The sequence below is a fragment of the Scardinius erythrophthalmus genome (genome assembly GCF_964197995.2).
Source record: "Scardinius erythrophthalmus genome assembly, chromosome: 2".
NCBI classification, from domain to species: Eukaryota; Metazoa; Chordata; class Actinopteri; order Cypriniformes; family Leuciscidae; genus Scardinius; species Scardinius erythrophthalmus.
The window spans coordinates 24,968,933-25,113,111 of NC_138222.1; the positions used below are offsets into that span (position 1 = coordinate 24,968,933).

The 144,179-nt window shown below is 38.3% G+C and overlaps 7 protein-coding genes across 13 annotated transcripts in view; 4 read left to right on the forward strand and 3 right to left on the reverse strand.

The window, feature by feature from the left end:
* Positions 1 to 4,608: 4,608 nt before the first annotated feature.
* htra3b (HtrA serine peptidase 3b) lies at positions 4,609 to 17,305 on the reverse strand. The gene is made up of 9 exons (XM_081350833.1): positions 16,752 to 17,305; positions 11,135 to 11,234; positions 9,647 to 9,869; positions 9,343 to 9,537; positions 8,350 to 8,382; positions 7,939 to 8,053; positions 7,740 to 7,797; positions 7,554 to 7,649; positions 4,609 to 4,912 (listed from the first exon to the last, which is right to left on the reverse strand). The coding sequence occupies exons 1-9, from the start codon at positions 17,164 to 17,166 to the stop codon at positions 4,744 to 4,746; spliced, it is 1,404 nt and encodes a 467-aa protein (XP_081206959.1). The 5' UTR covers positions 17,167 to 17,305; the 3' UTR covers positions 4,609 to 4,743.
* Positions 17,306 to 19,182: 1,877 nt separating this feature from the next.
* sh3tc1 (SH3 domain and tetratricopeptide repeats 1) lies at positions 19,183 to 42,672 on the reverse strand (the record flags this gene model as incomplete). The annotated part of the gene is made up of 18 exons (XM_081350888.1): positions 19,183 to 19,719; positions 21,284 to 21,480; positions 23,174 to 23,324; positions 23,510 to 23,632; positions 24,752 to 24,902; positions 25,373 to 25,553; positions 28,992 to 29,751; positions 30,477 to 31,384; positions 31,790 to 31,822; positions 36,135 to 36,265; positions 36,585 to 36,780; positions 37,630 to 37,706; positions 37,802 to 38,000; positions 38,949 to 39,089; positions 39,438 to 39,543; positions 39,628 to 39,758; positions 41,676 to 41,741; positions 42,528 to 42,672. 18 exons carry the CDS (start codon positions 42,670 to 42,672, stop codon positions 19,453 to 19,455), a joined length of 3,963 nt encoding a protein of 1,320 aa, XP_081207014.1. The 3' UTR covers positions 19,183 to 19,452.
* Positions 31,772 to 36,221, forward strand: LOC308681748 (gametocyte-specific factor 1). 2 transcript variants are annotated; one of them, XM_081350856.1, is made up of 7 exons: positions 31,772 to 32,014; positions 32,217 to 32,325; positions 32,448 to 32,545; positions 33,644 to 33,770; positions 33,895 to 33,978; positions 34,239 to 34,308; positions 35,631 to 36,221. In XM_081350856.1, the coding sequence occupies exons 2-7, from the start codon at positions 32,247 to 32,249 to the stop codon at positions 35,716 to 35,718; spliced, it is 546 nt and encodes a 181-aa protein (XP_081206982.1). In that variant the 5' UTR covers positions 31,772 to 32,014; positions 32,217 to 32,246; the 3' UTR covers positions 35,719 to 36,221. The 2 variants fall into 2 exon arrangements, with proteins under 2 accessions (XP_081206982.1, XP_081206983.1); XM_081350857.1 differs by lacking the exon at positions 33,644 to 33,770 and having other exon boundaries at positions 31,968 to 32,014; positions 33,795 to 33,978; positions 35,631 to 36,201.
* Positions 42,673 to 45,814: 3,142 nt separating the features above from the next.
* On the forward strand, positions 45,815 to 72,093 carry tdrd7b (tudor domain containing 7 b). The gene is made up of 17 exons (XM_081350759.1): positions 45,815 to 45,989; positions 49,041 to 49,247; positions 49,333 to 49,477; positions 51,829 to 52,018; positions 55,357 to 55,439; positions 55,912 to 56,135; positions 58,040 to 58,608; positions 58,921 to 59,110; positions 59,631 to 59,742; positions 59,824 to 60,026; positions 60,644 to 60,778; positions 61,123 to 61,206; positions 62,323 to 62,457; positions 62,915 to 63,025; positions 64,962 to 65,464; positions 66,040 to 66,200; positions 70,900 to 72,093. The coding sequence occupies exons 2-17, from the start codon at positions 49,041 to 49,043 to the stop codon at positions 71,118 to 71,120; spliced, it is 3,273 nt and encodes a 1,090-aa protein (XP_081206885.1). The 5' UTR covers positions 45,815 to 45,989; the 3' UTR covers positions 71,121 to 72,093.
* A 1,233-nt stretch (positions 72,094 to 73,326) lies between these two features.
* Positions 73,327 to 84,859, reverse strand: plaa (phospholipase A2-activating protein). The gene is made up of 14 exons (XM_081350769.1): positions 84,633 to 84,859; positions 83,338 to 83,531; positions 83,124 to 83,224; positions 78,952 to 79,072; positions 78,605 to 78,772; positions 78,385 to 78,520; positions 78,128 to 78,297; positions 77,246 to 77,397; positions 76,864 to 77,083; positions 76,683 to 76,748; positions 76,520 to 76,591; positions 76,327 to 76,434; positions 75,817 to 75,984; positions 73,327 to 74,618 (listed from the first exon to the last, which is right to left on the reverse strand). Exons 1-14 carry the CDS (start codon positions 84,779 to 84,781, stop codon positions 74,047 to 74,049), a joined length of 2,397 nt encoding a protein of 798 aa, XP_081206895.1. The 5' UTR covers positions 84,782 to 84,859; the 3' UTR covers positions 73,327 to 74,046.
* A 200-nt stretch (positions 84,860 to 85,059) lies between these two features.
* smim20 (small integral membrane protein 20) lies at positions 85,060 to 87,125 on the forward strand. The gene is made up of 3 exons (XM_081350877.1): positions 85,060 to 85,236; positions 86,039 to 86,095; positions 86,382 to 87,125. Exons 1-3 carry the CDS (start codon positions 85,128 to 85,130, stop codon positions 86,420 to 86,422), a joined length of 207 nt encoding a protein of 68 aa, XP_081207003.1. The 5' UTR covers positions 85,060 to 85,127; the 3' UTR covers positions 86,423 to 87,125.
* A 5,202-nt stretch (positions 87,126 to 92,327) lies between these two features.
* rbpjb (recombination signal binding protein for immunoglobulin kappa J region b) overlaps positions 92,328 to 144,179 on the forward strand; it is an 84,800-nt gene continuing 32,948 nt past the window's right edge. For 2 of the 6 annotated variants that reach the window (XR_014029055.1, XR_014029056.1), the window contains exon 1: positions 119,931 to 120,028. Coding sequence is in view for 2 of the 6 variants with exons in the window: in XM_081350778.1 (XP_081206904.1) it covers positions 120,009 to 120,028 (20 nt within the window). In the remaining 4 variants the exon portion in view is untranslated. Of the gene's footprint in view, positions 92,396 to 119,915; positions 120,029 to 123,278; positions 123,414 to 144,179 lie in introns of those variants that run through there. The other 4 variants (XM_081350781.1, XM_081350778.1, XM_081350777.1 and 1 more) reach the window with 4 other exon arrangements.

The following is a 144,179-nucleotide window of genomic DNA, read 5'->3' on the forward strand; positions in this document are numbered from 1 at the left end:
ACCTGTGTGGTTCCTCAGAGAACCGCCCCTTTCTCCTAGAGGATCTACAGACGGTTCCGCCGGTGTGGCAAAGTGAAGAACCCCAAAATGTTCCTCCAGGCACCTTTTACAGTGCACTGAAATAAGGCTGGGCAGTGTAAAGTGTACAGATAGAGATTTTGCTATTTCATGCATAACTGCTTCAAGTTTTCAGCATGTTAATGTCCGGTCACATTTACTGTCGCTCAGCTGAATTTTTCTGAAATTTTCTTTCTGATAAAAAAAAAAATAATAATTATATATTGGAATATTTTCTGAGCATTAAGAGAACATTCAAAAGTAACATTCCCATAATGCAAAATTATAAAATATAATGTTCCTTTAACCAAGAAAAAACATTTTTGAACATTCAGGGAACATTTAGAAATAATGATTGCTTAAAAAACGTTATTTATACACACACCAGAAACGTGCGCACAGAAAGACGATTCTCAGACAGCATTTCATCCCCAGTAGAATTATATTTCTGACTTATTGCACTTGAATTGTCAAATACTCTCAAAATTGTCAAAATGGCCGTCGTCCCGAGGATTACTGAGTCGCTTATGTGCTAAAAAAAAATTGTGAAATAAAAGGACTATTAATATTGTGAAATATGATTTTGGGACATTTATGCAGGTATTTAGCAGAAGTCAGGTGGGTAGCTTGGAAATATTTCCATTACTTTGGATTTGTAACATTACAGATAAGAATTTAACAGTAAAATGTAAGTTATGTCATGATATCATTAATTTAACATCAGAGATGTTTCTCTTCATTTCAGAAAAACCCAAGGAAGAGGAAAGGAATTGGTCTTTTCCTCAACAGGGTATGGAAGGCTGTGAAGGGTTCTTTCTGCTGCTGTTGCCACAGTTGTGCTGTGGATGTTGTGGAGCCTTTTGTCCCTCCAGCAGATCTGGAGCCAGAGCCTCTTGCCGTCTTGTTTTCCACTAAAAATATCTTAAGGCTTGTTTTCAGAAAATATTAATATTATTTTCTCGACACAACCAGGACTGATATTTTTGAAATAAAACAATCTCATATATATTTCTCATATTTTTCTGTTGGTTTTTCAGAGGCCTTTGAGTCTCTCTATAAAGCGAGAGAGATGATTGGATGCGGAGCTTGGCAGTGTGTACAGGGGAACACGCAAATTTGATGGCAAAAAGGTAAATCTTCCCGAACTGTACAAACATTTTGCTTTTGCATGCATCAAAACATATTCAAAACAATTTACAGATGGTTTAATACTTAGTGCAAGGTCAGGTGCTTGTATATAGTTACTGAAACTTTTTTTTTATTTTTGCAGGTTGCCATCAAGTGGATGCGCAAGTTTGACAATTTTCTTTATCTTGATATTGTAAGTCGGCCAAAACCTGAATATGTTGTTTAAGTGCAGGTTGCTGTAGTTAATACACCTAAATAGGAAGCACTAGGTGTAAATTTGATTGACAAATAAGCCTAGCCCTAGAGGCACAAAAGAAAAACGTTGAGCTCTTTTGAGGCTCTTTTGAACGTATCTGAAAAGATCAAAGAAAAGTATGTTTAAAAATGATATGTTTTCGTCAGATTTTTACCCATCAAACCTTCTGTCTACTGCATTTCTCTAGCCTGGACATCCTGAACCTCTCATTACAGAAGTGGCGCTGCTGCTAATGATGAGGCGTGAACCCATAAGCCCCTACGTCATACACCTATACAAGTAATTTGAACACCCTCGCAAATTCACTCTCATCATGGAGTTCCCCGAACCCTGCGAGAGCTTGCTGGACTTCATCACTCGTCGTAATCCTGAAGTGTGTGAAACAGTAGCACGGGTCTTCATGCGACAGGTACAGTACAACACTGCATCGAGCATGGCGTTTTTCATAATGACATTCAAGCGCAGAATTTCCTATTGAAGAGAAACTCGTTAGACCTCAAGCTGATAGACTTTGGCTGTGGTCAGCTATTCAGTAGTGAGGGCTACGAGAGCGACGTATACGTTGGTGAGCATTTTGGGAATGTGGAAACCTGAATGTAGTGAGGCTTTAAGAAAAAAAACTCAAAAATGTGCAAATGTCTTACTTACAGGAATACAGGATCACGGCCCACCTGAAGTCTTAACAGAACCCAGATTCCACGCCGTCCCAGCAAATGTCTGGGCTCTAGGAGTGATGTTTTATGAGATGGTGAACGCATCTCGTGCTTTTTGCAGAAGAACGGAAATCACAGAAGCCAAAGTTACATTTCAGAATTCCAACTTATCCAGAGGTGAGTGAATAATATTGAAAACACTTATAAACACACACACATAAAGTAAAGGCTCTGTACAGATACAGTTAAAGGTGAAGTTTGTAAGATTTTTTATATATAGCTCAACGTGGAGCGAGAGTTTGGGCCGTGGTTACTGTAGCAGGCGGAGTCATGGGAAAAGAAATCCAGCTTTAGTTACAGATTACAGACCTTCAAAGATTAAACAGGTCACGAACACGTCAAAGTGAACAGAGCGTTGTGATGCTATGCGCTACAAAGCATGATTGAATACCATACAGCAGGGGTCACCAAACTCGGTCCCTAGAAACTTTCAGGCAGGTGTGTTGGACTTGGTTGGAGCTAAACTAGCAAACCAGCGATGCACGAACACCCTGTAGTCTCCACTGATCCCTGGATACTAACTAGCACCCACGCAGAGTGGTTTGGACGGCTCGACTGGCTGTTGTGCACATTTGCTTTTAAAAAGATGAAATCACCCTCACTGTGTAAGAGTACACGACCCACTTTCCCACTATGTAGATATTGATAGGCCTCAGTACTTTTATAATTTTTCATTGCTGCTCCATCAACTCTTTCATACAGGCTGAGTAACGTTAGTTAAATATGTCCCCATAGGTTACCTCTAGCCACTTCTTCATATCGTCTACCCACGTTAACAATGACGATGGATGGGACAATATGAGACCATCTGATCTTCGTACGAAGTTTTCTCCGTGCTCCCAATTTAAAACATTTACGGTATTAACGTTATTTGTCATTTTGCTAAAGGTTTGGCTAGCTATACAAACAATCTTCTAACTACTGAACTAGCTACCGGATGTGCCGTGTCAGTTTAGCGGAAGTCGGATGACAAAATTTTATTTAACCTTTATTTAACCAGAAAAAGTCCCATTGACTTATAGTAACTCTTCTCCCAGGGAAAAACAAAATGGCCATGACAAAATGCAGAAGCGCGAAGTATTAAAAGTGGGTGGGGCGGAATAAGGTGAATAGTCAACAATAATATTCAGCTCACAAGTCTATAGTTGTGTCACTTAAGGAAAGCTGCGACTGTTGATTGCATGAAATGTCCAACATTCCACACTTTGGGCTTTTTTTCGGTTTGATTATTTTTCGGTTAAATTATCAGGGTATTTGAAGTGCACTTTTTCTTGTTGTGAACACACAACTACAAAATGTCATATAATAATGCAGAAGTACATGAATTGGGATGCACCTTACATCTTAATAGCATAAGATGTTGTTAAATGTGCAGATCTTAATGGTGTTCTTCAAAGAGACTGGCCTACGTTAATGAATGAGGTAAAGCTGTAAAATCATCACACACAGCTTGAAATATGCAGTCGTGTCATGTCTGGATTTTGTGATCCGCAGGTCCTGTCCTGACTGTGAGAACTGGAGAAAAAGCTTTGTGTACTGGAAAGTTCTGAAGGGTATTCTGGAATTTCCAACCCAAACATCAGGAATCAGTCGACCTGACAGACTTTCCCTTTTTTATAGCATCTATCTCAAATAATATGATTTAGGCTCGTCTTTAAATTACTTTCAACTGACTGCTCTTTCGAAATCCAGCACATAGCCCACTTTATCATCCACCAATCACCAATTGATTATTTTGTGGGAAAGTTTTATTTCATAGGTCCAACGTTCATAGATCCAGCTGAAGAGAACCAAAAATAAGAGCATGGTAATCAAGTCATATGACATGCTGTAGACATCTTAGACAAACATGGGACATGAATAGAGCATATACAGACTGTTAAACAGATTACATGAACAAATCTCACTGTGATCTCTAGCACACAACATTTGATTGGACAAGATGACCATATAAAAATGTCATTCTTCATGACAGTCATATAAGAAAAAAAAAAAAGAAAAAAAAACTTGCACAGCAATTGATTCTTGCCACTGGTGCTACGATGAAGTTTCAGCAATGGATTACATTTAAAGTATTATTAACATAATCCACATCTATAAGATTTAAAAAAATAACACTAATATTTATAAGAAAACATTAATGTCATTTATGTTTATTTATTCATTATTATCATTTATTTATTATTAATTATGTATGATTATGCGGTTATTTATGTACATTTATATTGTTTATTAAATATTCTAATATTACATTTTTGCCTTTTGGCTGTTTCCGGTACAAAACTTCAAAAATATCACCAGCATTGTCTTCTTCTACAAAATACAGTACTGCAAGCTTTCAAATTTGCCATGAACTAAATCATTCTCCACTTCAAGCCTGCTTCAAAGAGAGCGTGCTGTTATGAAATGCTTTTCATATAAAATCTCTTGGCAGGCTTGACTGAGATTGCGAAAGCTCAGGGTTAGATTCCTCTCAGCTAAGAGGTCCTTGGTGTTTCGTAGAAGGATGGTTAGACATTCCTCTGGCCATGACAGCGCATGACTGACATGATGAAAGTTTGATGCTTCACATTCTGAGAACTGATGACATCACTGCATGATGATGTCAGGCTCAATGTTGAAGAGCAGGTCATCGTTGCCTCTGCGCACCTCCAGCAATAGAGTCGTGTCTTGATTGAGCGCTTCCTTCAGTTCGCTGGTGGTCATCAGTGGCTCTCCATTTAACTTAACGATGATGTCACCATCTCTGATGCCCCCTCTGAAATACGTTTGGAGAAATTATACAATTGTCAGTTGTGTCCTACGGTAAATATCATACAGCAGTCGGTCATTATCACAAAATAAACGGTGGCAGTTGTGATCAGGGCAATATGAAAATATACGTAAATATGAAATATTGATTTTAGTTAAAATGATTTAAAGTCCCCCTGTGGTGAAAATAAAGCTTTTAATGATGTTTATATGTCTGTGTGGTGTTTTTAATATGCTTTAAGACAAACCATGTGCAAATTCATAAGTCAGTCTCAAAATTGCGGTCTGAAATCGCTGGTGTTTCTGACGTCACAAACTACCTTGTAACCAATCACATCAACCAGTCACATCAACGTGTGATCGTCAACGAGTGGATCTATGAGCTGGTGTGAGCGAGTGGAGGCGGGGCTAATTTGCATATTCATAGAACTGCGTATACTAAATGAGGCAAAGGTGTAGAGTTACAATCAAGCTATTTTAAGGCATGCAGAAAAAAATTCAAGGAAAAAAACATTTAAATATGTCATTTCGATGATAAAAGATGAGTTTTAAGGGATAAAATTATGTGTTTTCTGCTACGTTGCTTATGTGGATTGTTTGCCTTGATATTGACCCTTTGCTCGTTATATGGATTACGATTCTGGATTGTCCCAATAAAGTTTTTAAATCTTCAACCCAAGTCTTGGAGCGGTTTGTAATAATTATAATGTACAAAACAACTGGCTAAAGTTTCCTATATCAATTGGCATTCGCATAGAACTTTAAGATTGGTTGTAAAGCAGCTTATTCATATGTTAGAAAATCAAACGAATAATTAATGTATATTCACACGCAACACAAAAGACTGCCCAATACGTTTCAAAAAATGTATAGTGGGTTTTATAGGGCTAATCAATGTAAATAATTATGTAATAATTTTAAAATAATTAATTCAATGCACTTACATCCCCAAAAAATGTATTGTTAATTATTATGTACTTATTGGGCCCTATTTTAATGATCTAAGCGCATGGTCTAAAGCGCACAGTGCAAGTGCACTTAGGGTGTGTCCGAATCCACTTTTGCTAGTTTAATGACGGGAAAAATGGTTGACACGCCTGGTGCATGGTCTACAAGGGTTGTCCCTATTCTCTTAATGAGTAATGGGTGTGTTTTGGGCGTGACGTGCAATAAACCAATCAGAGTCTCTAACTCCCATTCCCTTTAAAAGCCAGTTGTGCTCACGCCATGGCGGATTCGCTATTTACACGGCGGAATCTGCAAGTGGTCTCCAGAGAGAAAACAGATCTGCTCATGCGCAAGTTTAAAGCACGCAAGCAGACCATCTACGGGACAAGCCGGATTCCACCATATCTTTATGCACACAATATTAATCTTTTACATTGTAATCCTTTTATTTTTAATATTTGGCTATTTTGTGTGTTGCTGCACGTCCCTGTGTGTGTAATAAGCAGAGTGTACGCAACTATAGGCGCATTACTAACGCGCTCTTTAAATAACAAAAAAAAATACTCCGCCATTGACTTTAGACCAAGTTTCAGTTGGCCAATGGCGCTGTATATTTCAAATGTCTCAAAATAGCAACACGCCAACAATGCGCCAGAACACACCTCGTTTTCAGACCAGCACGCCCATGGGCACACAAATAGGCACAACTGCATTTGCTATTACAACATGAAACAGGCAGGACGTGAAAATGAAAAGTGCGTCGGGCTGAAACTAGCAAAAAACACTTGCGTCGCGCCTGGTGCCGCATTGCACCCGGTGTAAGATAGGGCCCATTGTGTTCAAACCCTTATCGTAACTCTAACCCATAGTAGGTACATGTTGTCAATTAACATTACTCAGTACTTAAATGTATAATTACACTGTAGCACAGACACCTTCAAATAAAATGTAACCATCTTTTTCAAATATAAGCACAATATAAAAACATCTATCTAAATGTGATTGCATAGCAGTGAAAGACACTAAATATAAACTGGGTCTGAATACATAACATTGGGTCGGGCCACTGCGTACATTCTTGCCACAAAAGTTTAAATATTTTAAAGCACCAAAAAAATCCTTCATACACAAATGGTTGAAACTACACACAGCTGCCTTACAACTCTCCTTTAGTAATGAATGACTTCCAGTCTGTCATTTGTCACTTGTTGGCAGCTTTAAATCATTTTCACTACAGTCTTTAACTGAGCTGCAAGATGGCTTTTTTATGAAAGGAGAGTGGAAGTATGCAGTGTGATACGAAAAAAAGAAAGAAAAAAACATTAAAGTAGCCCCAGATGTTGTGTCTGAAATAGGCTACAGTTTCGCCATGGATGACGGCAGATATTAGGAAATATCTCAGAGGGTCGTGTAATAGATTGAATAACAGTGTCATGTTTGGAGGAATTTATTCAACATTCTTATGTCTTCTTCAAAGCTTATCATAATTTTAGAATATGTATAGAAATGCTAATGATAAGCGCTTCTGTGGATTTATTGCATAAACATGTATAATACAAATCTGACATTTCTTTTTGATTTTAGTCTTCAAAATGTTGTAGTCCACAGAGCACAGGCAGAGATCAAACTTCTTGGCTGGGAGTTCTGAAGCACAACCACAAATGAAAGACCACAGATCATCTGGTTTGGCTGATACTTACTTCTGAGCAGGGGAGTGAGGAACCACCTCATGGACGTAGATCCCACTGCTGACATCAGGGAAATCTGGATTCTGCTGCTTCAGCTCTTCCACGAGACTGGAGGAGACAGACAGAATGCCTCACACACACACATACACACACACGACTAAACAGCATAGCGGTGTTCATTTACATGCGTTCACTCACGCTTCTGTGATGGTGAGCATTCGGATTCCAATGAAACGCTTCTTCACTGATCTTGTCTCTGAAACAATATGTAAAAGTTTTAACACATTTAGTCCAGCAAGAATGGTTCTCAAAAATAAAACGTGCTTTAATATCAGATCAATCATTCATACTCTGACCTCCCCTTCCAATTCCCTTTTTCAAAAGCTGCCTCATGTACCTTTGTTTTGCTTTCCCAATGAATCATTTAAGAATTGAGTAATCCTGTCTGAGGGAATGGCAAATGAGATTCCTGCAGCTACCTTGAGGGTGTTGATTCCTATCACCTCTCCATCCTTAGAGAAGACAAATCAAGAAGAAAAATGAAATACTAGATCAGTGTGTTTGAGTATTAAAAGGAGACCTAAAAATGAAAATGCTACATGTCATATTTTACTCAAACTCCATGCCATGTCTTTGCTTCTGTGGGACACAAAAGGTGAATTATTGAGGTACAGGTGAAATATTAAAATTGTATTGAAAAGAGTGGATATTCTTTTTAAAACAATCATCTTTTGTGCTCCACAAGATGCCACAAGAAAGCAGGGGGGAGATTAAACATTGACAGAATGTCACAGTATGAAATAATTACCAAATTAACGAGTGGTCCACCTGAGTTCCCATACTGAAAACAGAAGAAAAAAAGTCAATTATTGGTCTTCAAACAATTATACACATACCGTATCTATATGGGATTAGGTTTGTGCCAAAATGGTTTGTGCACTGATCATAAATGTTCAAGTGTTGAACAAAAATATAAATCCAAAACATAAAATAAAGTAAAAATCTGACTTCCACTTTAAAATCACTCCAAAAGTTGATAAGAACCTACTTTCAGAAGTTCAAATGAAATAATAATCTATGTTAATTATTGGTGCTCAAACTATTTTAAATACCTTATCTATGGGGTTAGATATATGCCAAAAGTACTGAATATATAAATATTCAGGCTTTGGACAAAAACATAAATCCAAGATTTAAACTAATGAAAAAAACAGACAGTTGATGGACCCCATTGACTTCATTAGTATTTTTTTTCCTACTATGGAAGTCAATGGGGTCCATCAACTGTTGGTTACCGACATTCTTCAAAATATCTTCCTTTGTGTTCAGCAGAATAAATAAATTCATACAGGTTTGAAACAACTTGAGCACGAGTAAATAATGACAGAATTTTCATTCTGAAGTGAACTATTCCTTTAATGAGAACCAACTGCCAGAACTGCAAGTAAAAACTAAAGAAGAATAAAACAGTCAGCAATTATGAAAACTCTAATACAATCATAAAATGCTGATTATCAAAAAGGAAACAGTATAACCATTAAAAAGACGAATTAAAAATTAAATATATAGAATAATAGTTTTCTGTTTTAAAGTTTTTTTTTTCACAATTTATATTTTTGTTCAATACTTGAAGTTATGCTCAAAATATAATATAACACAGCTCTTATCATCATTTCCTATGGACCAATTACTAACTAGTAAGCATTACTTGATTTTAGAAATGAATTTCAGAAGTTGTCTAGACTTCTTAACACCCAGTAAGACTCTTAACATGAATTATTTTGGTTATTCTGTGTCTTACGTTGATGATGGCATCAGTCTGGATGTAGTCCATGTCTGAGTCATGGAGACCAAGTTCTTTCCCATCTCTCTGTGCGGTGCTGACAATTCCTATGGTCACTGTGTTCTGCAGGGCAAACGGGCTGCCGATAGCAACCACAAACTCACCCGGGCGCAGGTCTGCAGAGTGACCCAGCAATAAAACAGGCAACTTTTTCTGCCAAAGGGGTTGTAGGAAGTAGTGATTAAACACACTTTGACTTCTGTATGATAAAGATTGCTCTTTGAGTGCAATAAAAACAGTTTGCAGTTTTATCTTAACTTACCTGTGTGTTGATTTTGATAGTGGCAATGTCAGACTTCTTGTCGATGTCCTTGATAGTGGCCTCGTGCACATCTCCATCACGCATCTGTACTTTGAGTCGCTGATGACCCGAAACAGCTGTGGTGCTGGACACCACATGAGCATTAGTCACGATCAGCCCAGTCTCTGACATTACAAAACCAGAACCACTGGATAGAGGAACCGTCCGACCAAAGAGGGGGTGGCTAGGGGGCAAAAATGAACATATAAAGGCATCGGACAAAATTCACACTATTAAGTTTTAGTTTTAATTAAGTTTTTTTGGTCTTTGGTATTAAATTTGGTTTTGATTTGTTCCAAAAGAAGAAGTACACTACTCATTTCAGAAATAATTTATGAACATACGTTCTTAGAAACGTAAGTGCATGTTAACCGCAGTTAAATGAAAATGTATTATAAATTAAATTTATAATAAATGTAGTTTGCTGAACTTAAGAGTGCTTTTTTCAACGCACTTACTGTACATCTTTATATTACTTTTTGAAATATGGTTAAAGTGTACTGCAAAATGTACTGTACTGACAAGCATGTACTAAAATATACTTTAATGTCATTTTTATTGTAACTTGTGTCATGTATTAAAATATATTTGTAATTACACATTTGTAATGATGAAGTTGTAATTTATAACATTTAAAATATAATAACTTTAAATGTATTATTGAAATACACACTACATCATGTACATCACATTGGTAATCAAGTACTTTACATGCTGAAATTAGTGTAAAATTTTAAAATTGCACTTAATGCTTTAAGTGTGAAACATTGACATGGAAGTGAAGTATACTTAAGTGGCCTTTTATTTCATAAACTCTTTCTCCGCAAGCGTTTAAAAAAAAAAAGTTGCCAGCAACCGCCAGCATTTTTGACCAATTTCACGAAACATTTCATTCAATAACTTAAGGCAGTTTTGATTTATATGCTGTTTAATGTTGATGATCGTGTTATTTAACATAATGCTTTTATCTGCAGTATCTATAACAGTGATAAACATGGATCAATGTCATGGAAGCGTTGTGTCTTAAATGACAGAAATGTCTGTCAATGGCAGGGAAAGAGTTAATATTATATTATCTGAAAGTAAAAACTTGATACTTGAAACTTGAAGTACACTACAAGTGCACATCCGATGCAATGAAACACACTTCTTTTCCACAAGGGTTTATTGCATTTTAAAACATTAATCACCACAAAATGTTCTATAAATGAATATAATATAAAAATATGGGTCTGTATATAACATTTGTTTACTCAATTTCTCCACGCCACACTCTTTGTCATCATTCACAGAAGAATAGCCTTGGCAAAAGCAGTAGTGCATATGTTGAGCTTTAACTACAGACAGCAATGACTCTCACACAGCTGTGTTTGCCAAAAACCTTCCTCACTTCCCCACTCTACAGATGGCTGCCACACCATGAAAGTGTTTGCAAGTGTTCGGGCTTACTTTAGGAACAGCTCAATGTGCACCACAGCAGGGGCGATCTTCTCCACCACGTCAGCAATGAAGTTGAATTTGTACCTCGGGCTGTTGGGGTGTGTGGGACCTATACTAGCAGAAAGAATTACTCATGTTAATAATCCCACTATGGTCAAAAACCAGCACCATAAGTTTTATTTTATAATGCAGCTACTGTCTTTTTATAGTCCCAAATAGCCTGTTCCGGCTCAAGAGGGCATGATTAGCAGGCATGAGTGTTAAAATTCTTTCCTGCAGATTAATATGGTATGTTGATGATAGTAATACTGTGATGATAGTTGGAGAAAGTCTTTTCAAACACAGGAAATGTTCCTCTATAATTGGGTCTAAAATCATAGGTGGGTTTTATCCTCATGCATGCTTGAGTTGTGTTGGGTGTGCAGTGAAGTGTGTCCAGTGTGTAAAGATACAGTAATTAGGGCATGTTATTTTCTGCCAACATCAGGGTGGTTTTTCGCTTGACTGCTGTTTCCTCTAGGCCGTGTTGGCACCACCATCATTCCTTTGCGTGCACACCCTTGTTGTCCTACTAACCTAAAAGTCATTAATGACTCATTTAAAACCTTGTTTAGTACTTCAGTACTTTAAATACTACACCTAACGCTGACATTGTACTTAGCTTTGATCACTGTCTCTGTTAATTAATAGTTAATGTTTAATTAAAGTTTTGATTTAGGCTGTAATTAATTGAGTTGTTGAAAGCCCCAGAAATGTGTTTAATACATAAACAATAATGAAAAATGACCCAAAAATGCTCCAAGGCTGCATTTTTTTTTTTACTTTAATATTTTACTGTTTTATAATTTAAAAATGCCATTTTGGTGATCAAAAGTGAGTTTTAGGGGGGGGGGGGGGGCTACAGGGGGACTTTAATATTCTGTTGAAATATATGGAAGCTTGTTTCTGCCACTGAAAAAAAAAATGATCATACAATATTTTTTTTCCCCACTCGCATTGCAAATTTATAGCTCATAATTCTGAAAAGAAAAGTCAAAATTGAGGAAAAAAAATAATTATGAGACTTAATCTCACAATACTATGGAAGCTTGTTTCCGCCACAAAATAAAAATAAATAAAAGATAATTGCGACTTTTTATCTCACAATTGCGAGTTTACATCTCGCAATTCTGACTTTATTTCTCAGAATTGCGAGATATAAAGTCAGAATTGCGTGAAATAAAGTCGCAATTGCGTGTTTTAAAGTCAGAATTGCGAGATATAAAGTCAGAATTGTGAGATATAAAGTCAGAATTGTGAGATATAAAGTCAGAATTGCGTGAAATAAAGTCACAATTGCGTGTTGTAAAGTCAGAATTCTGACTTTTTTTCTCACAATTGCGACTTTATATCACGCAATTCTGACTTTATATCTCACAATTCTGACTTTATATCACGCAATTGGGAGATATAAAGTCAGAATTGTGAGATATAAACTATTCTAAGGTAAAAAAAAAAAAAAAAAAGTCTCTTTTTTTTCCCTTAGAATTGGACTTTATATCTCACAATTCTGAGAAAAGATGTCAGAATTGCGAGATATAAACTAGCAATTATGTGTTATAAAGTCAGAATTGCGTGATATAAAGTCAGAATTCTGAGATACAAAGTCAGAATTGCGTGATATAAAGTCGCAATTGCGAGAAAAAAAGTCAGAATTCTGACTTTATAAGACGCAATTGCGACTTTATATCTCGCAATTCTGACTTTATATCTCAGAACTCTGACTTTATATCTCAGAATTCTGACTTTATATCACGCAATTCTGACTTTATATCACATTCTGACTTTATATCTCACAATTCTGAGAAATAAAGTCAGAATTGCGAGATGTAAACTCGCAATTGTGAGATAAAAAGTCGCAATTATCTTTTAAAATGTTTTATTCAGTGGCGGAAACAAGCTTCCATACTATTCTGAGGTTATTTTTTTACTCACAAAGTCAGTGTTTTCTTTCTTCAGAACTGGACTTAAAAACTCGCAATTGTGCGTAATATCTGTCAGCAAGTATCACACAGACAGACGATGAGGAAAAATAAAGTTCAAACACGAGTCTTTAATATTAATCCACAGCATAAAACGGACCCAAAGGCAAAAAAAAAAAAAAAAAAAACGCTAAGGCACACGAGACCGGACCCTAAACACAGGAAAAGGCGGACAAATGAGGTAATTAATGTAACACAGCTGAACTAAACGAACTAATGACATAGTAGCCATGACAACACAAGAAAAGCGGGAAAAGAACAAAGGGACACAGGAAACGAATGAATACAAACTAAAAGTCCATGAAAACTAAACTAAGAACAAACACAACTGAATATTTGTAACAATATCTCACAATTCTGAGAAAAAAGTCAGAATTCCGAGCTCGCAATTGCTATAGAAAAAAAATCTGAATTGCGAGATGTGAGGAAAGAAGGTCAGAATTGTGATATAAAAAGTCAAAATTATCTTTTTATTTATTTATTCCTTAGCAGACACAAGCTTCCTCAGAAAAAGGTTGTACTACTTAATATTGAATTATTTTGTAGCATCATTTGTAAATCACTTCACTGTCATATTTAATTAATGTAATAAAATAATAATTTCTTTCAAAAAGAAAAAAATCTTACAGACCCACAAACATTTTAATGGTAGTGGGTTAATTATGTGTAAAGCTATTTTGTCCAAATAAGTATATATATAAAGCTTTATTACTGGCTTTCTGGATGAAAGTATTTAAGCTTTATCATTCTGAAGCTGTGAGAAACCAAAAGAAGCATTCAATAAAATTACACTCAACTGCTAATCATTAATCAAATGCAACACCCCATATAAATGCACATTCCAGTATGGCTGCATCACGGAGCCGTGACCTCTAAGACTTCACAACTGCCAAGTAAGTCAACTTCCACTGGCAACGTGTGCAAATTCATTTAGACGATTACATATAATATTGAAAAACGCCACTCAACCCAAAGTCAGCCAGGCATAAACCAAAGATGAATGTCTCAATGGTTTCCTCATTCATTTTTTCCAGTCTGAAATGGTGAAGAGACGAGACATCAGAAGAGCAGTTGATCACACAATCTGGGCAGCATCTGTTTCTGAGCAACTGGGTTTCTTAATACAATGATTGCGAGGGGGATAGTTTTATTCTGAGGATTTAGACCTAGTAGCCTAAATTGTATAGAATGATAGACTATAATTTATGTGACTTTTAATGCTGTAATGATTTGCTTCTCTTCAGATAGGCATTTCTGCGGGTTCTTTTTTGCCGCTTGCCCCAAATATATAAACTATAGTGGCTAGTGGCATTGCAGTGGCCAACAGTAACTAATGGGTGAATGATTGTTACCAGCTTGGCTCCTTTAAACCTGGTTTTGCTCAATTATTGTTGTGTTTATGGAGTCCACAATCCTAAAAAGCTATCTGTCTTCATCACAGTAGCCTTTTAATTCAATGTGTCTCCAGAGAGGTGGCACCATTTCCAATAGGTGCCTCCTCCCTCTTCCTGTAAGCATAGAGATAACGTTTTACTGCTGATCTGGAAGCAGTTTGATGTTTCCTTTTAATGATAAATTAAAGGGTGTTGGTATTGAGGTCTTATCCAAAATCAGAGCAAAAGGGCAAACCTCCACTGAGAAGCTCAGAGGAAATCATGCCTGGTCTACAGAGCACTATTTCCGAACTTCTCCGCAGCCGCCATTTGAACGTCAAGTTTGAGGTCACAGTCCCATTGGTCAAAACACCCATGATGGCTCATCTGGTTATCAGTGGAGTTATGCTATGTGATGGTCGCTAGAGGAGCTCAATGGAGTATCTTCTGAATGCAGGAATTACGAGACTTGAAAACACTGTGGACTCAGTCATCATGGTGTTGATGAAGGAGATATTAGCTGCTCTTCTGTGAAATCCTTAAAGTGTGTGTGTGTTAACCAAATTGTCCTCAGAATTGAGGTAAACTGCTAGCCTGGCTAACGTCCACGTTCATTTTCTCGTATTTGAGGCGTGGTTTATGAAATGCCCAGAGCCGTTTATTGGGCGCTACGAATGTCTATCAAATGCGCCTGTACGTAGCTCATAGCCAATCGTTTCAATTATACCAGATGACGTATGTAGAGCGACAGAAATTCGACGAGGAAGAAGACGATGGCTGAAGAAGACTAAACTACTTAGAACACTATCTAAGGCTGCATCGAAAGGTAACTTCGCGTTTGATGCCATGTTGGATCCATAGATATAAACAAACTGCTTCGGTGTGTCGCATAAACGTCGTCATCGTCTTGCTGCTCCCTCCCCGTTCTGTGATTGGTTCCCTTTTTGAGGGGAAAATCTGGTCCATGGTGTCCAGGCTGCCAAGCAGCGTGAATAAAATCGCGCTGCGCACAAGGCAGCATGGGGAAACCCAGGCTAGTAAACTGCACTGATACTATTGGATGAGAATATTAATTTAGCTAAATTGATCTGAATAATGAAACTATGTGCTATGAAGTCGTTTCAGAGTCGATTAACTTTGCAACATTAATCAACATTACACTAAATTGAGTTTAACAATGATTGTCTTTCTGTGGAGGTGCTTTATAGCGGAGTTGAATTTGTTTCATAATTGGATAAATTTGCAATATCGACACTGTTATTGAACTGAATATCAACACTGAAATAACTAGAGCTGAATAATGAGGTTATTGTCTTATAGAGCTGCTTTGAATTGAATTTGTTTCATAATTGATGGACTCTGCAACATCGACACCGTTTTTGAACTAAATTAGGCTGAATAATGACAATATTGTCTTCTGTAGAGCTGCTTGCAACATTAATAATAGAATATCACATGGCTGGAAAAGGCTCTTAACCAATCAGATTCGAGAACCAGAACCAACTGTTGTATGAACAGTTATTTTCCTGTTTATTTCTGTGAAGCTTCTTTAATATGACTTGACTTGACTTGACACAAACATTGATACACATTAATATACAGTAGGCCTATATATAATATATATGGGGATTTTTAGAAATACATTTCTTCGAGGTTTTATACAAACAAAGAATGTCTAAGTTAATGTGGGAAAAAACACCTTTTGTGGAATGACCCAGAAATGTATGGCATGCCCCCATTTAGATTGCCTTGTGTGTGTGTGTGTGTGTGTGTGTGTGTGTGTGTGTGTGTGTGTGTGTGTGTGTGTGTGTGTGTGTGTGTGTGTGTGTGTGTGTGTGTGTGTGTGTGTGTGTGTGTGTGTGTCTGTGTGTGTGTGTGTGTGTGTGTGTGTGTGTGTGTGTGTGTGTGTGTCTGTGTGTGTGTGTGTGTGGGGTATAGGCTTGTATTTGCTACATGATGTAAGTGTTTGGCATTCTAGAAGCTGATGAAGAGGTAACCTAATGTCATCCCATATTTCTCTCACCAAAAAAGTACTACAATACCGTTTTTACAATAACTGGGTTAACTTTTGCAACCACTATCATTCGTTTATTACGATTTTGTTGAAAAAACTTATTTCATTGTGGTAGGGTTAAATCCCATTTAATTAATGATTACATTTTCAGCACAAATAAAAGCATACATACATGTTTTGATATATGTTAAATATCTTGCTATACACAAATCACTTACCTTGATTGTTTTCACAGGGTCCTTTGTGCGCATTGGTGACCGCGGGCAGACCCTGCTGCAGCGCTTTCCTGCTCACGGCCTTCAGCTGGCAGATGTTACCGTACGTGTTCCCGTCACTGCCACACACTTTACTGCTGTACCTACACTGACAGACCCCTTTGGACAGTCTCTTTCCGGACGGGTGTTTGCACTCCAGACCATCCCCGCAGGGCAGATCGTCCTTGCGGCCGCACGGCTCGCCCTCTCCGTGCGCGCACACCAGACAGCAGTTACAGCGGTCCGGCACATACCCGCTCGGGCAGCTCGGGCTCGGACACCTACTCACATCACAGCGCTCCGGACACTTGAGTTTAGTATCCGCAACAGCATTTAAAATGTAAAGAAAAACTACCGAAACGAACGAGATGACCTGCATTTTAAATGAAAACGTATTAATTTTCAGACAGCCCTCTGGAGATCACCATTACGCATCAGATTTCCAAAGCAAAAAACGACTTTCCGATGAGATGTGTGCGTTCCTGTAGGCTCAGTTGAAAGACCAGTGTGAAGATGTTGTCCCAGAAAGAGGAATATTGCTTATCCAAGCCAATCTGATCAGTTGGTGGTATATCTGATATTCCACGTGCAAATGATTAAAGCAGTGTGTGAAGCCTCTTGATGTGTGGTGCTGTTACTTCTGCATCTGCCGACCATCTCAACATCCTCGACTGGAGTCTGCTTTTCTCTTCTCCCTAGAGGAGGCGGGGAATTTCGTTTACCCCAACGCGCTGAAAATTCACATGTGGGAAGTCCGACTCATTTCTTTTCAGAGAACCGATTCATCTATTCTTTTTGCAGCTCAAAAACAAAGTTAACAATAAACAGTAGCCTACTAAAATGAATTTACTCTCGACTGAAAAGTTAAACGTGTTTATGTGAAAAAAAGTGTCAGACGATCGTAAACATATTTCCAGCAACGTTTAATTTACGTTTCATTTCTGCCATCTCGGTTCTATCAGACAGTGAGTTGTCCGAATAATCCCTTGTCAAAAATAACTCCACTTAAATGTGAATGTAGCCTACACGCGTTAAAAATGTACAAGTAAATAAAAAATGTAGGCTACTTGCAGGTTTTTAACGTTAGGCTACTACTAAATTGCAACGAATTACAAATGTGCAATTACAAAATAGGAATACATGACATACACGTTTTAATAGAAATGGCATTAAAACATATTTTAGTTTACCATAAATACTTGTCAGAACATTCGGCAGTACACCTTAAACATACAGTAACATTGTTAAGTAATTATGAAATTACAAAGAAAAATTAACTTAAGTCCCACTTAAGTTGTTCAAAAAAGCACTCTAAGCACAATTAAAATAAATTTAAATTATAATACATTTTTATTTCATTCATTAATTAACTATTCATTTATTATTCATTCAGTGTCTGAAAACATTACATTACATTCAGTTCACACTTAGTACATTCTTTTAAAATATATTTGTCCTTAATAAGTAGCTCTTTTTAAAAGTAAAGAGTAAGTATTTTCCCACAAAGGACTGTAAAGATCATGAATTAAAAACATCATCATCATCTCAGTTTACTCGTGCCAAATCCAGTGTACTTAGTCCCCTGATTGTCATTCTTAATTGATCCGGAATGAGTAGCTATAAAAATATTTATTTTTAGGATAAAAAACAAAACAAAAGGGCTCACTTGTACTCAAGGTTTGCCATTCAAAGAAAGCTTGCAACTTCATATTGGTAAGCAATTAAATTCAGTGTTAAATCAAATTTTATTGATGATCAGTGCCAACATGGTCTCTTTTTGCAACCCAGTCACTCTAAATGCGTTTCTAGCACGCATTGTATTTATCGTGCAATTTATACGCGAAAATGAGTTTTTACGTGCATATGATAGGCATGGGTAGGTTTAGTAGTGGTGTGGGGTAGGCCTACGTGTGTTACACGTGTGTACTACGTTTGGTTAGGATTAGTGGTGTGGGGTGCGTATTACACGCAATAAAGTGCGTATCATATGCACGCGTAACTGCGTACGTATCATATGCACGTAAAAACTCATTTTCGCGTTTAAATTGCACGATAAGAGATCAGGCTGCTTTTTGGCACATACATTTGAATTCCGCCAAGGCACTAGGCCCTACAGTGCCAGTGCCCAGTGGGTTTGTTTTCACTGAACTGGGAGGGTTTGAACCAACTCATGTATTTCACCAGGCATGACCATGATTATTTAAAACTACACGCCTTTACGCCTGTTCTTTACAAGTACAAACAGAACTTTGTTGAGGTAAAAACGTGTTCACTGACATCACGTCCACCAAACATAATACCATTTTTAAAGAATTGAAAATCAGGCACAATAAAATCTTCAGATTATCATCATTATAAATTTTTGAGAACAAGAAAAAAAAAAAGGGTTTTCCATCATGGGATTTCGTGCCAAGTAGACCACGTAAAAGTCTTTTTAGTCCCAAAACATTTAAGAATTAATGCAAACCAAACAGTGCCCGAAGGTTACATTGCTTACACTCCAGTAAACACTTGCTGGACAAATCATGTTATATGAGTCAGACATTCCATAAATAAATCAACTAATACACATAACATCCGGCGAATAAAAGTAAACAGAGAAAATTCACACACAAGTCAAATCAAAACATGCAGTGGAAGTGTCATATCCCATCAGAGTCCAGTTCTATCTTGTTGCCCCAGTTATTGTGTTTTTGTACTGGGCTGTGGTCTTGAAACTGTAGTCTGGAGCCAGGTTGATACGGCGAATGTGGAGGTCATTAGCGAAAGCACGAGCTCGCTGGTAGAAGAACAGCGAGAGTTCGCGGTCCATGAGAAAGTTGTGGTAGATGGTGGCCAATCGAGTGCACAGCTCTAGCTGAGATCTCTTGTTGCCCAGATCCATAGCAGCAGCCAGGGCCAAGTGATAATAGCCAGCGGCGTCAAATGGGTCCTGGGATTCAGAGAGAGAGAAGGTTCTACAGTGAAGTACTGAAATATGACCCATGTGAATTGTATATATCTGAGGAATTAAAAAAAATAAAAGCTGCATTTTCAAAAACATTTAAATTCCATGCATCTCTGCATCTAGCAGCTGTGTCAAAATGAAAACTTGCTAAGTGCCAGAAGCGTTGGCGAGTATTTATAGAACGGTTCGGATTGAAGCGCAGCACTGTGTTCATTTACATGTGAGCAGCTCACGACCTGGTGTTTTCAGTGTCTCAGAGCAGCTCAGTCTGCAGTAAAATTTTTTTGGGGTGTTTATAATGCGCATTTGAAAACACAACTTAGGACAACCATCTAACCAAATTTGTAATGAGAATCATTTATAAATCTTTTGTCAACAAAAGCGAAACCTAAACGTCAAAAGGCTTTCCACCAAAATTGTGAAAACATTTGAAAGCAAAGAAATTAAAATATCCAGAAATATTAGTATTTAAGAAGTTTTTAATTTAGCTGTTGTTCTGTAAATATACTGTTCATTAATTACTTGTTTTTTTATTTTATTTTACAGTACATATATTAATGCAAGGGTAATATATTTCTTTATTGATTTATTTAATTTTATTCAAATAGAATAAAAAACATTATTTTGAATAATAATAATAATAATTAATATAATAATACTACTAATAATAATTATTATTACTATTATTATTTATTGTTGTTGTTGTTATTATTATTGTCATACTGAATGAGATTTTGTCCTTAGCTGATGAAATGCCTGGATATACAATGTGCTTTATGTATTTAAAAAAAATATATTTGCATTCTGAATATGAGTACACTTATATTCTCTACTTCCAGTGGCTGTGAATGAGGTGTGAATAAAAAAATCATTTATTCAGTATGTACTTAGACTGCCATCTTCTGGTTTATTTCAGATTTACTGCAAATCTGGAATTAAAGTAATGTGTGTTGTTTTTAAAAACTATCTCCTGTTCCAACCTGTAGAGACAATGAAGTAAGCTACTAAATAAGTAACTAAGTACACTGATTTCCCAGAAAAGTGTAAATACTGTTACTCTATTCTGGTTTCAAAATATTTCACTGCTTGTTTGAAGTTCAACAATTCAGTGTTTCCCGAAACTATAGTTCCAACGAACATTGCAAACAGCATACTTCTTTTAATTTGTGCAAAGAATAAGTGCAGTATGCTGAGGTCGTCATAGTATGACATAAGAGGAAACGTGATATAATTCAACATCTGTAAATAAAGCAAAACAACAGAAAATGTATTCCTCATTTATTGCATTCATTATTTACAGCAACAATCTGACAATAATTTGATCCTGTACTGATGAATCAGCAGTAGTCAGCATTCACCACCTGCGTGACATCACTAACAACACTTCTAACCAACGTGGCTCAAACGACGGCTGTGCGAAAAAGTTCCCACGCTTTCAGGAAACAGTCGTGACTAGTTAAGTAGCGAGTTACGTCGTTCTTCAGGAAATGCCGTGAGTTTTGGATCGGGACTAACTTTATCAAACCAATGGCAGATGTCCATAGCTTACCTTTACATCATAGAAGATGATGTCTCCAAGTGTTTGGTAAACCCTGACATAGTACAGGGCTTCCTCGTCATACTGCAGGGGTGAGGGACACAGGGACAGGGCTTTCAGAAAGTGGTGCTCTGCCATTTCAAACTGACCCACACAATGGTACAACGTGGCGAGGCGATGGAATGCCACGCGTTCATTTAAATGGTCAGCTGTAAGAAAATACACAGACGAACGAAAAAGGCTGTTATTTGTCTCTCCTAAAGGTTTTCGGCTGTTAACTGTTGTGAACATGAGTTTCTCAGACAGCAACATGAGTTGGCCCAGATCCGGGCCACATCTGGTACAGCCGCGTTTCCACTGTCAGGCCAGAGCCGGGCGTGCTAGTGCGTGCCAGGGCCAATCGCGTTTCCACTGTCACTTCCGGGGCTTGATCGGGGCTTACTCGGGGCCAATGGCCAGGGTTTTCTGGCCCGTCGAATACCTTGGTCCAAAGCGGGCCAGCTCAGGCTAGAGGAGTGGTTACGAACAGAGGCGGGGTTTACCTGAGTCGGGAGACGGCAGCGCCGGATGATTCTGTCAGCATTAAAGACTTTAAAAATAATTTACCTCAAAACTCACTTTCATGTTTGAATGCCTTCTGTTTGTGATCTGATGTGGATTCTGATCACCGTATATAAGACACGCTAACCATTACCATAGTTCACGAGTTCACACTTACATACAATTAAAGGGAGTAAAGTTTAATGCGTATTTGGCGTGCTGTCCGAGGGGAGGGCTCCGAGCTCGGAGTTCGGCCTGAACCCAGAGTACTCCCCCCGTATGTAAGTGGTTAGGACTAGAAGTGTGGAGAAGGGGTGGTGGAGGGATGCTGCTAAACTGTCAACGAATTGTGGTGAGTATATATATACACACCTCTTATCGTTGATTGCTGAGTGCTCTCCACTCGTGTTAATTATCTGAACATGCTCCTCCCGAACTTTATTAATAAAAACATAATTAAATAGTAAATACGAACGCTTGAAGAAATCAGACAAATCATAAAGGCTATCACAATCCTGTTTTTATTTTATCTGTCAGTAGCCTATGTCTCGTCTCTTTATACAGGACTATCATAAAATAAAGCAACTTTCTTTTTGGGTGCTTCCTCTGTTTCTCTGACTGAAAATATAACTGTAGTAAAGTAGTATATAAAATATAAAGCTTCTCAGGTTCACTTTTTGGTGGCATATTTGTAGAAATTTTCATTCTTTCTAAATATGATGTAAATATGTCCAGTAACTACTAAATAAACAGAAACAGCCTCGACTGAATAAATATTTCTGTGTGACTAATGTGCAATTTTGACACAAATGTATTTATTTTGGTCAATGTATCACTTTTTATTGTAAATATGTGGTAAAACATAGATTCTTGGGTTTTAAATATTCAAGTAAACGAAAATGCCAGCAAATGGTCGCTTTTATCATGTTTGTTTTGCGATCACGCTGTTTCCAGTGATTTCTTTCTGATTTGTTTTCTGATAAAACTTCCATTTGTTGGTGAAATGATGGGTTAGTGTGACGTTGTTCCAGAGAGGCGTGTAACGGGCGTGTTTTAGTGAAGCGCTGTGGAGCTTCTGGCCCGACAGTGGAAACGCAGCAGATTTTGGGCCCGGTGCTACTGGATTAGCCCGGCACTGCCCGTTTAAAGCCCTGGCTCGCACTGGCCCGACAGTGGAAACGCGGCTATGGATTCCACACGGCCCAGATGTGGGCCGGATCTGGGCCGACACTATGTTGCTGTCTGGGTTACCATGTGGGCTGTATTCTCAAAAACAGACAGGCAGGAAGCCACAATCATCCTGAATAAAAGTATTCATCATTTAAAAAAAAAAGGTTGTGCAGAGCAGACATGTTCACTTACCCAGACTCACGCTAATGTCTAATGCAGTTTGAGTGAACTCAATGGCCTCTGAACACTGTCCCAGCTGCAGAAGAAGCTCTGAAAGCTTGTTACACAGCCGAAGCTGAGAGCGCACACTGCTCGTCTTCACTGCGATGGGAAGGGCTCGGTCCTTAAAAACAGATACACATTCTTAGCATAAACACAGTGAAGGATTATGATTGTGATGAATGTTTTCTAATAAAAAAATACTGCAATAAAGTAAAAGGAAATTACAGGGACCTGACATTCACAGAGTGCAATAACAACACAGTGCGAAAGACCTCCCTCTTCCTCAACAATGTGTGCATGACCTACCCTGTAAAAACAGATGGCTTTCTCTCTGTCCTGTGAACTGTTGAAGAAAACATCCCCTGCTGCCTCCAACATCTCCAGGGCGAAGAGTGTGTCTCCTGTGCTCAAGGCTATGTCCTGGGCTACCTGATACATTGAGGAAGGTCAAGCAATTTTCCCAGTTACCATTATCATAGGAAATGGAACTCTGAGATGGCATGAAGTCAAATTGCTCTCTCTCTCTCACACACACACACACACACACACACACACACACACACACACACACACACACACACACACACACACACACACACACACACACGTAATGGTTTTTATACTGTACAAACTGTATATTGTCTCCCCTTACTCTAACCCTACCCCTAAACCTACCCATCTTTAACACATTTTTTAAAAAAAAACTTTTATTACTTTATTTTTATACCAAATTTATATAAGTTTTTTTTTCTTTACATTTTGTCAGGTTTTGGTCACCTCTTGGAACAAATTTGTCCTCAAAATATAGTTAAGTAGGTACACACACAGTCCACATTTAAGTCATAAAAATTATGGAAAAAAAACAAAACAAAATAGTAAGTAAAAATAGAAGTATGGGAATTATATAGAGACCAAAAATGCTAAACAAATCAAAATATTTTAGCCTCTTCAAGTAGCCAAAGCTCTGCACCTGTGTTGTTATTGTTAACTTAACATAAAACGAAATAAAATATAAATGTTGTTAAAACAAACTCGAAGAAAACATTGTCTTATAAAATAATTCAGTTTGTTAAAGTATTAAAATGACTAAATCTAAAACTGAAATAAAAGTAAATTCAAGCTAAATAGAAATATTCAACAAAAACTAATTTGACAAAATGGCAAGCAAAAACAAAACAAAAACTAATTAAAACTGAAAATATAAAAAAATAAAAGTTCAAAATATGAATAATACTACAATCATAAATCATATTAAAATGGCACTGTTCTGTCTGCACACTCTTGAGTTGTATTCTGGGTGCTTGGTAGTATTTGTGTTGTCACCATTATATCTCTTAACCTTTTTGTAAGACTGTCAGACAATACATACAGACAATGTATAGATGTATAGAAAGATGTATACACTTAATCCTATTTAAATTTGATTTAGATTCTGAAATTGAGTTTATGTTCAATATGTGTTCGCCCCCACTAACTACAGTAGTTCCAATCACAGTAACTCCAAAGAATGCAGGGAAGGAGCGCTGAATGAAGGCAGTTGTCAGTCACCTGCACGTAGAGGTCCACTAGCTCCGTCTGTTGGAGGATGTGGTAAATCTTCCCTGACTGTAGCCAGGCATGAGCCTCCTTACGTTTCCTGCCCAAGTCGATGAAGATGCCCAGGCTCTGCTTGGTGTAATCTAAAGCAGCTCTGTTGGATCTGTGAGACGACATGACCAAGAATTTTAGCAAGGCTGTCTGCAGTCTTTTTAATAATATGTGATTTCTTACTGCCGGCAACTCATTATTACTGAAAGAACTTAGGGCTAAACCACCACTTTATTATATTTGAAAAATGTAAACATTAAAATGAGAGTTACTTAAAACTTAAAAACCCAAAACTTAAAATAATTTCATCATACACACCCTCATGTCATTCCAAACCTGTATTCTTTCTTCTGCAGAACACAAAAGAAGATATTTTGAAGAATGTTGGTAACCAGTTTTGGTGACCATTGACTTTCATTGTGATGACATAAAAAAAATTTGTTCCACAGAAGAAAGAAAGCCAATGGATTGACATGAAGTTAAATAAATTATGACTGAATTTTCAATTTTACATGAACTATCCCTTCATCATATTGCAATTACTGTCAATCTTTCTTAAATGTTGTCATGGGCAGGTCTCACTTCTCGGTGGCCAGGTTCAGGTACAGCTGGCTGATCTTCTCCAGTATCTCTCCCTCTAAGCTCTTGTCTCCTATCCACCGGAGAAGGTCCAGCTGGTGCTTGTTGTAGATGATACACTGGGCTTCGTCTGGACACACCTCTTCGTATAGCTGACACAGGTGACGTGTGGCTTGCAGCTGGCCTGTTGTCAAGTAAATAAGAATATAATTTTGAGGCATGAAGGTATAAGTCTGGTGACCAGCAAACCTGATAATATACCATCCAAAAATTCTAGTATACAATACACTTTTGTAAGACTTGAGAAATTAGAAAATGCCGGGCAGTCTACTTGAAGAACGACCACTCCCTGAGAAGACAAAGGACCTTTCTGGAAATTAACATTTGAACTCTCTCTTGTGAAACTAGCACCACCATTCGAGACGCAAGTCTCACCTAAGCAATCCTTATCTACATCTATTTCCCTTTACCACCCCCCCCCCCATTCCCTAGTTCCCTCTTTCTATCATGTTGAGATCACCTGAAATTCACCCAAAAATCTATATGGTTTAAATGTGAATAATTATCATACAGTATTACACATGTTTGGTATCATTTGAAATGTCTTAGTGCGACTGGTGCAAAGGTCTCATTCCCAAAGATGTCAAACAAAAGGTAATAACGTTTTTAGAGATAACTTGCACGCAAAGGAGGGTGGTTCTTCAAGGCAAATAAACGCTGACCGGATGCCTCCATTGGGCCGGGCTTACACTTTGTAAAAAAAAAAACTACACGCCTATAGACAATATGTGATATGCATGTGCATGATGTCACAGTTTTCACATTTTCGTAGTTTACACAGAGACAATAATGGTATCATTTTCAAAAACTTGCACTTTGAAAATGTTTTCAAAAACTTGCCTTTTCAGGCACCAAAACCTGATAATAGACCATCCCAAACCTATAGTATATACAATACTAAAATTTGTGGGAATTTATTTTATCCTTGTGAAACTGATTGGATCATGAAAATTAGGCATGTAATGAATCCAGGTGGTTGGAGGGGAAGGGCTATTACTGCGTTAGACTAAACTGGGAAGGGTCATAACTCTTACATATTGTTGTCCTATTGTTAGTTTAACAGCTTCTATTGCTCTCCTCATTTGTAAGTCGCTTTGGATAAAAGCGTCTGCTAAATGATTAAATGTAAATGTAATGTAAATGAGAGCCGGAGCAAGTTTTATTCAGAATAATGTGCACAGATGTATCATGCACAATAACAATGGGAATGAGTATTAAAGGGTTACTGTAGTTTACCCAAAAATTTAAATTCTGTCATCAATTACACACCCTTATGTCGTTCCAACCCATAAAGGGGCGGTCACACTACAGTTTTTGTTCTTGTTCTTTTGTTTTTGTTTTGACTTCCATTCATTAGTATATGAATGCGTCAGACCAGAAACGCAAGCTCATGCGAAACGTTTTGCATTTCACTTCATTCCAAAGTTCAAGTTTGGTGAACTCTGACCTGTGAATTCGAATCACATGAAGATATGTGACCAGTAGACCAGTAGTATGTCATGGCGGGACCTCTTGGCTGAATTAAAAGAACTATATTTTTGCAGTAAAGTCAAGTAGATTGTAGATTGTTACATTTTGAATGTATTACTATTTGTTATATGTTGAATTCATGTTTATAAAAACGACGCTGCAGAGTATGACATCATTTCACGACCACTGCAATGTCCGAAGAAATTTTGCATGCTCAAACTCTAGTGTGACCATAGCTTAAGACTTTCATTGTTCTTCGGGCGGGCAGTCAGTCATGGCGTAATGGGGGCAAGTTGTGGCCTAATGATTAGAGAGTCAGACTGGTAACCCGAAGGTTGCATGTTCGATTCTCAATACCGGCAGGAAATGACTGAGGTGCCCTTGAGCAAAGCACCTAATCCCCAATCGGGCGCCACAGCAAAATGGCTGCCTATTGGTTCAGAGGTCTGCAGTGTGTGTGTACTCACTACTCCTAATGTGTGTGTACTAACTTGGATGGGTTAAATGCAGAGGACAAATTACAAATATTGGTTACCATACTCAGCCTTCACATGTCGCTTTAAAAAAACAAATGAAGATTATTTTAATTAAACCTGAGAGATTTCTGTCCCTCTATTGAAAGTCCATAACATCAAAACACTGACTCTTCAAAAAGTTGGTAAAATAAATGTATGAAAAATATAATTCATATGAATCTAGCAAACATAATCCAAGACTTTAATCCAAGAGACACAATAACTTTATATGATTAACTGATTTAATTTAGGTTTTTACTCACATACTGAATAAACACTGATCAACGTACATACTACATTAAGCACATCATATCCACCTTATTCCTGACGACCTTACTGCGTTTTGAATTATGGGTGGCACTTCCGGTTCGGGGAACTTCCATTCAAAAAGGCTGAAACGAATCATTTCAAATCATAAGGTTGCCCTACAAATAAAGCTGATCCGTCAGTTTGACTGGATGAGCTGTCAATTTTCCTTCATGATTTATTTTCAGACATCATGAAAATAACGTTATACTTGGTATTTTAACGTGACATGTTATAACAAGAATATCTATGGCAAGAACTATTTCAGTCGCTGCTTTATTTTCCTCGTGATTAATTTATTTTTTCCCTTTGCAATCAGCTGTAAAAGTATGAAAAAGGACAACATATACTGCACATTTGTGGTCTGTTCTCCCAAACTTAATTTACAATTATATATTCCATTAATAATTCACTGGAATGCACGAAGAATCTCTCATTATTCTCCTCAAATCCTCACATCTCTTTCCAGGTTTGTTTTCACAGGTAAATGCAATTTATTATCAGTCAAAATGACGGAAATCACTTTGAAATAGTATCACGTAATGCTGAAGTTAATGAACATTTTTGATTAAGGCAACATAAGTTACAAAATACAGATATATATTACTACAGTGATTAACCAAAGACTCGCACTTTTGGGGTTATTTGATCTGTTGAAATACCTTGTTGATGCTTTTACACTTTTAAATTTCCTTTTAATGTTCAATGGTTGAAGGGTGAGTAGAATAATGTCATCTCATTGTGACACTTTTTTTTTTTTTACGTACTGCGTTCATAGAGCGAGCGTTTCAATGATTGTTTACCGCTTAACGGAAGTTACACCCATAATTCACGCAAAGCATCATGGGGCGTAGGAATAAGGTGGATATGGCAAACAGCAGCTCAAACGTGCTTGCTTTGAATCATATGGATTATATTTACAAAGTCTTTATGAACTTTTTGAAGCATCAAAGTTTAGATGGAATGGACTTTCTCTCTCAAGTCTTTTAGGTTTCATTAAAAACATCTTCATTTGTGCTGTGAAGATTAATGAATGTGTGTAATGTGTGTGATTTAGGTGTGTAAATGATTATAGAATTTTCTGGGTAATCTAGCCTATTGCTTTAAGAAAGTAAATAAAGTAGGTTGTGATTTCATGTTGACTTTAAATACTGTACCATCAGAAACAGAAATTCAACTCTAATGTCTCACTATGGAGAAATTCTTACATCAAGATGTTCTAGATGTCCTTAGGTTTCACTTCCACTAATACAGCCATGATGAACACTTACTATCCATGTGATCGATGTACATGGCGGTCAGCAGGGCCCATTCGTAGTAGATCTTCCCATTCTCATGTTTTCCCTGGGAAATAAGGTGTGTCCCTAACTCAAGAAGCACTGAAATGAAACTGAGTTCATGCCCTTCATCCTCAAGCTCTGAGAACAGCTCCACTGATTGAGTGAGGTATTCTCCTGCCAATCTTTTTGCCTTGATTTGCAAACACATGAATCCACAGTTGGCCAACGCTATGGCCCAGTTGTGTCTGTCCTCAAACTCCTCGCATATCTCGATTGCAGCCCGGTAACTCTCAGCTGCCTGTCGGATGTCCGCTGAATGTCTGTATGAAATGGCCCGCATGTTGTAAACCACACCTTCCAGTTGTGTTGTACAGTGCTCTGGGAGTGATGACAGGACAGCATCCAGCACTTCCAGAGCGGTGCCGGGTTGCTGGTTGCAGATGTAAAGCCACGCCATCCAAATGAGAGCAGCAGTAGTGTCTGACTGGCCAACGCCGGACATGCTGCTGTGGTCGAGGACGGTTAGCATGTAGCGAACAGCTCTCTCGGGCATGCTGTGTCTATGGAAGAGCCAGGACAAACACAGAGCGTGGACATGACCCAGCGCAGGCTCCTGGCCGGGGGACACTAAAGCAGCGGCACGGGTCAGGTATGGAGCCACTTGTGTTGGGATGTCCACCCCATACAGCTCTGATGCGTTTTCCATCAACAGAGAGACACCACAAAGACAGTGTGAAGCGGTGGCTCCTACCTGCGAAAGAGAATGGATAAATGCACAAGTCAGTTTATTTAATTTGATTAATTGAATTCACTTTTTGTTGTATTAATTAATTAACTATTTAATTCAATTTAATTCAAATGTATTACATTGTTTTTTTATATTTATATTAAATTCTTTTTTATTCAGTTTTAATTTACACTGTGAAACAGTGCCTTCTACGTGTGAGAGAATGGATTAATGCACAAATCAATGAATTGTATTATTAATTTATTATTTACTTTTTTTATTAATTTTCAAATTAAATGTTAATTTATTAAAAAAACTTTAATAATTGTATTAATCAACATTTGTTTAATTATTTAATTTAATTAAATAAAATGTAATAATTTGTTATTTTTTATTTAAATTAATTTTTATTAATTTTTAAATTTAAATTAATTTTTCTCTGTGACACGATGGCTCCTACCCGTGATAGGATAAATGCACAAATGAATGTATTTAATTTAATTCGATTTTTTTACCTACTTATTTTTTATTTAAATTCATTTTTCAATTGAATAAACTTTTATTTAATTATTAATTAATTAGCTTTGGATTTAATTTAATGTAATTATATATATATATATATATATATATATATATATATATATATATATATATATATATATATATATATATATATATATATATATATTCATTCATTCAATCATATATATTTAGAGTCCTCTCTGAAAACACTATCAAGTAGCACTGACCTGAAGTGATGCTCGCCGTGCGCAGCTTTCAGCCAAATGTGGCAGACTCTGGTCGCTGTAGAGTCGCGCTAACACCAGGAAAACATGGCTCACTGTCTCATCACATGCTTCAGGAACGTCGTCAGCAAGGATCAAAAGCCTCTCGATGAACGGGATTGCACTCATGCTGTCTTTAAGCTTCAGGTGGAGCTTTGCCAGGATGAAGCAGGCTCGGGCCTCGGCAGGCTGATTCTTGGCCAGGATGGCCTTTTTTAGTACATACTTCAATACCTCAGGGTCCTCACAGCCAAACAAACAATCAGGGACAGCCATCAACAAAGCAGACAAGCGCTCTGACAAAATGAAAAATTTGTCATGGTTCTTCTGTGTTAGGTAGATGAGTGCCAGGTTGGAGTAAATGGCGGAAAGCAGAAACATGTCTGTGAAACAATCCCTGGGTACATTCAAGGCTTCTTCATAATAAACCCGAGCTTGAGAGAACTTTGACCTCCCTGCACAAAGCTGTCCGAGAAGAAAACAGATTCGGCTCTGCGCCCACCAGACGTGCTTCTTTCGTGCCAATTCTCGGGCTACGCCTAAATACGCCACTATATCCTCCTCATCAGAGTGACCCTCGAAATGTGAGATGAGGAATTCTGGGTAAGCGCTGTACAGGAGCATGAACACAGGCTGGTGGTCACGACTGCTCAAAAATGAGAGGAGAGCGTGATGTCCATCTGGACTGGTGCTGTCCTGCTCGGAGCAGACAGAAAAACGGGGGGTTTCCTGGGATTCCTCTGTATCATTAGTTTCTATCTCTATCTGGTGCTTGATGCTGACTGATGAATCGTCCTTTCTTTGAGTCTCATCGACCTCACTCAAAATGTGGTTGACTTTCTGTTTTAGATTGTTCACTTCTTGAGTCTTGTCTGAAGACAAAGAATAAAACAATAAATATATTTTTTAATAAAATTAAACAAACAGATCATTATTTTGTTAAGCCCATATTTAAGGGATAGTTCACCCAAAACTGAAAATGTTATCATGTACTCACCCTCAAGTTGTTTCAAACCTGTATGAGTTTCTTCTGTTGAACGCAAAAGAAGATTTTTAAAGAAGTTTGGTAACCAGAGAGTTGACGGCACCCATTGACTTCCATAGTAGGGAAAAAAAATCAATGGAAGTCAACTCTGGTCTTAAAAATATCTTCTTTTGTATTCAACAGAAGAAAGAAACTCAAATAGATTTGGAACAACATGAGGGTGAGTAAATGATGACAAAATTATGAACTATCCCTTTAATTAAAAAAAAAAGAAACGGATGGATGGACTTACTTTGAACTGGTCCCGAAATTTCTTTCGCCAGATCTGTAATATGTAAAGCAAACATTTGTTAGACAGATCAAGAGAGAAATGGACATTTAAATGGTATTTAAAGCCATATTTCCTGTCACGGTACTTCATTTCGTTACTCTTTAGCGCCTCAAGTGGCTGAATTAAACACTTCAGGTGTTTAGCTTCTAGAACTGATTGCACGGCTGAAGAAAACGACACATCTTTGTAAGTTCAAATCTGTTGTGAATCTGGCTGTATGGATTCTGTGTGTAATTTATATGTGAATATGAACCACCAACAAGGTTTAAAAGAAAAATCTAAAGTATTATTTTCTCACTACGGGTACAAAAGTTTTGTTTCAATGAGCCCCGTGGGACGCGACATCCTTTATGCGTCTGCTTTTAGTGATAATGACGTTGTGTTTTAGCTTTGAAAACAGCTGGACAGTGTGGCAGAGATGTCGAAGGCACACAAGAAGAAGGCAGGCAGCGAGTCTGGGATGATTGTTTCAGCTCCACGATGGGAAGAACCTCAAGGTAAAACCGCAGAGCAGACACGACACGCGGCAGATGAAGCGCCAATAACATGCGCACGAACACACCGTGACACATCTGTTTGCATTCATTTACAATTGCCTTCATTTTTACCTGTTTCATAGATTTCTGTAACCCTGACAAACTGCTGTTGTGCCCCTATGACCCAAATCATCTTATCCGGGCCTGCCGGTTCCCCTATCACCTCATCAAATGCAGGAAGGTGTGTGTGCAGAAACCTCCACAATCATTACAGTAACGTTACAGCCAAACTCTAATCTCCACAATGTTCAGCAATAAGATATTAGACCATTTTAGGTGTAGGTTTGATGTGTATTTTTATAATCCGTATACTTTTAATTTTTAACATAGGTAAGAAATTTAAGTTAATTAAAAAAATATATAAAAAACTATTTAAAATCTAACAACGATGATTTCAATGTAGCCTAATAAACTAACCTGTTATTGTTTATTTCTTGCATCTGTTTAACACCGCTAACTCAGCTAGCAAATGTCCAAGGGGATCACAAGATGACTTTAAAGGGATATTTCACCCAAAAATGAAAATTACCACATGATTTATTCACCCTCAAGCAATCCTAGGTGTATATGACATTCTTCTTTCAGACGAATACAATCGGACTTGTAAAATCGAAAAAATGTCCTGGCTTTTCCAAGCTTTATAATGGCAGTGAATGACCGTTTCTGTTTTGAAGTCCATCAAAGTGCATCTATCCATGATAAAAGTGCACAGCTCCGGGGGGTTAATAAAGGCCTTCTGAAGCGAAGCGATGCGTTCGTGTAAGAAAAATATCCATATTTAAAACTTTATCGACTAAAATAACTAGTTTCCGGCAGACGGCCGTACGCGTCGATTTACGTCAAAAGAGTAACACTTGACGATGTGTGACGTAGGAGTAGCGTAAGCTTTGACGCCTCTCGTTCAAGCAAACATGGCTGGGCAACAAACTCAAGCTCCTCCGGCCTTTCTCTTTAAAAATGGTCATTTTAGACTTCTAATTCGTTACCTGTTTTTGTTTTGCTCTATTCTCTGCTCATCTGCGTTCGTCATTATGTTGTGCGTCAGGTCAAGTGTTACTCTTTCGCCATAAATCGATGCGTACGGCCGTCTGCTAGTTATTTTAGTCAAAGTTTTAAATATGGATATTTTTCTTACACAAACACATCGCTTCACTTCAGAAGGCCTTTATTAACCCCCCGGAGCTGTGCACTTTTATCATGGATGGATGCACTTTGATGGACTTCAAATCAGAAACAGCCATTCACTGATAGATGTTTGTGATCTTAATATTATTTGTAGAATCACCCTGAATTGATCAGTGAATTATGGACATGTCCATTCAATGCACGCCACTTGATGAGAAAAGATGAGCTGTCCCATCACATCCTAACCTGTGTGGACCGATGCTCTGTTAGGGAGACCTACGGTAAGATCTGTTTTACCATTTCAGCTTCATAATTTTGGACTCCTGCAGACACACCCCATGCATAATGAATCTGACATTCAGTTGTACACTGAACTGATCTCAGTCTCCTTTGCAATGCTAAAAGGGGCCAGTGAGAAGACTGATAGCAAGTTTCAAATCCCAGTGAGCACCTGGACTGCCCCCGTGTGTGATGAAGACTGGGATGAAGGTAAGACTCTGACCCATATCCTGAGTTAAAGTCACCATGAAATCAAAATTGACACTACTTCTTCTTTTTTTTATGGACTATTGCCGTATTTATTGTAATTGATTTATCCGTGCACATCTTTATTTTTTTTAATTCACATGCCCTCTTAATCTTTAATCAAAAGAACTTCGCAAAGATTTTTGATGGCACAAAATATGCAACGATTTGTTTGTATGATGTAATTACAAACTTTAACATCTGATCATGTCTGCGTCTTACAGAAGTGGACATACATGCAACCGCAGCGCCATCTTTTGTCAGGGATGTGTCCAAATCGCTTCCTCAGGACAGGTCAGTGAGCAGGGGTTCTCAAATCACTATCTGCAAAGTTTAGCTCCAACCTTGAACAAAGTCACCTGCCTATAACTTTATGTAAATATGCCTGTTTCAAGTAATCCTGAAGACCAGGGTTGTGCGAATTCACCCCCTATACCCTCATTCAGTATTCCTTACGTTAGTCCACTAATATAGTTCACTTGAGGGAGTGAATGGAAATTCAGCAAATTCGGACGCTGTGTGCGCCAGAAGGGCTGCTGCTTTTGCATAGATGCATATCACGATAATGAGCGTGTACAATAATGTTATTGTGGGCACTTCAAAATATCAATAAATAAATATTAATAAATAATGAATTACTGCATTTTAAGAATACTTTTCCCATCAACTGGGTAAAATGCACCACACAGCTGTAAGCTCCATCTAAGAGGCATGTGCGCAAAAAAGCCCAACATGGATGAGAAGCAATGTTTCAAACAGCCTTTCAGATTTTTGTATTCGCAATGGTGTTCATCACAGCACCAAATACTTAAAGACTTAATAGGCTTTTTATTTGCAATTTTTTTTACATTTTAATCTGGATTAGTCTACAACATGCTCTAGATATTGATCGAAAATGTTCCGATTCTTTATTATTCTTCGGTAACACTTTACAATAAGGCTCCATTAGTTAACATCAGTTAATGAATTAGTTAACATAAACGGACAATGAAAAATACCTCTAAAGCATTTATTAATCTTAATTTCAACATTTAATAACACATTATTAAAATCAAAGTAACTATTTTTTTAATGGACATGAGCTACTGTAACATGTCTGAACTAACAATGTTTTTATTTTTATTAACTAACGTTAACAAAGAATAATAACTTCTGTAACAAATTTAGCTATTGCTCATTGTTAATGTTAGTTAATGCATTAACTAACCTGAGACTTCAGTCTGTTCTAAACATTTGTTTGCTTTATAATTTTTTGTGAAGCATAAATAGTTGTAATTTCTTAATGAAATTACTTTGCATGTAATGGTTTCTTTACTGAAATGAGGCAGTTGCAATGACATATGTGGCCTACAAATGCGACCTCCAGTGAGCAGCTTGAATCTCATGCCTGTGGTTCCTAACTCTGGTCAGATAAAAGAGTGTGTCAGATAAGAGAGACATTAAAAATGTGCAGTGTTGGGGTTACCCCAGGACCAGGGTTGGGAACCACTGTAATATGCAATAGCATTTAGACTTCTGGTTAATGTAGTTGGTAATAAACCATCATTTTGATCAAATTGGTTGAATATTACAGCAAAACAACAGAATCATGAACTGCTCATCTCTCTTTATATTAGGGAGAACAACTGCATTTCCAGAAATGTGATTTCTGGTCTCAGGGCGCCACGAATTCTTCCCTGGACGAGCAGCTGCACTGATTTTTGAGCTTTTTAATACATCCACCATGTCAAGACTACTATTTTTCATTTACAATGAATACTGATGGTGTTGGTTGCTTGTTTTGGCATTTTATTGTATAGGTCACTAGTTCTTACAGTGATATATTAGCTTCCTAATCTTTAGTTCTTGTTTCCCAAAGGTGGAACAATAGAGGTGGTTTAGGTTCTGTTTACACCACACAAAAGAAAAGCTTACGACCAGGATATTTACAAGACTTTAGTTTAGACGTGTTTTGTGTTGTCATAGTTGCTTTGTTTGTGCCTGTAATTCTACCTCTGTGGTCTCTTTGGAATGCCATCCTTTTTTTCCTTGACAAATGTTTATCAGAGAGCAGATACTGCGGTAAAAGCAAATAAAACTTAATTTATAAATGTTAAGATTCAAAAACCTGTGAGCCTTACCAAGTTTGTAGTTTGTGCCAACATCACTCTGGCATATTTTCTTCAATAAAGAAATAGTCTCCTCTTTAATTTTGTCCTGATCCAAGGAAATAATTTGTCTGTCCTCGTCTTTCAAGAATATGTCAGGTGATCTATGATATAAGAACAAGATGAAGTTATCATGAGTTAAACTGTTACATTTTAGACATTCTACATGTCAACTAACTCTCAGAGTATTAGTAGACTGTTAAGTTTTAGGGTTTGGGTTAGTAGAATAAGTTGACGTAGTTGAAAAGTAACTTAGTCAGTAGAATGTTTATTGGGGGAGCATCACAATAAAAGTGTTAGCTTATATAATGCAGCTTAATGAGTTAGTTGACTTGTTAGTTGGAAAATAAAGTGTAACCAAACTGCGAAGTCAGACAGAAAACAAACTTCTTAAAATATTCATAAAATCACTCAAGCACTTACTCACAAAATGAACCGGTTGCTTTGACCAGGTTGGTTTTGACAAGTCCAATATCCCCAGTTTTCTCAGATTTTCCCATAAACCATTCAAAACAGGCCACCAGCAGGCCCAGGATGATGATGCGTTCACCAGCCTGGAAACTCAGTTCATCTGGCACTTCGGCATCATACTCCTCTGTGGTCTCACAGACGCCTACTGCTGTGAGAGATATCGTTACAATTGTAGTAAAGTGGACTGGGATGATGACAAAGCCGCATTCTGAAAAAAATTAATTACTAAAAGAAAATATCTACAGTTTTAAGTCTCAAAAATCCCATTGAGTTATAGACTGTAACATATAAACCTTCTACATGAATAAATCTCTGAGTAGAGCCTTCGGATTTTTTATCCTCTATCATTTTCTAATCATTATTATTTCTTGCTCTACTTTCTATTCTTATACAATTATGCTATTCTTAATCCTCAAGGATTGCAAGTGACAAACGTAATGTGTATATGTGTAGGAAATAAGGTTGCTGTTTGTAAATCTCAGTCGCATTTTCATGTTCCATGCAATTTTGTGATATTGTTAATTTTATGTCCAACCTCAATACTTTCAGTTGCCAATCTTGTACATCATATGCAATTTAGTTTTTAGTTATCTTTCTTTAGTATCTTATATATTTATTATGATAGTTGTCGAAATGAAAAGAAATGAATACTATTATTCTGAAAAGATGCATTAAATTGATCAGAAGTGACAGTCAAGACGTCTCAAATGAAGGCTGTTCTTTTGAACTTTCTCTTCAATAAAGAATCTTGAAAAAAATATCAGTTTCCACAAAAATATTACGCAGCACAACTGTTTTCAACATTGAAAATTCAGCTTTGCCATCACTGGAATAAAAAACAATAAATTTCACAATATAAGTGTTTTACTGTATTTATGATCAAATAAATGCAGCTTTGGTGCGCATAAAAGACTTCTTTCAAAAGCACACCGACCCCAGTATTTTGAACGGTAATGTATATACAAAATGAAGTAAAATTATCTCAACGTTTTCTCACCAATCTGTAATGGAAGGTCACAAGAGTCCTTTCCACCACCCACTAATACAGTCTCTGGGCAGGACTTTAGAAACCACCTTGGGAAGTAAAGAAAACTCATTATTCTTATTTCTGGGTGCTCTGTTGATTTTATGACAGTAAGTTCAAATGAAATTCAGAAGGTGACACGTACTCATGAAAGGGTATGACTGGCTCCAGAGCTGGTTTTGGCTTGGTTCCTCTAGACCCATCTGCTAGTGAAAGCACTGACCACCCTGACCCTAGGAATGGAGGCTCAAACTGGGCGATATCCCCCTTCTCCAAATAAAGGTCGCTACCTGACGTAGAGCTATCAAACATCTGATTTGCTGTGCAGCATCCAAAGAAAGACCCTCAAAAGTAAACAATACATTTTTATTATAAGTAACAGTGGAATTCACTCATACATCTATGTGCCAATCCATTTCTGTAATCAAATACTAAGGTACCTTTAAAGGGTTAGTTCACCCAAAAATGAAAATTCTGTCAGTAATTACTCACCCTCATGTTGTTCCAACCCCGTAAGACTTTCATTCATCTTCGGAACACAAATTAAGATATTTTTGATGAAATATGAGAGCTGGATCACTCCTCCACAGGCCTATGGACACTATAACTTGCTGGCCCAGAAAATGTATTAAAGACATCGTTAATATAGTCCAAGTGACTCCAGTGGCTCAGTCTTAAGTTTATAAAGCGACGAGAATACTTTTTGTGCGCAAAAACAAACAAAAATAACGACTTTATTCCACTTTTCATTTCCTTCTCTCTGGGCCTCAAGTCTTTTCACGTAGTGTAACTGCGTAGCGCGTCTGTGTTGCACGTCACCACGCATCACACACATGACCAGCGTCGGCCAATAGTGAGCCTACGTGGCGACGTACAACACAGACGCGCTACGCTATTACACTACGTGAAAAGACTCGAGGCCCAGAGAGAAGGAAATGAAAAGTGGAATAAAGTCGATATTTTTGTTTGTTTTTGCGCACAAAATGTATTCTCGTCGCTTTATAAACTTAGGATTGAGCCACTGGAGTCACTTGGACTATATTAACAATGTCTTTAATACATTTTCTGGGCCAGCAAGTTATAGTGTCCATAAGCCTGTGGAGGAGTGATCCAGCTCTCAGATTTCATCAAAAATATCTTAATTTATGTCCCGAAGATGAACGAAAGTCTTATGGGGTTGGAACAACATGAGGGTGAGTAATTACTGACAGAATTTTCATTTTTGGGTGAACTAACCCTTTAATCTCATTTATATTAAGCATAATATTGTGTTCATAAGCAATATTTATTACCTTCTTGCATTAGAAAGCCTTTATACATCAGATTTAGTGTCTCCTCTTTAATTGAGATCTCAATTCCTGAATGCTGATCAAGGGAGATTAACCAGAACTCCTGGTCCATGAGAAGATTCTCCATACACTGACCCAAGAAGCCTGGTGGAAATTACAAATGTTGTACGTCATGAGATATTTCGCTTTATTATCCACTACTGGTCAAGTGTTTGGAGTCATCAGTATTTTTTGGAATGATTTCTAAAGTATCGGGAGTATCACAGGAATAAATCACATTTTAAAATAGATTTTGAAATAATATTTCAAAATATTACGTTTTCAATTTTTTTTGGATCAAATTAGCCTAGGTAAGCATAAGAGACTTCTTTCAAGAACATAAAAGACATTCAAAAATCTCAATTCCAAACTTTGAACGGACAACAACTGCCCATTATTAATAAAAACAGTATGATGCAACAGTATATCCGAGACACTGAAATAAGAACAGACCCATTCTGTGGTATGTGCTGAACTTCCATATTTCTTCAAGGGTTTTAAAAGTGATAAATATAGTCCTTTCCCCACTGTTGATGGATACAAAGTGAGCGGACAGTTCCTGCAAGACAGGGAAACCAGTATGTTAAATGTATCTATTTAAGGTTTTGAAAATTTGATGTATTCCAAATAGGGATGCCCATACAGAAATTAAGGTCTTGACCCCTGAGAGGTCAGCTTCCAGCACACAAAGTTTCCTGCAGAGCACTTCCTGTGTGCCCTCATCGGCAGGAAGTCCATCGGGCCCCTCCACCAAAGCCAGCTGCATAGCCAACACTGCAACAGGAAACATGCAACATTATATCTACCACTGCATCCAACACTAACAGATCAGCCTCCACATGGAAAACATTTCAGTCAGCTCTAGTAAGTGTGTATGGACAAATGATTTAGCTGGTGATGTAAGGAGGATAGTCAGTTAATATAAGGCGACATAAACCAATCTGGCCTTTATACTGCTGTAAATTCCAGGTGTAGTTATACTATAGTCAGTTATAATAAAAAACGTTAATTTCTAGAGCAATATTCATGGTTCAATCCACAGTTTAGATTTGAATTTTACCATAGTCATGTGATGTTTCACTGCTGTTTAACGGAGAGGGTTAATAAGTGACAGTCAATGGGCTTTTTAAAGTCCAAGGTATGATCTCTAAAAGTTACTTTTTTTTTTTGGAGTGTCACCAGAGCAGGCCAGAGTTCATTTAAATTGATAGATCACCAAACAATTCAAATTCTGTCATCATTTATCCACCCTTTCTTCTGTGAAACACAAAGTTATTTTGAGGAATGTCTCAGGCAATCGCATATTTCCCTACTAGCAGGCGAATAACAGTGTGTGAAAGAGTTGAATGTCTGAATTAACAGTATTCCCAAAACAGAATAGGCGAAAAGATTGCGGATGACTTGCTACTTCTAACGAGACTCAAAAGTGTGCATCCGATGGACACTTTACCATCCCATGAGGCCACAGGGAGAGAATTTGGGAATGGCAGTGAAGCAACGCAACCGACTCTGATCACATGACAATGACTACATGGCAAAAGTAGTACATCTGTATTACATTCACAAAACACACATTCATACTTTTTAGTGGTCGCAAAGTAATTATAGGGGGAGACCGGGGATGAAAGTAACACCTTTTGTTTGAGCATCGGTAACTCAGTGGTTGTTTGTGCTAGATCTCTCAAAATCTGATACATGGTAGCCACATTTGTCAGCTACATATATACACTTGGACATGTACAACACAATCACAGGTTATGTGAGTTCTGTTGTTACAACCTACCCCACACACTGAGGTTGAGACACTAGCTGGGGATAGATGTAACAATGAGAACTGATTTGCTGAAATAAGATCCACACAATCTAAATATATGCAAGAATGCTATTGAAGAACAAAGAATAATCAGTTTTGAATAAAGTGAACAATTTAAAGTAACAAAAAAACATTTTATTGTATTTCTTTAAGGACTTTAAATTTAGCACAAAAACAATTGCCGTTTGTGTTTGTACTCTATTCCTGTCACATAACAGTTCAGTATGTTGCCATCCACCTATTTTAGGTGAATCTTGGGATATCTTGGGAAACGCAGAGATTCATACAAATCCATAAATTCTGCAAATGTGCACAAATAAAATCGTATGTGCTCAATTGGGGTGGATAATGTTTTTATCCGATAAGAAGACGTGCATAAACTATGATGGAAACATATTTACTTCATAAATCCCTCAGTGCACAACAAAATAACTCCTATGATTTTGTCTTACCAAGGGGGTGTGATTTATAACTGGAATCATCATATTATTGACCTCATACACTAGATTGAGTGTTGAGGACACCGCTGGCAAAACCAGCAATGCAAGTTTGAGAGGTGGCGCCCCGCCAAATCTCGCGAGAATCACGGCTTGCTTTACAGCGCCGATGTCACATATATCAAAAACATATGAAGCAGCCTCTATGGAAGACACTAGCACGCATTTCAGACGTGAATCATGGCAGAGTCGACGAAGAAAACGAAGAAAGCGTGGTCGGAAGAGTGCAGAGACGGCTCTGCGTGAGTGGTATTTACGACAGTAACGTTAAATACAAGTACTCCACTGCGACTCTAGGGGTCGCTGTTTGAGAAAAACGGTAAACTGCATAGTGTGCCTTTAAAAAGGAACCCCATATTGTATATGGAGAGGTGGAGTTACCTGTTGGTATATTATCATCAGAAGCTCCTGAAGTTCCTTTGACACTTCCTCTTGACGTTTTATAATCTGAAAAGAAATTTGCACAAACTTAATCTTGATGTGGATCATTTCTGTTCCTTATTCACTATAAGCGTGTTAAGGATTTTTTTTTTTTATATAGCGGCCTACATCTGGCTTTCAGAAATACTGTGGTGAAGTCTACATTTAAATTTTAACCTAATTATGTATACAGGAAACTATCAGGATGGAAATAAATAACTTATGTTAGTTAGCCAATGGCTTTTTTAGGGATACGGAGGTAACATGAATGACAATTATGATATTTGATGTTTTATTACCACAAAACATCACGTAATCTATAAAGTAATTTGGTAATTTTGTGTTTGTGCTGTTGCTTTCCCACCAAAAATGCTGATGTCACTTCCTGGATTAGTTACAGGTATATAGCCTATTTTACAAAAGACTAACAGGATGGAGCATGAAATGAAGGACACAGACAATATTAGTGAAATGATGATTACTAATTAAAACAATATTCATGAGATAACATGTTTTGTTTAAAGCATTTTAAGAGAGAGAGAGAGAGAGAGAGAGAGAGAGAGAGAGAGAGAGAGAGAGAGAGAGTCAAGAAACACCTTAGGAAACACCACAGTTAGAAGTCATTGAATAGCACTTGGAAAGCAACAGCTTTAAACCAAACTAAAGCAGAAACAGTTTTTTAAAAAACATCCAGGGGATGTATGATACAATATAAGAATGTAATATATGAATGTATTACAAATTTGTTAAGAATTTGTTTTGGTTTTCTCGTTTAATTCTCTATCACGGCGGTCGTGCTGCTCAAGCCCCTACCTTTAAATGAAGACTCCATAATACTATCCCGTTCATTGTGTGTGTACTCATTCGACAGCTCTCTACGTATCGTCCGAATTCTGTCCGGATCGGACCCCACGTCGTTCCCGGTTTTGGACGAGTTTCTACGAGCAGCGGCTGACATCCCGTCAGAGTTCCGAATGACTGCGCGCTCTGCTCTCGGTCACGCGCTCCACGCACTGACACCATATAAAAGCGCACAGGTGGCAGAACTGATTTTAAGAGCGTGTTACATCATTACAAGACTGCAGTGAGTGACTCCTGTCCTGTCGTCCTTCTTAACGGTGAAGGTGTAGAGACAGTGAACGTCCCGAAAAACGTCTTGAAAACAGAGGCAACAAGTCCATCTCTCCTGTCGGAGGTGTGTTATGTGATTTTGGCTTTAGTAAGTTTTTAAAAATAAATGTGACCTTGACACGCACACGTTTTAGCAAAAGTTAATAATCACAAACTGTGTACACAATAAGCTGAAAGAAGCAAAGTATCGCTGGGGGTCCGTATTATGAGTGTAAACTTGAAGGTGTGTCTCTGTGTATTTGGATGAACTCGAAGACTTCAGAGGAAGAGTGTCAGCATTTTCCTTTCCTCTCTGGTTGTCTGGAATGAGGAGTTTTAAAACCCTTTAATTGTAGGCTACTTTTTAATGGATTCAATACAATGCACCAACAATCCTGACAAATTACTTTGCCTTTGAATCAGCTCAAAGCAGTCTGGCCATTCTCCTCTGGCATCAACAAGGCATTTTCATCACATGTTCATCACAGAACTGCTGCTCACTGGATATTTTCTCTTTTTCAGATTATTATATGTAAACCCTATAGATGGCTGTGCATGAAAATCCCAGTAGATCTGCAGTTTCTGAAATACTCACACCAGCCCGTCTGACACCAACAATCATGCCACATTCAAAGTCACTTAAATCACCTTTCTTCCCCATTCTGATGCTCAGTTTGAACTTCTGCAGATCGTCTTAATAATGTCTACATGTCTAAAAGCATTAAGTTGCTACCATGTGATTGGCTGATTGGCTTGTGTTAACCAGCAGTTAATCAGGTGCACTCAAAAAAATAACTCATTGGACAAACTCAATTTAATTGAGTTAGTGGTCACAATACAGAATAGACAATATGAGTGTGTCACTGACAATACAGAAGAAAAGATTATCGCAACTTCTGTTTCATGCCGAATTCAACTGTAAAACCCAACAAGTTAACTCAACTCAATATTGATGACTCAATATATATAAGTTCACAATACTCATATGTATTTATTTTTAAACTTAAATGGTTTGCCGCAATCAGTTTCCTCAATCGGTTTGAGTTGAGTTAACTTGTTGGGTTTTTCAGTGTGTAAATATTAGGGCTATTGTGTTTTTTTTTTTTTTTTTTTTTTTTTTTTTGTAAACATTAAAAAAGCACTTTAAACAGAAGAAGTGTGGAAAAGCACTACTTATGCGTGTTTTCCAAGCTCTAACAGTCTAGAATGGTGCTAACAAAGTAATCTTGATTCCCAGAACTGAACATGCATGAACTGATCAAATGTAGTAGGCCTACAGTATACCTTCAATGCAGTGTCAGTTTGTAAAAAGTCTGCCAATTAAGTGTAAAAATCCTCAAATGGTAGTTTTTTATTTTTAGTCTGTGAAATATGAAAGGGCTTTTTGGTCTGTGCCTTTAAACGAGGAGGGTATTCTATGAAAAACAACAAAAAACAAGGCAAATGTAGAAATGGCAATTATTATTAATCAGTCCTTTGTTTAGATGTAATGCCAGATTTTTATTTTATTTTAACTAATCACTATATATTTTAAATTCAATAGGGTTTGACGTCATTATTCAGATAATCAGTGATAATTCAAATCAAACGTTTGTTATTCAGATTGTCTAGTGGTAATTGTTACTTTTCTCCGCACTACTAAGGAAAACGTTGCTATATGGCAACGCTGTACCACAATGGAAAATGGTCAAAAAATGTAGTTTTTCTATAAAATTATGATTTTCTTTTTAAATGCACATTTCTTTTAGGAATTGATATATTTATACTTGGAACTCATGCAAACCAAAAAATAAGTAGATCCCCATCATTTAATCCCTATCATTCCCTATCTCACTCTCATCACATGAAAGGGCTAACTCTGCACTCTTCCTATTGCCCTTTCCGTAAAATATTGCTGTATTTATTTTATGAAAAGAAGAAATCATTTAGTTATTTATACATAAATACAGCTATACTACAATAAACACTTCAAATAAATAAATAACTGCAATCAAAAAATCCCAGTGGGGAAATACATTATTGCAATTCCACTATGGTACAGCGTGGCCATGTGGCAGCATCGCCTATTTTTCCATAGTGATAGCATTGCCATATGGAAACATTGATATTTTCTCAATTTACTGTGAAACTATGTTAGACAAAGTTGATTTGTGAACACATATTTAGTTTATTTATCAAAGATGCTGAAAAAAAAATCCCCCTTGAGAAGAGATGTTTAGAAATGAGGTAATAGAGCACTTCAACTGGTGTCTTCCGTGTAAGGGTGACAGTGGGAAAGAGTGTTTTGGAGGGACATTCAGTCATTTACGTCATGTGACTTAAAAAGAGCACATCATTGGCTACGTTAAGACCTGCCCTTTTAATTCCCATAGTGCAATATATTGTATTTTTTTCTGAATAACAGGGAAATGTGTAGAAATTAATTGTTGCCATATGGCAACTCCGCACCATAAAGGGTTAACCGCCTCCTGAGGTTTGAATGGGGCTTTTGTGTTTCTGAAGCGCCCTCTAGTGGAAGTTGTGTCTCATTGGTAATTAGTTCGCAACATTGACATCATCCTGCTTGCTGTTTTGATAAATAGTCAGCAAAACTGATATGCCAACAATTTAACGTTGAATTAGGATTAGAATGTGCTTTAAAAAAAGCTTTAAAATACTGAAAAAGGCACACCGACTGGCTATTTTCTACGATAATCACAGTAAATTGCGAGCAAACGTTATTTTCGTGAACAAAAATCGTTGTTTGACCAACAGAAGGTCAAGCGCCACCGTTTAAGAGTAACGATAAGATATCCAAAACATTTGAATGCTGTTTTTTTGTTTTTGTTTTGTTTTTATCACAGTAAAGGAACCGTAAAATAACAGTACAATAGTGTACAGCACGTACGGCAGAAAAAATAAAAGCATAGCGAAAGTATATGTAATTGTCTGAATTATGTACAGTAAAGCTGGCAGTTCTTGTACCTGCTTCTGCTGTGTGTAGTGCGCATGCGTGTTGTGTGTGATTACAGATGGGATGGTGTGACTGTGAGTAGCTTTCAGACAGCGGGACTGCCACACACTGCCTGCGGGACAGACCGCGAGGAGGACACCGGCCACGACCAGTGTCAAGAGCCAGTCGCTGTCATCTTAACCGGCCTGACCGAGCCACATACACATAGAGCGGTAAGACTCAAAACATTGTGGGAATTTCTGGTCTCGCCGCTTTATATTTAAGCAGCTTTGTTGGAAGAAATAGGCGCGTCCGTGTGACAGTTTATTTCAACTATTGTAACTTGAAATGACAGTGAGCTAGTCTGCGAATAATCACCCCCGTTCAAATCAGTAAAATAAAACTGAAACACATTTAAAACAAGTTTATAGTGAGATATGCGGGATCTTATTGTCCTTAGGGAGCGGACAACGCTCGCTCGCGACAATAGTTGGCCAAATTCTTTATCACGTTCACTGTACGTTACAGTCAGATCATGCGTTTATTTTATGTCAGCTATCCTGCTGTAAATACACTAACTTACATAGAACGTTAAATAAATCAAGTCATCTAAGTATAAAAGATCTGTGTAAAATAGAATATATAAAATAGTTTTTGATGGCGACTGCTGTCAACGATAATGGGTGTGTCTCTCTATCTGTCCTGAAAACAGGAGCACGTCAACGTTCCCTAACGTGTCGTTCACACGAGCTCTGACCTGTCGACTCTCATTACTTTCTCTTTCAGTTTATGCGATATAGATGCTCTCGTTGTGCTACAGGTGTGTTGGCAAATAACACGGATATAATACTTAGATTTTAGATTAAAAAGTGGATGTGTAATTGCAAGGAACGGTCACAACAATTAGCTAAGTTTTACAGTCAGTATATTAGGCTAATTATCATACAAAATGACACTGCTGTCACTACTTGGCATGTCATGTCAATTACCTGCAGCTTCATGGTTTAGTATGGCATTTATTACAGACATGATCATCTATAACTGTAGTGTGTGCTATAGTTCATATGTTTTTTATATATTTTATAATATATAAATTGCACTAAACTGCAACTTAATCATTACAAATGTGTAATTACAAATATATTTAAATACGTTACATACAAGTTTCAGTAGAAATTACTTTAAAGTATGTTTTAGTTTACATAAATGCTTGTCAGAACATTCAACAGTACACTTTAAACATATTTAAAAGACAATATAATTATGAAATTACATATAAATATGTAAGTTTACTTAAGTGGTTCAAAAAATGTGCACAATTTATTCAACTAGTTGCATTTAATATGTGTAAAATATGCAATTAAGTGTCTGAAAACATCACATTCAGATCACACTCAAGTATATTCTTTTAAAGTGTATTATTTATGTAAAAAGTAGGCTACTCTTTTTGGAAGTATGCTAAATGATTATTTTTTCACTAGGGTTTGAATCTGGTCTCTATGTATACTTGCTTATTTAAACTGCTGGGGTTGGCTCTGACTCTTGCTTTCTTGAACATGAGAGAATTTAACAATGTGAATGTGATGATCCATTCATGCTGAGTAACTGTCTGGTTGTGACCGGCTAGTCCTGAATACAATGTGCAATGCTCAATTCATTAGTCACATCAGCAATACCTCCATATCCATGTAAGAATAAAATGACATGAAACGACAATAGAATGGCAGTTGCATGATCTTGCTAGTCAATAGCCATTGGTTAGTTTGGACTAAAAAGACTTGATGCGGTTTACTCAAAAGAGTTTAACTGTCAGCGATCAGATAATGTCATTGTTTTCTAGTAGCTTTCTATGTGTTCAATCAATAACTCTCTTCAGCATAGAGGAGATCAATGCAGGACCTAAAGCTTTAACTCATAAATCCATTAACAATCAAGTATGACCTCTGAGTTTGCAGTTCCCAGAACTGGCTCGTATGTTCTTCTAATGTGGCTTTTCAATGATCTGTTGGTGTGAAATTGTTTTATTGTTATCAAATGTAAATGTGCAGTACACAACCATTCAAAAATTTGGGGTCAGTTCAGTACAATATATTTTTTGAAAGAAATTAATACTTTTATTAAGAAAGGATGCATTTAATTCATCAAAAGTGACTGCAAAGACGTTTCTATTGGCACAAACAATTTCTATTGCGAATAAATGCTGTTCTTTTGAGCTTCCTATTCATCAAAGAATCTTGAAAAAAATGTATTATGGTTTTCATGAAAATAAGCAGCACAACTGTTTGCAAGATTGATGGTAATAAGAAATGTTACTTGAGCAGCAAATCAGCATATTAAAATTATTTCTGCAGGATCATGTGACTGAAGACTGGAGTAATGATGCTGAAAATTCAGCTTTGCCATCACAGGAATAAATTAGGCTACATTTTAAAATATATTAAAATGGAAAGTTTTAAATTGGCATAATATTTCTGTCATGTGTGTGATGGTAGCAGCGCACAAAGAAAAGGAAAAGGATGTTAACAACAGTATTTATAAGACTATACAAAACTCAGGAAAACACTGGAATAATCACAGGAACAACATCACACAATACATAAACGAAAACCACAGGAGAAACTGAAACACGGCTTAAATACAAGTGGAGCTAAATGAAACACAGGTGAAACTAATCAGTACCTAAAGCGTAATATCATAAAGGTATAAATTCCTTTTTAGTTGATTATTAAATGGTTTAATTAAGGTTTATATGTTAGTTTCAATGACAGAGTTCAAGATAAATCTTTTCATTACTACTGGAGCTGCCAGTTTGCTAAGTTTCAATTCTCAATGATTATTAAACAGCGAGCACAAACTACGGAAAAGCGGCAGCCCTTCTGGTACACACTCAGTGTCTGAATTCACCCACTCGTTGTCATTCACTCCTTCAAGTGGACTATATTAGTGGAGTAATGTAGGGAATAGTGAATGAGGATATAGGGTGCGATTTCAAACACAGCTAGAACTCAAACTAAGGCATAATCAGTACCTTAGGAAACAGAAAGGAATCACAGGAAGTAAACGGAAGGAGAACAGCAAATAAACAGTCCACAGAACAGAAAAAACCCTAACAATTTCTCAGCATGCCTATTTTAACTATATTTTTTTATCAAATAAATGCAGCATTGGTGAGCAAAAGAGGCTTTTTTAAAAAAAAAGACAACATCGGGAAGTCTTACAGACCCAAAAGTTTTGAATGCTGGATTCAAGACCAAATCCAACACTTACTTTTTCATTTTTTTAAGATGGCGGATGAAGAACTGGTGAAAAAGATGGTACGGGCGGTTCTCCAGTCCAGTAAGAATGGCGTGTCACTGTCCGACCTGCAGGTTGAGTATAAAGACCTGACGGGTGAGCTCATACCGTATAAACAGATGGGATATGCCACACTGGATGCCCTCCTGCACAGCATGCCTTTGGTCGTGAAACTGGATAAAGGGCAGTGTGGAGAGGTAAGACTCTCACTTACCTTTTCAAATACACTAATTCAGCAGGTAAATGTGAATACTAAAATGTTAAATGGTTAAAAACCCATAGGTGGTGTGCCATGCTACCACGGGGAACGAGATGACCCACATTACTAGGTTTGCGGCCCGTCAGCGCACGGCAAAGAAGACCGGCCGACCTCAGATGGTGAACTGTCAAATGAGGGTCAAACTTGCAGCTCCTCTTGTGCTGAACGGTGAGACTCGCATCAGTTTTGTTTATTTCAACGGTGGACCGACGCAACACTTCTTGTAATGTGATAGCCAGAAGACGTCATATAGATGATGTATGCTAAAGGTTTTACTTTAAAGTACATCATAAATCATTATGTTTGAATCTTTTGTCGTGCTTTAAGGAAGTACACTTATTTTGATGTATTGACTGTCATACTAAAGTACTTGATTATAACTGTAGTGTGTTATTCAAATTCAAATTTAAAAAACTTTAGTATCTATCAACCAGTGATAGAAATTTGTCTTAGGTTAAAAGGCTCACATATACACAATACAATCACACACATCACAAAACACAATTAATACAAAGAAAATACCGCACAAATATGAAAATAAATATTTGAGATTCCATATTTGATATATTCCATATTTGATAATTCAATTAAGTTAACATCTTTTAAATGTGCTAAATTGTAACTCAGTCATTACAAATGTGTAATTGCAAATGTATTTAAAATACATGATATACAAATTTCACTAGAAATCAAGTATATTAAGTTTTTTTTTTGTTTTTTTTTGCTTATATTTTAGTTTACAGTTTTGTTGCACAATTGCGACTGTAGACGCATCACTTCTTTTAATGTGTTAACCAGAAGACATTATATAGAGGACGTCATCTAATGTCCTGTGCATCTTGTGTCTTTTTTGGTTGTGCATATGGCCTATTTAAACTCCTCTGAGGATGTGAGCACGGCTCTGGATGTACTAAGAATAAAGCTCTGCATTAGATCATTCAGATCTAACAACAGTTTGCAACTGTTCTGGGAACTGCAAACTCACAGTCAGCTCCAGCATTTTCAAACTCACGCCGTCCCTTGATCAGTTGCTTGCCATGATACAGCAGAAAGCCGGCATCTGTTCTGACCTAGAGAGAGAGAAAGCGGGAGAGAGAGGGAGGTCTGGAGACTGCGGTGTTGTGGAGAGGTACAACAGAGCCTGCGTGGCTGTTCAGGGGAGGATTGTCTGAAACGGGATTTCTTTTTTTTTCTTTCTTCCCTCATCTGTTATTTAATGACTCAACTGCCGCTGCTCTGCCTGGTTCTCTCTTCTTAGCTCACTGTCCGCTGTCTTGTAGAAACTATCAGCCTGTGGAATCTCAGGAGGGCTGTAGGCAGTGATAAAGGTGTTAAATTGCTGCCACCTCTCCATGCTAGGCCATTTGGACGTCTCGCACTTTTAGAAAGCAGTCAGCTGGAAGGTATGATGTCATTCTGTTACAGTCAGGTTAGTGGTATGATGTCATGCTGAATGTGTATATGAGACAATATGGGTTTTAAGTCATAGTCTCCGGTTGACTGATTATGTAAATGTACTGTTGTTGCATTCCATATGCTTTGTTTTCAGGAATGTATATAGAGGAGGGTAATGTTTTTGTTTCATGTCCTAATTTCTAGTGATAATGCTGCTGTGCAGTGGGTTTCCAGAAACTTCATGGTTCTTTTGTTGGAGAATGTGCAGAGTAATACCTTAGATTATCGGATAAAGTGCACTGATTGTTGTGAAGCACACTGACATATGTTTGCTCTTGCTTACAATGCTGTTTGATTAAAGGTCTCAGCTAGATTTAAGCTCAACAAAGTGACATAGCTAATGTTTTTATAGTTGGTCTGATGACTTTTAAAGGGATATTTCACCCCAAAATTGAAAAATCAGTTATAGTTTAATCTCCCTCATGTTGTTCCCGACATGTAATGTATGATTTTCTTTCTTCCACCAAACAAAAATGAGAAATGGAGCACGAAAGGAGCAAAAGCACCATAAACGTGGTTCATATGATTAATATTTTTGAAGCTATATTACAGTTTTTGTAACAAACAGACAGATATCTAAGCCATAATTCACTGAAAATCTTGCCATTCACCTGACATAGTCCTAGCTCTCCTTGATGAGAGAAGCAGTAATATCTGATTCGTGAACTATTTGTTCTTTTTAGTTCTTTGGATTTTTTTCAGTGAATCCATTGAACTGGTTCACTAAACCAGCATGAATTGGACTGATCTGGTCTCAGGTTACACTCCTATCACCCATTGGAGGAGAAGATTTTGCATCCAGTGTAAACACAGTGTGATATCCTGTAATAATACTGGTTTAATGGCGGTATGTTGACAGAAATTGTTATTACAAGCAAGAAAAGACACTAAGGAGGCATTTTCTATCATACACTGTAAATGGGTCACAGAACATTCAAATTCTGTCATAATTTTGTCTTGTGGATGGGGCCTAATAGACCCAAAACTATGTGTATTATTTTGAGCTCAGATTATATTTTGTATAATGCTTTTTTGATTTAGATATTGTCTCATCTCCTTCATAGCAAAGCCAAGGACATCTCTGAGACAGCCCGACCTTCGAGGACGTGTGGGGCGAGGTGGAGGTCGTGGAGGGGGTCATGGAGACACTCGCACAGGAGGCATGAGGGACGCCCAGCCTGATGGGAAGGGCGGCAGACCCCACAACACCCCCCCAAACACACCCACAAGGAAACCCTCCCTTCCTTCAGAAAGGTGAAAGACTCAAAAGAAAAAAAAGTTGGAGTTGATAGGTAAAATTGATAAATATATTAGCCAGATTAAGAGATGAATTAATAATTTCAAGTAATTAGAAAAACAAATGAAAAATCATATATTGAAAGATTCATGTACAGCTGATACTTTCTTACAAAAGAACATTATTTCAAGTAAGTGCTCCCATTGTGTGAGCAGCATTTTGCTGAGCAAGTAGCTGAGAATACAAATCAAGTCCTAATGAGTAAACAGAAATGCCAAGCTCTTTATTTCTTCACAGGCTCTTAATTTTCCAGTTAAGCAACTGGATGTCTCTGGCCGTTGATGCTGTCTGATTTAATTGGCAGTAACAGAGCATTTCAGCATTTCAATGTTGTCTGAACCCAGTGCTTGTTCAGCGATCGAATGGAGGGTGTTGTCTGTGTGTGTGTGTGTGTGTGTGTGTGTGTGTGTGTGTGAGATCACTTCAGCCAAAAATCATTGAGAGCAAACAACTGACCTCACTCTTTAGAATTGTGTTCTGTATCGCTTACTGTGGCACACACACAATGGCTGTGAGGGCACAGATGAGGGTGGCAGAGTTAAGCGGTTGTACTGGGGTTTGTTAATCCTCCCTCCATTCTCTAACAGATTAGCCATTCTAAACCAGTCCACAATGAATCAGCACTTTCCCTTTGGTACAGAGTGAGGGGGATTTTGGTTCATCTGACACCTAGAATCATATGCAATAAGACCTCTACACACGCTGCAGCACTTTGCCAAAATGTCTGCTTTTCACCATTGTATTTGTTGTATATTGCTGCTGTCCGTTGAGTTTATGAAAACTGCTCTACGCTATTGTGCTGTATTCGGCCGACCAATTCAGTAACGATTAGGAGGATAACCAAGCAAAAATTAAGTATTAAGTAGTATTTGCTATAATAGTATTATTTCTGTAACATAATGCTATTTTGCATTATTTTCCTCTCATAGCTTTTAAAGGGATAGTTCACAAAAAACAGCAAAAGAATTTTCATGTCATTCCAAACCTTAGTGACTAAAGTTGTATATATGTATGTAATATATGTATTTAGGGGTGGCGTTTAAGATAGTCTGTCATTTCAGAAAATCTGTCATTTCAGATTTATATAGTTAAGATATTTCCATTAAACATTAAGAGTTTTTTTTTTTAATTAAACATACAAGGATGAGTCATTCACAATAGCAAACAAAACAATGAGTTTTGTTATCGACAAAGTTAATATGCGTAAAAAAATATTTTTGTTAAATTTGCTGTCTTCAGCCTGTTTCCATCCAGTTGGCCCTTTACCGATAAAATGTGTGCGTAATGACGTCATTGTCGCATAAGTTTTGTTGTATTGCTAAAAAGAATCGGCCTTCAAGTCATTTCCATACATAATTAATCGTATATCACATTATATTGTATCTTTCGCATCGCAAATATTTTGTAAAATGCAGAGAGTAATGAGACAATTGAAATTCGCCAGTTTACCGCTTAATATTTTCAAGAATAATAGGCCTATTACTAAATTAGTAAATATGAATCAGAAGATCACGGTGAAGTGGGACTGCATGTAACTGCATTTATGTGACGAAGCCCATGGGTTTGTACACAGGGCAGCTCATTTGTCCTCTGTAAAATTTAAGATCCATAAAAAAGATTGGTACAGTAAAATGTTCGGTCTAATAGCAACAATCTTGAACGTAAGCCTTGAATAGTATGTCACATTTTGACGTGTTCGAGAACGTATGTATTCAAATCATTCAAGCCAAAAAATTGTATTCGTTCTGGTTTCAGAGTTCAGTAACATTAAATCGATCAAAAACATCAAATTGCTGCTGATATTTTTTTCCTCAGAGACAGATGCAGCTGTGACCTAATTTTTTATTTGTGTAGGCCTATATTTAACTTTTTTAAATGGTATAGAGCTGCCGTCTTAACAATTCTAAAAATCGTTTAGAGCTTTTTGGAAGCAACCCACTATATTTTTCTTAAAGTTGTTTTAGATAAAATTATATTACATATTAATAAATTGTATTTATAAAATTATTTTATTAACAAGTGCCATGTTTGTGATTTTCATTTGTCAAGTAGCCAGATCTTGCCCATGAAATCGTGATGCAGATTTACAAGGCACTATATTTTCCTCATCCATTTTGAAACAAAACTTTATTATATATTATTACATTTTTTGCATAAAATAATTTTTATTAACAATTGACTTGTTTTCATACGTCATTTTAAAGACTATTTATATCAATACTTGATCAAGCAATATTCAGAAACGGGTGTAGTTAGCTATTATTTTTCTGATTTACTTTTTTTAGATTGTAAAAAACAGACAAAATTACAAAAAAAAGGAAGAATGATGTTTAAGAGGTAACATGTCTTATTCTTACCAATAGTGATTAAATAATTTCAATTAAATGATATGAATATAATAGATTTAATGCGCCTTTGAACAGAGAAACGGTGCTTCAACGGGAGCAACGCCACAAACACAGATGCTGTATAAGCTAATTATGTCATGTGACGCCATATTTATTTGTTTCGACATTTTGTCGACATAGATTGTGTCGACATTTGCTAAATATTATATTTCAAATGACACAAAAACAGCACTATATATATATATATATATATATATATATATATAGAGAGAGAGAGAGAGAGAGAGAGAGAGAGAGAGAGAAAGAATTATAATTAATATAATTTTTAGTGGCCTGAGTAAAAAATATGGACCAAGGTTCCGTCTTTTGGACCAGAATCAGAACTGGTTATTTTTGTCCATCTATTTAGGTCTGAGTCTGGTTCTTGGCTGTTTTATAATATTGGATACACTCCATCAACAAATGAAATCTTGGGGGAAAGATACTAAAAGCCCACTCACACCAAGAACAATAACTATAAAGAGAACTATAACGATAACTATATAAGTGTCCACACCAGCGGACGCTATCCTTCTGTTTATTCTAAGCGTGCTCTGCAGTTTAGCTCTTTAAAGCAGGATGGACTCTGATTGGCTGTCAATATTTTTATTGTTCATCAACTGGAAAAAAATCTTTCGAAAAGTAATGCCAATGATATCGTTCCTCTCTGTTGTGTTGTGGACTCTGCTATTCTTTTATATTTTGAAAGATTTTTAGAACTATATCTTTATCGTTATAGTTATCGTCATTGTTGTGTGAACGGGCCTTAAGTTGTAATCTTGCAGTATACAAGTATATAATCGTTATCGTTTATAATCGTTCCAAAAGGGCATCTTTTATCAACAAATTTATATTTTACAGATATTACCTAACCTGTCCTATAATCTCTTTTTTTTTTTTTTTTTTAGATCAGACAAAAGGATGACCCTTCCCTCCAGATTTCAGAAAGAAGTCCATACCCATCTCTCCCGAAATCCACAGCAGAGCAATGGTGAGTATATGTTGGGTGGACAAGTGTTAAATATGCAGACCGCCGATAACATTCTTATCCACAAGAAGCTCCTTTAAAGGTTACAATTATACTGGAGTCCATAGCAACTTCCTCTCCAAGAAAACATTCCAGGCATGGGATATTCATTAAGGATGAAAAGAAAACAGTCATCTTCTGTCTCAAGCATGAAAAAGCTCCTGCTGTTACACAGAGGGACATCGCAGGTCAACATGCATTCAGTTCTGAATTCTGATGTTGCTGTTAGTTATATCTTAAAGCGATAGTCCACCCAGAAAATTGTCAGTAATAGAAAGTCATATTTGTCTGAAAAAAATGACCTTTTTATGGGGGGGATTCACTGCAAATTCATTCAGCAATCAAAATATCAAGCATCTGTTTATAGTTTTAGTTTATGGTTTGTCGATTCAGAATTGTTACTAAGCTGCAACATTTATGTTGTTGATATTTCTAGCTTCTTCTAACCTGAATGAAAACACAACCCCAGCAAAACCCAGACTGCCTCATTCTGCGCCTTACAGTCCCAAGCTGGTGCAGTCCCGTCTTAAAGAGGTTCTTAACAAGCACAGCAATGGCCTCTGGGTATCCAAGCTGCCTCAGCTTTATCGAGATCATTATAAACAAGATCTACCCAGCGAAGCCCTAAAAGATCTGGAAAATTGGACTCACATTTGTACTGTAAGTTTTAAATATATCCTGATTAGCCCAAGTCTGTCTGATGCCTTTAGGGCACATTAGTAAGCATTATGTATTAATTGTGGAATTAAAGGGATCAAGTCATGAGAATCTGTTTATGAAATTGCAAAACAAAATGTCCTCGCCAGACCAAAAAGACCATGGCTGAGTCCCAATTCGCCTACTTATACTACGACCTAAAAGTATGTACTTTTTTTGTGATGAAAAAGTACATACTTTTGAGTGTGTAGCAAAAAAGTATGCACGTTCTGGGACATACTTCGATGACGTCATGCAACGTGAACTTGAACGTGGTTGCCTAGTTACGCACACCGCGACTGTTAACAAAAGATTTAACATTTCATTCATTCTTATATATCCAATATAATTTTATTTACTATTCCCATCTTTTTTTCCACAATACATTTACAATGTGTTTACCAAATTGAGGAGTGAAGCAGGGCGTCGTCGTAGATCAACCAAACGCAGGTCGTTTGTGAGGCGGCTGGTTCTGACGTTCATGTGCAAATGTGTGTAACGAAAGCTAGCGCTACTTATTTTCTGAGTTAAAATATTTAAAGTTTATAGTGTAACTATTGTTTAACGTATTTTATACTTAATCTTATACTTATGTATAATACTTAAAAATACCCCGATGAAAATGAACCATGCTTTTACTATAGTAAAAGTGTAGTAACCATGTTTCTTTGGTTGGACTGATAAAGTTAACATATGTACAGCCACAGTATTACTACAAATAAGTCAGACAGAAACATCAAAAGAAATACATAAAAAAAGACACTTGCATGACACTGTACTATGTTAGAGCCTTTTTATTTATTGTTTTGTAGCCTGCAATGAGGCGCTCGGTATCTTCATCGGACCCTACAAGATAAACACGGTACTTTTTTGGCACAACATAAACCCATTAATATTACGAGACAATAAAATATAACTTCAATTAGGGTTAAACATTTGAATTCTTACACTTAAAAACTGAGGGCGCATCTCCGTTGCTGCATCCGACTGCCAGGTTTACATCACCATCATCACCACAAAGCTCCTCCCTCCCGCACGCAATGGTTTGTGGGCAATATTAGCCGTTAGAGTGTGCATTGATCTGCACTTCGAATTCTAACCGGAAATAGTAGACCATCCGGGTATCTTTGGAATACTCATTTCAACATGCTACGATTTGGGACGTACTAATTCTAGTTTCGCATACTATTTAGGACGGATAGTATGCGAATTGGGACTCAGCACATGTATTAAAACTAAAGGCGTTTTCACACCTGACTCGTTTGGAGTGCTTGTTTCAGAACTTGGCATGTTTTCTCCATTCCCTTCGGTTTGTTTAGGAATATTTAACGCGGCAATCCAAGTGATCCGCACCAAAATAATCAGTCCAAGATCACCTGAACAAGGTAGTCTCGTTCTGATTTAAAACAAACTCTGGAGCAGCAGTCCAACTCAACTGACTAACCAAACAAGCTTTATGTAAAAAAAACTGCAGTGCAATCTAAATCATGCCTTTAACATAACATGTAAACCGAATAAAGGAGACAGTGCACAGCAAACTATCTACAGGTCTGAAAACGTCCCAAGACTCAAAAACATCATTTTGAAATCAGAAATCCAAACCGAGTAATCCAAATCCCACATTTCCTTGTTCTGTTGTTGATCCTGGCTGTGATTAGCACTTACAACTCTACACAATTTGGGTCAGAGAGAGAATGGAAATTTGACTATTACATAAATTGACTATTTTGGCTCAAAAAGCTCAACTAACATTATAAGAGGGCAAAAAAATACAAATAAAAAATATATATATATATTTAATTATAATAAATTAGCTCTGTGTAGTTAGTCCTCGGAATAATAATGCTGTCTTTTTGTTTGGTTTACAGGTTGAGAAACCGTGCAGCAGCAAACCTCAAGAGTTGCTTCTGTACCCTGCTAAAGAAACTAGCCAGATTACACCACATAGTGCTGCTACACCCTCCGCACATGACAAATCCCCATCTCATCACAAAAAAACTCAGATTCAAAGACCATCTTCCACCGCCAAATCAAGCTCTCCGGCGTCCCCCAAGGCTCTATCCGCGGACCTCAAGCAGAAGCTTGGAGAGCTGCTCTTGAAATACAGCAGTGGTCTGTGGGCCCACGCTCTGCCTAAACTATATCAGGACACATATAAATGTAAGCTACCAGAGTTTGTGCTGGACCACCTCACCCTGCTTTCAGATATTTGCACGATTGACTACCCCATGCCAGACAACCCCAAAAGAGCAATTCTGTATGCAAAAGTAGTGGAGGATGAGAACCGTAACCAGTCGGGATTGTCTGGCTCAGAGACGAAAGAGACAACAGAGCTCCGTTTGAGCAGCCAGACTGTTCCTCCTCTTGTCATCCCTAGAGAGGAGTACCCTTCTGTCCTGGTGGTTGAAGCAAGTGACACAAACAACGTCATTCTTAGGTGCGTTTTAAGGTCACAATCCTTAAACAGTTCATGAGAGGTGTGACCCTTGTCATGCCTTGATAAATCTTATATTGAACTAGAAAACAGATGCCATTGTTACAAATGTTGCATTTTGGCAGTAAACAGAGTGCCACAGTTTGGTTCCTCAAGAAAAAAAAAACACTTTTCTGCTTCAAATCAAGTTGGTAATAATGTTTCGATTAATCTCAGAAGAATTTTTGGAAAACCTGGGGAGAAAAAAATATGTTAGGGAACTGTAAAAGTTGGCGGCCACTGTTGTAAAGTGTGTGTGTGTGTGTTTATATGTAGGTACATAGGTGAAGGTTACTCCAAGGCGCAGGAGAAGTTAGAAGATGAAATGAGAGAGTTCTATGGGCAGGACAACAGCAAGATGGTTCTGACCTCACCATTACCAGGTCAGCTGACTGCTGCACGTGCTGAGGAAGAGGAGGAGATCATCCGGGCACAAGTGTGTGAGGTCATAGCCGACAAGGTCAAGGTGCGTTATTGAAGATCACAAATGAGTATTGTGGTATAGTGTAGTGATTCTCAACCTTTTTAACTCCACGGCTTCCTATTGTCCAAGACAATATTCAAAGGACCCCAATAAGATATTTTGGGTATTTATGCTGTAATGACAAAGCTGCTTGTTTTCAAATAATTCCCATGACTTCCAGGTCTAGAAGTCATACTTTTAAAATTCTGAGAGACAGTTGTTGAGGTATTTCATCTTGATTTTTAGCTGTTTTAGCTTATTTAAAATCTTGTTTTTGTCTTATTAAAAATCATTTTAAGCTATCTAGTGACCCCCTTGAAAGTTTGCTGAGCCCCCCTAGTGGGTCCCGGTCCCCTGGTGGAGAACCACTGGTCTAGTGCCGTTTCCAGTGAATTGTTATGGTTTTCTGGTGAAGAACTGAGGCTGTTTTGATCTGTGAGAAATTTGTGTAATATCTTTGTCATAAATAAGCTAATACTCTGTTAATAATTATTACTGCACTTGCATGTTGATGTTTAAACAGGTGTACTACGTGGATCATGGCTTTTCCGAAGTCATCAGCAAGAGCAAACTATTTGACTTACATGAAAAGTTTTATAGATTGCCTTTCCAAGCCACCAAATGTAAACTGGCAGGTAAGATTTGCATTCAGAACTCCCTGGGACAAAATAGTTTCACATTTGATGTTAAATGTTGCCGTTATATTAATGTTTCAGGCTTGGAGTCATTCAGTCATGAGCAGGCAGTACTGAAGAGGTTTGAGTCCATGGCCACTGGCAAGATCTTATTGGCTGAGATATTAGAGCACGAGGAAGTGCCTCTGGTGGTGCTGTATGACACATCACAAGACGATGATATCAACATCAATGCTGCCTGTATGAAAGCTCTGCAAGACAGATCCTTAGAGAGTCCCTTAAAGGTAACCAAACATAGAAGTGTGATATTGCAATCAATGAATATTGTCATACAGTACTTATACTACTATAGTACTTATACCAATTATATCAGCACTTTTGGAAAGACATTTGGCCAATCTAATTTGAGGATAATCAATACACTACCTATTCAAAAATTTGGGGTTAGTAAGATTTGTTAATGTTTTTGAAAGAAGCCTCTTATGCTCACCGAGGCTGCATTTATTTGATCAAAACAGTAATATTGTGAAATATTATTATCATTTTATACATTTAATAAAATGTATTTCTGTGATACATTTACATTTATGTATTTAGCAGACAATTATAACCAAAGCAATTCCAAATATTTCAAAGCAATTCATCAAAGAGCCAACAATAATAGTAATACACAATGCCTGGTTTATTAGACAACTAGATTGGGAAGCAAACTAGAGAATGCAGAAAAGAGAAATTGTGTGTGTGTGTGTGTGTGTGTGTGTGGACATTTTACCAAGTACTTTGTAAGCTGAATTTTCAGCATCCTTACTCCAGTCTTCAGTGTTACATGAAAAATTGTAAGTTATATTTTTGGGCTTTTAACATATAAATAACATATACCTGTATTCGTATTCTGTCGTAGGTGAACAGTGCCTATATGAATGTGAGTGTGACCAGCGTTTGTTCAGACGGGACGATCTACTGTCAGGTGCCCTCCAGAGGCCTGACTAAACTCAATGAAATTCTGGAGAAGACTGAAAACTACTTCCATTCCCAGGTAACACAATTGCAACAAGCATAATCTCCATATGTGTAGCTTCAAATATGTTGCTAGGGACTTCTTCATAGGAGGACAAAATAGACAGATTGGGATTATGGGATTAGCAGGCGTCAAGTACATAATCCCTAGTAAATAGTTACAGTACCTGCTGGCACAGATTGTGTGATAGAACACATAACAATGTATATATCAAATTGTTTTAAATAGTAATTGTTCATTGTTTACTGCAGTAAATTGCATATCAGCACACTGTAGAGCAGTGCGATGCCCATTTTTATGATATGTATCCTCCTGTTGTATGGCAGACAGGATATGCTCACGTATCTTTTTCCCTATGAAAGGTCACATCAGAGTCACTGGTTTCACGACCTTTCTGTGGCAAAAACTGTTTGGCTCGATTTAAAGGCAAATGGTCCCGGGTGGAGGTGAGTCTGCTGTCAATTCCAGAGTGAAGGAAAAAAAAAATAAATAAAAATATATATAGAGAGAGAGAGTTTAAACAGTTAAGGGCTACTGCAATTCTGTAAGTAAATCTCACTGTAAATGGGATTGTTCCCTCATGCATCAGGAATGCTGCTTTCACATTGTGTCGGAATTACTGACATTGTGAGATGACAATTCAGAGATTTAGCTGACTCTGCATTAGTGCATAAATGAATCTCTTATACTACCTTTCAAATATTTGGGGTCAGTAAGATTTTTTTATAGAAAATTACACAAAATTCAACTAAAATGTTTTTTTAAACATCCTATTATCATATAATCCTGACATTATGTATCATGGTTATCCCAAAATTATTGATAATAAACAACATTGATCAACATTGATAATAATAAGAAATGTTTAATTTCTTCATGTACCGATCATCATATTAGAATGATTTCTGAATGATTATGTTGTAATGATGCCGAAAATACAGCTTACAGGAATAAATTTCATTTTAAAATAAATTAAAGTAGAAAACAGTTTTTTTTTTATTGTAAAAAATATTTCACAAAACTGTTCAAATAGAAAGCAGTTATTTTAAATGATATTTCACAATATTACTTATTAACTGAAGTTTTTATCAAATAAATGCAGTCTTGATGAACATAGAAGACTTCTTTTAAAAACATAAAAAAATCTTACTGACCTCTAAACTTTTGGGCAGTTCTGTATATATAATATACCATAAAAATGACATATCAAATCTTTTGGGCAGTTCTGTATATAGTAAACTATAAAAATTACATATCAAACATAAAAATAGAAAACTACTAATCTTTTAATTATTGAAGCCACTATAATTTTGTTAGTTGCATGATGGCGTAGTGGTCAAGCGAGAGAAGTTCATAAAATTATGAGTTTGACAAAGACAGAGTCAGTGATCTCCTGATTATAGTAATTCCAACATATTGTGAATGTGAGCGCAGCTCAAATTTATATTTACTAAATCATTGTCTGGTTCCTCTATTGAAAATTATAATTATTGTTGAAATAACCTGAGCTGATCTCTTTAAACTTCTTCCTGATAACTGTGTCCACTGTGGTTTTGTCCTAGATAACTAACCTGCACGGCAGCCGGGTGCTGGACATCTTGTTTGTGGATGTAGGCGTCCAAGCGTCGGTAGAGGTCATTGAGTTGAGAGAGATCCCCCCTTCTTTACTGCGTGACCTCATATCCACCCCGACCCAGGTCAGACAACAGCTAATGACGACAAAGAGAAGTTAACAAGTGTAGTGGTTTGTGCCAGCAGTTTTGGGTTATTTTTTGTTACATTTGAATTAAGTGCCTGAAGGAGAGTAGCTTGTTTGTAAAGTAATTTTGTATTTTAAAAGGATATTTGACCTCAAAATGTCATCATTTACACACTCATTTATTCGAAATATGACTTTATGTTCGGCAGAATGTCCAGACTGCTTTTTCCTCATATTATACACGGCTGTCCATGAACAGCATTCACTTTCATTATATGAAAAAATAGCAGCATAGACATTTTTCTATAAGTATGAATCAAACTGGTTTGGAGCGAAATGAGGGTGAGTAAAAGATGACAGAGTGTAATTTGTGAGTGAACTTATAGTTTAATTGTTAGGTCATTAATATGTGAGCTTATATGTCTGCCTCTTTCCCAATGTTTGTCCCTCTGCAGGCGCTGAAGTGTTGTTTGGCAGATCTGCCTGTGGGTGGAGGCTCATGGACTCCTGATGCTGTGCAGTGGCTGAGAGACACGGTTCTCCACTGCAGTGACTGCAGTTTGAAGGCCAGTTAAATACTAATGCTGCTCTGTTTTCACATTTACATTTCATCTCACTTTATTTGCACTTAAGATACAAGCATAAAATTGAGGCAAATTCCAGTAAAGAAAGAATGTGTTAAAAAAGGCGTCAAGCTGCTTTTACAAAGTACTTTCTCACAAAAAATATAAGTTGTATAGCAATTATAGAAAAAAAGGTAGGGAAAAAAATATATACTGTATATACACTCACCTAAAGGATTATTAGGAACACCTGTTCAATTTCTCAATCACATGGCAGTTGCTTCAATGCATTTAGGGGTGTGGTCCTGGTCAAGACAATCTCCTGAACTCCAAACTGAATGTCAGAATGGGAAAGAAAGGTGATTTAAGCAATTTTGAGCGTGGCATGGTTGTTGGTGCCAGACGGGCCGGTCTGAGTATTTCACAATCTGCTCAGTTACTGTGATTTTCACGCACAACCATTTCTAGGGTTTACAAAGAATGGTGTGAAAAGGGAAAAACATCCAGTATGCGGCAGTCCTGTGGGCGAAAATGCCTTGTTGATGCTAGAGGTCAGAGGAGAATGGGCCGACTGATTCGAGCTGATAGAAGAGCAACTTTGACTGAAATAACCACTCGTTACAACTGAGGTATGCAGCAAAGCATTTGTGAAGCCACAACATGCACAACCTTGAGGCGGATGGGCTATAACAGCAGAAGACCCCACCGGGTACCACTCATCTCCACTACAAATAGGAAAAAGATGCTACAATTTGCACGAGCTCACCAAAATTGGACAGTTGAAGACTGGAAAAATGTTGCCTGGTCTGATGAGTCTCGATTTCTGTTGAGACATTCAGATGGTAGAGTCAGAATTTGGCGTAAACAGAATGAGAACATGGATCCATCATGCCTTGTTACCACTGTGCAGGCTGGTGGTGGTGGTGTAATGGTGTGGGGGATGTTTTCTTGGCACACTTCAGGCCCCTTAGTGCCAATTGGGCATGGTTTAAATGCCACGGCCTACCTGAGCATTGTTTCTGACCATGTCCATCCCTTTATGACCACCATGTACCCATCCTCTGATGGCTACTTCCAGCAGGATAATGCACCATGTCACAAAGCTCGAATCATTTCAAATTGGTTTCTTGAACATGACAATGAGTTCACTGTACTAAAATGGCCCCCACAGTCACCAGATCTCAACCCAATAGAGCATCTTTGGGATGTGGTGGAACGGGAGCTTCGTGCCCTGGATGTGCATCCCACAAATCTCCATCAACTGCAAGATGCTATCCTATCAATATGGGCCAACATTTCTAAAGAATGCTTTCAGCACCTTGTTGAATCAATGCCACGTAGAATTAAGGCAGTTCTGAAGGCGAAAGGGGATCAAACACAGTATTAGTATGGTGTTCCTAATAATCCTTTAGGTGAGTGTATATTATTATATACTCTTATTATATAATCTTTTTTTTATATATTTTAGTTTTTTTTTTTTATTTGAGTAATTATATGTTCTTGTCTTTTTTATTTGTTTTAGATGTTTTTATATATATATATATATATATATATATATATATATATATATATATATATATATATAGCTTCAATTAATTTTTTCTTTTAGTTTTTTTTTCTTTCATTTTAGTACTTTTATCTGACTTTTAACTTGCAATTGCAAATTTATTTCACGCAATTCTGAATTGCGAGAGAAAAAAAGATTTTTTGAGAATAAAAATCGCAATTACCTTTTTTAGTTTTAATTCAGTGGTGGAAACAAGCAGCTCATGAACCAGGAACCTTGACTAAATTAAGGATTAGCAGTTTGAAGATGATGGTCTGCTGTGTTTAGGACTGTATAATATATCTGGCCGCTCAAAGTAATGTGCATTGCAATGACACCTAAAAGAACAGCAGAATAAAAGCACTAAAAACACTTCATGTATTTTTTTTCTAGATCACTAAAGTGGATGAGAACAAACGTCTCGCTCATGTTTATCTTTTCACCAGCAAGAACTTCATTGACACAAGCTGCAGTTTAAACCAACAGCTGGCCGACTCTGATCTGTGGAACCACCAGAAGGATGTTTTCTTAAGCAGCCGTGGGCCTTCAAAAGCCCTCAACGCCCCGACAATCCAGGCCTCCAGCCTCAGCACTGATAAAGCCTCACACACACCCAAGAAGATGTCATCACCGCTGGGGAGCCAGGGCACACCTCCAGGCTCTCCGCCTAAACAGCTGTCTCTTCCACCACTGCTGGAATTGCCTGAGATTGGGCAGAATATGGACGTGTTTGTTTCAGTGGCGTGCCATCCTGGTCACTTTGTGCTACAGCCATGGCAGGATATGTACAAACTGGTGGTTTTGATGGGGGAGATGATTCTGCATTATAATAAGATGGAGGAGAAACCGTTTAAAGTGGAGAAGAACCAGGTTTGCGCTGCCAAGGTGGAAAACAAGTAAGTGTCTGCATTTGTGTGCATGTCTAGGTCAGGGGTGTCCGGTCCTGATGGGCAACTTTCCTGTAGAGTTTCTACATGCCTAAATGTGATCCTGGTTCAAGTGTATTTAAAGTCGCCATGAAACGGAAATAGTCTTTTATCGCGTAAACACGAACAAGAAAGAAATGTAGGGCAGGATTTCATTTTGTCCATTGGGAATTGATTGGATTTTTGGACCATTGTGTTTTGCTACTGCTGTGATGTCATATGAGTGACAGTTTGTTCCGCCCTCACGGCAGTAGTAAAACACATCATCAGAGTAGAGAAGTCGTTGCAAGAGGGAGGGGAAGTTATTTTGTTTAACGATTACTAGGGGCGCATGAATTAAAAAAAAAGAATGATGTGCATGGATAAATCATTTATAATAAATTCTGCAGTATTAAATAAAAAGAACTGTCAGTTTTGATTTCATGGTGACTTTAATTTGGGCTAGAGCTAAATTGTCCTAGGCTGGACACCCCGGGTCTAGGTAGACTACCAGCATAAAGTCTGATGAGGTCACGTGACCACTCATCCTCTGTTTCATTCTGCAGCTGGTACCGTGTATTGGTGAAAGGAGTTCTGACCAACGGTCTGGTCTCAGTGTTTCAGCTGGACTATGGCAAACACGAGCTGGTGAGCGGGACCCAGCTCCGGCCCCTCACCCAGGAGTTCTGCCAGCTCCCCTTCCAGGCCATCACTGCTCAGCTGGCTGGTACACTTCATTTCCTGTCACTTCATTTCTCTTTCATTTACTGAAAAGGCTGTTTTAGCTCTCAAAACCCAACTATCCATTATCCATTCAGAAGAGACTTTTTTCCATGATCCCATGCAGTTCCTGTAAATGTTCCTTCAACAATATTTAATAAGCTCTAATGATGAGAAAAGGCTGTGTGTGTATGTGTATATACTCGTTAAAATGCTCCAATAACAACAACCGATACCCCGCAGCATGTGTATAGTGTTTGTGTCCAGACAAAGAAACACAGACAACAGAGAGTATGGGGATAAAAGAGAAGACTGTCTATGAAGTAAATTAGGGGTGCACGATATATCGGCCGCCGATATAATATCGGCCGATATGGTCATTTTTTTTACACATCGGTATCGTTCCGATGTCAAAATAGGGCCGATGTGAACAGGCCGATATTTGACGTGTGAAGTTGAAGATGAAGTTGACGATGCTGACTCGCGATCTAGCAGTAGTGAACGCGCCTGAGAGAAATACACCTTTCATACAGATGACATAAGCAGAGAACAGTCTGTTTTCTTTCGTTTTGAATTGTTCTGTTTAAAAATAGATGTTTCAAGCTTTCTATATATGTCTTAGGTCTGTGAGGCAGGTATAGGTTTCGGTTCATTTGAGACGCGCTTCAGTTCCCATGTCCTGATTAAATATTTTCTAATATTTAGGCTACTTCTTATTTATTTTGGATGAAACATTGATCAAAATTAAGATACAATTAATACAAAACAAAATTAAATTTAAAGACAGGCTTTGTGCTTTCTGTTTGAGGTCTCTGTGAAAGTTTTAAAGCTGTCTTTTAGTGCCGCTTTCAGACGTGCGTAACAGTGAACTGTTCTGTCAGTAACATTGTTAACGCAGTTGTTTTTTCCCTCTTCATGACATATTTTTGATTGATCGTTTTTTGACTCGTAGATATTTGAATATATTGCATGATATTTGATACCCGTTCGAATTAGATTTTTCTCAAAAGTGACAGCACGTGTGATTTGTGGATTACTGATAAGCGCGAGTCTGGAGAAACAGGCGTTTATTTATTCATTCTCAGTGTTGAGAAACGTAGCCTTCATGTGTTACGTTATTGTGTTAATAATAACTAAAGTAGCCTACCTAATTATGTTACATATTTATTTTGTATGAAAACTAGTGCGTTCGTTACTTATGGATTAAAAAGTAGGCTACCGTTGTATCAGTGCTGCGCGAGCTCTCCCTCACAAACACGGACGCGCGCACAGAGAGAGAAGATAATTGTAAAATGAAAAATTGACGGGCTAAGTTTAAATTTTGTTCTTGCTTGTTTTTTTCTATCAAAATGTCAGAAAGCATTTTGTATTATCCATCCGTGTTTTTAAAAGACGTTTTACTGTTAACAGAGCCCATACTGTATATGTCGGATTCGTCTTATAGCCTACTTGTTATTATTTTTAGAATAAGTGATTCGTTATGCTATTATTGGACTCCTGTCTATTCATTGTCAGCTGTTTTCTATAAATATGTTTGTATTGGCTAACATTTATTCAGCTAATGCGTGTCCTGTTTAAAATGTGCAATGTTACTTTGCAATGTAAAGGCAAAGACAGCACGTCACAAATAGAAGCCCTTTTCCCTGTGGTGTATAGTATCATATTTGGATATTGGATATTAATTGTACACAATGTTCCTGTTTTTTTTTCCCCTGTTTTCTAAGGGTTTCTTAATTTTAGACAAGTTGACCAGCACATATTATATGCAATGCAATATAATGCGTGTGTCGTATGTGTGACATATTTTGCATACAGGTAAAGGTGCCCAATATCAGTCATTTCTAAAGTAAAAAAAAAAAAGTGTTTTGGAAAATAGCTCTTTATTTGATAATCATTCAAATTTGTTTTCTATACAGAGATATCGACATCGGTAAATATCGGTATCGGCCATAACAGCAATATTAATATCGGTTATCGGTATCGGCCACAATTTTCACATCGGTGCATCCCTAAAGTAAATGTATCTAATTAGTGGAATATTAAACAAAATATAGTAACGCCTATATAGCTGTGGAGCTGCTAAGCGAAAAACTTGCAGTGGATTGAATGCGCAGCGGCGCAGACGTTGAGTGAATCCCTTTTCCACAGACATCAGTGGAAAGTTTGTAGTTCGGTCGGATATGTAAATGGCAAAGAAAGTAAAACGATGCATGTATTACTAATGTTAACTGACGAGAGAGAAAGAGAGAGAGAGAGAGAGAGAGGGCACTTCTGTTGAATGCTCTTGATTGCTGATCGTTCACTCAGCACGTCATCTGGATTAAAACTAAATCGTATATGTAAGTAAAACATGAACTGTTACGTGATTTATGTATAACGAGTGGTTCCCTACATTATAACAGGATGTTTGCTGGTCAAGAAGTTTCATGAACGCAAACATCCAAAGCGCGCGGCCTGAAAGCTGCCTCAGACAAGCACGCAAATTAAATGATCTTTTGCGTCTTGCGCTTAAACGGACAAATTCACACAAAATTATGTCAAACGTTCATCTTGGTGAGTATAGTCGGTATACATAGTCGGTTATATAACGTAAACAAAGAAAGTGCATGTACAGTTGGGCAGCCTATATTGGATCCGTGCATTCAGTCTTAAAGGGACAGCAGCCTAATAAACCTGCTGCTACTGTTAATCAAAGTACAAAAGACAAAGTAATCACTCACTGCTTTTGACTGAATGACTTTTGTAACTTTATAAAGATTAATCGATATTTCATTTATACAGTATTATTTCACATTTGATTACTTTATTCAAATTTCTGTACCTGAAAACTACTGTTAGACCTACCTGAAAAAGCCCCCAAACACTGTTTATTTCATTTGTAATAATTTAATATAATTAATTTGCCCTTCTTTGTTCTATTGTATTTATTTGTGCTATTTAAAATTTGATTATTTGTTCTTATTTTATTACTGACTGCTTGTCTATTAATTAGGCTAGTAGTGTTTGCTGTAGTATCAGAATTGTAATAGAGAATTGTGATTAGGGATGTTAACCGATGACCGTTTGACCGATGGTTGACCGTATCATCGTTAACCGATCAAAGTTGTCGGTAGTCGGTAAAAAAAAAAAAAAAAAAAAGTGATCTCTAAATTAGGCTATTATAGACAGTGGACTAAACGCCATCTCATTCCAAGATCTTTTTGTGTGAAGTGAACAAATCCCTCACACTCATTTTTTCATAACTCGCCTGTTTGTACTTAAAGGTGGTATCAGTGATTTCAGGCCCAAAAATATTTTCCTAACGATCCGCTAGCTGCCCGCCCCATAAGCATGCCGTCAAAAAAACGCGTCTGTGTAGGCAGCCTAGGCTCTGAGATCTGCACACAAAAACAAATGGTTTAGCCAAACACTCAAAACCAAAACAAATAGTGTTCCAACCAATCACCGACAGGGGGAGGGTGTTGTGAGGTTTTGTGCTCGTGCACGGCTGCACGCGAAGTCAGAGCTGAAGAAAAAGCTGGCTCAAAACCTCACAACACCCTCCCCCTGTCGGTGATTGGTTGGAACACTATTTGTTTTGGTTTTGAGTGTTTGGCTAAACCATTTGTTTTTGTGTGCAGATCTCAGAGCCTAGGCTGCCTACAGAGACGCGTTTTTTTTGACGGCATGCTTATGGGGCGGGCAGCTAGCGGATCGTTAGGAAAGATTAGATGAATGTGATAAAAATATTTTTGGGCCTGAAATCACTGATACCACCTTTAATAAACCAATAAAAACATTTGGCGCGAGGTCACAGCGTTTGGGTTCGCGCGCTCACAAGGTTTGCGAAAAGTAAAGGCTACAGGCTAAAACACTCAAGGTTACAGCTCTTCGGAGCTGTCATTTTCTTAAATGAGCCGCGCCAATGTTTCAAATGAGCTTCTAACGCTAGACAAACATCTTTATTTTCAACGCGATCACCTTGTACCCAAGCCATTTCGAAACTAAGGAGCCATTTGTCCTCCGATTACATACAAGCTCCTCGGCGCCGCGTTTGCGGGACTCATGTTTCGCCATGTGTTTCGCGCTGTACGGGATTTTAAAAAAGTGACGTGAGTGTGTGTGTGAGCGGGAGGCAGAGCTGCAGAGAGATGTGACGCGACAGAGTTGCGTAATTGCAGGCACGGCTCGAAATGGCTGTTTTTTCAAATAGCGTAGCATATTTTAAACTAATCGGTTAACCGGTTTAAACCGGCTAATGAGGCTCGGTGGTCGATCAAGAAATTTTTTAGTTTTCGCCATCCCTAATTGTGATGTTTCAACTAGAGTATATAAATAATAATAAATAAAGTTAGTTTTCAAAAGTGTGATCAAGCTAGTTTCTTTTAAACTGATTGAGTGAAATAAAAGACACCTGGCAGGATAAAAGGAGCCAATGGAGTACAACACTTGAAGCAGAGGGGAATTGCTTTTGTAGAGAGTTGACTGAGTATAAATGTATCTTTTCCAAATTCAGGCCACTTACCAAAGCACTTAACAGACTGTGTGCCGTTTGGACTATCACTCCTGTTTCCAAAGAGGCTTGTCAAAGTCCCTGACTCATATAAGAGCTTACATCAGAACTGCTCCTTGTTTTCATGCATCTATTTTCAACTATGACTTTTAGCATTCTGTTATGACACTAAACCAGAGTGCAGTAGATCTAAAAGTGTGTCTGATCTTTCCAGGTGTGAAACCCAGGCAGTGGTCTGAGGAAGCCTCCATCGTGTTCAGGAACCATGTTGAGAAGAAGCCCCTGGTAGCTCAGCTGGAGTCGGTGCAGGAGGCGTCACAGCCCTGGGACCGTAAGGTGGTGATCTTCTTGGTGGACACTTCACAAGAAGAACGGGACATTTGGCTACATGACATCATGGCCGAACTCACTGATGAAATGACCAAGACAGAGTAGAAACTCTTGAGGTCAAACTTTAGAGTGTTCTTGAAAGGTTCTTGTAAGGTTGTTCACTAGCATGCTATAAATTAAAGGTTTATTTTTCCAAATGTGACTTGGACGCAGATCTGCGCAAGCAAATGTGAATCATAGAATTGAAAGGTTAAACTTTTAGACAGAAGTATTGCAATTTATAGCAACTTAAATGTTAAACTAGCAGGCTAGCAGCACCTTTTCATGCTCTTCGCTAGCGGTGTTAACTCTTGGTGAGAGAGTAGGTAATGCACTCCATAGGCTATTGCCTTTAGCACAAAATAGCCGTGGAGATCCATCGTCAGTGAATTCATGCTTTCATCTTCTATGGGACCTAAAGTTAAATCATGATCACAGCTGTACCAAACCCTGATGCGATCAATCATTTTCCATAATGTATTTGAAAACTGTGAATACATTATGTAAGTTTGACTGTCCAGACGATGTGCTATGTGGAGGCACGCTTCATGCTTTTAAGTATAGCATGTTACAAAGCTGCCAGATTACTACTTTATGGTCCAAAAGAGACTAACAACGCACAGTGCTCTAACTTGCACAAAGCTGATTGTGTCATTTCAAAAACTGTTTACATGAAGACGATTTTCGGAGTCTAGATAGTGTAAAAGGCAAGAGGAACGGCACAAGCCGTCCACGCTCTAGGCGTATGTGTTTGAGCTCTGGTTTTAGCGTTATTTATTTAGCTTTTATTTTATTTGTGTCTTACTAATAGTATAGTGAAGGCATGGACTGTTTGGGGTTTGCTACAATGTGACCATCCAATGTATTTTAATAGTAACGGCATAGTTTTATTGAAAAGCTAAACCATTGTTGGCATGTAGAATTTCACCTGTTTTAACTAGATGCAGACAAAAGTGGAAAAATCACTGGTTGTAGCCCTATATTTAAATTTAATAGATTTTCTTTACCTGAAAAGTCAACATAAAATCAAAATTGAACCAATTTTCTTTATTAATATACCTTTTTGGTCTTATTGTGAATATAAAAAAAATGTCTTTGCAATCTTTAATCAAAATTAAATAGCTTGTTCTTTCAGCTGATGCTTGGGGTGGGCGATATATATATATATATATATATATATATATATATATTTTTTTTTTTTTTCAGGCAGGATTAAGATCTTATCATGATTCTTTTTCATGTTGGTTTTGCAAGTTACTGAACAGTACAGCCAAACTAATTTCCCTATTTAAATTTTTTAGCCTTACAAGGTAACAAAGTCACAGACTATTTAGGCCAAAGTAGGGGTGGGCGATACGGCCAAAATATGATTTCACTTTATTTTTATTGTATCTTTGTTATTAAAAATAAGAATAAATATGCAAATTACAAATAATAGGACAAATACAAATATAAGATACAAATGAAATAAACAGTACTTTAATTTTTTACAGCTACCGTAGGTGTATTTGACTATCATTCAAGAAATTGAATAAACAAATATAAAAATAAAACACTACATAGACTTCACTGTATGATTGAAATATACACTGATTCTTATTAAAGCTGCTAAAGTTATTCAGTCAAGAGCAGTGAGTGATTTTCTGTCTTTTGTTGTTTGATTAACATGAGTGACACAGATGACAGCAGGTTTATTAGGCTGCTGTCACTTTAAGATAATAAACGACTGTTTATGTTTACATGGTATTCAATAGTTTAAACATAAGTCGCGAGAGAGCCTAGTTCAGTACTCGCACGCTGTGTGACACGCTCCGGGTGTACGCGCTCAGAAAAGCGTATCTCGGAACAGAGTGAATAAAAAGTTTAACAGGCAAGACTTTAAAACGCATGCAAATAATGAACTTTAGAGATGATGAAGAAGTGCAATATCACGCTGTGTTGCTAAACGCTGCGCCAGAACTGCAACTGGTAGAATGCACGATACTACGATCTCTCTTCGTTAATCGGTCACGATCTAAAATCGTCTATCGCACACCCATAGCTGACGCCACCAAATGCTCTTATTTTGACTTTTCAGTCCAAATAAAGGCCCACTTACTCAGAAATATGCCACATTATGAAAATAAAAACTTTCATTTTTGTTAAGTACTGTAAGTAATGATATGATAGATATCTGTAAGTGATTCTCAACCAGGGGATGATTATTAATATTATGAATTAATATTAAGCCACAGGATAATTATTAATATATTAAAATAATTTCAATTGAAATAAAATCATATATAAACTGAATTTATTTATTTTTTTCTCCAATAACTATTTTATAGTTATTGGCCTTTATTCAAGAACATACTGTACAGTTCTAGAAACGTCTGGAATCACAAAATGAATGGTTCATTCAATACATCAATACTACTAGTTTCCGTTAATAAAAAAGTTTGAAAACAAGCAGCTTTGTCCATTAAAGCAGAAACACCAGAAATATCTTACAGTTGTCTACACCAGGTCCTTACTATACTTGTCAAAACAGAAAGTTCTAAATCCATATGTCCTGTTGTTGGAAATGCATGGAATGGAGTACATCAGAACCGGTGTCGTAACGCGGCGCCACATCCAGTGTCGACAGTATCACTGGTTATAATGGGCTCTCTTTAACTTTGTCACGTCATGCGTGTAGTCTGGTGCAGACGTGGGTTTAGCCTAAAAGTATTGTGTTGGACAACGAGGGGGCCTTCGAGTCAAAAAGGTTGAGAACCACCGATCTACATCAATAACATGAGTCTTGCTTTAAGAACGATTTAGATTAATCACCAGTGTTTATTCACATCATGCATTCATTCATATCCATTCAGCATCAAAATGTGAAAATTTAAATACAAACTAATGATATAGAGATTGGGGTTTAAGAGATCTGAAAGATGGTGGTTTTATCATGGAGGTGTAGCAATAGAAGGAGAAGACGACGGTTGCATCCTTTGACACCTTCCCGACATCACTGCAGTTCATCGAGCACTAGTCGGCAGCACTCGCCCACTTTCGCCGGCTCAGAGACCCTGGCGTATTTAGAAATCTGAGAGTTGACACCCAAAGATCGAGCAAGGTCCTTTGCGGTGTTGTCCCCGGCCACTGTGGTCCCCAGGGCCACGAGCAGCCTGAAGACGGCCTCTTTGTCCTGTACGACCTCTAAGGCAGTGCTAGCCACTGACAAGCACTGTGCCTTGGCCTCGATCTCAGCGGGTTGACCGTACAACCTTCCAGCGTAGTTGAGCAGCAGGGTAGCCAGCGCCACGTGGATGTTCTTGTTGCAGACGGCGCGGAGGTCTCCGGCCCGGGACAGGACTGTGTCACGGTGCCCCAAGAGGAGAGCGCGGCCGTGGGACCCAGAGAAACAGTTGCAGAGAGTGCGGAGCGCCAGCATTTGATTTGCAGGCCTGCCTTCGGGGGTCATGAGACCCAGGAGATGGTTACAAAGACTGGCACCCTCTGTCCCGCCACAAAGCTGGGCATTGACTTCAGGATGGCGCACAGCCAAGCGCAGGATGTCCAACACAGGGAAGACAATGTCTGAGGAGGGAGATGATGACTGATTAAATTGATTGAGCTTTACTATAGTACTTACTGCAATCTGTTTATTTTGATTTACAGAGAAACAATCTTTGATTAAAGTCACGGTGAAACAGAAGTAGCAACATCTTTGCTTCTGTATTAAGACATACATCAGAGTGTAATGGATTGTTAAAAAAAATTTGCGCACTAAGAGTTTAGCTTGTTTCTCGAATCAAATTCAAAGGAGAAAGCGCCCCAGTGGCCAGTATTAGTGTCCACACTAATACGTTTTCGTTTGAAAACGCATCTTTTTCTCTCCGTTTTGACCTTCCGTCCAAACCAAAACTAAGCTTTTTGAAACGCTCTCCAAAGTGGATAAATTTGAAAACGCCGTTTTTGCGTTGTAGTGTGGACTGTCAAAACGGAGGTATTTAAAAACGATGATGTAAGTTTAGTCATGTGACGCATATTGTACCAATACATATTCATGTTTATACCGGTATTGTGCCTGTTATGTGCTATTCACTTTCACACAGTTGTGTGTGATGTTACTTTGCACACAAATTCACTCGCATTTGCTGTCCTGCGGCAAAACATGAGAGCAGTTGCGTTTTCTTTTAGACCAAACATATGGTGGGTGAGTGTGACCTGGACGCATCAGTTAATGGTGAGATATTTTGCCAAATAAAATGATCCTGCCAGGAGAAGTGCGCAATAACTTTATTATTTATTTTTCCGTCTGTATCATCTCAGTGAGCTTTTGTGAGGTTTTACGCATGCGCAGTAAGGTGAATTTAGTGTTTTCGCCTGAAAACGCTAGTGTGGATAGAGAGCATTTTTAAACGAAAACGGCGTTTTTAAATGTACCTGGATTAGCATTTAGTTAGTATCTATTTTTCTTTAAGACAAAAAGTAGATATACAACTAGCCCCAGGTTCCGAATCAAATGCTTCAAACAAACTAGTCAAGGGTGTCCAATCCTGCTTCTGGTGGGCCATCTTCCTGCAAAGTCTCTGACATACTTGACTAGTAGGTGTTTGTAATTCTGATACCCTGATAATTGGTTTCATTAGGGTTGAAGGCAGCTAAACTGTGCTGGACCTTGACCTCCAGGAGCAGGATTGGACACCCTTGCCCTCAGTGATTCTTTGCTAAACATTGGTAGTATAGTGAATTGTTTATAATTTTTCTTAATAACGTAATCTCAATGTCTTGCCTTCTGGCCAGTGGCTAGTCCTCCAGAGAACACTGATCTGATCTGCTGTGGGCTGTTCCTGACTCTTCGGGTCTGAAACTAGCATTAACAACTTCTCCAGACAGTCCAATGCTGCGTCACTCAGCTTATGGTCCGCAGGAGCATCGTTGTTCAGCTCGCGAAGCTTACCTATACGTGATATTGGGGAAATGTTATGTGGGAATACAAGAGAGGTTATTGTCAGCAAGTATGACATTATCGATTGAGCAGCCCGGCTCTCCAGAGGGGCCTGGACCACCCAATCACGAGGGTCCCACGGAGATGAAGTCAAAAACACTTCAATGCATACACACATACATTCATATATAGCAGGGTTTTTATAATTAAGTTAAACAAAAACTAAAACCATAACATTATTTCTGGAAATAAAATAAATATTTTATTTCAGCTTTTTATTTCTCATTTTTGTTTTCTTTTTTTGAGTTTGAAGTGCTAAAATAACTAAACTTAAAAACTAAAAGTGTCACTTACCAAGAATCTGAGTGATATTCGCCTGTTCAAACATAACTCCATCGGTATTGGGGAAAAAGATGTTTGTTGTAGCTTTCTGGCGAGAGGAAGAGGAATAGGCACTGCCACCTGGAGAGGATCGAGAGGTACATTAGTGCACATGATCCATGTGTGAGTGTGGCGCTGTGTATTTGCACATATCTATGTATTTTACCAGTAAAAGGATCAGCTCCGCCTGAATGCACTGTGCCTGTGGATTCTGACCCGGGAATATACCGACCAGCTCCTGCACAAACAAATACAAACATCTCTCAAAATCTACAACAACCTTTGGTTTCATACTAGAAAATAACAAGTGCTATTCAAAAAAAGCTTACCTGTGAAAGGATCAACACCAAATCCTTGACTGCCTTCTCCTGAACCTGGGATGTACCGCCCTGCACCTGAGAACACAGGAGGAATACACTATAAAACACACTTCAGTCTTTACCTTCAACCGAACAAGGTGTGTGTACGTGAATATACACCAAACCAGGTGTTTATAAGTGATCCGGTTACCTGTGAAGGGGTCTGCGACCGAGGCGGGGGCTGGCCCAAGAGTCTGGCCTTTAGTGTTTTCGATGATGAAATTAGCCACCTGATCCAAGAACATGGGGCTCAGGTCATTCTTCTCCAGGAAGTTGTGAGCTACTAGCCAGGGGTCATCGGTCACATTATAAGGCAGCTTCATGGGTGGACCGCCCTCATTCACATCGATGGTGAAGACAAAGTCGTACTCCTTTAGGCAGAGAAAGCACAGAGCTTACCACATGAATGCAACTTGATTAGCTATGGTTTAACCTCTGTACAGTATCAACGTTCGACATTAAACAAAGATTAACGTCAAACCACTGACACAACATACAAACTACAACTTGAGCAAAATCTACTAGTGTCTCACCTTGCCTTCATACATCACTCGCTTTGAACTTTGCTGAGAAGACCCGCCCACTACATCTCCAATCTTCACCCAGCGTTCGTCACTCATGCTCCACTGATACGCTTCAACATTAGAATCCTCCTTTATGAGCCGTGTCTGTCCATCACGATTCCCTAAAAATATACCATAATACAGGGAGCAAACATTTAGATTTTATATAAACTTATAATCAGTCTTGGGTGTAACACATAACAAGTAACTCGAGTTACGTAATCAGATTACTTTTTAAGTAACTAGAATGCATTACTTTTAAATTTGCAACAAAATATCTGAGTTACTTTTTCAAACAAGTAACGTAAGTTACTTTGTTTTCCCATTTCATGACTGACACCTTTTCTGTCCTCATTTTGAGAGAAATCGGGATTAAATTGATAGCTATTGTAGTTCTTGTCTAAATGTGAGCATCTAACTGGCAAAAAAACAGATTCAGAATTCCTCAAAATGAATAAAATCAGTGAAATGCAAAATCAGAATACTATGCAAACCTACAATAATTAATTATGTTAAATAAAACAAATATTTGTATGAATTTAATCTCAATTTTCAATGTACTTGCTGCTGACCTTCGATGATTCAGTTAAACTGAAAGGATTGTTTGAGCTGCACCCTCTACTTCACACGTGAATTTCCTTCAGCCTTATTATTTCAATTTTGGCCAAAATATAGAACATTTGCACACACAAAAAAAACAACAAGCTATTTTTTTCTATTTTTGTGTAAATAGGCATTTTTTCAGGATTCTGTGATTAATACAAAGTTCAAAATAACAGCATTTATTTGAATTAAAAAAAATCTTTTGTTACTACATAAATGTCTTTAACACTGCATGTGTACAAGGCTTACCTGGTTCACTGAGGTGTTCTCTTCCAGGCAAGTCCTCGATCTTGATGTCCCCCAAGTCTCCAGTCTTGGGATCGATGATGGCTTTGGAGAGCTCATCCTCAAACGCCTGCACGTCCTGAGCACTTGCTACACGATCTTCGCTCTCAGTGAAGACACGGATAATGCCATCGCTTCAGAGAAATGTGAAACGCTCAGCCTCATGCAGGCTAATAAATTGCAACTAGTTTAAACGAATGAAACAGAAATAGTATGTATACCTGGCTCCCACAGCAATGTCTCCATTAGGCAGAATACAGCAGCACCACACTGACTGGGCAGGAAGACGGATAGTCTGGGAACATTCCCCTTTCCTCCACACCCTCAGTGTCCTGTCCTCTCCTGAGCTTATGAAGTCTATGGCAGGAAAAAAAGAAGACAATATAGGAGATTTTATGCACAAAAATGTATCAAACATACAACAAAACTAAAGGTAATCACCTTGTCCGTTAGGAAAGACAGCAAGGCTGTAGATATAGTTAGTGTGACCGTAGTAAATCTGCACGCATTCACCCGTCACCATCCACCGTCTTATACTGGCGTCATTACTGCAGGAGAAAAACTCCACGTCGTTTATCACCGCGAGCCCTCGCACACAGTCCTCATGACCTGCAGGACACACATTTCAAATATCTCAGTCAAACATTGCATTTCACCCGTGCCACAATCTTTACAAATGGTGACCCCTTCTGGAGAGCTGTAAAAACTAAACAAGCTCCACAGTTTCTATATTCAGCATCAATGTTGTTTTGTAAAAAGCATTAGAGGTATCAGTTGCGCCAATGTACCAGTGTAGGTGTTCTCGCAGCGACCAGCTTTCCATAACTTGATGGTCTTGTCAGCTGATCCAGACAGCATTAAGCCCTGATCCGGTAAAATGAGCACGGCCCATACAGCAGCCGTGTGTCCCTGGGGAGCAGCAACAACAGAGGAAACCAGTCAGCACATATTCACACTGTACTGGAATCGATTGCAAGCAATAACAGCGTATCTGATCTCCCTCTTAAAGAGACAGTGTGGGGGGAGGGGGACACATTTAAGAAAAGCTGTGGTGAAAGGCTGCACCGTGTGATTTTTTTTATTTTTTATTATTGCAATTACTAAAATACTATTAATAAAAATACAGATTAAAAACCCTCCTGGTCCAATTTGGACAAAATATTATTTTTATTATATGTCAATATGACTATAATTATTATTATTAAATGAAATTATTAAACAAAAAATAAAACTGTAATATTTTTATTTTACTGTTAAAAAATTGTGTAAAATATAATACATTTATTAATATATTAAAATTAATAAAACATCTAAAAGTTCCATACTAATATATATTATTTATATTATCTTAATTTCTTCATTTTAAACCATATTGCTTTTATTTTGGCAAAATACAAATTTAATTTTCGCTTCTCATAATGAAGTTTATTTAATGAAGTTTATTTAACAAAGTTCTGAAGGAGTACGTTCAGGTAATCCAACCAATCAGCGTAAGAAGAGACCTGTATTTATAGGCGTCTCTCACCTCTGTCCGGTGACAGAATTGCAGCATCCCTCCACCACTTCCACGCCTCACTTTTAAGGTTGTTCCTATGCTAGTCAAGGATGGGGGGGGGGGGTGGTACTCTGGGGTCAGAGCAAATTCAGAGCTCGGAGCCCTCCCTTCAGACAGTACACTAAATATGCATACTTAAAGGAATAGTTGACCCAAAAATGAAAATTCTGTCATTAATTTCTCGTAAGTAAGACCAGTAAGACTTTCATTCATCTTCGGAACACAGATGAAGATCTTTCTGATGATATCCGAGAGCTTTCTGTGCCTCCATTGGAAGCTACGCAACTACCACTTTGACGCTTCAAAATGATAATAAAGAGCATGTTCATATCAGCGAACATAAACAGAAGCTCAACCAAGTCTGCTTGATGCACGAGAACAAACCTCTAGCTGAAGCTCAAACGTGCTGCGTAACACGAGAATGAACCTCATTGGCTCTTGCTGAAGCTCAAACGTGCTGCGTAACACGAGAATGAACCTCATTGGCTCTTGCTGAAGCTCAAACGTGCTGCGTAACACGAGAATGAACCTCATTGGCTCTTGCTGAAGCTCAAACGCGCTGCGTAACACGAGAATGAACCTCATTGGCTCTTGCTGAAGCTCAAACGTGCTGCGTAACACGAGAATGAACCTCATTGGCTCTTGCTGAAGCTCAAACGTGCTGCGTAACACGAGAATGAACCTCATTGGCTCTTGCTGAAGCTCAAACGCGCTGCGTAACACGAGAATGAACCTCACTGGCTCTTGCTGAAGCTCAAACGCGCTGCGTAACACGAGAGTGAACCTCACTGGCTCTTGCTGAAGCTCAAACGCGCTGCGTAACACGAGAATGAACCTCACTGGCTCTTGCTGAAGCTCAAACGCGCTGCGTAACACGAGAGTGAACCTCATTGGCTCTTGCTGAAGCTCAAACGCGCTGCGTAACACAAGAGTGAACCTCATTGGCTCTTGCTGAAGCTCAAACGCGCTGCGTAACACGAGAATGAACCTCACTGGCTCTTGCTGAAGCTCAAACGCGCTGCGTAACACGAGAATGAACCTCACTGGCTCTTGCTGAAGCTCAAACGCGCTGCGTAACACGAGAGTGAACCTCACTGGCTCTTGCTGAAGCTCAAACGCGCTGCGTAACACGAGAGTGAACCTCACTGGCTCTTGCTGAAGCTCAAACGTGCTGCGTAACACGAGAGTGAACCTCATTGGCTCTTGCTGAAGCTCAAACGCGCTGCGTAACACGAGAATGAACCTCACTGGCTCTTGCTGAAGCTCAAACGCGCTGCGTAACACGAGAGTGAACCTCATTGGCTCTTGCTGAAGCTCAAACGCGCTGCGTAACACGAGAATGAACCTCACTGGCTCTTGCTGAAGCTCAAACGCGCTGCGTAACACGAGAATGAACCTCATTGGCTCTTGCTGAAGCTCAAACGCGCTGCGTAAGACGAGAGTGAACCTCATTGGCTCTTGCTGAAGCTCAAACGCGCTGCGTAACACGAGAGTGAACCTCATTGGCTCTTGCTGAAGCTCAAACGCGCTGCGTAACACGAGAGTGAACCTCATTGGCTCTTGCTGAAGCTCAAACGTGCTGCGTAACACGAGAGTGAACCTCATTGGCTCTTGCTGAAGCTCAAACGCGCTGCGTAACACGAGAGTGAACCTCATTGGCTCTTGCTGAAGCTCAAACGCGCTGCGTAACACGAGAGTGAACCTCACTGGCTCTTGCTGAAGCTCAAACGTGCTGCGTAAGACGAGAGTGAACCTCATTGGCTCTTGCTGAAGCTCAAACGCGCTGCGTAACACGAGAGTGAACCTCATTGGCTCTTGCTGAAGCTCAAACGCGCTGCGTAACACGAGAATGAACCTCATTGGCTCTTGCTGAAGCTCAAACGCGCTGCGTAACACGAGAGTGAACCTCACTGGCTCTTGCTGAAGCTCAAACGCGCTGCGTAACACGAGAGTGAACCTCATTGGCTCTTGCTGAAGCTCAAACGCGCTGCGTAACACGAGAGTGAACCTCATTGGCTCTTGCTGAAGCTCAAACGCGCTGCGTAACACGAGAATGAACCTCATTGGCTCTTGCTGAAGCTCAAACGCGCTGCGTAACACGAGAGTGAACCTCATTGGCTCTTGCTGAAGCTCAAACGCGCTGCGTAACACGAGAGTGAACCTCATTGGCTCTTGCTGAAGCTCAAACGCGCTGCGTAACACGAGAATGAACCTCATTGGCTCTTGCTGAAGCTCAAACGCGCTGCGTAACACGAGAGTGAACCTCACTGGCTCTTGCTGAAGCTCAAACGCGCTGCGTAACACGAGAGTGAACCTCATTGGCTCTTGCTGAAGCTCAAACGCGCTGCGTAACACGAGAGTGAACCTCATTGGCTCTTGCTGAAGCTCAAACGCGCTGCGTAACACGAGAGTGAACCTCATTGGCTCTTGCTGAAGCTCAAACGCGCTGCGTAACACGAGAGTGAACCTCATTGGCTCTTGCGGAAGCTCAAACGCGCTGCGTAACACGAGAGTGAACCTCATTGGCTCTTGCTGAAGCTCAAACGCGCTGCGTAACACGAGAGTGAACCTCATTGGCTCTTGCTGAAGCTCAAACGCGCTGCGTAACACGAGAGTGAACCTCATTGGCTCTTGCTGAAGCTCAAACGCGCTGCGTAACACGAGAGTGAACCTCATTGGCTCTTGCGGAAGCTCAAACGCGCTGCGTAACACGAGAGTGAACCTCATTGGCTCTTGCTGAAGCTCAAACGCGCTGCGTAACACGAGAGTGAACCTCATTGGCTCTTGCTGAAGCTCAAACGCGCTGCGTAACACGAGAATGAACCTCACTGGCTCTTGCTGAAGCTCAAACGCGCTGCGTAACACGAGAGTGAACCTCATTGGCTCTTGCTGAAGCTCAAACGCGCTGCGTAACACGAGAATGAACCTCATTGGCTCTTGTGGTCAAGAGAACATGCTTGAGCTTCCGTTTACCACAATGCATGTGTGAGTTGATGAATGTTTATATGTGAATAAAAGCCTAAATTCAATCTGTTCATCATATAAAGCAATCGTATCTCTCAGAAAATTTGGACTAAACCACTCAATTCAATTACGATCTCTTTATGAACATTTTGAAGTGTCAAGGTGGTAGTTGCGTAGCTGTCAAAGGAGGGACAGAAATCTCTCATATTTCATCAAAAAGATCTTTATTTGTGTTCCAAAGATGAACGAAAATCTTACGGGTTTGGAACGACATCAGGTGAGAAATTGATGACAGAATTTTCCTTTTTGGGTGAACTATCCCTTTAACTGTACAGTAAGTGTGAACTTGTGAAAACAATTTGGGAAGATAGTCTGCACATGTTGTGCTCCCAAATGGATATTGGATCTACTGTGGTGATACCAGGAACCCTGGCATTGTACCTGTAAAGTCATCATGCACTTCTCTCCGAGCCAGACTTTGGCTGTAGTGTCCCATGAGCCACTCAGTATTGTGCCAAATTTGCCAGCTGAGAGTGTGCAGACTGTAAACACACACAGAAACAGCAGGAATGGGTACAGAAATCATTCCAGGGCACTTCAAGAACATCTTCATGCAGTTAAACCACTGTAATAAATAATTAGCAGTGGACAGTACCTGTGTTTTTGTGACCCTTGAGGGTGAACAGAGGGTCTGGTCGATCTAGTGAAAACACACAGATGTTGTTGTCGTGTCCTCCAGTGGCGATGAGCCCTCGGGGATATGTTTCATTCGGAGCGATGATACACACACAAGACACAAAGTTTGAGTGCCCGTTCATGCAGAGCATCTCAGTAAAGGCCTGGTTTTCACTGCAACAAAATACAGAAGAGTTAGCTATGTTAACAGTGTTTATGTCATTTTTAATAGGACTGTTTTTATTATACATTTAAAATCGATCCTTTATACACTACTATTAAAAAGTCTGTGGTTGGAGAGATTTTTAAATGTTTTTTTTTTAAAGAAGTATCTTACTCAGCAAGGCTGCATTTATTTGATCAAAAATAGAGTAAATACAGTAATATTGGGAATTACAAAACAACCATTTTCTATTTTAATACAATTTAAAACAGAATTCATTCCTTTGATGGCAAATCTGAAATGTCAGCATCATGACTCCAGTCTTCAGTGTCAAATGATCCTTCATAAAACCTTCTAATATGCTAATTTGCTGTTAAAAAAAATATTGTTATCAATATTGAAAACAGTTATTCTGCTTAATATTTGTGTGTGAAATATTTTCTTCTGGATGCTTTGATGAATAAAAAGTACAGCATTTATTTGAAGTAATAATTGTATTTTATTTTTTACAAATAAATAAATACTGACACCAAAATTTTAAGTTGTAGTGTATATATATGATTTTATTTATTTGTTATACTTATGTTTTGTTTTTAATATTTGTCTAATTTAATATGAATCGAATCCAGAGAACGCTCAGAGAAGTTTAAAGGGACAGTTCACCCAAAGATGACAATTCTGTCAACAATGTATGACTTTCTTCGGTGGATCACAAAAGGCAAAATGACACCCTCAGTCACCCTTTACGGCCATTATGGAAAATAAATATGCAGGAAGAAAGAAAATCCATACGAGTTTGGGACAATCAGACAGCGAGTAAATAATTTCTTATTCATTTCGGGTGAACTATTCCTTTAACGTTAACGTTACATTAGTGGAGTGTAGTATGTCAGGAAACCAACACCGGTCAGTTTCGTTTCAGATGATGCTCATGAGTTGGCATATTTCACTTGATTTGGCAGCCCATCTCAATACATTAACTCTACAACCTGTAAACCACTTAACTTAGCTTAGTAACCGACGGAAACAAAAGTAAACAGGGTAACGATATTATACACAGCAGCAGCAGCAGCAGGAGCAGGAGCAGGAGGAGGAAGCTGGTGGAGATGTACCTCGGGTTCGGTACCCAGAGCCGAGCGGTTCGGTCTCTGGACACGGACACAAAGGCTCCATCCGGAAAGGCGGCAGCGGCGAGACCCCTGACATCCATCTCGTGCGCGGGCAGAGAGCAGCGCAGTCTGTATGAGTTACTACCGGACATTATTCCTGATGAAAGACAGCGATCACTGCACGCACTGACACAGCAACACTACACACACTGCATGACGGGAGAACATTCGACAGAATAAAAGTCCCGCTCTCAATTCGTATTCTGCCATACTGTTAGCACATACATTTGTAAAACACATAAAACATTTTACGAGTATAATATCATATGTATGTAAATAATATTTAAAATGAGAATCATTTTGAATATAGACTTTTAATATAGAACAACTGTCGATTAATAGAAGACTTTAAACTTGTTTTTTTAGATTTGAACTTTAACCCGGAAAAGCTAGATTGAGTTGATGTTTGTCCTCGGATGAGGTGAATCTGTCAAAATCATGTCCACAAATAAGAGGATAACGCTTATATTTGGAGGCTTTATTGCAGCTGTGGCTGTGGCTTTTTATCCTATATTTTTCCACCCTCTCACTCACTCTGAAGACTACAGTAAGTCTTTATCACTGACGTTAGTCATTATGACACTGCACATGTGTTGTTGTTGTCTGTAAATTTATGTAATCTAAAATAACATCACGTTCTATTATATTGCATTTTGTGACCCAGTAGTCTTATAATCAGTATATCAGTTTCAGTGTAGTAACCTTAGTGAAAGCATTAATGTGAATAATAGACTATTGTGAAGAATTTATGCTATACGTCACTGACTGTAGAATGTTTTGCTGTCTTTAATCTACGATGAATTAAATGGAAACGACTTCTATTTGTAAGGTAACGCTACCTTAATAAGACTTTATATTATAATAAAAAAAATACATTGATTACTTTTTTTTACTAAAATAAAATAATATAAAATGTTTTTTAACGTATTTTGGCAAGCTGCCAAGACAACATTTCTCATTCTTTAGTTGAAGTTGAAGTACTGCAATAAAAAACGAAATAAACTAACTCTAAAAAGTAAAACTTAATAAAAACTATACAGACATTTAAAAACAAAAATGAATAAACATGACAAAAACAATGTAGGCTACTGTAACTCAAATTAAAATAAAAGCAAATATTAACATGTTTAAATAATACATCAAAATACCACACTGAGATTAAAATTATTTTTTAATTTTTTTATTATTGTTTTAAACATTTAAAAAATAATAATAAAATGGGAGCTCAAACAAACAAAAAGGAAACCCAAAAATAAAGTGGAAGGGTCTTGTTTTTGTAAGATTCACCAAATAAAAAGTTGAATGTCAGCGTTTCTCTAGAGTCTGAATTGTTGTTCATGTGTTTACAGAGCAGGTCCAGAAGACGAATCGATCTGGAGTCAATCAAGCAGATGTGCAGCCTGTTGGTAAGTCATGCTCACTCTTTATGATATCTGTTAAGTGTTGTGAGTTTGATTTATTACACTGTTAGCAAGTAGAACTGTAAACATAAATGATACCTGACAGACATCACACATGTGATGATTAGTAGTTTGAAGCTTTAGTAGGATCGTTTAGTGGCAGGAATATAGATTCTAGTACATAGCCTACTACAGTTTATTTGCATTAGGCTCACATGAATGCTTCAATGCTATTTAATGGACAATAGTTGTTTTTATATGATTGTCCTGTTATGTGTCCTATTTGAATTAGGTGTGAAGATCTGGTCTGATCCCTACAAGCCAAAATCATGATTCCAGTGATACATGTGTGGATGAAAACTGAATGAATGAACATGAGGACTGATGTGTAACTCAGTGAGGAGGAGGATTGCGTATTGTGACACACTTACAATAGCTTTTTGCCACCATGCATCAAATGAGGCTTTAAGGGTGTGAGTGAGTGTGTGTTTTGTGTGGGAATAGGATTGAAACTAGGATGACTGACCAACAACCCAAAAATGTGTTGATTTGTTAGTCGGCACTTAAAAATATTATGTTCATGAATCACTTTAATGAGTTGTGTTAATTAATTCTACATAATAATAATGTTCATAAAGACATAATATTGTTCTCTATCTATTATGAATAAAATATCTTGGAACGGTTCCTCAACTTGCTTATTTGTTTCACAAAAATATGACCACTAGATGGCGGTCACACTTCATCTTCTGGGAAGAATATTTTCAGAACTTTGGTTATAGTTCATCATGCTTTATATGAAAATGTATTACACAAGTGAGAAACCTCTATTAAAAACCTCAAATCTGACACAAAACCTTTGTTTTCTGTTAGTATTGTTATTTGCACACAGGAGACTTTTTTTTTTTTTTTTTTTTTGTTAATACCCATAGTAAAATTTTACTTACAGTATTTCATACTAAGTATACTACAAATCCGTTAACATATTTACTAACATAGTGCTTGAGACTTACTGAAATAAAAACTATAGTACTTTATGTGGAGTAATTCTTTATTGCACAATGCACATTTCTTAATATTAAGCCTAAAATGTGTTTTAATATCACTGATCTCTGTATAAAATCAGTCTTAAATGCAAGATATTTAAAGTGTACCTAAAGTATACTTGCAATAGTTCCACTTTAGCACAATTAAATATACTTAAGTATATCTTTAGTTGGACCTCAGCTCTATTTCCGGTTAACTAAAGTTCCGGTAAAACTGCTTTAAGTATAAAACTAGTTTTTCAAATTTAGCAGACTTTAAGTATACTACCAAACGTACAATTTATATTAAGTACATAAATATGTATATGTATTTGTAGTATACTTAGCATAAAATTAATGTATTTCATATACATTTGGGTACATTTAATTTTCACTAGGGACATTTTCACCACTAAACTGTGCTTTTGTAATAGTTCTGTTGCTATTGTTCCTGATTAGATTTATTGTGTTACTTTGGCACTGAGAGTTGGAAGAGTCATTTGGCCCTCAAAAGTTTCAAAATCTGTAACCTGAGAGCAGCACACCTCGGCCAGGACCCTGCGCCAACCAAGACCTGTTGTCATGGCAGCGGGACCGGGACAGCACCTGTGCATCGACGAGGCCCAAGGCCCTGCCCCTTTTTACCGAAGCGCTTTGTGTGTGAGGGTTCAATGAATGAGATCTAGCACAGGCTAAACACAACGTTAAGTGCGACACGAAGATACCATGCTCAGCCACTTTACATACAGCAAATTAAATATTAAGTACACCAGGAAAATGTTTAACCTTTGCGTTGTTAGTTTGCTATTTAACCATGTGTGAGTGACCTACAGTTGCTTCAGGTGCTTTGTCAATGGCATTGTGTCTGTTAAAATGAATGCATGTGAGAAAGGAACGGAGAAGAGACAGAGGGGGTTTACTAAAGGATGCAGAGTCCTCTGTCCCGCGGGACCTGCCGCATATCCAAGAACTGACATAATATCTCCTCACTACCACAAAGAGCACATTGCTAACCCTCACTCGAGAGCCTGCCAGCGCAGCAGCTGCCAAACGCAATAACACCCCCCACCCCCGCTCCCCATTAACTCAACCAACTCCATTGTTTATGGGATGTTGTTATTGTTGGTCGCCATTCAAAAAAACAAAAGAAAAACTTAAGGGCCCCGGCCATTCGGACAACCCGAAGTGAAGAGAAGCGGAGGCTGAGAAAAGCGCAAAATTCCTCTCATTCCTCACAGATTCCTGAAACGACGACAAGGCCTCGGATGCGAGCAGAGGCCGCCACAATGGGGAAATGTTAAAAAAACTGTGCTAGAGCGACCAGAGCAACATTCTTGAAGTTACCCGACAGGCCTCTAAACAAGATCGACGGAATCCTCCACATCAGGCTGTGCGTGGAAAGTCATTTTTCAAGTGCGCTTGTGGGCTTTCATCCTCCTTAAGGAATCGAGGTTTTCATCAGGTTTAGTTGTGAAAGAGTTAAACACTCATAGCGGGGAGTCAGATGGCTGTTTCATAAGTCACTGTCTCTGTTGCGGCTCTATTGTACAGCTGTCCACAGATTGTGCTGCTGATATGAACTCAGGAGACAAACTTGAAGCCTCTTTTGCACTTTTCTAACTTGTCAGAGTTTTTTAACAGCAATGGGATGCGAACCGACGCTCCAGCCAAAGCTATTGGGAAATGTCAGAAATGATTTCCATTGGGAAAAACAAGTACTCAGATGAAACCAAAATCAGACATGGATAGAGTAGATCCATAGTTGGTGTTTGTATTTGAAAGTATTCCCTTACAAATAAGAAGTATACTTTTAAGTTCATTTTATTAAGTAAACTTGAGTAAAGCTCAAGTGCATTTTCTACATATTCTTGTAGGTACGATTTGACTACACTGACACTGACGGATGAGAAGAAAACTTGAACTGAATTATGATGGATGATGACACTATTGTCTTCTGTAAAGCTGCTTCATAGCTGATTCGACTTTGTTTCATATTTGATGAATTTTGTAACACCAACACTGCTATTGAACTGAACTGAATCAACATGACTGGAGCTGAATGACAGTGTTGTCTTTTTAGAGCTGGTTCACGGCAGAATTTGAATGAAGTTTACATTGATCATTAGCTTCCTGTTTATTACTGTGAACCTGCTTTGAAACAATCTGTAAGTGTATTTCAATACTTATGGGGCTAAAATGGCAAGTTTACCAGTAACACGTTTTTTTCTTTTCTATAGCAACTATACTGTGAATGTAACTACAAGTGAACTTATAATTAAGTAAGAATTGTCAGGTCGTCAGTCCACAACTAAGAAGCTAGCTCGTTCGGATCTTTACCACATATTAACTTTAGTTTGTCAAAATTTTGCGCTCTTTCCTGCTTACTAAGTCCTTCTCTATATGATTTAGCAGCTTCCACGTGTTTTTTTCCGTGGTTTAGATATCATAAATTAGTAACAATGTGTTCAGTAGTACATAAACAGTGCAATCCATGTTGTTGTTTACATCCGAGTATCTCCAATATGGCCGCACATCCGGGTAACTGACCAAACCGTTACGAAGGTGCAAACACTATTATTAACCGCTATAAGCTCCCACGTCTGCTTCTTGCCCCATGCTGTGACACCCGGCCCGAATTTTTCTTTTAAGGATGGCCTTGTATATATATATACAGTACTTTGTTATATATATATATATATATATATATATATATATATATATATATATATATATATATATATATATATATATATATATAATGTGTGTGTGTGTGTGTGTGTGTGAGAGAGAGAGAGTAGACCCTATACTTAAAATCGCTCTTTTTTTTTTTCCTTCTTGGACAACCAACCAATCACAATCTTCAAAAGATTGTGTCATACGGGGTCAGCCCCGCCTCCTCACTAAGATGAAAGTTGTCGCCTTTTCCTTGCTCTCAGATCGGTCCCGAATCGCTCTTAAAGTCCACATGAAATCAAAATTGACCATATTTACTTTGTTTGCCTAAATTGATCGTTTTGTGGTGAACAATTCATCCATGCAAGTCAATCCACACAAAATTTTTTTTTGGCTTCGTAATCTTTAATCAAAATCTGAAAATGCCCCTCCCCTCTGCATTGGAGGACCTTCTCTGATGACGTAGGTTTGAGGACTTGGGTTGGGAAACACTTAACCACTCCCCTCAAACCATTAGTCTGTTATGAGCGAGAGATGGAGAGGAGGAGCGCTAGAGTAAAACCCTGCCCTCTGTTCAATATTCCGTTTCACTGGGAAATACGTCACAGCACTGGAGAAAAGTCGTTTGCAACTTCCGGTTCACGCGGACTTTAAGCTAAGACTCCTCCTACGTAGAAGTTTTTAAGCTAAATTAGGAGTTTTCTGAGAGGATTCTTAGAAACTTTAAGTATACGGGCCCTGATCTTTATACTGGAAGTATACATCCTTTAAGTGAACTTAACATCATATTTATAATTTACTCACACATGTTTATCTGTTTCTGTGTGGGTTAATAGTACTGTGTTCAAAAAAGATCAGGTTCAGTTCTCCCATTGTTGCTGTAAGCTTTCCCATCCCAAAGTTAGCCTACTCTCTTGACTAAACTTGAACATTTATGTTTATCAGATTATTATTTAATAGGGTGCTCTTTCAAAAGGGTAAACACAATTCAAGTACATAATATAATACTAAATTGTACTTTTCTTAAGTATATCTTGATCAAAAGAATAAGTACAAGTACAGGCCAAATAGACTGTTCTGTACTTATTAGTATAAGCCAAGTTTAAGGATAAATTTAAAGCTACACTGTGTAGGATTTACTCCCATCTAGCGGTGAAATATGACTACCAACTGAATATTACTTTCTAGCTCCTCCCATTCCGAAGGCGTTTTAACTCCTATGGTGGCCGTATTATTTCAAATCTGCCCGCAAACGCAAGTAAATCTCCCTCTCGCATTCGTCACGGCGCCACTACGTGTAAAAACGCGAAAGGCGAAGCTTGAATGTCCCTCTTTGTCTAATGTATTTTCAAGATGGATGCGCAACATGGCTTCCGCCATTCGAGCAACTCGCTCATATGTATTATAAAAGGCAGATTACACACGAGAATACGTAATTAGTTGGTTGAAGTGATTACACATTAATGAGAACGTATCATTTTGAAATAACGTGTTTTTTGCTAAAAATCAACTTAAAATATTACACAGTGTCGCTTTAAGTATATCCAGAAGTACATAAGTAGGCTGAAACTATACTCTCATATTATTAGTTTAAAAGAGGTATACTAATAGCACACTTGAATAAACTTCTTTTTTGTAAGTGTTCAATGGTGTGGGGAACTAAAAGCAACATTTTTCCAATTAAAGACAGTTGCATGTCATGTTTTTACTGTTGGAGTGTCAACAGCTGGAATTAATCAAACTGAATCACTACCACTCTTCGATTCAGTTTCAGTGATGCCATTACTCACTTTATACACTCAACTCATTAGGTATTTTTGTTTTCCACACATTTACAGCTCACCGTACTTCTCTCTCCTCGAGTAAACGTGTACTCACACGCTGTTAAAGAAACACACTTACCAAAGCATGACTCACATTCTTCATCCCCAATGATATTATTCTCAAAACAACATAATTGGACCGATTGTTTCACTCTCGGGTTACCAGCTAAAGGAGCCTTGTGGAAACAGACAGCATAAGTATTTGGTAATGTCTGGGAAAATGAGCTCTGGGAGGCTTTGCTAGCTCAGATGGCACATGCCAGCCATCGAGGGGCTTGTTGGGAACAGGAGGAGAATCTTCAGCATGAGAAACACAAGTGCAACTCATTAATGAAAAGCTAATGGGGTGTATGTGTGTGTAACTGTTTACCACCTGTGCTGAATCACTGAGCAAAGCTGCAGTCGGAAGAAAGTGGCATCTCTGTTTCCCAGTAATGTATTTTTAATTTTTAATTTTTAATTTACTAAACATGCACTATTAACAAAAGTTGCTGCCTTAAATTTTTAAGTACAATCAACTTGGATGTTTGTCATTTCAACTTAAATTTCATTAAACTGACTTTTAAATCTTGTATAACTTATAAAAAATGTTGAAAACTGCTTAACTTATTTTGATGAGTTAAAGCAATGTAAAAACATATGTTGTCATAACTTATTGATGTTTTACAGTGCAGAAGACAGCAATAGCAAATGACAATGATCCAGCAATCCATTCAATTCCTGATAGACAAAATTAAGTCCCGTCCAACATTTTTTCTTGTTCGAGAGGCCATACTTCACAATAGGTAAGAAAAGACTATCACAACTTCTGTTTCATGCAGACTTTAACACGCGCAATCTTTCTGTTGGACTGAATATCAGCTGGCTTTGTGCCTATGCCCGAGTCTTGTTTGTGTCATATGAGTGATCTTAAATTGGAAGATGATCAGACTGTAGTCTTAGAAAGAAATGTTTGGCTTGACTGCCTCTCCTATAACCTGGCTGTCAGTTAAATAGCACAATATGAATTTAATAACGCCCTTCAGATTAGTATCAGTGGGGTAATAAACTGTGAGGGGCCTCAGGCTACATTTCTTTTCCGCCTGGCTCAAGGTGCTCCTTGTAAGCAAACTTCCATTAACAACTGACCATTTCAGCCTTGAAAACACTTCAAATCCGTATCAAAGTTTTTTTTTTTTTCAAAGGGTAAAGTTATTTTGATGACTTTAATTCAGAAATCCTGGCATGGATTTTCAAAATTGGCCTCAAGAGCTAAATAACAATAAACAGGCAATATATCAGATGTCTACGTGAAAATGTGGATGTTTGACATAAAAAAAAAAAAAAAACTCAATATGAATTGTGAATATATATTCTGAGACTGTATTTAAAATATGCCCAACATCAGTAGACAGGAAGATGATTTTGATTTTTAAAATCTCTGCTTTGGACACCAGTGTGTTTTCATTGGTTGGTTGTTGAGTTACTGAACTGGTTTTTACTGCACATATGATCCCCCACAATGCACGGTCAAAAGTAAATATTCAAACCACACAATCCTGTCGGTTTGAGAGCTGAAGAATCTGACCCACAGAGTATTAATTATAATGCTGGAGATATGAGTAAGACATATGCAGGAACATTAACAGATATAGCAACTTTATTCATGCTGCATATTGTCCGCTAACACGGCCTATAAATTAAGCCTTTAAAAGTACAAGTATACACATGCAACCACTGTCTTCCATGACTTTTCATTAGAGTGCAACAGATGACAGCACAATATACGGCCTGGCAGGGACTGAGGATTCTGGGAAAAGTCGTGGAACTTTGGAAGAAGCAACGGAACACAGGGCTGTCCACTGCTGGCTCGCAAGACCTTGGAAGAACCCTTAATAGGGTGCTCGATCATGAGGTTTGCTGTGGAGAAATTAACCTCTACAAGAACTGCAAAAAGCTATGTAGTGGTCAGAAAAACCGAATAACCTATGGTGGGGTTTTCCTTTCAGCTTTTATTAATGATGGAGGTTCATTTTTAGGACCATAGCCATTGGAATAAGGAAATTGTGAAAAATGAAAATTAGTGATTAGTTAGACCCCAAGCTTTTCCTGCCTCAGGGTCACATGTAACTGGAGATTCAGTGGTTGTTCAGAAATGTTTAATCTCACAATTTCTTAGATCATTCTGCAAAACATAAAACATATCTCATATCGGCCAATTATGTAAGATCTTTTTTTTATTGGAATCATTAAATATTCCAAAAGTTTTATCCCGTTTTGAGTTTGTTTCTGATATGTTTTCCTGTTCTGTGAATGTCCGAGGGGCTATTTACACGACACTGTTTTCAACTAAAAACGTTAAACTTTTTTTTGCGTTTTGGCCGTTCATTTACACGACAACGGCATTTTGGGTGCCAGAAAATGCAAACTGTTGAAAACGCGTTTCCATGTAAACAAAAAAAAAAAATCTCCAAAAATTATGAAGTCATGCACATGCGTATTACGTGTTCAGTCTATAGTGTTTCATCACCATCTAACAGCCTGGCAGCAGAATACAGCGTTTTTAGTCGTTTTCGCGGATCTGTGTGAATGGGGGTCGTTTTGACAATGGAGTTGTCAGTACGTGGAAAACTGTCACTGTCGCGCTTTTGTTGTTTACACGGAGACCATTTTCAAAAACTTGCACTTTGAAACCCGTTTTCAAAAGTTTGCGTTTTCAGGCACCCAGAACGCCGTTGTCGTGTAAATGAAAAGCCAAAACGCATAAAAAGCTTTACGTTTTTAGTTGAAAACGGTGTTAACAGCCCCTTAATGAAAAACTTCTCCGTTTTAAGCATATCGTTGTCGTGTAAACGTAACCTAAGTTCAGTTCGCCTCCATTCTCTCCCTGTTTGTTTCCATGGTTACTGATTGAGTTAGTTCTGTTCAGGTGTGTCTAGTTAATAATTAGCCCTCTCTTGGGCTACGTTTACACGTGGCCGGTTATTTTCATAAACGGACATTTCACCCTCTCCGTTTTCAGAGGAGTGTTCGTTTACACAAACCCGTGTATATGCCGTCAAGAGCATGCCAAACCTGTAGGTGGCAGTGTAACGAGAAGCTCAAGCCCATGTTAGCCAATCAGAATCCCGAAAATATAGGTCGCACCTTTGACGCAGTGCAAGTTCTGTCGCATACGGTGACGTTGACTGCCTAAAACCAGAGAATGGGTGTTTCTCAAAACCAAGAATGCAAAGAACGGACTTGTGTTCTTGGGGAGAACGCTCTTGCTAGTTGTTCTTGGAAGAATGAACTCACAAGGTGACGAGCACACAGAACGCTGCTGACAGTTTGAGACGATGTGTTCTTGCTGGTATTGCGCAATAATACCCCCGCACAGACGGCGTCTGCAGTACCCAAACATAACGAGAATTATTGACGATAACAGCCAGGCTTTATCGCCTAAGCCTACCCTCAGCTCAAGGGATTACTCTACAACTGTACACTATGTAATGTATATTCATAACAATAAATCTACCTACGCTGGAGATTCTCACTTCCGAAAACATTTGAGCGCATTTTCGATTCGCCATACATTTTTGAAAAATGCCAATATTTGAAATATACACAGTTGATTTCTCGCATCAAATGTTCTCAGAAGTGAATTTAGTGATGAAATAGCGTACAAATTTGTAGAAAAACGACTTGCTGTATTGACCTCTCGTTCCTCGAATGCCGAAATGAATGCTGGGATATTTCTGCCATTAAGTTCACACAAGTTACCAACCTATGCATCCTCGGTAAAATGGGCGTGTCAAGAACACTTCCGGGATTTTTAACCGTTCTTGCCAAAATGCAAACTTGTGTATTGGGACGGTACTTGGGCAGCGACTGATGACGTTTCACAAGTCCACAAGAACGCAAGTACAGACAAGAACGCATTTTGAGAAACGGCCAATGTCTAATAGGAAGAGAATTGGCAATCTGCTTACTTCCGGTTTCTGGACTGGCTGCAGTAACACATCTCTGTCCATGCGGGGGCGCTCGCAGGCGAGTGCAGAATGAATGGAGGTCTATGGCGAAATACCCATCAAAATCCACTTTTCTCAGGATATAATTTTTTGTATAGTCATTTGAATGTTGTATTCGAAAGGAGATGCAAAGAAATTACACATTGCTGGGTGTTCGATTTTTTAGAGTCACTTATTTGCTTTAAAAAGTGTCAATGACGTCATACACATTGTACGACCAGAGATACTGCTTTACGGCAATCCTTCACTCACTCTGGTTCTTTCGCGCTCTGCACTTTCTTTTCTCTCGAGGCATCGACAACACAGCTGACACAGGTAAATACATGTGCTAGAAGAGTTTTTGTTTTGTTTGTTTCTGGTCCTGCTTCGGATGCCACGATGCCATCAAGTGGTATCTCTGGTCGTAATCAGTCTTTCATTGACCAATCAGCGTTCATTAGCAGAATGCTAGCGTGTTATGGGCAACAACAACTCAACCTGTAAGAAAACGAAAGGACATAAGTGCTCGTTCATTCAACTTTCGACCAATAACCCATGTTGAACTTGCAAAACCTACAATAAAATCTGAGATTTCTCAACGGCAATCGGGTGAAAGAGACAAATTTAGCCGCCTAGCCCCATAGACTCCCATTCAGTCTGCACTCGCCCGCGATCACCTCCAGTGGAACTCTAATGGAACTGCAACCAAGATCGATACAATGGGGCTGATAGGAAGTGCCAAGGCTCTACGTAGACGGGCTCTGCTAAAACTCAGTTTTTCTCAGTTTACATGCAAACGTGTAAACAGAGTTTTCCAAAATCTCCACTCTGGACGGAGTTTTTAGAAAGAATCGTTTTCAGAGGCGAATTCTCCGTTTGCATGTAAACGAGGGGCACAACCGAAGCGAAATGTCGAAATGTCGTTTTTTCTAAATAACCATGTACGTGTAAACGGGGCCTTGGTTTCTGTCTATTTAAGACAGACCCTGTGTTTCGTTCAGTTCATCGTCAGTTCTACGTTGTAATAAGTTTGTTGTTCTGTTCCTGAGATTCTGTTTTGTGTAGATTTGAGTTTATTTCTAAAATAAAGACTGCTGCACATAGACTTAGATCCCGTTTCACCCTTCCTTGCAACCGGCGGTGACAAGTTTGGGTTCCGTAGTTTTTTAACATTTTTCACGAGTTCGCATGTTAATGAAATCTGATGTAATATTAAAATGCGTATTTGGCTTGCTGTCCGGGGGGAGGGCTTCAGCCCGATTCCAGAGTACCTCCCCCCTATAAATGTATAGATCATAGGTATCTATGAGCAGACCCAGCTGAATGTGAGGTGATGGGGTGGTGGCGGGATGCTGAGAAATTAGTCATGAGACTTTATTTATACTGGCTATTTCTTGTGCTGATTGGATGATTACCTGAACATGCTCCTCCCGAACTTTGTTACATAAAACTTCATTTAATGAAAGAAAACATTTATGCTCTCCAATGCTGCATTTAAAACCTTAATATTGTGCAATCTTATTACAATTTAAAATAACTTTTTAATATATTTAAAAATGTAATTTATTCCTGTGATGGCAAAGGTGTATTTTCAGCATCATTACAGTCTTCAGTGTCACATGATCCTTCAGAAATCATTATAGCATGATGATTTGTTGCTCAAGAAACATTTATAATTAAATCAATGTTACAAATATTTTTGTGGATTTTTTCAGGATTCTTTAATTTATAGAAAGATCAAAAAGAACAGTATTTATTTTAATAGAATATTTTTGTAACATTGGAAAAGTCTTTATTTTTGATAAATTTAATGGCTTAAATGCTTAAAGTTGTGTATTGCAACTGTTCAGATCATTAGGGTGCTCTTTCGTTTTCCGGAATATCTGCATTGGCAATGACTTTGCATTGGTAGACATACGCCTTTATTCCGTGCTGTCGCCTCCGCCGGTTTCAAAACATGTCTTCGTATATATTGTCATTTTCTGCTTGTCCGGCACTTTGCAACAACACAACTTTGTTTCCGCAGCGACTTTCAGCATGTTTCTTATAACAACATCTGACGTTTATGTTTTATGTGGCGTAAAAATCTGATCGTATTTCAATTGGATATGCACAAAAATCGGATTTGGACTGACAGTGTGAACTAGCCTAAGTTGATCGTAGAACAATATCCACTAATGGTCTCTACGATCAAATAAGTCTTACAAAGCTTTTGGGAAACGCAGCCCAGAGCAGTCGGACTGAAAAAGATTTCCAGAAATGCCATTTGTATAGAATTTCAAACCACATGAATGTAGTTTGAAATGGATTCATTTCATGTGTTTTTTTGTTGTTGTTGTTGTTGCTGTTCACACTTGCTAAATCTGATCGAATTTCAATTAGATATGCACAAAAATTGATTTGGACTGACAGTCTGAACGTAGCCTTTGTCATCTTACAATGACAGGGGAACACAGGCTATCCAGAATAGGGAACACAGAACCAAAACACAATGAAACTAAGCAGAACAAAACCTAATCCTAACAAACAGCTGATCAGCCACAATTTTCATATCGATGCATCCTCATGCATAATGTTCTTCCGTCTCTTCAGAGAACTTGTGAAATTTGGTGAGAACATCACAAAACACTGTCCAAGATGGATCATAAATGAGTTTCCAACTTTTGGAATAGGTTGTCCACGTATGAGCCCATGAGAACAAAAAGTTGCTTTCCAGGTTAATAGCTGGAATGTTGTTTTAGTCTCTATGGAATTTCAGATCAGTAGCTGGAATAGTGTTTTATTCTTACTGGAGGATCCGTACTTTGTGATATATTTGTCTGACAACGTTGTTGTTTTCCTTGGAATTTTACTAGATTGACACTAACACTAGCACTGCAAATTCCTGAGCGCGTTATAGAGAAATTTTCATTTAAAATGCCGCTCACAAGTGAAAGGGTATAATTACAGTCATGTTTGGTAGAGGCTTTAATTCCTGTCTTGAGGCAGCCTTCCCCCCCATACATAGCTATAAATGTCAGTCCATACAGGGTGATTACATGGGCACTGAATGGCAAATAGATTGCGTGATATGATATTCGCTGTGAATTCTTGGCTGAACAAATGCAGACCAATAAATGGCATCTGTACTTTTTCTGAACAGGTCACCATGGCATGCTTGGCTCTCAGTGTGGGTTTCAGAGGCTGACCATCCTCCATCCTCCTCGGCCTTTTTCGGGACAAACTGGGAGCGCGTGTGTGCGAGGCTGGCCGAGCCCCAAACCCGAGGTCTATACTGCTTCTGGCAGCGTACAGATTAAGACTGCAATTATAGATCTGGGTTTGGACTCTGCTTTGTTTGAGAAAATGGAGGGAGGTTTGGTGGGGTGGGTGATGTCATCTCTGGTTTAGAGCCGCACAGACTGGGATCACAGCGCTGGTGTTGGCTTACTGCGCTGCGTCGAGGATGAGAGAGAACGAGACGGAGAGAAAAGAAGGACGGCGTGAGTGTGTGCACTTTAAATAGATCTCAACTGAATTGATGGGGCTTATAATCAGGGTGGTTTATGTGTTTGTGCATGTATATGTGTGTGTGTGTGTGTGTGTGTGAACGATATGAGCTGCCATATTATAACCGAGCTCTAACATAAGCTTATAACACTTAACAGTTTAGTTTAGTCTTTATGTATCATTTTTTCCCCCCCAAAGATAATAAACAGAGATGTCAAATGGGTTAAACAAAGTCCCACAGATCGCAGCACTTTTTCATGCTCACTACAAACAGGCCAAGCCGAAGTTAGAGGAACCGAGTGAAGACAACATTTTTTACGACCACTTGCAGGCACCGTTTTATGAGACATTGTTAAAAAATGTGGGCACGCAGAGAATTTACACAGCAATACCACTTTATTTGTTATCCTTTCTTTCAGCAATGTTTGGATGAATCGGGGCTGAATGAGAGCGCAGTTAAAATAACACAGAATAAGTGTACTTGGGTAATCTTTTTGGTTGTTGTGGGGAGAGAGGGCTTTGCCCATGTAAACTTGCGGAGGACGGTTGGCTGAGAGGTCCGGCACTGTAATGTGAGCTGTGGTTGGGGAATAACACGGGGGGCGTTCACAGCCCGCTTTTCCAATCTCCAATCTGCTGTAATTCACTGCCATGATTCACAAATGGAGCCTGGCTGGGTGAGGAGATGAGCCAAGCGGCAAACAAAAGAGGAAGAACCGACATGTGCCAAAACAGTACAATGACACAAGTGTTAACAATTAGGTGTTTAAAAATATCAATATTTTAGTTGAATTTATCTACATACTAATTATAAAAAATTACCCATTTAGATTAAAAAGATGGTCACGCAACACTTTTCATTTCATATGCATGTGAATGCGGGAGATCAGAGAATGCATATTCATGCAAAGAAATTCATGCACATTTCATTGCCTTCCATATTCAAGTTAGGTGAACTTTACCTGTGCATTTGACGTGTGACCACAGATGAAAAGAGCATCCACTTTAAAGCTGTAGAACCACAGAAATTGCATTGCTGCAGAAACGTGGAGAAATTGTGTATTTTACCTTTGGAATCATTATTGTTTTATGTTAAATTTATGTTTTTTTTTTCTTTTAAAAAGGTATCATATCTTGTCTGTTACAGTGTCTGTGTCACGTGTCAGTGTATGTTTAGACTTTCAGTTTGTGTTTTGATTTTTTTCCGATTTTTCTTTTCCCGCCACTCCTTCGTTTCCATGGTTACTGTCATTTCAGTTTAATCATCGTCATCTGTATCACCTGTGTTCTGTTAATCAGTGTAATCTGTGTTTGTATTTAAGTTCTGTCTGTTCTGTCAGTCTTTGTCTGATCTATGTTGTATTAAGTGTGTGTGAACCTTCTGCTTGTCTTTTATGAACCGGTATGATTTATATTGCGAGTAAAAGTTTGCATTGGAACTTTTGCCTTGGTCGTTCATCGGCCTGCCCTTGACTCGAGACTACAATCCTCAAGCTTTGCCTCATCCCTTCGTCCCTCCGGCTCCATTGGCCTCCTCACTCTCTCCAGCTCCACCTTGGTCCTCTGTCACTCTGGCTCCACCGCAGCCTTCTGGATACCCGCCTGCGCCTCGGTCGCCAGAGCCGTCGGCATCGCCATGTCCCTTGGGATCCTCAGCATCGCCTTGGCTCGTCGGCTCTCCGGCTTCATCCGGGTATCCTCTTCCTCCTGCTCCGCCTTTGTCAGTCGGCCCCCTGGAGTCGCCAGTCCTGCCTCCACCATGGCTCCTCCCTCCGTCTGCTCCGCCCTGGTCCCTCCTGCCTTCTGTCTGCCCTTCACCTGCTCTTCGTCCTCCTTCTGAGCTCCCTCGCAGGGAGGTCTATCTCCGGAGCAAGGTCGCACCTTCCGGGAGGGGGAGGTACTGTCACGTGTCCGTGTATGTTTAGACTTTCAGTTTGTTTTGATTTGTTCCTGTCTTCGTTTGTTCTTTTCCTGCCACTCCTTCGTTTCCATGGTTGCAGTCAGTATCAGTTCAGTTTTATCACCTGTTTAGTCATCGTCATCTGTATATATGTTCTGTTAATCTGTGTTTGTATTTAAGTTTTGTCTGTTCTGTCAGTCTTCGTCCGATCTACGTTGTATTAAGTGTGTGTGTGAACCTGCCCGTCTATGTACCTGTATGATTTATATTGTGAGTAAAAGTTTGCATTGGAACTTTGACTCTTCTTCGTCTTCTGCCTGCACCACACCGTGACAGTCTGAAGAAATATTTCATGCCTAAAATTCTAGTGCGGCTGCCTCTAAAGTAACTTTAAAGGGATTCTTCAGGATTTAGCATTAAGCTTTGTATTAGTAGAAAACCTGTAGTGTTTTCGAATTACCATGCTTTCCACCCTCATATCCCCATGAGACAAGAAATTTATGTATTTTTTGTCTGGAAAAAATCCTCCGATGACGCAAAAATCGTCATTTTGCGTCATCGGAGGATTTTCTGGCCAGAGGCTAAAGACTACAGCCAGTAGGAGGGGCTGTCCCGCATGTGTTCAACCCGCCCATAGAGGGTGGGATCTCACTCACATAATGTACACACAGTCAGCCGTCTTTCTTTGGAAGCTAAGCTTGCAGGCTCTTGTTCTGTGGAGAAAGCTGAGTAGTAGGAGAAAGCTGAGTAGTAGGAGAAAGCTGAGTAGTAGGGGTTACCATCCTCCTTTTCCCGGACTTGTCCGGCGGGCGAGATCGTTCAAAATGTCCGGGATTCGGCTTTTGCTTTCTGCGGTCGCCATTCATTGTTTACATGCACACCTCTTGTTTCAATCTAACTGAATTCATTCCGATTGGTGAATCTGAATGTAGTGTTTACATGAACGCTAAACAAGTGATCGGTTGATGTGCGTTTTAACATTGCTAAGAAAATTCCCACTCCTCCGTGAGAGATACGAGACCGGCGCTCAGTAATGACGCCACCGGCCTCGCGCCGTTCTCCCGCGGCCGTCAGCCTCGTCCTGCTCGCCACAGTAAACATAATGAATGGCGACTGTAGAACGCAAAAGCCGAATCCCGGACATTTTGGGCGATCTCGAAATCCCAGGCAGACTCGTCACGGAGACTCACTGGTAGCCTAACCATGTTGTTTTCAACTGCGCTCTCTAACCGGTAGGCGTGGCCTCCTAGGGCAGCGAAGCAAGTGCATTCTGGGAGTTGTTGTCTTTCATCCACATAAGCCAAAAATAAATTTTCTGGCTTTTCTCAGTCTAGAAAGCTCCAAATTAAAAAATTTCTTCACATTTCTTCTACATAAATGACCTATTTTAAATACACATTCATCTTTTCAGAGGTGAAGTATCCCTTTAAAAAGATTTGATCAAAACTACACTATAGTTTTTTCCCTACACTGATAAAAATGATTTTGTGGAAACAAATGCAAAAAACAAATGTAATTTCTACATGAAAATGTTAGTTAGGTTAGAATAAAAAAAACAAAGTAAATTCTACATTAGTACTCAATTCAAGCTTGTAGAAATTCACACGTAAATATCAACGTTATAAAATGAAGTAAAACTACTCAACTGTTCCCACTGTGCACTGGGCCTTGAATTTTTGTTTCAAGTTGTGCCAGTTGATTTTTTTCGCTGTTTTCCAGTTGTATTTACAGTTTTATCATTGCTTTTTGTTGTTAGGTTTAGTAACTTGTCATTTTGTGACATTTGGAGTTAATTTTCTACTCAAAATGACACATTCATACTCAAACTATCAGATGTTACTGTCATTGTGTATTGTGTACCAAGTATTGAGGTCTCTGTGTTCAGGTGCTGCATAATTTGTTATATGTGGTGTCTACACAATATTTACTGTATTATTTATGTTTGTAAGTAAAGCATACACTTTTAAAAGTGTGGTTTAATTCATTGTTATATTGTTTGAGTAAAGTGTATTGCAAAGGAAACTTCAACGAAATAGAAATTAGACTACTCAACCTTTTACTGGCCAAGTTAAAATTACTTATTTTCTTTGTTAATTTTACTTAACTTAGTTAAGTATAGTTTACTTAATTCCATATGTGAAATTTGCTTTCACGAGTTCCTTTGTCTTTGTCTTAAAGCTAATAAGGTTAAGTGTATTTGGCTTGCTGTTCCATGCTGAGCTCATGGAAGCAGCTTCAATATAGAAACTTAGATATTCAACTTAGATATACCCCCCCAGTGGGACTACTAATGCTTGGATGAAGAGTATGGTAGCAAGATGCCTAAATTATGTTGGTGGATGTGGAGGGATGCCAAAACAGCTGATGCCAGAGCAAGGTGAGCGGCTGCTTATATGCTCCGCAGTTAATTGAAAGATTAGATGGGTTCACTCCTCCCAAAATCATGTTGTGAACTTCATGTAAAAATATGTGTGCAAAAACTTGACTAAGAACATTTTTATTTTATTACACTACTTTTAATAATAATAATAAAAAAAGTCAGGGTAGTGTTTGAGGCATTAAACTCCAAGCAACTCGTGGACGAACACTGTTTTGGTCTTCAGATGATTTGAGGTTTGAGGCCTGTGGTTAGGTGATCTTATCAGAGCGAATGTCACAAATTACATAAAAATTTGCCCCTCCTAAAAGGAAATATGTTACATAAATATAATAGAGCAATATCAGTGAATAATGTATTTTGAGCAGTTAACTGCCTTCCACTGTTGTTTGGACTCATTGAAAACAATTGTTTTAAAATAAATAAAATTAAACCAATGCTGGCTTTCGACATAACGATCACTACATATCTTAAAAGCAAAAAAAAAGGCCACATCAGTGTCAGATAATTCCGAAATATCGCCATCGCTGTTAATAAAAGCTTTAGTACAGGTTCTGACACTTTGTTTCTTGCTTCTAAACTCTGTATAACAACGGATGATTCTTCAGATAGTTGAACAACTATAGTTTTAATAGTTTTAATTAAGCTTATCTGCTATAAATGCTGATCTGACTTGAGTTGTAATGGAAAAGCTGCAGAATACATACGGTTTTACAGGCCTACTATTCATAAAAAATATTAGAAAGCACATAGTGTACACTGCACAGTATGCAGTATCCTAGTGCAAACATGCACGTCCTGATTCTGCGGAGTTAGACTCGTTCATGGATTTTGTTGATCCTGGAACAACATTCAAGTCTGACATTTTTTTGTAACCTTATCCTTATCCCAAAACCTAACACTACTCATAACTTATCCCTAAAATCAAAGCAAAATGATATGTGAATAACACTGATGTAGAAGCACCTAACCCTGGTTGTAAGCCTAAACGTAATAAACTGTAAACTTGTCCCTCAAATCCGATTGGTTGATTGGAATGTTGTTCTAGGATCAACAAAGATGTTGATCCAGGAACACGATGCACTTGGTGAAGGTTTTGCTACTTAACTACTGTTTTTCTACACTGTCAAAACACGGTTTATGTGTCAATTGGATCAGTGTCTATGTATGTTTGTATATTAGGTGTGAGGTGAGTACTGGCTCAATTTCCAGACGTCTCCTGGCCCTCTTCTTGCAACACTCGCACCAGATTGACACTCATTCACCAGTGTGTGTCAATGTAGACGAGAGCAAAGAATGAGGAGTGAGGTAGATCAGTGGGTCCACTGAATGTTCCAGGCTTTCGGCTGGCATGTTACATCCCCCGAATGATGCAACCTAGGATGTTTTCAATTTCACAACCTGATTAGGCTATTTCAGATACTCTCCAGCTAGACTCAATGGAAGCCAATACAGGAACTGAGCACTAAACGGCATTAAGTAGATCCAGGGAGACCGAGAAAATGTAAAAAGGAATCAAAACACTGGAAAACAAACAGACTGTATCAAGACTTGGCACTATCCATCCAACATGTCGACCTCAGTTTTTCCATGTTATGGTTAATGCGCCCAAAGACCCCTCTCTTACAAACTTTCAGAGGAAAGAGTGAAATGTTGAGAGATACTTTTTTCCTTCCATTTTCCGCTTTGATTTTTTTTTCTTTTAAGAAGAATACGACAGCTCAGAAATGCTCAGTGCTCTGTGGACAGTTGGACTCCACATGTTGTTGGTTCATGAGATCACTCTTTCAGAGAGGAAGAAGTAATAAAAGTACATGTGACGGATACTGTACCTCACAATTGAGCTCACAAAACAAAACAGAGCGGAATAGTCAAATGAAGAGAAGCTTTAAATGGAGGAAATCCATAATTTGAGATGAAAACTGGTGAATGACAGGAGGAGGAAGTTAAAGATGTCTTTTCGCAGAAAAGAAAAAGGCTCAGAAAAACGCTCTGTTTTAGTGTGTGCCCTTTAAATGCAAATAAGCTGCTGCTGGACGACCCAGGGGGCGGAGCTTCATAAGCTCGCGCTCAGTCTCTCAGGACAATTTCATCTCACGGAATGATGATAATATCAGAAACTCTCAGTAACTGTGTTCAGTTCGAGTCGGACAATAATGCCTACAGAGTCAGAGTGCTGTATAGAGATGAAACAGGTATAGTTTAGTAGTTTAATTACGGTTATTATAACGTATTTGTCATCTGCTTGTATGAATCCATTATTTATTATTATACCATGGTCTGGGTGAATACTCGATTCTGATTGGCTGCAGGGTGTCCATTAAAAAGTGATAATGTACACCTAGGAAAGGCGTCCCGTCAATTTGCCTGATGACAGTTCTAAATGATTGCGCTGGCTCAAACTCACTGATCAACTGCTGCGGTCGGGTCGCTGTGGCCACGTTGCTTGGCAACGCCTGTATACGGGAGAAGATATTAAATAGTGCGCTCGAGTTAATAAATAAAAACCCTCACGATTTTTACTCTAAAACACATTAAAGTATTATTAATTGATTAAATATTTCTTTCTTTCGTAAGTAACCATGGTATAAACGGGTTAATGCCCTTCGAGGTGTCCATTATCAGGTTTTAATGGACGACGGTGAGGCGTGAACCGTCCGACGCGCAGCGGAGGACGGTTGCCTCCGCCGAAGTCCATTAAAACCTGATAATGGACACCTCGTCGGGCATTAACCCTTACATAGCCTACAAGTCTGCTGTCTGAATGATGATCAAACATACTGATGAGTTTAATAAAGTTTATTGTACATAACACAAAAGATGAAGCGTCAGTTTTACTTCAGAAAATCACCGTAAGAGCTGAGTAAACACAGTAAGTTATTAGAAGTGCGCAAGTACATAAACGAATTTCGGTAGAGTTGAGGGAGCATTCCTGTGGGTGGAGGTTAGTCAAAAAATGGTTTTAATGACGTCATTAAAGAAGGAAGTAGAGGGATGTAGTCCAAACGGGCCGTTCGATGTAGTCAACTTCTGTTAAATAAAATATCTCGCTTGGCATTGAACTTTGAGCTTTATCATTTTACAGATATTATTTATACTCTAACAACAACATTACACACTAACTAAAGTTTGAAACATGGGATCACAAAGAACGGGACCTTTAAAACATATTGCATTTAATTTATAATAAACATTGCAATATTCCATAAAAATAAGATTGATTGCATGGTGACTAGCATCACAACTGTTTATAATGATAATTATAATAATGATAATGAATTTTCTTTCTCATTTTTAGGAAAAGCACTTAATTACCATTGTTTATTTCTATACCAAATGTCATACACATGAAACTAAAAATATAAACAACTACATCATTATGTTGATATCCTATATTTTTACAATAAAACTTACGACAAACATGTCTTCTAATATCCTCAGTTGTTGCGTATACCGAGCTGCATTGAACAGATTTGTAAATTACTTTCCTTGAACCCATTGTGCGAGTTCACTTTAATACCGCGTGCTTTATGTTGCTGCTGATTGGACTGCAGTTCTGACACACCCACCAAACAAGAGAAAACGTATCTCAAACCCCGTTGCACACCGTTTCCAGGAAACATGACGTTCAACCCGGAAACCGTAGCAAAACGTTGCACACCGTTTTGACCTTGAACTTGCCCCAGGTCTCTGATGTGGATTACGAATTTCGTACCTGCTACACTCACCTGAGAATACGCCATGTGATCGCGTTTCCTGTGAATCCTACTTACCTGTTTACATCTGTCATTGAAGAGGTGTTTGCTCTTCAGCTCCAGTCACAGTCAATATCTCTGAAAACTTGGTAAAGAAAACCATTCTGGTTATTCTACATTCACCTGCTCATATATTCATAGACTTATTCATTTACCTGCTTATGTTGCTTATCCTGTTTCAATAAATACCTGTTTGGGTTGAGCTGTCTGAGTCTGGTGTTCCCTGACATATGCAACAAATCATCAGAATGATTTCGGAAGGATCGTGTCACACTGAAGACTGGAGTAATGATGCTGAAAATCCAGATTTGCCATCAAAGGAATAAATTGGAAATAGTTATGTAAAATTGTGGTAACACTTTTAAATAAGGTTTCATTTATTTGTATTATTAATCTTAATGTTAACCTCAGCATTTAAGATCAAAAGTTGTATTAGTTTAGTTTAACTATTGTTAACAAATGAGACCTTGTTGTAAAGTGTTACCCAAACTTTTATTGGACATTAATTGCATTCATTTTAAGTGTTCCTTAAAATATCTTTCCATAGACACAATTGTTTCATAATATTCTTTGTTTCTTTCTGTATAACCAAACTTTTTAATGCATGTATAACTTACACATATTACACAGATTTATTTTCTTTCCTTTAAAAGAAGCTGACAATAAATCATGTTTATTTTAATCTAATATTTTTCTTTTGGCAATCATTTTGCAAGTGTTAGACATCCAAGTTTTGTATGGTGTTTTACTTATCACCTTTCTCGTCATTTCTTTGATAATTCTTTAAAGTTAAAATAAAATGTCAAGGTTATGAAGATTAACTTTGTCTTCCTCCCTCTCTCTCTCTTTTTTTTTTTTTTTTTGTTGCTCAGCTGATTTACCGGCTGTTGTTTGTGTCACCAGCTGTCTTTGACCTTTTGCCCTATGACCTTTCAACCTGCTATCTGTTCTTGAAAACACAGGCTACACTGTCCCATCTTGCCACAACACACACCATCACTTCTGACACCTTTAAACTGGACAGAGATGTTTCTTTGAATCATACGTCAAATGAAAGCATGTTAACACAAACAAGTGCGCGTGACAAGCTCAATATTTCAGACCTGTATTTTGGCCTAGCACATTTGGAGAGTTCAGTTGAAAAATCGCTTTAGAACAGGAACATCATCCAAGAAAATGACTATAATATTAAACATGATTATTTTTTTCATTAATGTCATGGTGAGTTATTGTCCTCATATATTTTATATCTGAAACAAATCCCAGAATTCATTATCACATTGATCAGTGAACAATTCATCTCAATAATGGATCAAGATATCAAATCAGGACAAAAAGGTTCACAAGCATTTGTTTCTGGAGAAAATAACAGCACCCGACTGGGGATGATTTGGCCATTTTGTTTGTTTTGCCTTCCCAGACGTGGCCGCTGAGAAGATTAAGAGATTTAGTGCGAGATTATTCTCTGTCCCATCAACGCTCTCCATCAAATAAGCAAATAAGTGGTTTGTAAACAAGCCCAAAACAAAGGCTTTTGCCAAAACCTTTCAGACCTCGACAATGGATGGTGCATGTCTTGCGGTATAGAAAATGAGGCATTAAATCATCAGGTGCGAATGCTGCATCTACATTGTTGATTTGCGTCCGGATGCGTGTGTGTGCGTATGCGGATCAGTCCTGTGAGGCATATGTTGTCATGCAGGTTCCCAATAAATAAAGCTTATCATGTGTGTCCTTGAAATTTCTCAACCCGAAGTGACAAGCCAAAAGCCTATAAGGACAGTCTGACCTACATGGGTGGGTCATTAAAATTTAGAGTAGAGTCCTAATTAACCTCAAATGTGGTTGAGATAGACACCCAAACAGTATCATAAATCATTGTGATTAAGAAAGAGAGAGAACAACAGATGATGTCATGAATGTGAAGAGTATTTGCACACACACACACACACACACACACACACACACACACACACACACACACACACACACACACACACACATATACACACCCTTCCCCTTGACATCCTTCCCCGCCCACACACACGCCTTGCCACGCGAATAGAAGCGTGTGTGTGTGTGTGTGTGCGAGAGCTTGAAAGAGAGGGAGGAGGTGCCTCGGAATATAACAGCACGGCCGGCAACGCCAAGCTCAAATGTAAAGGCGGCTGGATGGCCTTTTGTAATGTATATTAACTTGTGACGGTCATTCACCTGACAGGCCATTGTTCTCCACGACCCGGCAGCCTACTCCCTCCCTCCATCCTTTCTTCCTTTCGAGCAGGTTGGGTGTATTGTGTGTAGAGAGGCACGCAGCGATGGTCCGTTGTCTGTTGGGGGGGTTAGGAGAGGGTTGAGACGCTGACCCCAGCGAGTGGGGGTGACCTAAGCAGATGGCGGGGCAGGCTGTCCACTCAGCCAGAATTAATAACGTGTGCCATGTCACATTGTCTGAGAAAACGTTCCCCCTCTCGCCCCACCTCTGTTCATGTCTCTCTCTCTCTCTCTCTCTCTCTCTCAATTTCAGTTTACTTTATTGGCAAGACCAAACCTGTACATTTGGATTGCAAAAGCAGTCATATATATGTATCCTGTCTTTTTGGTCTGAGATGATTTCTTTCTGAAAAGAAAAAAAGAAAAATTATTTTATCCAGTTTACTTCAAAAGTAAAATAACGATCGATATAATGGAATATACAAGAAATACTACAAAACATTTTGTTTGGAGAAGATTTCTCTCTGAAAAGAGTAAAAAAGTCAAGTCAAGTCACCTTTATTTTAACACTGTTAAAAAAACGTAAAATTTTAAGTACAATCAACTTGGGTGTTTAAGTTTAAGATTCATGCAAACACAATTCAATTCTGCTGTAAAGCAGCTCTAAAAAAAAAGACAATAGTTGAACAGCTGAAATCAGTTCAGTGTTGATTCAGTTCAGTAACTGTGTAAAGTTCATCTATTATGGAGTGTGTTCAATTGATCTAAAGCAGCTCCGGAGAAAACAGTGATGTCATCGTCCAGCTCAGTTCTGTTCTCATTTGATAGTGTCGGTGCATTCAAGTCAATAATATTGTTGAATATTAAGTGTGACCAAATAAGCAAGCCAGACGCGACAGTGGCAAGGAACCCGAACTACATCAGGTTTAATGGGAGATACCTCCAGCTTGGCTCAGTCAACAAAACAAAATAATTACCAACAATTAGTTAATAATTTTGTTTGGAGATTGCCCAACTTAACTTTTTATTTTTTTTTATTATCCACTTCCTTCCACTTTTTTCCTTTTAAAAAAACACACAAAATATACTTTTATTTTCACCTCTCATTTGTGTTGGCTGTCCCTCTTTTCTATCTCCCCTTTTTCCTCTCTGTGCAAAGGGGATGTATTGTGCCCACCATTGAAATTTCCGGGGCCTCTTTTAGGATCAGCAGAGCTTCAGCCAGAAAGCTCATAGACGGGGACAGTGATCATAATCACTACAGCTCTTCCTGTCCAACAGCAGGGTCACGGTCTTCACACACAGTATGTGCTGTGTATGTGTGTGTGTGTGTGTGTGGACTTCTGGGAGAAAAACAGAGCAATAAGAGGCATATGCGAATGCAAGGCATGTCAAGTGTGAAAGACAAGCAAATTGTAACAGAATGTGGTAAATTGAGTATAGGTCTTGCTATAACTGAGATGTTGGTTATATATGCATTTCAAGGAGGGAGATCTGGGTCAAGGTTTTGACAAGGCTCGTCTCGTTCCCCACCCCAACTCGTAATTTTATGAGAACTTGTACCGACAGAGCTATGCCGCTGTAGCATCTGACCACTGCAGACTTGTGTGTTCGGCGCAGTGCAGACCGATCGATGCATCACATCAAATATACCGCGAGAGCCATTCGAAAGCATTCAGAGCTTTATTTACGGTAATTATAGCATGACGTGAACGCAGTATCCATCCCCAATGTTTTTCATGGTTTTGGCCCCTGTTTACACCTGGTATTAAGATGCGTTTTGGTTGATCGGATCACAAGTGGACAAGGCTAAATACAAGTGTAAACAGGGACTAAACGTTTCGACCACTTCCAGAGGTAGTCGAAAACGCATTTGACCGGATTGCTTTCGTAGTGTAGACATTCGTGGTCGAATGTGTTCAAACAGCCACACCCTTCGCCTACTGACCTAATGCGTAAACATTATGGGAAGCGCTCTATAGCCATATGGGATCTAAACTTTGTCGGCTGGAGACCCAACTTTGACAAAAAAACGTACCAAGCACAATGTTCATGCGTTCGCGTGATCTTGCATCTGTCAGAGCAGAAACCAAAGCTGCTGCTCTCCGTATGTTTTTCCGCTGTCTTCGGTGTGTTCACATGTAATTTGCCTACCCATAGATCCTCTCCTCGAAGAAATCAGGGCAGAAGTTGTCGAAAGTTGACTAAGGAAATTAAAACACGGTAACACCTAGCCTGGGTTTCCCCATGCTGCCTTTAGCGTAGCGCGATTTTATTCACAACTGCTAGGCAGCCTGGACACCATGGACCAGATTTTCCCCTCAAAAAGGGAACCAATCACAGAACGGGGAGGGAGCAGCAAGACGATGACGACGTCAATGCGACACACCGAAGCAGTTTGTTTATATCTATGGATCCAACATGGCAGCAGATGCGAAGTTACCTTTCGATGCAGCCTTAGATAGTGTTCTAAGTAGTTTAGAACGCAAGTTTATTTCGTCTTCTTCCTTGTAAAATTTCTGTCGCTCTACATACGTCATCTGGTATAATTGAAACGATTGGCTATGAGCTACGTGCAGGCGCAATTGATAGACATTCGTAGCGCCCAATAAACGGCTCTGGGCATTCGTAAACCACGCCTCAAATACGAGAAAATGAACATGTGGTTCCCAGACCACGTCTCAATGAGACGAGGTCTGACGTTAGCCAGGCTAGGGTAACACCAAGTGTAAACGGGAATGTTTTCCTCGTCTACTTGTGATCCAATCGATCAAAACGCATCTTAATACCAGGTGTTAACAGGGCCTTAGTCTGGTGTTGTCCTTTTTAGATGTTACTGTATGTGCGCTCTGTTTAGTTCTGTTTATCTCGTGTGTTTTTGTACAGTCAATGCACCATTGCTAAATAAAAAATGTACTCAGTTTTTAGGATTATATGTATTACAGACCAGCATTTTAATTAACTTGACCTTTTCACTTCAAACTCACAGAGTTTTTAACTTATGTTTTCCATTTAAAGAAAGATAGATGGGCCTTTATGAGGGGGATAATAATGGAGTACATATTTTTAATGAAGTATCATAAATGCTGGGTTTCATCTCCATGTAGACTCTGTGATTATGCCGTCAATGTTAAAGGCATCCGTGTGCTTCACAGCTTGATATGACACTGGCCTTGTTGCACAGTTAAACAGATGACAAGAGGCCTGTGTGAGCCTGTTTTAATTACTGGAACACGACAGAATAAAGCTTGCAGTGCACAGTTATATGTTCACACCATTGTTACTTCTGTGCAAAGCAGACGGAGTCTCAAGACGTCTGTGCAAGCCTTAACAAGACATGCTGAGACACTGCATCTCCAAGATGTAAAATCAGGCCAGTTCTGATACATCGTTCAACTCTATGGCTTACATTTTTTTCATCTAACTGACACAGTAACCATGCAAATACACAGATTTGAGCTGCACTGACCACAATACTGCATATTAAGCCCTGATGTTCAAACCGCATCCTGATGACAAACACAATTCCATTCACAGCGGTTTTCAGAAATAAATAAATGAGATTGAAAACATCTAAATGTTAGACTGTATTATTCCTGCACATGCGTGTATTTTCTAGAGCATGACGTTACCCAAAGTGAACATCAATGTACAAGTCACCACATGTTTGGATTCAGTTCCTTCATGATTTTGGAATAATGAATAGTCAGCTAGTAGTCACAATTATAAAGAAAAATTGTTGTATAGACTGCACAATCTTTTACATAGACCATAATGATATCTGAACAACATTGGTCCTTTAGAGCCATGGAAAGGTTGAAAAAAAAAAAAAACATTTCCAGCTAGGCAGAGAAGAACTGGGATTTCCTAAATAAACAACCAGGAACTTCTTGAATGTCTGAATTGGCTGTAAATGAAGTCAGATCATCAACTCTTCATGGCCACAATAAAGGTCATTTAAGCTATTGGCTTCCTCATTTAAAGTGGAAAGTGTTACAGATCATTTAAAGATAAGGACAAAAGCAGAACAGATTAATCCACCATAGAAAGAAGAACCAATCCAAGCACGTTACAGATGGAGACTAATAAAATGCCATGACATTTTTAGGCAAGCCAGTTTTCAGTTCTTGTCAGATTCAACATTTGCTAACCATGCATGTCCAACCACTGTAAAAAAACAAAAAGTTTGTTATTTTTAAAGAAAAAGCTTTATAAATGCTATAGAAAAAAATTAATTGATTAACCGTAAGTTACCTTACCAGTGAAAATTTGTAAATGGTTTAACACGGCGTTAAGTGTTGCATGTAATATTCCTAAAGTAATGCCAAATTAATGATTTTTGAAATTATGAATTATTGTATAATTTACGGTAAAAAAACACAGGACATTCCCAGAACTCCGTGTGTGACGCATTACATATGATTATATTCTATTTAAATAGTTATTTTTTGATCAGTAATGTACATTAGAGTGTTTTGTGTTCCATTTTCATGTTAGTTAATGTTCATTGCATTATTTTAATGTCAACCATGATGGTGGTGTTTGGTCTTTGTTTGCATGACCCTGTGCATCGACAAAATATTGGGCATGTTTTATGGACAGGCCACTTATGAACTCATTGTGAGACTTTCTGTTTTATTACCTGCATTATTATTTTGGTTATCCTTACATTTTAAGGGTAGTTGTAAGGTAAAAGTAGGCTTACTAACATTATATCATGTAATGAAATATGGATATAACAAGTTAAAAAACATACAGGTACTAATATGCCTTCCCTTATACCAACAACATTGTCTCAATATTTTTTCATAGTAAATTTCTGGCAACCACAGTAGCTGTTTTTTTTTACAGTAAATTTAACAGGATATTTTGATGGTGTTAATAAAAAGCTATAAAGTGTTCACATTTTGTTTCCTTGATCACAATCTTGTGTGTTTACAAATTCTTTTTTGGATCAAATGGGGTTGAAGTTGCACACCGGCCTTGTGTCTTTCCTCTTTGCCACATTATTTTGAGGAGTATCCCATGCTGAATTTCTCAGGTTTATGCATCTAGCAGCTCAAGGCTAAAGCTGAACTCACTGAGATTCAGTCATTAACTTATATATTTGCTACAACAACCGCTTTTTACCCTCTGTAACTAAAAGCAGAAAACCAGACTTCTGATTATGGGCTTAATACTTGCCAGTTTATTAATCTTTTGGTTTCATGAAATGTCGAGCACCCATTAAATAGGATAATGATTTGTGTGTGTGTGAAATTCTCCTCAGATGCCGTCATCTTAGCTCATATACTCCCACTAAAAGGGGTAATATTCCAAATTCACATTCATGGATGTGCACTCGGGAATGACACTCAAAGCCCAGAGCCTTAAACTCATCTTTTAATTTCACTTGAGACTCACTAAACTGTTTTTAAGCTGCTCTCGGACCTACTACAATGGATTTTCCATTCGCCTCTCACTTTAGAGAGAGAAAGGCACTCATTTGGGCCATGGCTGCTTGTGAAGCCAGCGACGCCTGGTTCTTTTGAAGATGACTCTCCATTTGTCAAACTGCCTATTTCTTGTGGGTTTTTCCCTAGTGTTTTGTGGTGTATGCATGTGTGTTTGTGCCCCCCGAGGCGAACACATTCATACAGCTGACTGCTTGAACTACAGGTCAGTCCAGCCCAGCAAAATGTCAGTGGTGTCTTGTGATGCCCGTTGGCATTCATTATCAGATACAGAAATATTATCAAATTACCCAAAGCACCCTCACTTTTGAAATGCTGCCGATTTTCCTCATGGTGTGTGTGTGTGTGGTCCTGGTAAACCCTAGGTTACTGGTATGGATAGTAATTTTTGATCTCGTTGGGACTTTTTTTTTTGGTCCCCATGAGGAAAACAGCTTGAAAATAATGTTTGTTGAAAATGTAAAAATGCAGAAAGTTTTCTGTAAGGGTTGTGTTTAGCAGTAGGAGTAGGGTTAGGGGATAGAATATAAAGTTTGTAGAGTATACAAATCATTATGTCTATAAGTTGGCATAAAACATGAAAACCCATGTCTGTGTGTGTGTGTTTGGAGAAGAACCAATTCGTACGATTTGTCTAAACCCCAGTGATGGGTGGGTTTAGGGGCGGGGTCAGGGGTAGGTCATTCGTACGAATTCATACGAATTGGGCAACTCGTAAATTATGTACGATTTAGCAAAAATCATACAAATTCGTACGAATTAGCCACCTCGTAAAATACTTACGAATTGCCGAGAGATCGGGTTGGTCCATTAGTTAGCACCACAATTCAAATAACACCAAAAGAAAACAAAATATAACTTTGGTGTACCAAATGATATCCCTCTCTGCATTAAGAACGTGACTCTCCACATTACTCACATTGGGACAGCTGAATTTGTCTCTCCTATCAAGTTTCTCCCTCCTCAGAGGGCTGTTTCCACTATGATGAGTGTGTACTAAGTGAATATTGAAAATCCGTAAGGCCTAGGCCTTAATCCACACACTATACAGGTCTGTGGTTATAAGGTATTATCTGGTTGGGGGCTGGAGTGAGACTTGCCTTTGGAGACCAGTCTTTCTCTTGGCGAAACACACAGGCAGTCATCAACACTGGATTTACGGGCGGCACACTTGTGGTTTATTCGTGATTGCTTGAATTGGCGGCACATGCTGTCTGCTCCATCGAGCTCCTGAGATGGGTCTCTTTCATTGAAAATAATCACTTGGGACCTGCAAGACAGATGATAGAACAATACCGGAGAGGGAGGAAGAAAAAGCGAGGGAGAAAAAAGTGAAGTGAAATTATAAATCAACACCATATGGATTGAGAAAGAATTGAAAAGATATGGTGAAACTGTTGAGCTATGCAAACACATTAAAATGAACGATGTTTTAATAGCGATAAAAATAATAGTTGTTACTTAGGGCAAATTTTGGCAAAGTCTCAAAGACTTTTCCAACAAACTCTCAGGCAAGGCTGGACAGCCTACGGTGTGCACAGGAAGAGGAAAGAGTTATGGGGATTCCTAAAGGAAACGTTAAATCATATTTGTGTGCGTCCATAAAACATGTTATTAGTTTTATAACACGTTGGGGTCAAAGTTTAAAACCAATAGTTAAACTTGGAAACACTCACTCCCTATCATAATTTCACATATCTCGAGGCTTTTGTTACAATGGTTGTGAGGCCCTCAAACACTTGCACTTCTGCAGTCATTTACTGGTTTCATCTGTAAAAGATTTCGGAAACTTTACAGTTTTTATAAAACTCTAAGAGTAACTGGAGGTTACTTACTCAGATCGTAAAAAAAGACGGGGGAAAGGAATGGAAAAATGGCTTTGGTGCATGAGGCTTCCTCCCTTGAATCCTTTGGCTGAAGGCTCAGTGCCAGATTGTGTGTAACCTGTTTTTTTTAAATCCCCAATCTCTTTTCTCTGCTGTGATAGTACTCGTGTCGCTCTTTTCCACTATCTTGCTTCTCACATTTTCTTTCTTTATTATGCTCCTTTTCCTCTCAATCCTCCTCCACTCTCGCTCACTGTCTTGTCAGACAAATAAAAATCAATAATACTTCTGAAAGATTGAAAACTGTGGATTAAAGTCAGTTTGAGGTCAGGTGTGAGATTCCTGAGTTTGAGTCAGACTGCTATTTAATATTCCTGAACAGTTCACGCATCTCACAGCCAAGCAGCACAAAAGGCATCAGATGTGCCGTCAAGTGTGTTTTGAGATCATGAGATAATCAGGTGATAAAGAGGAATTCTAGCTTCAGAACTACAGGATTATAAAGAAAGGTGATGGGATGTTTGAAAAACAGTATTTTAAAGGCATAGTTTAGGATTGGGCAAATTGGTGATTCATTTGTATCATCTTTTTTGCACGTTTTCATACAATCTTGTGCTCCAGTGACGGTTAGGTTTATGGGTGGACCTTCATGCTTGCGTGTTTTCTAATACCCAGACATTTCCATACAAATCATACCAATTCTTACGAAATCGAGATCATGAAATAGTCGGTTGATAAAGATGAATTCAGCTTCAGAACAGCAGGGTTATAAATAAAGGTGTCAGGATGTTGGACAAACAGTATTTTAAAGGAATAGTTCACCCAAATTTCAGTCATTACTCACCCTCATGGTGTTCCTGTATATGACATGTATCTTTCCACTGAAAGAGATGTTTAGGAGAACGTCTGAGCAACCACCTCTCAACTCAAAGGGGCTGTCAACACCAAACACCAAACAATAAAAAAAAAACACCAAAGTGGTCCATTCTACACACTCTCATGGAAATTTGTAACTATTTTTACATTTTGGCAAATTGGTCGCAGCTGGTTCACAATTGGTCATACTCAGTGATGACAAAATGTATTGTTTCGTGTTTATTCTGACACCTTCAGTTCCACTAATGCACACAAATCAATGTTTTCATGAATTTCATGTAGTCTTAATGTTATATTGTGACATGTTTATCAAAATACACCCCTCTTTATTGTTACTTAAATAATCTTTTTGTACATACAGACACTGTATTAGCATGGCAGAACCTGATTTTAAAAAGTACAAAATGTTCCTGGACCAACACCTTTGTTGATCCTGTAACAACCTAACTGCTATGCCATGAAAGAAAGACAGTGCAGGAAATAAGAAGGTGAGAAACTGATGACAAAACTATTCCTTAAACACTGGAATCATGTAAAAGATTCTGGTATTTAGTACTTATATTTAGTTACTTTCTATTGTTTAGAACAGGGGTTTTCAAATAAGGGTCCAGGGACCCCCAGGAGGTCGCAAGGGAGTCCTAAGGGGTCCGTGGAAAAGTGTAAAGAAACAGCGTAAATTTAAAAAAATTAAAAATAAGATTCAATAAGGACTAATAATTAAATAAATCAAATAAATACAACATTAAGAAAATAAACTGAATTGAATCAATTAAAATGAATAAATATCTAAATATATTATATATCTAGTACAGCACAGTAATATATTTACAGTGCATACATAATTATAAGGCAAGTTAATATTGTGATAGTATTTTTTTCCAAGCAGATTTTACCAATTGAAAACCACATCATTAGTATTGAATATAATCATTAATAGGCAATGTAATTGTTGATGAGGGCTTAAAGTGAAAAACGCCTAATTTTCAGATGTGCAAAATTATTAGGCAAGTCAACTTATGAAATGCCCATGAGAATTTTTTTTTTTTTAAATAAATGCTATATAATTTTTTAAATGATGGCGTGACCATTTAACAGCGAAATGCTCAGCAATTGTGTCAGCATGGCCACAAAAAAACAGGTTGAGAAGAAAAGATGCATGTTAACTGCAAATGTCCTGGTGGTTTCAGACTTAATTCTTCACCTTAATTAAAGTCTCCAGTGCCACCATTTTTCAGAACTGCAAACCTGGAGTCTCCAGAAGCACAAGGTATCAGGTTCTCAGAGACTTTGCTAAGCCAAGGAATCCTGAAACATGACCCTATAAGAATCACAAGCTGAAATATGTCAAGAAATAGACAAAGATTGATTTTTTTTTTTTAAATGGACAGATAGGTTGAGAGTGAACCTTGAGGGACCAGCACCAGTTCAAGTCAGACAACAGCAGGGGTGTCGAGGGAGTCATGCTGTGAGCTGTTACTAACAATGAGCAAGACACACCTTTCAGGGTAGGAGATCATGATGGACTTAAAATCAACTCCAAAAGCTTACTGTTAGATTCTGGAAGATGAATTCTTCAAACAGTGGTACAAGAGGAAGTGGTGCTGGTCCCTTAAGAGCCTCTCTCAACCTTTCTGTCTATAAAGCCTTAAAAAATCATTCTTCACGCATTTCACAACACTTCAGCCCACGATTCTTATTAAGTGGAGGTCATGTTTCAGGATTCTTTACCTTAGCAAAGTCTCTATCCTGACATCTTGTGCTTCAGGAGACTCCAAGCAGGTTGCAGTTCTGGAAAATGGTGGTACTGGAGACTAAAGGCTTCCTGATGGTTTCACACCTAGGCTAATTGGTTCCCTTAATTCTTAAAGTCTTTTGCAGTTAATATTTTTTCTTCTCAACTTTTTTTGAGTGACCCTGCTGACCAAATGAGCTTTTCACACTTTAATTTTGTAATTTCCTTTTTGCATTCTCATGGGCATTTAACCATTTTTGACGCACCAGGATGACCATATGTGAGGATCTAATAGATTGAAACCCCCCTTTAGAATACATGTGACTATTTCTGCACACTATAGTAATTTTCATGGCTTGATAGCAAGCTCCATAACTAAATAAGTATCTTGCGAGCAAACCTTATCAGACCCAGAGCCTGGGAAATCTCAAGCCTTCACGTCAAAATACCTTGCCAATTCCGCCCGAAGAGGTTATTTACGAGCTTGTAAACAGTGTTTCGGCTCCGTAAAACATCCATCCGCGGCGCCTCGCACCAATCTCGCGATAACACGAGCCACGCTCACTGAGCTGTATGATGAGAGTTTTCCTCCTCTCGCGAGATCAGAAGAGTTTCCCACGCCTGTTGTTGTGGTGTCTGCCCTTTTCTTTCAGTCACCCTGCCCCCCTTCCACTGTCCTCGTCACCCGCCCCCTTTCTCTCTCTCCCTCGCTCCTTCAATCTCCAGTCTGCTTCTGTTGTCTCGGCGGCTGGTAGGGTCTGGGAGACAATCTCGCGAGTCTTGGAGTTTTGGTGAGAGTTTGTGGAAGATGGCGCCTGTTGTGACAGGGTAAGTCTGAGATTCAGGACTGCTGCAGGAGTTTAGCTCTTCTTACACACTTTCTCTTAAATTAACGGGTTTATTGAAGACATGGCGGGTTTCTTTTCCGTTATGGACGTTTACTGCCTTTCCACTGTGAATGATAGCGCTCAGCCTCTTTATAAGAGCATGTAGAGTGTGTGTTTTTATATTTTGAGTGTAGTGCGCGTGTGTTGTGGGGTTGTTGCATTGAGCCCCGTCGCGGTGCGTCTGCAATGCATGGAGAACCAGTCAGACCGTTTGTGTAGTCTTTCTAACCACACAACGTCCCGAAATATAATTGGGATTTTTTTTTATGCATCTCTGTATAAGGAAATCCCCATTAACGGAATGCCCCCAGCACACATGGTGTAGAGGCACATTGTATGGTTATAGTAATGCAGTACAGTGGCTTTGTTTCAGGCTTGGTTTCGTTTGGGATTGGAGTGGAAAACACCTCCCCTCTGAATGTGTGCTTTTGTTGCTCTGTCGTTGGTCAGATGTGTTTTTATTGATTGTCTGCGGGGAAATGTGCTCGATTGTGAAGTGTTGTTTACTAAACAGAGCCGCTGGCTCTGCTGTCGCTCACTCGGTGCAGACGAATGATTATTTAATGGCAAGTGCAACTAAGGACATTGAAGCTCACAGACTGGAAAAAGAAGCATGGAGACGTTTAGGACCCTTTTGCATGGCAGTGTTTCGCTTGTGCCACTTTATTGGGACATCGGTGAACAAATTATGTGTGATAATGACAGACAGTAGTGTTTCTGTAACTTAGCGGGGACATCCAGTAAACCCTTCTCTATATATATTATTAATTATATATATATGCATATTCGAATTAAAATATTATTACTTTTTTTGTTGCAGATATTAATTGTGCGTCGATTTGTGAAATCAGCATTACAGACTTGTTTCACAAACAAAAGTAGCTTCGTTTCGAGATGTACATCACTTAAATAGCGTGTTGTTCAATATGTGAATCGATATTGATTCAGTAATCGATTCGTTAGACCGATTCACACTGGTAACCTCTGAGTCTGAACGGTTCCTTAAAAGAAACAACTTATTGAAATCATTTGTTTGTGAATGACAACTTAGTAGAAAGTATTTTTTTCGTAATACTTCAAAATATTTCTCCTATCCAACTTAGTTAACTATAAGGCCCATCCAATAGAACAATAATAAATATAACTATTTTAGCGTCCACACCAACGTTCTGTTTATTATAATTACTACGCACAAGCTTGGGTTCATTCTGATTGGCTGTCAATGTTTTTATCTTTCATCACCTGAAAAAAAAAGGAAAGTGAAAGAGATTTCCTGTATTGATATAGCTGTGGTGTGGACTTCCATGTTCTCACAGAATTAGAACGATTACGTAAACGTTATAGTTATCAATATCATTGTAGTTTCCTGGTGGGAACAGCCTTTACGCTATTCTATTGATTTCCCTGAAAAGTGTAAATGTTGTGGCGCTTGACCGCAATATTGGTTCAGTGGTGTGCATTTGAGACAATTTGTTCAATCAACCAATGACTGGAAGCGTTTGGGAAACCTGTTTGAAAACAGTCATTTTTGGCATTCTTTTTCGTGACACTAGTGGGGGAGAAATTAGACATGTTAAGGGATATATTGCAGTGTCTATTTTCCATTCAGTTATTATTGTCACTGTTGTTAATAGTTTTATATTCACTATATTATTATTATGCTGTAATCTTATGCTGCAATGTTGATGTAGAAATTTGTAGGTATTTTTTAGTCGATACGTTCATGTCAAAAAGATACTCACCAAAGCACCCGTCAACTACATTTTGTCACGCAGGGAATTGTATGTATATAAAAACATATATATGTGTGTAAATATATATGTGTGTGTATATATGTATATAGAGTCTCTGGTACCTTTCATCATCTTTGTAGACAGCCAAGTAGGTGACAGACATCCCCTGGCTGGGTTTTTTTTTTCTCTTCCTTTTTTTGGCGAGAGAGCGAGGGGCGGAGGTGGTGGCAGACTGTTTATTTGGGGGCTTTCCAGCGGACCTGAACCGCCGCTGTTTTGACAACGATTGGTTGACTGGCCACCTGTCCAGCTGATGTCCACCAATGAAATTAGAGATGGCATGTTTGTTAGCATGTGTGAGGGCATCATCATGCCAGTGGCTGCAGCGATTCGAGTCTTTTACAGTTCACTGCACACAGCCTTTTGTGTGGTGCTCCCTGTTTGACCTGATAAAGCTTGGGCTTCTCACGTGAGGCTGGTGCTAGTCTAATGACCACGGGTCTGGTGGGTGTGCTAACACAGTCGGTTGCTCGTTCAGTGTGAAGCATGAGTAATCCTTCTCAATCCTTGTTTACACCTGGTACCAACTTACGTATCAGTTTATCGCCGTTTCGATAGTAGTAGAGTTAGTTTCGATATGAGAAATGCCACTGTATTGTGTAGATAATTCATCTGTCAGTAAGACACTGTTTGCTGTGTATGTAGAGATTTTATGTTTGAACTTTGCACCATCCTCTGTCACTAATGGGTCTTAAAATAAAACACTCAAAATAATAAAAAAAATACATAAAAGGAAGGGAGGGAAAATCTAGTTTAAAACATGTGCCTAATTCTTCAAAAGTACTCTTTGTATTTATGTTGGTTTTGTATGGTTTTGAAAAACTGGCTTTTCAAGAAAAAAACTAAAATTGGCTAAATAAAAGAGAAGTTTAAAACCTCAGTGTATGTGTGTGTGTGTGTGTGTGTGTGTGTATATATATATATATATATATATATATATATATATTTATGTATATATAGTGCTTTCATTGTGTTTTTATTTCTTTTGGAAAGGTTAGCCAGAAAATGTGCTGTGGTGCTCATCGGAAATCAATTCCTTGGTTTAAGAAAGATCTTTCGTGTGTGTGGAGGAAAAACAATCCCAGCATCACCTTGAATGATGAAAGCATGAATCACCTCCAGCACAATGCAGCCTGTATCACGCTCCAGGGGAAGAAGATTTTACTTAACATTACACGGACCAATTTCTCTCTCTATTCTTTCTTTGCTAAAGCGTATGCAATGTAGACTTGGAGTGTAGCCACTTTCTGTAGTGTATAATGACACAATAAAGTCTGTCCGCTTGGGACAATGAAAGGTGTGTGCCTTGGTAAACAGGTAGACGTGTGTGCGTGAAAGACCTGTTCCCCTGGGGCGTCTCTCCTTCCCTTATACCCATTATGCAGGCAAGACACTCGGAGAAAGCAAAGGGGTTTTGAGGGAAGAGCGGAGGGGCATTCGGTGACCTGTCTGAGCTGAGGAGAAATCAAATGGTGTGGAGCATAAAAGAGAGCATGCATGCTGTCTTGCTTCCTGCCTTGAAAATGATCAAAGGTAAGCCATTAAAAGAAAGGCTTGTTATTGTTAGCTGGATGGCGCATGCTATTCTCACCTTAATGCAGAGTTGCCATCATTATTGTGGTCTAAGTCTAAACTTAAATGAGTGGTCGGTCCAACTCGGTCAAGACCTTGTGTATGAAGGAAGGAAAAAAGGAAGTTCTCTACTTAGTGTAACTTACTTGCCTGTTGCATCATTTTTTTTTTATGACAGTTGCCCATGAACATTTCACATGTTCTCACATCTATTTGCAAAGGTCTCGGTTTGAAATGTGGTCATTTGAGGTGGCGAAGACTGCTGGGGCTTTCCTCAATGGTCACACCAGGAGCTTAGAGGATGAAACGGCAAATTTCGAAGTAATTTAGCTTGGCTCAGAGTCTGCATGGCACCCAGCATCAGTTCTGGTCCTTTGCCATGAGTTGCATTCAATAACTGTTATGTGCAGTCTGATGATCGTGGAAAAAGATCCGCTGTCACTCTGAATGAAACTTTGGAAATGTTTCAAACCATTGGAAACATTCTTTCGTTATTGACTGGTCAGTTGCCTTAAGGATATATGTTGTTTGTAAGTTTATCTCTTTGCCAAAAAGGTCTTGATTTCATTGGCAAGAGATGTTATTTACTTGTGTGAGCTTGGAATATTTTGAATGGTCTTAGCTTTGTCAGTAGGGATCTGAATGGCATTATCATACAGAGCCAAAAAATTGCTGTTGTGGTTTGATGAAAACCTGGGTAAAAAAAAAAAACCCAATCCCCCATTGTGTTTGACTTGGCATGGATAATGTATGAGGTAAAGAGAGCCCGAGTGCTACGGTGTTTGTGGTGCCCTTTTATTCTTGAATTTCCTCATTCTTGCACTGGCCGGTTGGTTGTGATTACAGCATAGCCAAGGGAACTTTGCTTTCTTCACTGTCAGCAGTTTTTTTTCTTCTTTTTTTCAAACATCCAGGATGTTTAATTCAGAAAACATGGAAGTGATTGCCTTGACTGTTTTGTATTTGATTTCTGAGTTAATTTACCCTGAAGTTATGAATGTTTCTGGACAAATGCTTAATCTGGAATGTTGATAGCCTGGTTAAGGGTAAAATAGGTTTTATCACCAATGAGGTACACATGAACGTGTCTGAGGACCTCATGAACCTCTGTATGAAAAAGAAACAAAGCTAGACAGAAAAAAGCCTCTGATTGTCCATGACAGGAAAATGGCCCCACGTTGATGAATTGTTTGTTTTGGCTTGGGGAAGGACCTCAGCACTGTGGAGTGACTGATTGACAGTGTTTACTTTCTAGTGGTCCAGCTGTTTTTAAGAGTGTGCCCTGTAATTGAACACAGCGACAGCGACGTTTTGTTGATATATTTCAGATTTCTTGAATGTGTTGGAACTTATAACCCCCAAAAATAAAAGAGCGTTTTGATGGACTAATAATGGGCTATTTAGTAGAGATGCACCGATTGTTTATTCGCTGATTGTTTTTTTTATTTTTTATTTTTAAGTTTAAGATTTAATTTTTTTTTAAGTATGTGAAGTGGAAAAATAAAGTTTTTTGATGTAAATTAATTTAGTTTAAACATAGTGATCTGTTATTGAAACTGATATCATTCTATATAGCCTACAGTATTAGGGGTGTAACAATATATCACAATACAAAAATGCAACAATGTATCGTGGATAGTGACAATATGTTTTGTGTATGGTTCACCCAAAATAAAAATTACTGTCTAAGAAAAAGTTTTCAGAGTTTTAGTGTCAGTACTACATTAATCTAGCCTGGAAATCCAGACCTAAATCTGAAAGATTAATGGTCTGGCATCGACTAATGAAAATCGGCCAGCTCGAGGGGCGGCACCAAGCATGCATTTGAAAAACTCACTGCACGCAATTGGATAACACTACGACCAATCACAACAAGCCCCATACGCTTAGCTACCAGCAGAGCTAACTGGTAGATTAGACTCTTGCCGTATCCGGTCGGCAAAACAGCAAAAACGCTTATCTTGCAAAGGAACGATTCGAGGGCCGTCTTCTGTTCCTCTTTTAGATAAAAAGCCAAGTCTAACTCGTTCATTGTAGCGGCCAAAGCCGTTTCAAACAACTGGTGTTCATCCATAGCCATCTTGCAATGTTTACTAATGACTTCGACGTCACAGTGCTGTCGTCATCTGTTTATCTCGCCTCTGGCCCGCCTATATCAGATAACCCGATGTGATTGGTGCAGCTCGGATACAAGGGCATATTTAATGAGCATCATTACTCAACGCCAGAGTAACTCGCTGAGCAAATTCAACTTGTGCTCTCGCGAGAACTCTGGATTTCCAGGGTAACATTAATCTACTATATAATGTTGAATATAATGTATAATTACGCAAGCGGGGGATATTTGTGGGTCCTGGTAATGCCAAGTGTCTTATGTATATGACAATGTCTTATGTTACCAGTAAAAAGTTGCCTAATTTAAATATTTTAAATATATTAAATATCTAGTCAGTGACAATGCAAGCATATTCGTCTAAAATAATTCTGTATTTTCAGCAGAAACATGAATATTAATAAATATTAATATTGAATAATATTCTTAATGAATAAGATCTCTAAGGTTTTTTTTTTTTTTTAAGCCTCTTATGCTCACCCAAGGATGCATTTATTTGATACGGTAAAAAACATGATATTGTGAAATAATGTACAATGTTTTCTATTTATATATTTCAAAATTGAATTCACTCCTATATGATGGCAAAGCTGAATTTACATAAATCAATCTAATATTGTGGTCCTGCTTAATATTTTTTTGTGGAAACTGATGCATTTTTCAGCATTCTTTGAGTAGAAAGTTCAAAAGAACAGCATTTATTTGAAATCGATTATTTTTATAAGTCTTTAGTGTCACTTTGATCAATTTAATGTGTCCATGCTGAATAAAATAATTCTTTAAAAAAAAAAAAAAAAATTCTGACACTAATAATTGTTTAGACTGCTTGTGTGAATTCCTAATATTTAGCTTCTTATTTCCCCCTATAATGTTATCTTGATCCTCCATTCCACTAACCACATTTGATCAGCTTGTCATCCAATTTCAGTGTGGATTTCAATGTTCCGCTACTACCCAGGTCTTTACTGTGAGGAAGTGAGGAATACACTATTTAGAGTATTTAGAGAGCCTGTGGAGCGCAGCCTGGCCGGCATCTCTCCAGGACAAGGACATCTATTAGGCTGCTAAGCGCCGTTCCTCAGGGATCTGAGGAGGATGACAAGAGACACTTGAAGAGGCTGGCACTTGGGAGTTGACCGCAAAGGAATGACATCGCAAGGTCTGGATGACCTTGCATCTTGCATGAGGAGTCAGTCCTTTAGAAACACAATCTTTCTTTGACAGAGTCGTCAAATGAGCAAGTGGAAGTGCTTCGTTGATAAGTTCATTACTAGGTCATTCTTTTAATTTACTGCTTTGAGACAATTTCTTGGTTGTTTCAAATACTCTAACAGCAACTCAGTCTTGTCTTTTTTATATGCTTCAGTACGTCCTAAAACATAAATATAATGATATATCAGTGGCCGATGTTATTCACGGATAATTGCCAACATGTAGCCTAATTATTATTATTGACAGCAAACGGTTTTGTAATATTTTTATAAACCTAAGCCTAAATCATGTCAGTTTTTGAGGATTATTTTAAAATCTTCGCACCATGTTGTGTTGTGGTTAGACTTAATTGGGACCATCTGCTGTAAGTGAAAATATGCCATTTCCTGTTTTTGTCAAGTAGCCTAATAAGCAAAAATGCAGTTTACAGAGTATGCTTTCTCTCATTCTGTCTGTGCTATTTTAAAAGGTTTTAATTGTTTCTACATATGCATCAGATAGACTTCCTTTTTTTTTCACCTTGCGCCATAAGTACTGTTGCTATGATGCTGTGCTATGTTAAAAGTTGTAACTTTGGGTATTGCGACCCTTGCACTCTGTTTTTTTTTTTCTATTAGTTGACAGCTTTCCAAAGATTTATGACACATGGCAGTCTGATCTATATAATTTTTGATTCCTATTATGATTTTTATGAAACAGAATACTAGTGGTCGACTGATATTGATTTTTTTGGTGGCAAATGGCAAATCATTTTACTTAATTTTTTATATTTTAGAAAAAAGAAAAAGAAAAGATTAATCTGTAAAAATAAACAGATATAGGCTATACTTAAAGGTATAGCGGAGGATTTTCCCAAATTTTAGAAAAGAACCGCCCTCTCCACTTTTTGAAAAATGCACATGCGCAACACTCTATCTGCTCCCGAGAGGGAACGCCTATTAAACGTGTGCATGAGAGAGCATGCACGAGCTAATCATAGCTTACATTAACTTTTACTAGCAGTGATTTTAAATGGATTTCTCCAAATAGCATGCCAAACTTTACTTGTCAAGTAGAAACTTTGCGCCTGAAGCATCAGTGGGAAGCCCAACCTGTGTTTTGAGCGCACACCATCGTGTGAATCGTGTGCACGAGCACGTACGACGGCCTTACGTAAACATATCACCAGAATGATTGACACTTAGGAGGACCAATAGTCTTGATGGTCCACCCGGAAAAAGGCTATACCTTTAAGAAAGATGTAGACTTCTTAATTCTGTAATCCTATTACAGTATTTTTCACAAATAAAGAAATTGTACAAAAGAAAAAAGAAAGAAAGTAAACACTGTCACCAACTGGGCACTCAGTAATCCGGTAGGCCGCACTGGGAATCGTATTTCTTCAAATAAAGACAATAAGACACTAATTTTACATAAGCACACAGTGAAAACGACATGAATATGACATGTTGGGCAACTGGACAAAGCGCAGCATAGTTTGAAATCAAAGGTTTAAAGTTTAGCGATCTTGCATCTCCAGTGAATCTTAACTCTCCTGTCCGCATTCAATTCGCGCTGACGGACTGTCAATCACAAAATACACGTGTTTATATTCAGGCTACAAATGCACCCTTCAGAAATGTGTGTTTCTGCGTTCTCAGTGCCATCAAAATAAAAGTCCCGCTTTTGACACATCTGCCAAACAATCTTTACAATGCATGGCATTCTGGCCAACGATGGGATTTTTCCTTTGCTGGCAAATTTGAAGTATTTTTTTAGTGGCTGACCGATAATTCGCCAAGGCCGATATATTATTAACCGATATTAGGCATTTTTTAAAAATATCTGTATCGGACGATAATATATCTTGTGTGAAGGTAATGAATTATAATTTTTGAATTAACTTGCCTCTTTCAGTTGAAAGTGTTAAAAACAAAAATACAGTTATTCAATACCAGACGTCAGATAATGTCAGTGTTTTCTTTTTCTTTTTTTTGGACATGAACTTGAGAGCTTCATTTGTTTGATGTCAGAGAAGGATTGATGTATGTGACATTAGCTGGGATTGTCCCTTTCAAGAGCTGCTTCAGTCAGAATTGGACTTGAGTGAAGGAAAGCGAGTGTTAGGAAGCTGAAAGAGGAACAAAGAGTTGCTCTGAATGTGTGCGTTTCCTCTGCTGATACAACCACGCATAGAGAAACCAGACAGTGAGTTAGAGCTGACATGTGTAGGCAACACATCACTGCGACACCTTCCTGTCTATTGGACCTTATAACCCCTCACCCAGCTACAGATTGCAAAATGAGCTTAAGGTCACAAAGTTTTTGAAGTGTTTTTTTTCTTTTCTTTTTCCTCGCATATGTCTGTGGAAACAGCTATTGTGTTGGTCAGCCCACACAATAGTCACATCTTGAGCTGGAGATTTGAAATGCTTGCAATATTACGGCACAGTCTGACATCACTAGTGCTTTACTGGATGCCCTGAGCCCCCCGTTAACTTCTGAATAACAGATTCCCACAAAAAATAGTTTGGACTTGTCCCTCAAAAAAAAAAAAAAAGTGCGGTTATGTGTTTTTATAATCACATTGACTTTATTGTTGGAGGTCGTATGGTCATTTTATTTTCATGAATTATTCAGTAAGGTTGCATGAAATTGATCAAAAGTGACAGTAAAGTCACTTATAAATAATGTCACAAAAGATTTCTATTTCCAAAAGATGCTGTTGTTTTGAACTTTCTATTCATCAGAGAATAAATTAGATAAAACATATATCCTGTATTAAGCAACACAACTGTTTTCAACATTTCTGAAGGATCATGTGACACTAAAGACTGGAGTAATGTTGCTGAAAATTTAGCATTGCCATCTCAGGAATAAATTACATTTTAAAATATATTAAATGAATAAATTACACTTTAAAATATATTAAAATAGAAAACAGTTACTTTTAATTGTAATATTTCACAATATTTGTCTGTTAAAAAAAAATCAAATAAATGCATCCTCGGTGAGCATAAGAGACTTCTTTCAAAAACATTTAAAAAAATCCAAAACTGTTGGATGGTTGTGTATTGCTTATGAGAATACGATGAAGTCTTGACATATTTGACATATTTTTTTTATTGATTGTGATACCATGTAATAACTAATTAACTTTAAAAAAAAGCATTTTAAGAATATAGATTCATGTTATTCTTTCAGTGCCACAAGCATTAACTTCTAATTTTATGTGTCCTGTCCTAAATCTTGTTCATGCGCTATCCTGTCCACTTTCCATCAGTCAGAATGAAAACTAGAAATATTATATGAAGAAGAACTGTTATTTTAAGCACTTCCATGTTTTGTAAAGAGGAAACTGTTGGCCCAATGATGAAGAAACACAAGTGAGAACACAAAGGTCACAGGTTCAGTCCCAGGTTAGGGTAAAAGCTCTTTAGTTTCCTGCATTGCAAATGTTCCTCGGAGGTAGAGGTAGACACTTCACCTCAGGTTGTTCCAGGGTTTTAGGCTCCTGCAATTAGTGTACTTGAAGTTTCTTTGGCCGAAAAGCTTCCACTAAGTGATGAGTAAGGCCTGTGATTTTCTTTCAGCTATAGTTGTGGGACTTGGATTAAAATGAATCCGGCAGCGCAAGCTCAGTATTTGCACAAGCTCACATCCTGAATGTGAACGCCAGGATACGACTGCCAGTCAGAGAACCTCCAGTGAAATACACCATGACCCAATTCCGATAGGACGTCAATGTCCTTTTCTTTTCTTCCCCTTAGTGTGGTTTAGCTCTGGTTGAAGCATGAGGCAAAAAAGACCATTTCTTCCAGACGTTTAAGGGAATGTTGTTGTTTTTTCTCTTCTGGTGTGTCTAAGTTGAACTAAAAGCGTACGCACGCGGAGATGAGTGAGTTTGCGTGTGTAAACGCATGAGCTTGAACGATTGTTTTAGGCGAACGACCAGCTGCGAAACTGCTCTCCAGAAAGTCCCATATGGATATTCTATGGGCTCTGCTTGATGTTGGAAGTGGTCAGAAGGAGAAAGAGGGAGGTTTTCTTTGACTCTTTCCCTGTCATTAAAATATCCCCATGTCAAAGAAAAAGCTGCCGTTGTGAGCTCAGCCATATGCGCCTTGCCCGAGGCGACCCAACTCGGCCCAACCTAACAACCAAACCAGAGCTGTCCCTCTTCCAAAAAAAAGCCCCTCCCTTGTGCTGTTGGCAGGGGCGTTTAAGGGCAGGCATTAGGGCCACGTCTCAATAGCACCCTTCTCTTAAAATAGGGTCCTGCGTATGACTTGATCTCCTTTACTTGCTACTTTGATTATGTAACTTCTTAAAGTTTTGACAAGAGTGACGACAGAGACTTACCATTAATGCGCCGTTTTCAGATTGACCTCAGGATTATTCCAAACGGATCAGCCACATGTCAAAGTAATGGTCCAATGACATAATGTTCTATTAATTTATTCATAACTGCATTGGATAGTCACACATAAAATGACTTGAATGCCCCTCTTTGAGCATGTTATGATTTCTGATTTACTATTGGGTGGGGGCATAAAGGACATTTCTTCATATCACAATGATTTTAAAAAATAAATAGTTTGGCATGATAATTTATTTTGACTCTCATTAATGTGAGTCAAGGTCAAGAACACTTAGGCTAATATTTATGATATATTGATGATATTTGTATAGCCACATGACAAATTAAAACATTTTTTGAAAATTACAGTTTTTTCAGAACCATATAAAACATGAACACAAAGAATATGTTTCTAATAACTAGACTTTTTAAAAAGACATTTCTATTTCTTTATTGTGGACATTTATGTCATTGACCTATCTATTGATAAGTCATTTTCAGAGCTGATTTATTAGGATTATTCAGCCCGGTCTCACCCCAAAACGTCACATACTGACGCGTCTTGACCAAACGGCAATATACGGCGAAAAGGGTACCCCTAAAACGTCCATATGAGACGAAGACATAAGCGAACCAGCAGCGCCTCTTAGCGGTACCCTAACGCATACCTAAACCTACCCATAACCCGAATAGTCACATACGGACGTTTTAGGGGTACTCTTTTCGTCGTATATTGCCGTTTGGTCAAGACGCGTCAGTATGTGACGTTTGGGGGTGAGACTGTGTTAGATTATTCCAAACTGAGGTCAAAAAGTCTCTATTAAAAATAATGTTTTTATGATTTACGTTTTTTCCACCATAATAAAGATGTTCACTCGCATGTATTAAAGCTGTAAGAGAATATTCAATCTCTTTTTACTTGATGGTCTCACCACATGACATTTTTAGTCACATGACATCATTAAGTCAACTTGACACATGTTTTAAAATCGATTTTTAAAAGATTTTTCCATTTCTTCATCATGGACACCATTGACCCATCAATTAATGGGCCGTTTTCAGAGCTGACCTCAAGATTCTTCCAAACGGATCAGCCACATGTCAAACTGATATTATCCAGTCATGGCACTTGCCACACTGCCCAATATGAGCCATCCTTGCCCAGTCAGAATAACATTAATCAGATGAACTTGTCCCAACAAAAATAACTTTATTCCTGTACGTATGGAACGTCTGAAGGAAAGCATATGGTCGGGTTTGGCTCACTCATGGTTAGTCACTCAGTTTTACCACCATTAACCCCTTTTTAGTCCTTTCCCATAATTTCCTCTCTCTTTCTCGTTTAGTCTTGGATTTCTCCTGTTATTCCCTCTCTTTCTTTATGTGCAATCCAGATTTCCTTGGAGGCTTGGCAAACAGGGAGGGTTGTGAGAATGTTTGTTCAGAGTCTCGTATCCTCACTAATGTGATGGTTGGCTCCTGGGCCGATACATGTTGGCACAGCTCGGGCCTCTCCCAGCGACAAGTTTCGCCAAATGCTGTAGTCTACGAAGCACATACTGAAAGATTTAGGAAAGCCCTCGGCTCGCTGTTAGGTGCTGTCAAAAGGTCAGCATAATTCGGTAATTTGAGGTAACCGCTAACTCGACTCAGATGATTTCCTCAAGTTAATATCTTTCAGCTCTCCATATCGTGTAATGACTCGGTAGGAAGGAAATGGAAACCTCAGCTGAGCGTTAACTAACTGCTTGCTCATGGCTAACTCTGTTAACAGTACATTAATTCTGAATGAACTAATGGTTGGTGCTGCTATAAAAGGTAAAGTTAATCCATATGTTCAAACTGGCTTGAAGCTGGTCTTGGTAGAGCAAGGAGCGAAGCAGACACTGAATGGAGATTATTCACAACATGCTTTGCTGATTTGGCTAATTCCTCGCATTTGGGCTGTGGTACACCACTGGTGTTTTGCATCGGCCTCCGTCATATTTATTTCAGCACTCAGCGTCAAATTGTAGTGGCGTGCGTGTTCAATTGAAAATGAAGAGTGGAAATGAATTCAAATGAGACGTGATTGTGTGTAAACTTTTAATGTGTTGCCAGGTTCTTAGATGAGAGTATCAGGTGCCAGATCTCTATAGACGGGGTTGTTTGCCTCTGGTCCTGCCGGCACACAAGGTTGTCCAGTAGTGCTGGTGTGGTGTGACTATTGTTGCTATGACTTCAGGAAGATGGTATTTCTCAATAAGAAGACGCTGTAAATGTAGTCGTGGGGTTTAGAACGCAGAAATCTATCTGTCTGCCCTACGGGGAACTTATGATAGATAGGACACACACACACACACACACAATTAAATGTGAAAGATGAATCATCATTGTGGTTAGTGCTTGTTAGCTTTTTCAAAGAGGAATTCATTTTCTTAAAGATGACATGTGCGATTTATGTTTTAATGTTAAAATAGTTCCTCCTAGCCATAAAGTCTTGAAAATAACTCTAAGACAATTACAGATTTCACATCACAACTATCCACCTTATATCCACTGTGAAAGTAAGCTATTTTCTGTGAATGTATGAGACTTCAAATTCATTAACTAGAAGAATAACAAAGTGCAGTAAACTACTGTAAAACTATTTGCATATGAACCAGTTTTTGATTAAAATAATAAATTAAAATTAAGCAGCATAACAGATTCTTTTTGTGCAGCTAAAATAACTGGAAGTGAATGAGAGCAAAAGTCTTAAACATTGAATTAAATAGTCAGCAGTGCACTTTTATGTTGAAAAAAGGTGGATAGTGAATCATTTTCAGAGCGTTTCCCCCCTAACTGATGATCATTGCCACCAGTGGTCTTGTATGCGTGTGTACAGCCGATTACACATGCAAAATCTGTCTGTGCGCGTTCAGTACATGCATCCTATGCTTACGAAAACAAACTTACATCACACTCTTTTTTTTTTTTGTACAGTCTGACATTTTGTGAACGTGCATCTCAACTGATACTGTGAGATTAGGGTGCGACTACATTTGCACATGAGAGGAGTGCTTTTGGAAACCTTTTTGAAAACAGTTGAAATTACACACTTAAGCTTTAAGACTCCAATATTTCATTAGGAAGTCAATGGACCCTTTTTATATTTTTTTGGTTCTCAGAAGCAGAAGTCATCATAGTTGGGTAAACTTCTATAGTGGTGAATGGAGACGACAGTAAATATGTTTTTTGTATTTTGCTCCAATAGCAAAAGAAGAAAAAAATCAGTGATGATTTTCCAAATTAGGGAAACAATGTATAGAGATTGATTACGTCAGTCACACGGCAATATATCCTCATAGCAGTGTTAATACATTTTTTGTCATTTATCGGTATCGGCCGATATATGTTAAGATATGTTATTGTTTTCGGCCCAATAAGAAAATGTGGCCGATATATTACAGCTGATAAATAATGGATTATTTCCTCCAGCTGAGACACCTCACTGTTCACCATGATGGTTTTGAACTGCTTAAAAAAGGGAAAATACACTTAAAGGGATGGTTCGGAGTAAAATCAACCTAGGGTCCTTTGCACCATGACATTGAGCCAAACACCCCCCAGAAGCCTTTTTTCCCTTGGTTGAACATTTAGGGTCTGTACTCATAAAACGAGTCATTGGAAAGTTTGTAAGTACATCAGGAGTTTATTTAAATAACACTTGCCTGACGGCTCATGCTACTGCTAACCCGGACGTCGACGTTACTTCACTGAGTTGAGGAAAGCACGTAAAAGTCCTGACAGAAAGCGATGCATAAGGATGTTTATTTAAATAAACTCTGGATGTACTTACAAACTTTCCAATGACTCGTTTTATGAGTACAGAACCTATTTGTACTACTGTAGAAGTTTGGTACCATTCTGGGCAATGTTAGTGGGGTAATTTACGAGATACAAATTTGGAGCCATTAGCGCCTGCACTAAGCCATTCGGCTGATATCTCTAAATAAGCTCTAACTTTAAAAATGTTCGACCAAGGGAAAAAAGGCTTCTGGGGGGGTGTTTGGCTCGATGTCATGGTGCAAAGGACCCTAGGTTGATTTGTTCCGAACCATCCCTTTAAGTGCAACATGTGCTGTCATATAGGCTACATAAAAGTATGATGAGATATAATATATAATTGTGTGCTTAGGACATGGCTTTTAATGGTGAAACTTTTGTTTTTGTAAGCCGGCTCTCAAAAATTTGATTTATGGGCTAATATATAGGTTATCTGTTTTCAAATATAAAGAATTATCGGTATTGGCCTAAATTTTCATATCGGTGCATTCCTAAAGGTAATATAACACAATTTATAAATGTTTTAAATGTGTATAAAAAAAAAAAAACTTTACAAGATTTGCAATGTTGATGATGTCATCACAGTCGTGACTGATAGATCAGAGCAGGGTTCTCAACTCTGGCCCTCGAGGTCCACTTTCCTGCAGAGTTAAGTTCCAACATTGGCTGCGTTTACACTTGGCATTAACAGCGATCACCGTGATCCAATCAAGCCGATCGGATCATAATCCAATCAGGACATGGTGCGTTTACACCTGTCCTCATCAAGTGGCTTCTGTATCTGGATAACAGATCGGATCTTGCTTTCCCGTGAAAAAAAAAGAAAAAAAAAGATGGCTCCTTTTTTTGTGCAGATTTGTGCATTTTACAAATCTCGCAAAATGAGGAGGATGAAGAGGCTGCTAGTAGCCTACTGATAATGTGGATAGATTCCGTAATGGAAACGGTACAGAGAAACGTATCCGAGAACGTTGCCAGCTGTGGTGGGAAAAATGCGTGTTCTTTACAGAAAATGAATGGTTCTGCAACTTTAGGGTGCGAAAGCAAACATTTCAGCATATTTGTGATGTACTCTGCACTCGACCGATCGCAAAACCACACAGCTATGTGCAGCAATTCTTGGAGAGAGGAGGGGAGTAATGACAGTGGGCGGGGTTTTGTGTGACGTCCACCTGTGAATGCAGACACGATGGCTGGATTGCGTTTACATTACACTGAGATCCGATCACTATGCGTCCTCGGCTACCTCCGAACCTGGACACGCTGACCGGATAACATTCCGATCAGAAGCGCGTTTACACTTGTCTTTTCAATGTGTATGTGGACAACATCCGGATACAGGTCGCATGTTAATGCCAAGTGTAAACGCAGCCATTGATCAAACTCACTTTCCTATAACTTTCTAGTAATCCTGAAGTCCTTGATTAGCTTGTTCAGGTGTGTTTGATTAGGGTTGGAGCAAAACTCTGCAGGACAGTGGACCTCAAGGGCTCCTGGTTCAGAGCTTAATTTCAGTGTTAAGTGTTTCCCCCTCTGTTTGTGAAGCCAATTCAGGTGCACAAAGAACATATTTTGTTTTATTGTTATCAGTACAACATATTGCACAACCGTTTAATAAAAGACTGTAGCCTTCACATCTTGTGACTCATTCCTTTTGGAATGACTTCAGGACTTCTCTGTTTTCCTGAACTATGCACGTCCACGCTGTGAATAGAGCAGTGGTAACAGTGGATAGCTCAGTTAGAAAACCCCACAGGCGTTGAAATGGTATCTGCACTTTTAATCCTCTCCTGTCTGTTTTTGATGATGTCACTGCCTATGGCCCTACAGCTACCCATACCGATGTTCAGTTGTTGCTGGTTGTTATGTTAGGGAGATGAGATGAGTGCCAGATACCAAGACACTTTTATATTGTCAACACAGTCATATGCTGTGCTCTTTCTCTTTTTTGGGATGTTTATGTTTGTCCAAACCCAGAAAGGGGTTTTCAGTACGTGATGCCTCTAATATCTGGAAAACAGTATGGACAAGACTTATCTGTATGTAATTTAAATAATACAATTTGACTGAACACAAAATTGTTGAAATTATTTTTTACAACATATTTAGTCAAATTTCACTCAAAGTTAGTTGAGTAAACAAACATTATTTACCCAGCTTTGACATAATAGGAGAAACAGTCAGTATTGTTTAAACGGTGTCCAAGAGAGACCAAATGAAAAGTAAATAGATAGAAGTAAACGAAAAACAGTACAAATAGGGAGGAAGAAAAAGAGAAAATCAAACCGTCGAAGTTTGCTGCTCTTGAGAAACGTGGTTTCAACATCATGTTCTGTGATTTACAGTGTGCTTGTTTGAGCGTGTTAATCCGAGTACACACTGTACGATTTTGGACATGACTTGGCCATCTGAGACGCATTTTGAGAATCCTAAAAGATTCCTCTGATCCTGGGTCAAAATCTGAAGTCTTTGATCACTAGTTTGACATGTTGCAGCCAATTAATGACCATTGCGATCAAATTTGACCTCAGACGAAATTCTGGCGGTGTCGGAAGTTTTGAAACGCAGTCCTGCAGTGTGACTTCTCCAACGATGACCATTAAATCAAAAACCAATGGGAGAACCCAACCTGATGACGCACTTTGTGGGACAACAACAAACCACCACTTGCTCCACAGACACACACGACACGTCTTCGCTTTTTCTTCTTCTTCCTTGATCAAAATTAGCGCTAGAGATTGTTTTTGTTTGCTGGCCACCATTTCTATCCTACATGTAAATGCAGCTCAGAGTCAGCGACCGTGTCCCGGATTGATGATGTAAAACTGCGGACGAGTCTTCTTCTGGCTTTAGTCGCTCCTCGTACACAGAGCCGGATTAACGCAAAGGCAAACTAGGCACGTGCCTAGGGCCCGATTGGCGGGATGGGGCCCAGACAGAGAAAAAAAAAAAAAAAAAAAAAAAGTACAAATGTCCTATCTACAATTTATTTCAATATTTATTAATTAACTAAAAATAGTGACGATGTTTATCTTAATCATAGACTGTTACATTACTGCAGTTAAACCAATTAATGTGTCCGTTACAAAGCGGGTGCCGGCTTCTGAAAGTATGTGTAACGAACGCATCCATCAGGTGCGCGAGGCAAAAGCCTAATAAGCAAACAAAGAAGCACAGCTCATAATGCAGGTGTGTGAGTTGTCGTCATCTATTTTGGAGTGATTGCAATGTATTCTAAATATAAACTTGTACTGTAGATCAGCGTCATTTCTGGAAAAATCATTCACCGCTTTATTACGAGTTTAAAAGAGCGCGAGCGTCATTAACGTGCCCAGACGCGACGCTTTGAATTTGCGCGTACAATGAATAACATCGCGTCGGGAGCTGACTAGTAAAAAAGCTATAAAATTAAAAGACAAGACGTCTGTATTCTAAGTTAAAAAGCCAATACACTACAACATTTTTAAATGTTTCAAATAGTCTAAAGGATCTCATATCTATGGGTCTATCTTCTAAATTCTGCTGATGATTAGATTCCTGACATTACGCCAATAATATCACTTTATATATTTTTTTCTGCTCAGTAGCGATCGTGTCTTTCTCTTCCACTTGATTTGTGTATAGCATATTTAAGGTGGCAATGCAATATAAAAGCACTTATGCTCATCTACTGAAGTGTGATTCTGGAACTGTGAATAAATTGAATAAAACAGCAAAAAAACAACAACAACAATAACATCTTCATTAAACAAAAAAGAGATTATCTTAGATAAAGTTTGATTAATATGTACATAGAGTACCGGTAAAAGTCTGGACCCATTACTATTTTTAATGTTTTTGAAAGAAGTTTATTATTATGCTCTACAAGCCAGCATTTATTTGATAAAAAAAACAGAAAAAAAAACAGGAATATTCAGCAAGGATGTGTTAAATATATAAAAAGTGATAGTGAAGACTTTTTTAAAACAACTTTTTAATAATCAAAAATCCTGAAAAAAAGTATCACAGGTTATAAAATAAATATTAAGCACCATTTCTAACATTTGATAATAAATCAGAATGATCACGTGGCACTAAATTCAGCTTTGCATCACAGAAATATAAAGTATAGTAAAATAGAAAACCATTATTTTAAATTTTAATAATATTTCACTATATTATTTTTCTGTATTTTTGATCAAATAAATCCAGGCTTGATGAGCATAAGAGACTTCTTTCAAAAACATTAAAAATAGTAATGTGTCCAAACTTATGTACTGTGTAAGTAAAAATATACTGATTTTAAAATTAAATGTTGTATAAATAAAAAGGTTAGGAATCATATTTGTTTCAAGTGTTTTTTTATTGGGGGTGGGGGGCCTCCAACATGAGTTTTGCCTAGGGCCTCCTAATGTCTAGAACCGGCTCTGCTCGTACATCTCTGTTGGTTTTCTGCACGTTCAGTCAGTAGGATTATGATATAGCGGAGAAATGCTATAAATGCTGCTAGTTTTTTGATAACATTTATCAGTTCTGGCTTTTATAGCATTTATCAGAACTGGTTCTTGTGAAAAGTGTGGTTAATTCTGCTAACATGTGAATGTGTGCGTAAGGAAACGTCATGTATGTTGATTGATCGTATTCATATCTGATTGTGTTTGCACATTAATTTCTACATAAACGTATCTCCTCTGATCTTCTGTTCCTGATCAGATTTTGAACACATCTTAGAGGGGTATTTACTTGGTCTTCTCGTGACTGTTCACTAAAACTGCGGTGAGCAAGGGGTAAATTCCCCTTTTGATGGTGACAGAATCTGATTGAAAGTGATTTATTTTCCATGTTCAACCACTTCATGTTTTATTAGGACAGAACACTGTGTTTTTTTCATAGACGTGTTGGTGTGCGTGCATTTGTTGCTTCGGGTTTTACACATTCACCCGTCTGTAGATTTCAGTTGGTTAAGGAATCTCAGTTCCCATTTCTGTCACTGTGGCGTGTGGTTTTTCAAAGACAAGGGAAAATATGCTCAGCTGTCATTCATGCTGTCATGAGGCTGTCTGGGGAAGTCCAAAAACAATCTACTAAATGAGATGTATCCAAGCATAGTTTGATCTTAAGTTTCCTCTGTCAGTGTTTCATCAGGCAGCACAATCCAGAGGTTTATGGGACATTTTTCACATATAATGGATTATGCTTTTGGAAAAAGGGAATTGACTAATTTTAAAATCTTGTCAGTTAAATAAATAAATTCTGTTGTGAGCAGATTAACAATGTCCTCTTTTTTATATTAGTGACTAGTGGTCAATTATTATTTCTTTCTCTGAAATTTTGCTCCAGGCACATCCATCATGTTGCTGTGAAATCTGTGGCCGCCTGCAGAGTCTAAATTAAAATCCCCACTGAGGACTGATTTACTCTTTATTGATGTAAGAAATACCCTCCCTGCTGCTCTGGCTGATGAAACCATTACATCATCCACACTTCCTTTTGGAAAACAGGGAGTCAATACTTCTTTTTGCACTACTTAATAAAGACATTTAGTTCGTCAGCACCTATCATGACTCCAGGAGGCCCTTTTTATGAGGTTAATGACCTTGGGATATATGAAGTCAGCACTGAGGTCAGTGGCTCTGTCAAATACCATCAAAGTAGGGCTGTCCTACCTGTAAAGTTTGTATTTTATAGATGTAAAAGCTAACATCATAGTGCCCAATTATGCCTTTTTGAATATTACCTCTCATGCTCAGTGGTTCATGTAGGTTGTCTACAAACCGGAAGGTTGGTGGTTCAATCCCCGGTTCCACCTGACCAAGCGTCGAGGTGTCCATGGAGCGAGACACCGAACCCCAGCTGCTCCCGACGAGCTGGATGGCGCCTTGCATGGCTGACCCCGCCGTCGGTGTATGAATGAGTGAGTGAATGTGAGGCTATGTAAAGCCCTTTGGTGGCCATAGGTCTGTGAAAGCGCTATATAAATGCAGTCCATTTACCATTATAGGCTAACTGTTTGTTAATGTAAAAGGTCTGCAAAGTTTAAAAGTGCACATCAAATAAAGTTATTGTCTGCTAAAAGAATGAATCGATTTCGAATTGCTGAAACAAGTCAACAGCAATTTCAATCTCACTTCCTCTTACATACCTACATAACAATGTAACTAATTCGCATGATGCCAGCCTATGCCGTTCATTGGCTACCCGTGAATAATGCCTATTTTGTCCCGCCCTCAAACATTGTAATTGTAGCTGAGGACTGAAAGAGTTTGGTTCATGTCATGTCAAGAAGATGCTTTTTTCAGCGCTTCAAATCCACTTTGAATGCACTTCAAAAGGGTGAGGACACGCGCTGGAATTGGTATGGTAAAACCGACGCCATTGTCGTTGTTACTGTTACTGTTCACTGTATCGAGTTGAGGAAGCCTCCAGAACTGAAATTCAGATGTCTTTCATTTCCGAGTTATGCTGTAAGCAGTAGACCAATCACATCTGACTGGGCCGTCTGACCAATCAGAGCATAGTAGGCTCGCGGAAAGGAAGAAACTAAATCTTCGAACCAACCGTTTCAGATCAATTTACCCTTGAAAATTGCATAATAATAAAAATCAACAGATTAAGTTTGAACAATGGCATGCAGCCATCCTAGTTAAATTATTGGAATATTCACATGCCTATTTTTTAAGGGTCTATGACTGGATCATTGCTGTGATTATTATGTTTCTAGCATGGTAACAGTTCTTCTAAACCTAATCAATGGGGTGTGTAGCTTTTTATTTCTTAAACAACCATATTGGAAGACACATCATGGCCATATTCCAGGATGACAATGTAAAGATTCATCAGGCTTAATCTGTGAAAGAATGGTTTGGAGGGAGCATGAATAATTATTTTCACACATGAATTGGCACCTCTGAGTCCAGACCTTAAATTCATTGAAAGTCTTTGGGATGTGCTGGAGTAGACTTTACAGAGTGCTGTACTCTTGCATTGTCAGTACAAGATCTTTACCAAAAATGGATGCACCCCTTGATGGAAACAGTTATTTCCATCAAGAGGTGCATCAATTTACATCAAAACAGCAAATTTTTATTTATTTTTCTTCGGCCGGACATTGTTTTTAATTTGAAAGTTCCGAATCTGTACGATATATTTTTTTTTTTTTTTTTTACATTTTGAAGGAAGTCTCTTATGCTCACAAAATCCTGCATTTATTTAAATAAATGAAAATAAATGTGTGTACATTTGCATTTACAGTGGAGGGCCATCCAATGATCAATTTTGATGTATAAAAAATAATTATTTTAGAAAAACTTACAGAAGTACTGGTACTAAAGCATCACTACTTTTGACATCCTACATCAAAGTAATGCAAAGTGCATACTCTGTAAACATAGACCACATCTCTGTTCACTGTAATGAAATATAGGTCACCTTTGAGCTTATCTATGTAGGTTAACACCAGAATCACTTTTACTCCACAAATAAAGTAAGCGAAATAAACCACAGACTGAAGAAATGTCATATGCGTTTGTAAGTCGACTAACACAGAAGCGAGAGTGATGCTTCATTGATTCAGTCGACCTTGAGCAATAGAGGAACTTCTACTTGTGTGCTGTCATGGAACATACAGGAGTGAAAGGAGCGGAAGGATGGAGGGAAGGAAGCAAAAAAATGGATAACGTGCAGAAAAACAGATTAAAAACAATTCTGACAGCACTTCCTTTTCCTCTATTGAGCCCAGCTTGCAAGCATTTGAAAGGGGAAATGTCACCGGCATCATTCTTCTTAAACGTAATAGTTTTTTTTTTGTTTGCTGCTTTGCTTTTATTCCCCCAATGAAATGAAAATTATTTTATTTGATAAATGTTATAGATTTTATTGTGAGCGTTTCAGCCATGCATACGTCACAATACGGAAACGATCTGTCTCTACTTTGATTTCAATGCTACCTTAAAGAGGTCATATTGTACTGCCTATTTGTTTAGTTTTTTTGTCATTAACAGTCACATTTTAATGTTTAATGAACATTTCCACATTCTGTTTAAACTAAGGAGTATAATATACCTGGAGAGAGCAGTATTTCAGCATTCCTTTTCATCAATGGATACTTTTCCGGGGTTCTCAAATGCGGAAGTCATCATGGTTGGGTAAACTTCTATAGCGGTGAACGGGAGACGGCAGCAAATATAATTTTTGTATTTCCATTTTCTCCAATAGACTTTCCAAAAGAAGAAAAAGATATAGAAAGATTTATTACGTTGGTCAGAAGAGAGAAACTTGTCAAATTTGCCATCACTCCCTCATCCGTTGTATTAGAAACACCCTCACAGCAGCGTTACATTTGTATTTTTTTTGTCATTTACTGACATGGTAATATAACACAATATGTAAATGTTTATTCCATTTGTGAAGTTAATATCAGTGGTAATGTATCATCACAGCCTATAAAAAGGGTCCATAGTTTCTCATCTGAAGCACCATTCATTCATTTTCTCAGCTGTCTTTCTATTGCATGGCTGCATGCTGTCATAGGAATAGCTTACAGAAAAATGATCATTCTGTCATTATTTATTCACCTTAATGTTGTTCCTATAACTTCTCTTTTTCACGGAACACGTGAATGGGGCTTTCAGGCCTCAAAAAGGACACAAACTCGCCATAGAAGTATCGTAAAAATGGGCAATATGTTTGGACTTGAAACGAGGACTTTTCATAAAGTTACAATAGCCCGTTTAGAAGTTCCAGCAGAATTTGGCACTGTTTTGTTGTGATCTTCAGAGAGGCCTATGGTCATGATCCCTCAGGGGAAGGCTTTAGAAAGCTGAAAATAATTTGAATTGGTACTTCGCACACCCTGAGTCTCAGTTACTGTCTTGGTTTTGAACTGTGTGAAGCTCTTAACTGTCAGTCATTCCCATGAGGACGGACACAAAGAAACGGCCACGGGTCGAGTCGGACAGATAGCGGCGGAGCTGGAGAGAGAGCTATCTTACCGCATAACCTCACTGAGTAAATAGGGATAAGACTCCAGCTGAAAATCCGGGCCCTTTTTTTCATTTTCTAATCACTTTTTACGAGTTGGAAAAAAAAAAACCATTTCCTCATAATGCCAGTGAAATGGAATAGCCATCACTTGAGTCACATTCAGCCTCATATTTTCCTCAGGATCAAATGAACGTAAATATGCTCCAAAACAATAAAATCTGGGCGTCCTGTCATTGTTTTGTGTTCTGATTATCTCACGAGGCGTGTCGAGGAGAGCTTCAGCGAGCTGAATTGT

Bases quoted from the DNA above. Each gene is read 5' to 3' on its own strand.
- htra3b (XM_081350833.1), bottom strand. From the start codon at position 17,166: ATGCAGGTCATCTCGTTCGTTTCGGTAGTTTTTCTTTACATTTTAAAT. The intron at 11,235-16,751 runs GTAAGTGATTTG...CTGCTAGTATAG, and splicing joins ACCCTGTGAAAACAATCAAG to GTCCCACACACCCCAACAGC. The intron at 8,054-8,349 runs GTAATTATTTCA...GTCTTCTCTAAG, and splicing joins GTGGACCACTCGTTAATTTG to GATGGAGAGGTGATAGGAAT.
- LOC308681748 (XM_081350856.1), top strand. From the start codon at position 32,247: ATGTCGAAGGCACACAAGAAGAAGGCAGGCAGCGAGTCTGGGATGATT. The intron at 32,546-33,643 runs GTGTGTGTGCAG...TATTATTTGTAG, and splicing joins ACCTCATCAAATGCAGGAAG to AATCACCCTGAATTGATCAG. The intron at 33,771-33,894 runs GTAAGATCTGTT...CAATGCTAAAAG, and splicing joins CTCTGTTAGGGAGACCTACG to GGGCCAGTGAGAAGACTGAT.
- tdrd7b (XM_081350759.1), top strand. From the start codon at position 49,041: ATGGCGGATGAAGAACTGGTGAAAAAGATGGTACGGGCGGTTCTCCAG. The intron at 59,743-59,823 runs GTAAGATTTGCA...TTAATGTTTCAG, and splicing joins CACCAAATGTAAACTGGCAG to GCTTGGAGTCATTCAGTCAT. The intron at 61,207-62,322 runs GTGAGTCTGCTG...GTTTTGTCCTAG, and splicing joins GCAAATGGTCCCGGGTGGAG to ATAACTAACCTGCACGGCAG.
- plaa (XM_081350769.1), bottom strand. From the start codon at position 84,781: ATGTCCGGTAGTAACTCATACAGACTGCGCTGCTCTCTGCCCGCGCAC. The intron at 79,073-83,123 runs GTACAATGCCAG...GCTGCTCCCCAG, and splicing joins AGTGCATGATGACTTTACAG to GGACACACGGCTGCTGTATG. The intron at 78,521-78,604 runs GTGATTACCTTT...TTCCTGCCATAG, and splicing joins TGTCTTTCCTAACGGACAAG to ACTTCATAAGCTCAGGAGAG.
- smim20 (XM_081350877.1), top strand. From the start codon at position 85,128: ATGTCCACAAATAAGAGGATAACGCTTATATTTGGAGGCTTTATTGCA. The intron at 85,237-86,038 runs GTAAGTCTTTAT...ATGTGTTTACAG, and splicing joins CACTCACTCTGAAGACTACA to AGCAGGTCCAGAAGACGAAT. The intron at 86,096-86,381 runs GTAAGTCATGCT...TATTTGAATTAG, and splicing joins AGCAGATGTGCAGCCTGTTG to GTGTGAAGATCTGGTCTGAT.